This window comes from Bacillus rossius, chromosome 2 (assembly GCF_032445375.1).
Source record: "Bacillus rossius redtenbacheri isolate Brsri chromosome 2, Brsri_v3, whole genome shotgun sequence".
NCBI lineage: Eukaryota > Metazoa > Arthropoda > Insecta > Phasmatodea > Bacillidae > Bacillus > Bacillus rossius.
This window is the reverse complement of record NC_086331.1, coordinates 90,930,053-91,063,064: the sequence shown is the minus strand read 5'-3', so window position 1 is coordinate 91,063,064 and position 133,012 is coordinate 90,930,053. Positions and strand designations below refer to the sequence as shown.

At 34.8% G+C, this 133,012-nt stretch overlaps 1 protein-coding gene across 1 annotated transcript; it reads right to left on the bottom strand.

Annotated features, from left to right (window-relative positions):
* Nucleotides 1-24,318: 24,318 nt before the first annotated feature.
* LOC134529453 (coronin-1B) lies at nt 24,319-126,031 on the bottom strand. The gene is made up of 9 exons (XM_063363568.1): nt 125,641-126,031; nt 115,372-115,569; nt 100,476-100,630; nt 95,501-95,598; nt 89,985-90,163; nt 87,131-87,352; nt 69,100-69,306; nt 61,131-61,421; nt 24,319-54,251 (listed from the first exon to the last, which is right to left on the bottom strand). The coding sequence occupies exons 2-9, from the start codon at nt 115,567-115,569 to the stop codon at nt 54,003-54,005; spliced, it is 1,599 nt and encodes a 532-aa protein (XP_063219638.1). The 5' UTR covers nt 125,641-126,031; the 3' UTR covers nt 24,319-54,002.
* Between the last annotated feature and the right edge of the window lie 6,981 nt (nt 126,032-133,012).

Genomic DNA, 133,012 nt, shown 5'->3' with positions numbered 1-133,012 from the left:
GAAAATATTTTAGCTTTTGTTTTTAAAAAGATAAAGATCCTGTAGAGTGTAGAAAATTTTTTATTGCATTTCTCATTTTTAATTTTTGTAGTGTGTGTAGATAGGTATATAATAATCACCCTTTGATAAAAACACATGTAAAAAAGATTTAGCTAAAAGTTCTGAAAAAGTCTTTAATTGTTTTACTAGATATTTATCGACATCCTTTAAATACAACCCATATTGCTATCACGCATTAAAGTGTACTGGGCCAAAGTCGCTCCCTGCAATCTCGCTGACGAGTAAGGTGCTGTTGTCCCCCCCCCCCCCCCTCCCGATAGGAGAAACAAGAGGAAGGGCTGATTAGAGTGAACACTAAAACAGTGTTGTGAGAAACGCACAAAATTGTTATTGAAATTATTACAAAGTTCATAAAACGAACACTAATACATGCTTGAAGACATTTACAGCAGCGCCTCGTTACTGGGAGTACTCCATTAAGCGTAACTAAAAACAAAGAAATGTCCAAATTAGCAAAAGGCAACTTTATCATTAACATGAACCAAATACCAAAGCTATTGTCATTGTAAATGTGAAACAATTATTATGCAACAGTAAAGAGAAAATATTAAATTACAAAACTGTTCACCAAAATACAATGACTGCAAATGGTCTTAGTTGAGCCTAACAACAACTTATTAAATGTGGCTCTGCAAGAACAACAAATTTTTATTATAAGAATATTTACAAGACGATTACCATTAATTGAACTCTAAAATAATAGACTTTGGAAAACATTAAAATACTGTAACTCGTTGCAGCTCATACATAGCCTTTATCAAACTATTTAAAAAACTGTTTGTCAAACAGTTGGATTAGGTGTTTTCAGTGCTAAACGAAAGTGACATTGAAGTTAAGCCCTCTCGGTTATTCGGATGATGACTCATACGACACTCACCTTAAAGTTAGTTGAAAGTGAGTGTCCACTCCAGGGCCTCACTGCAACGAGTCATCTTGTAGTCGTGGTGCCTGCCGTGTAGCGCACTACTCCCCTACAATGCTCAACACGGACTTTGTTGGCATGAACCGGGTGTAGAACACTGACCTCCGAAGATGACTTCAACAGCTGGGCGAAAGAGCAGCCACACTCGCTCTTCCAACTCGTCAGCTCGTAAAGGAGAATTACTATCAAACCAACTTCTCCATGTTGTTCATGTTGAGATATTATGTCAGTGACGTAGACTTGTCATGCTTCGGTACTTCTCACTTCGTCGAAGACCAAAGTCCAATGTTTGCAAGTCAGTCGGGTGATTATTGCTCTGCCTTAATATGTCAGCCACTACCCCTGTCACATACACTTGGTCCTCTTTATATCCTCTAATGACGTGCCCTTCTAGCAGTATTACTCTCTACCACTTGCCCATTAGCATTCGCTCAACGAGTAAACAAAACAGTCGTCGGCAAGTATTTTGATACCTTGGTGGCTACTTTCCTTTACCCAAAGGTCATAATTCAGCTGAGGGGTTTTTCAGAATTTACTCAATCAGTGAGTAGCCACTTGCTCTGTAAGTGATGTTGACGAGTAACTGAAGGAGTTACCTCTACTGCGGCTCGCTCCTGCTGGCACCACTGCGCTGAGCAGGCAAAGTCCGAACTCACTTGAAAAATTTGAAGTCCAACTTATTGCGTCTGAGGCTAAGTCCAATATGCAAGTTGTTGTGATGTCGAGCAGAGTGACATTTTTTAATGACATGGTGACGGGCAGCGTGATGGCAAAATGACATAGTCAGTGGTGAGAGCTTTCTCCTCAGCTCTCCGAAGACTAGGCCAAACCTGGCCCTTATAATACTCCCTTGGCAGGTATTGACTTCGTGGGAGAACCCGCCAGAAACATGGAGTTACTTCCCCGCCTCCAGGGGAGGGTGGAGGGGTGGTGAGTTCAGGTGACTAGTCACGTGGTTTCCCCTCCACGTCTACGCCTCGAGTGTGCCTTGGAGTTGCTGTGTATGAAGCATGCTTGAGGGGTAGGCAACCAGAAGTGCGTCGCTGTTCTGTCGATGTTGTCACATCCAGGGGTCTACTCGCAAAACATTGTTACAATCGTATTATGTAGCAGGCAGAAAACCAACCGCAACAGCGCAATACCAGAGAACCTAGTTATGGTACTAGGAGGTGGACGAGGGATAAATTGGTGAAGCCATGTTAAATCTCATGCACAAAAGACAAAGGAATTAAAGCAAATGACTGGAATTTTATTGGCATCACTAAACACAAGAGCTCCTGATTATACATGGCCACAAAGGCGAGAGACGGACATAGTAGAGCGCAAACAAGTCAGTATATTTCAAATATTTTCTATAAAGGATTAAAGAAAGATTACTTCAATGAAAAAAAACACTAAGAGTAATATAATGTTATATAACACCAAGGATAAATGTTACAAGACAAAATGGTGCAGATGTGTGGCGATTAAATGATTAGATTAAATACAATATTTGAATTCAATATAGCGATTCAAAAAAAGTTACACCTCAAACTGGGATTAACAGTAGTCGTTAGTATTATACTTTAGAAGTGTAAACATACTATGGGCAGAGACTACAAGGGATTATAAAATACAGCGATGCCTGGCACTCAAGAGTAAGGATTTGAATGGGGCAAGAACTTCTATGCCTAGGCAAGTGTTTAATGTCACCCACTTCATTAAAAAGAACCTGATTCTAACAGCATTAATCATAGAAGATAATGAACAAAGGAAAAAGATTTCCTGGCAATATTAGCATACAGATGACTCTAGGAATAACTCAAGAGTAGAATCATGGCAACCATAACAACTAGGGTCTCGCAGCCCAGATGACCATTTATTCAAACAATAATTTTATAGTGGCAGCTAAAACTAATAGTTAAGAAAACACAGCGAAGTCAGAATTTACATCTTAGAGGTATGGCCACTACACACCGACTGAATGATGCTTGCTGGGACACATGTAAGGCTCACAAGACGATCACCATATGAAGGCAATAAATGAAAGTATTTAAAGAATCAAAATGAAAATGCTGAAGCCAAAATATAGGTTAAATTTTAGAATTTATTTCCTCTTATATTTACACTAATGTTGATATTATAGCAGTATGGTAACTAAAATATAAAACATACATAAGCAACTGTTCATACATTGTTTACAACTATTTTTAATGTAGCTAACCTAACCGAGTGTTTACACAAATCTATAGCATTTTAAATGTCACCTAACCTAACCAAATCATTAAACTGTTCCTTATTGGTAAACTACTTAAAATATTGAAATGCCATTTTACACAATGATTAGAAGCAAGTACCTATTCTGTACTTTTTGCATCAGAAACGTTTTACAACAAAATGTTGCACTAAATTCAGCCTTGAAATTTTACTCAAATCGTGCCCAAAGAAGTTTCACATCAATAATAATTTGTGACAAATAATTACCCTGTCAAACTAAAGAGTGAAAAGCATTATACCAGCAAAAAATGTCTAGTTACACAATTAAAACAATACTCGTATAACTGTTGAACAATACTGATTTACACAAGTAATTAAAATAATACGTACTTGAAAGAACACCATTTTCTTGCGAATGTGGCCCATGGTACGGTGCAGAACAATAAGCTCAAACCCTATTGTGTTGCCCTCTGCTCAAATATTCCCTTGCTTGATGCCAGCAAGTCAGGGCACGTCAGGCACAGGCGGGACCCTACCTCCCTGACCTGCCTATCCCTGCAGCATGGCAGGGTTCAACCTGAGCCGCACTGGGGCCTGAAAAGTTCTCTGCACCGTCCGCAACCTGTTCTCCGCCCTTTTATCGCTTTAGAAATGTTCCACAACAATGTTTCACGAACACGATGCATTAAAATTCAGCCTTGAAATTTTACTCTCGTCGCGCACAAAGCACCATTTAACATGTGCCAGAACCCAATGGCAGGGTGGTAGGGAACAGACTTAGAGGAAAATAAGGTAAGGTGGAGTGGGGAAGGAGGGGGAAGGGGCAAAGGAGAGGCGAAGACTGAAACACTGTGACGTCTTCCTGATGTTGCATAGCTCAACATGGTTCACTAAGACTTAAAAACTTAAAAAAACATTTGACCACGTAACATTCCCACTCACCCAGGGTGAATATTAACCACATACACTCGCAGCTGTGTGAAAACTGCTTGCCATTAACTGCAGAATGCTCACTTTAACAGCTAGCATTAACACCCTGTGAAAAATTTGTGTAACTGATGTTATGTATTTTGTGTCTTGCATAGCTCTGTGGTCAACTTTATAAATATTAATTTTGCATTTATTTTTAAAAATACCTTCGTATTACAGGGTTTGTCTGTAAAGTTATGAGACTGGCTGCTCCACGGAGCTCCAGTCACCTGGAGGGTGGTCCCCGGCAGGAGGATTTGTGGTGGGGGGTCTAAACTAAGCAACAGATCTGGTGGCAATCGCGTTCGAGCTCTGACGCAGTGAGGATCGCGCGTGGCGCACAAGCTGTATTTTGAGGTTTTTTTTTTTCCACGACAGAAAACAACTCAAATTGAGCGTTCGTTGGAACAGCGTTACGCGATTAAATTTTGCTTTTGCCTGGTACAAAACCACTTCTGAGACGATTGCCCTGGTTAAGGAGGCTTACAAAGACGACGCCCTGTCAAGGGCTTAGGTTTTCTGATGGTTTAGTGAGTTCAAGAATAGACGGGAGATAGTTGAAGACATGGAGCGATCTAGACTCCGTACAACTAGTTGTTTGGACGAAATGTGGCCAAGGTAAAAAAATCTCCTGGACTCCAATCGTCGTTTGAGTGTAAGATTAATCGCCGAAGACCTAAACATGTGCAAAACAACAGTTCACAAAATTATTTCTGAAAATTTGAACATGCGGAATGTTTGTGCGAAATTGGTGCCCAAAGCGTTGAGTCATGAACAAAAACGAGTTGACATTTCCTGTGAGATGTTGGAGCCGTTAGAAAGTGAACCAGACTTTCTAGACAATGTAATAACAGGCAATGAACCATGGGTGTTCCAGTAAGACCCCGAAACCAAGTGCTAAAGTTTGGGGTGGCACGCCTCAAACTCCCAGCGGTCCAAGAAAGCAAGAATGTCAAAGTCCAAGGTAAAGACAATGTTCATTGTCTTTTTTGACAAGCATGAGATGGTCCACAAAGAATTTATACCTCCGGGACAAACCATCAATGCCGTTTTCTACAAAGCAATCCTTGCACGCCTGCACAGAGCCGACAAACGGAAACGACCGGAGATTGCAAATTGCTGGAAGCTCCACCACGACAACGCTCCAGCCCACACCGCCTTAGTTGTGAGTGCCTACCTGGCCCGGATAGGGGTTGCAACCTTGCTGCAGGTACCGTACAGCCCGAATGTGTGCCCGCCAGACTTGTCACCATTTCGAAGATGTTTCCACCATCCAACGGGCTGTCACAGAGTATCTGAAAGAGGTTACAGCGGCCGACTTCCAGGGAGCCTTTGCAGAGTGGGAATCACGTTGACAACGGTGTATCGATGCCCAAGGAGACTATTTTAAAGAATTTTAACAGTATGTACTGAGAGGATCAGTAAATTCTTTTTACCATACCTAGTCTCATTACTTTACGGACAAACTCTGTATTAGGCTACTAGCTGCAGTATCTGTCGTTCGCAGGTTAGATTTTTGTTTTTTCGCAATGAGGACGGATGCACCTAGCTCCTTATGTATTTGTATTGCTGTGAAAATAACTGATACTTGCAGTATAATCATTATATAGTGTTAAGAATAAATTATTACTGCTGATGGTTTTTTGAAGTGAAACTTCTTTTGGTTGTGATGGGAGTAAAATTTTAAGTCTGAATTTTAATGCAAAGTTTTCGTGAAACATTGTGAACCATTTCTGACTCGAAAAGGACAGAGAAATTGTTGCGGGCGGTGCAGAGAACTTGTCGGGCCTCGATGCGGCTCCACGTGGTGGCCTGCAGCTCAGATTAAACCCTGCCATGCTGCAGGGATAGGCGGGTCATGGCGGTAGGGACCCGCCTGCACCTGACGTCCCCCGACTTGCTGGCATCTAGTAAGGGAGTATTTGGGCAGAGGGCAACACAATGGGGATTGAGCTCATTATGGTGTTCTTTCAAGTACATATTAATAATATTTTAATTACTTGTGTAAATCAGTATTGTTAAACTGTATTATATGTGTATTGTTTTAGCTGTGTAACTAAATAATTTTTTTTTTTTGCTGGTATAATGCTTTTGATGCTGTAGTTTGACAAGGTAATTATTTGTCACAAATTATTGAATTGTCTTTGGGTGTGATGAGAGAGAAATTTAAATTACCTATTCAAGGTCAAATTTTAATGCAATGTTTTCTGATGCCAAAGAGAATGAGAGCACGTAACTAGTTGAGGTTTGAATTGCCAAAGCACTTCTGTCACCTGTACTGAGTTACACACGAACTTTTTTTTACTTTAAAAATTCAACAAAATTAAATTGCAAACAAATATTTAGTGACTTTTTCACAAAGGCAATAGGCTACATTATATAAACGCTCACTCACACAGTTGCTATTGCGACCCGTATCACCCTAAGATATCTTTGTAAAAGGATTTTAACAACTTTTCTCGAAAGAACTGTGGTTTATTTATGAAATGGAAAGTGTGCTATGTAATCTAATAAAAATCAAAAATATCGTATTATAGTATGATAGCTGAAGTACCCGGTGTTACGTTAGCTTTACGCACTGTGAAAAGACATAATTTATGGGAATGGGGATACTTTTTTTGAAATTAGATTTAGACAGTAATTTTCATCTTATGTTAAGTATGCAAAATTTCATCAAACAGTACCAAAATTATGCTTTAAGGGGGTGAGAAATTTTTTTGTTTAGAAATCAGATATGGACAATAATATTCCTCTCTCAACATCAAGTGTGCAAAATTTTGTCAAGTTCTACCAAAAATCTGTTTCGAGGGAGATGGAGGTGGTTTATCAAAATCTCATGTAGACAGCTGTTTTCCTATTTTATAGAAGTCAGATGTAGACAATAATTTTCCTCTTATTTTGAATATCAAATGTGCAAAACTTTATCAAGAAGTACTAAAATTCTGCTGAAGGGGTGGGATAGAAGGATGAGGGTGGATTTCCTAAATCTCATGTAGACATGACCTTCCTCTGAATCAGATGTATACTATAATAATAAATCAAATTTTTTGACAAAGTGTAAAAAAATTTATCAAGTAGTAAAAAATTTTGTTTAAGGGGTGGGATGAAAGTGGTTTTTGAAATCATATTAAACAGGGGGATGGAAATTTTTTTCTCAATCATATATAAAGAAAAAAATTCTCTTTTTTTTTAATGTCAAACGTGCAAAATTTTGTCAAAAAGTACCAAAATTCTGCTTAAGAACTGGTAAAGAAGTAGGTTTGGTTTTTTTGAATTCTTATGTAGACAGTAGGGGATAGGGAGAATTTTTTTTTTAATTAGATGTAGACTAATTTTCCTCCTATTTTGAACATCAAGCAATACCTCTTCCGGTGTGAAATAGGTGATGGGAGTGGTGTTTTGAAATCCAATATGGACGGGGATGGAGTTCGCTTTTTCAGTCCAGTATGTACATATTTCCCTCTTATTTTGAACATTAAGTGTACAAAATTTCATGGAGAAGTACATACTAACTAAAATTCTGTTTAAAGGTTTGGGAAAAGGGGATGCACTGGTTTTTGTAAATCTCGTGTGAACAGTGACACTGTAAATTTCTATGACAAAACAAAGAAAAACGTTTATACATAATTTAACACAACACACAGTTAGTCATGTCTTCAAATATTCGTTTTGAACATAGTTAGCCCTGAGTTTTCAGAAAATAGTCTGGGAGGATTAAACCTAGGCTGTAGCTCTTGACAAAGCGACACAATGGCTCCACATGTGGTTTGAGTCGGGATGTTATTTATGCATTTATTTGTTTGTTCTTATATACTTACACCTTGCATACATACATAATAATGCATACATAAAAAATGCATTACATATTATGTTCATACACACTGAAAGCGATGACCAATTCTTTCATTAATTTTCTTGGTTAGTGTTGTTCTGTTTTTAGGTCTCTGGCTACGCCATTGATGAGACCTAAAATGAAATACAATTAAGAACAATTGATATGTGATTTTAAAGCTGCATCTCTTGGGCTTTTTTTTTATATCATGCACATTGGAGCCTTTGAAATACAGTCTATCTAAAATAGCTGCTGTGCAAAGAAAACCACATAAAATTATTAGCTATTTTGCTGGAAGTTGATTATTCTGTCACTTGACAATATGGAAATCATGCTATCATGAAGATTGTGTTTGTAGTCGTACAGAAAAGTGTGTGTTGAACTTTGTCCTAAGTGTAGCATAAATGATAAATAAAATGGCCAGCTGGTACCAGTAAGTTTCGTGGTCCTGGACAGGCCAACTAATTGAACACTTAAAAATAATTCATTTTTCAAGCTCCTCATTTGGGCCCTTGAATTGGTTAATACATTGCAACTCTATTTAGTTAATACATTTTTATTTGACCAATGCATATTTTTTGCCATATAAAAACATGTTAGAAATTCATATGGTAGTGTTAAAAAAATAATAATAATTTAAGTTCCAAATAAGTTTCAACACAACCAAAATACCTGGTTAGGCGGATAGTTTAATAAGGTTACTATAAAAAAAATAATTTTTACTAGTCTTTATGTTACATTAAATTAATGATGAGAAGGAAACACCATTTGCACAGGAGGAACTATTCTAGGGTTCAAAAGTAATTTTGGCAAAGTAGTGGGATTTACTGACAGATGATTAAATGATTGTAATGAACATAATAATTTAGTTGTTTTAAGAATTTACAAATTATTGTTTTTTCATAGTAAATTAAATGTTTTTGTTAGTTGGCCAAAGAATTATTGTGCAATTTTGTACTGAAATAATAAAAGTCTTAAATTCTTGTGATGTTAAATTATGAGATAGAGTATAAACATCACACAATATTAGATTACCATAGGTTATTGTAGTAGCATTGAATAAGATGAAACTGAGGGATTTTTTTCCTCATGCAAGTTACATCCATGCTATCTATATCCATTATCCATGTTTTTTGTAATGAATTATGTAATTTTTAGAAACAATCCTTGGTATTCTTTAGAAACAATCCTTTGGCTACATAATTTATGTAACTGGTTATCAATTAATGTTAAATATCTATGGGTATTTCAGGTAACAATATTAATAGTTTTGTACGGCCCTATGATGGAATAATGTAAGGTTGCTCTTTACAACTTTTTTAAATTTCTGTTATGTATTTTGTTGTAAGAGTTTTAACTCAGTTGCTCCTTTTCAAAGTTTTCTTGATGCCAAGTGTTGGGTTTAAAAGCATTTAATTTAATGTATGATATAATCTCGTTCTTATTGCAAATGCAAATGTTATTCCTGCTTGTAGGAAAAGTCACTTGATAAAAAGAAATCTCTATGTACATGATGTTCAGAATCTTTTTTTTTTTATTCTCATTAGAATGTTAAAATTGTAATTATTTATAGTATTGTAAAGTGGATATTGAGTATTATAATATAGCGCCTATTCATATGTGATCATTATCAACTAATAGTTGTCATAACATGGGAATATGTATTACTTAGTGTTTAATATTGATATTTTGCCAACTATCTTTTTCATTAACGTTTTAAAAGCCATGGTGCCATGTCAAATAAAATAGTGTGATAGTATGTTGGTATATTTGCAGAACTTAATGCAGTTAATACTCATATGATGTAATAAACATAATCCATTATGAAATATTTTTATATTTTAAATTGTTGCTGTGCTGTAATGTGTACTTAAATATATTTTCATTTTGTGAAAAAAGAGCTATAACTTAATTTGAAATAAAATTTTGGCCACTGAAATTATTAAGTTCATTTTGGTGTTTGAATTTCTTCAAAGAATTGCTGTCCTAAAGAGTAAACTTAGATTTGGTTACTTAGCATGTTCAGGTTTGTACTTGAGCATAGTTTTTTATTTAATGAACTATGGTAAAGCATAATTTTACATTGTCAGTATCGTGTTTGCTCTAGCAACTGAGAGTTGTTCATTCTCTTGCTCTATGTAGTAGCAGACCATCGTGCGACACAGGCACAACCTAGCAAGCTCCTTGGAACTGATTGCAGGCAGGTGTGCTCAAACTCTTTGCGCACTCATTCTTGGAAGCTCAGCACTTGAAACTGTAAGATAGAAGTTCATGGTGGAACAGAGAATTTTACCTTTGTATGAATCCAGATCTGAAAATTCAGATACAGCAGGTACAATGTTTTTCCCATTTCTTACAAATTTACTTGTACCATTCTTTTAAACTTTTTTTTTGTAAATTGTTCATAACATATCTTGTAAATCAGAACATTATCTCAGATAAAGATAATTTCAAGGAGATAAAAATATAATAATAACATGTAAACTAGTCCTTCAAAAGTAAGCCCAGATGCAAACATTTTGAACTTTGTCACTCATTAGGCCAGCAGCTCTGGTAGGATTTTCATTTGTTGCAGTTATGAAGAGAAATTTGCAGTAATTGATCACTTTGTGCACATTAATGTACATAATACTATTTTTATTTCCATTATGTTGCAGTTTCTAAAGATATTGATAGGCTTCTTAAGCTAAGGCACCACAGAGAGAGGACTGGAGTTGACTTGACCCTAATTGACTGGACATGACTTGACCGCACCGTGGATATGCGCCACAGCAACCAGACCTGAATGAACTGGAGACAGGAGTTCACACTTCATTCTGAGGTAGGGTGCGAACTGTGACGATATGTGACAGACGTGTGCTTCTGGATCTGAGTTCAGAATCCTAATCAGAAATGAAGAATTTGCAGCTAATGTGTTACTATTGAATAATATAAGGATTTGGTTAAGAAAGTACGAAAACTATCAAGAATAAAAACTGTTATTCTAAAATAAGAGGATAAAATAAAATAAAATAATAAAAAATAAAATGTTAGTATACACTGTTTAAATAGTTATCTACTGAAATGAAACATCAATGAAAACCTTAGTAATTAATTATAAGTAATCATAATATATATATTTGAGGTAGGGAAGGAATACAAACTAAACATTACTATGTACAGTTTCCGTGCAACTTAAAAAAATTTCACTTATTGGTAGTCCACTCATACTTTCACTAATAGGAGTTATGTTTACAAATTCTGTACAGCTGCATGTACAAGAGGATGCTACATCTTGTGGAGCTGTCGACGAAGACAGACTCTCCATCTGGTCTTCAGCTTTGGAGACAGCAGCAAACAACCCTCGGAAGATTTGGTGTAAGCATTTTTGTTGCCACCTACATAGAGTCGAAAATCAGTTCCAGACCATCAGGAGGTTGCATTAATTCACATTGCCATGTGTGTCTTTCTTGAGCCCTTGCCTCTAATTCTCACTTGTTCTCGAAGAAAATCAAGGGCTGATTCAGAAACCTAAGCTTTTTTTTTTATTTTTATTTTTTATTTATTACTCATTCTGTAAAGCTTTGGGAGGCTAATTTATAGCATTAGATCATGACACCATTCAGTTTTTAACTTCATTTGATATGTATTCTGTGTTATCTCCATCAGAGTGGCGGCATGTATCCTAGTTTGTGCGTGTTTGGCCCTATCTTTCATGTATGTCTGTAGAGATGCTTTTGTTGTGAATATTTCCACCGCTTAAAAGGAGCAGCTTTGTTGCCACTTTTAAAATTAGCTTTCAAACCCTCTACACTACTACTACCCGCCTATCCCTGCAGTATGGCAGGGTTCAATCTGAGCCGCAAGCCACCATGTGGAGCCTGCTCAAGGCTGCTCTAGCAATCACCGACTGTGCCAACGGCCCTGTAATGGGGATAGTACAATATCTACCCCCAAGAAACAACTGTGCACATGAAAGTGCCGAGCGGGTGTGAGAAAGTCCAAGTATGCTGCTCATTTCTACTATTCTCTGCTCTCCTTTATCGTTCCCCCTCCCCTCCCCCGCACTTACTTTTCGCCTCCTCACCCGGTTTCTCCACCACATACCTAGCTGTTTCCTCTCATGCGATCGGAATTTTTGTAACGCTCGAAAATTGTTACCCCATCAGCAAAACAGTTTCTTTTTAAAAATTAGTCACCTTAGTGTGCATGCACAGATGGATCGTTAAGCCTATACAGATGGCGCAGCAAATGAGTCCCATGCTCAACCACACGTGCACTGGCTTTACCTGAGCATAAGGCAGTAGCAATCAGCGAGACAATGATGTTTCAAGCGGACAGTGTACGTTAACATAGGTAGATGTAAGGATGTGACAGAGTGGCAACAAGGGGCAATCATGTTTGGCCATGCCCACGGTCATATGGTGCGTGAAGTTTCTGGATTTGTTGGGTGTTTCACAGTGGACTGTTCAAACGTGTCTACAAGCAGTGATGCACTACATGTGGCCATGAAACACGTCAGAATTGTGGTCGGAAAAAGATCATGACTGAGAAGGACCGGATACGCGTTGCATGGCTTGTGATACAAAATCGCTTCCATACCCGACAGAATTGCTGCAGTCCGTGATGAAGATCTGTCCCAACCTGTTAGCGAGAGAACATTATGATGGAAACTGCATGTAATGAACATTTGGAGTCTGTCACCTCGCACACAGCTGTGTGTCTTCAAAGGGCTAGAAATCATTAAACGTGTACAGTAGCTGACTTGCAGAACGTAATCAACGAATCACGTTTTTTTCCATATTCAATTACACAAGTCGTTGAGTGCACTGAAGACCAAAGGAAACATTTCATCCTGAATATGTGCAAGGTAGTTCAAGCCAGAGGTGGGTCTGTGATGTTTGGTGGTGTTTTTCGTATCATGGATTGGACCTGCACACTGTGGTGATTACTAACATGAACCAGCATGTTTATTTAAACATTCTGGATGATCAGGTGTTGCCTTTCAGTCAACATCTGCATAATGAGTATACCCCAATTTTTCAGGATTGTAACAGCAAAGTTCATTGGGCTGGACACATATGTGACTGATTTTATGAATACTCCTTTACCCTATTACCTCTCAATTGGCCTGCAAAATTACCTGTCTTGAACCCCATTGAAAATCTGAGGCCATGTTGGAACAGCTGGTAAAATGCCGACATCAGCATCTCTGCAATTTGGTGTTATTACTGATCAAATCCTCAGCAAGTGGCTTAACCTGGATGCGACATACCTGCACAAACTTATGGACTCACTTCCTAACCGAATCCAGGCGGTTATCAAGTTCAGAGGCGGAGTTACAGGGTATTAAATGATGCTTGTAATGATTTCTCAGAGGTGACCAAATTTTTTGTCTAGTGTGTGTGTGTATAGATATAATTTCAGCTTGCATCTCTTGTCAATAAGTCATTTTTACATTACTTTTCCAATCACACATACACTTGGTGATTTATTTTTATTCAGGAATGTTCTGTCCTAAACATGCTTATTACAAATTATATTATTTTAAAATTGCATCACATATTAATCAAAATGGCACTATTTTGGTAGATTAAGTATCATTTATAGTTTTATTAGTTGCCAAGCTAAATACTAATACACTATCTTTATGGGTAAAAAATATATAAAAATAAAAACAATAACACCTAAATCTCCTGTTTTAAAAACAAAATAAGACCATTAAATCTTGTCTCTACTTAAAAAAAATTAAAATTTTCTGGGGTAACCAAATGTGGTATATCTGAAATTACTTCCATATATTTGATGTTTAAACTGTATATATACAGTTATTACTTTTAATATGTTTTAATTACTTGTCTTGTTTTTCAAAAAAATAACTACTAGTGATGACATTTATTTTTAGAAGCAATTGCAGATGATGGTTCAGAATTTTTTTACTTAATTTATCAATATATATATAACTTAATTTTCTATGCAATGTAATGGTATTATCAATGTAATAGTGCACTGAGTACACAAAACAAGCTTTTTTTTATCAGTAGGAAAAGTTTTAGTTATGTTCAAATGAATGATGCAATTTTGCAACACTTTTCATGTGGATATTTTTGTTACGAGTGTTGGTGTTAAAAGAAAAGGTGGAAGGGGGCTAGTACCCAAACTGTCCAGGGACCCATAAATTTTCCCAGCGGCCCTTTCTTAATGCTTTCTGCCCATTATAAAGCCACTGCAATAAACAAGGAAACAGCAGAGTCCATCTAGGCCCTAAATTACTTTTATGTATCACATGGGTGAGTTGCAAGTGAGGCACCAAAAATTGAAAAGTCTGCTGCACCATTTCGCACTGGTGACTGTGGGTTGGTGAAGCAGAAAAAAATGTTTCTGGACAATGATGGCTTGGGTGGAGCCTGGGTTATGACCATTGTGTTATGTAGCAATGACTAAGCTTGAGGAGATGCCAATGTGAAATGGGCCATGTGGGACTGGATATAAAATAGTTAAGGCACTTACACCATTGTTTTGTTAAATCATTGGAAGCTGGTGTATGCGTACAGCCCCATCACAAGTCAAGTTGATACTGCTTGCCATCTGGTGGGAGAGACCTCCGCCAGGGGACTGACTTGGCAAGAGACATGCATCAAACTTTGAGTAGGTCGAGGCTATGTTTGTGAATTATGTATTGATATTGTACAACATTAACTCAATCATGGCATAACTAACAGATTGTTTCTTATATTAAATACATAGATTCTTTATAAAGAACAAATAACCCTTCGGTTGATAATCACACGGATGACATTCAACCTGCAAGCAGCCGTATCTCTAGCTGTGCCTGGTATGTGTTCCCTAAAGCCTGTATGCCACAAAAGAATGTTTCGTACAAGCTCCGCTTAAGCTTCCATCAAATCTCCTGCCCAAGCCTCACGGCATTAGGTATGGATGTTTCTGTGGAATAACCTATTCCACGGTACTTAATGAACATCCTTAGTACCAATAACAAAATAATTTATTGTATAAATAAGTACTAAATAATTATATTTTTTATACAGTCAGTGTTAGTTTTTTAATTTTTTTTTACATTCATTGCATCTGCACAAAGTCATGAAACATTGAAAAGGATACTTTTTAGTTCTTATTCTTTATGATTCTGTAAAACTGCACTGCAATAGTACAAGAAGTTTTATTATCTCTAAAAACATATTTTTGAGTAGAGTGTATTTGTGTGTGTTTGTGTATGAGTGTGTTTGAGGAGGAGGGATGCACTAGAAGCATAAGATAGGTTTGCCAGAAAAATCAGGATGGATTAACTTTATTTTCACATTCTACTGTAAGTGGGCTAAGTTCATTTTAATCCTGGAACAGGCCTACTTTATTTTGAAAAACTGTGTATATATAAGCCTACTGCTAGTTAAATTATCAAATTAATCCATAAACGTTTTGCAATATTGTGTGAATATCACATTGAATCATTCAAAAATGACATAATAGTACTTAAAACTATCATTAATAAAATTGAATAACACACAAAAATATTTCACATTTTGATGTACAATGTACAGTTATGACCCAGTTACAAAACCATACCAATATTTACTTCTAACTTTTTCTTTTTAATGTAAGAAAATTAATGACTGTTTGCCAGACACAGGAACATATGTAATATCCTACTTTATTTTGGAAGTGTATGTTCATTTACAAGTATCCTATTTTCCAGAACTATCACACAAATTTTATAGTTGTTGCAATTTTATTTAAATGCAGTAAACCACCTTGTTCTTAGTCGTCACATATAAAACTGCTAGGTATTATCACTGGCATATTTTAAATTATGTCTTTTCAGGAAATATTAAATTTAAAATAAAAGATATTTAATGAGTCTGTGGTAGAATAACTCACTCAACACATTGTACTTATTGTCTTTATTCACTATATCTTATTACATACTATTTGATCCTCACTCCATTTCCACTGTCTCCTCTGCCCATTACTGACAATCTTCCCTTCATCATTTCCAACCTTCATACCAACCTCACTCAACCTCTGAACACCACAATTCCCTCAATCACATACTTATCATACACAAATCCAAAAAACGATCAAAACTGGATGAGCATTTACAAGTTTTCAACACAATTTTTAACTCATGACAACAGTGGTCATTTGAATGGCTAAAATTTCTCTCTTGTAGGAAACCTTCCACAGAAAATTTATCAAGACCAATTATTAAACAACCAACGCTCTGCTAATTGTTCCATAGAACCATCCAGACGTGTGGCTATGGAAGCTTCCAAGGAAAATTCCATTGTGGCTTACCCCCTAAAGCCCCTGTACCATGATGGCATGTTTCGTACAGAATTTGCTTAAATCTTCCACCAGAACTACTACCCGCCTCTCCATGACAGTAGGTAAGGACGTTTCTACAGAATAAGCTCTGTCATGAAACTTCATTCAACAGCATCTTTATGTATGAATCTCAAATTCATTTATTGTGGAAATAAGTACCTTTTTATATGAAGACTTTAAGTATTTACAATTATTTTTACAGATTCACATATAATTTGGTATTAAAGAACACTTGGATCACTTAAAAGACACCTTTTGTACCAACAGTTTCTGCTTAGTTAGCTTACACTCCAGGCACTGATCCTTGCCATTTTTCTGCAAGGGCAAGTGGCAAAAGAATATTTTGCCCTCTCCATCCATTATGACGGTCAAAGACTAGACTATCATCAGAGAGTGAACAAAACAAAAGCAGTTTTTCTTTTATAGCTTCTCTACACTAGCGTGGCTTTTTTTATGAACTGCCAGGAAAAAAACTGTAGTCTGCACTTAGATAAGCAAGATTGTACGAATCCAACGCCCAAGATCAAGTGGCCTCACGTCTTGTATGAAGGTGCGAATTTGCTATCTAATTTTCATCACTGAAAAGTTGATGTCTCTTATGATGTCATATTATATGCCAGAAACTATGGTACCTATGTATCTTCTCATATCTTGATTAGAAACCTTGTATGGTTATCACTTATTAGCTCATTATTACTAATAACTTAAAAGCACTTTCTTTGGTTAATGTGACAAGAAAGAGAGAGAATTTTTCTATTGACAAATATATAGCTAACAAATTTGAAGCAAACTCTCTGAATTTATATTTAGTAATGAAAAGAAGATTGTCAATGCAGTAATAACACAATTTCAGCATGTAACTTTCTTTAATATATATTACTTTAAAATGATGATTAAAATATTGTGATTAATAAAACACACTCTGTATATGTAAATAAAGGTCTTACATTACTGTGTACCTACATAGATGCTAATGCAAGTTTGGGCACCTGACCTGTCAGCAAGTATGTTTATGCTTGCAGCTGCATACAGTTGTATAGGTACTTGTGCAAATGCTATTACAACTGGTGCAGTAGAAGCTTAATATTTTGTGATTAGGTTCCAAGTATGTATGTGTGCTGGTGTAAAGGGGTTGTTTGTTAAACTCTATTCCTACTCCTGCGACATGATACAGTTTTTTATCAGCCACGTTGAAGGCGATAAGTGTAACAACCTCTAATTTTCTTACGAACTTTTAAACACAGGCAAAATCACAATGTTTTTCTCATGTTTTTATTTATCAATGTTGGATATTGTTTGAACTCTTTCAATCTTAGCTTTAAAATATTACTTTTAAATGAGAAGTAATATCTAATTTTCCAGTAAATAGTAAAAATGTTGCCTTGTCAGATGATATTTTAGGCAAAGTTATTGCCTGAATGTCAACCTATTAAACAAAATACTATTCTATTACTAAAAATTGTAATTTTATGAGAATGAAATTTACAAAATTTTAACACAATTCAGTATATAAATAGCCATTCCATGGCCTGCAGGCCATTTTCAGCCCACCGATGTTTGACCAGTGGCAGCACCAACGTAAAATCTCAACTCGACTTATATAAATATAGTTTAATCTAAGAAAATTATATATTCTCGCAAAATTTTAATTTTAAAATTAAATATTTTTAATGCTGTACAATAGAGCATAGATTATCGAAAACAATTTAGGACTGGCTGTGTTTGGATAATTAATTTTTCTGATAACCTATCATTTACAAAAAAATTTGTACCAGTGTTGTAGGAGCAACATGAAATTCTCACATGCCACTGATGAATTTAGGTTGCTCATATAGGATGGCAGGGCTGTGCTGTAGCACATGGCACACAAATTTGAATGTGTTGACAAGAAAATTTCCTGTATTGATTCTTCAGTTGATCAGTATTCGGATAGTCAATGCTCTACTGTATTTATGTTCTAGCACAAATCCAAAATAAGGGAGAAAAAAAGGGGGTTTGTTGTTGATACAAGAAAAACCATATATGATAGAACTGGCCTGCTAGGTTTTGAAATTATTTTAAATGGCCCTCGCTGTTTATAAGTTTGCCAATCTTGACCTAGTAGGTAAACTGAGTAATTTTAATGCTGTTTTCATTAATACGGGTCCAAATGAAACACAATGGTAAACATTATTTTGTGATTATAAACACTGATTATCTCAAACTAAATTACAGTAATGTATAACAGCAACTTTAAATGTTAGTAAAAACACATTAACAAACATTTAATGTATTGGATAGATATGTCAAGAACTCTCTCATACTTACAAGCTAAGAAAATACAGCTGCTTTTGAAAAGCGTATATTCTATTCAATTTACTATAATTTCTAATAATGGTAGTACCTATGTATTATATGAAACTTAAGGGTAGTCCGAGTGATAATTATTCTACCCAGGCTCTACAATGGAATGCTACTATGAAGCTATATAGAGAATGAGTTAGAGTAAACAGACTGAAATACAGTGACAGTTAAAATCACATAAAAGCTCAGTCGTAGAAATTAAACAACAGACTATTATAGGTTCCAGTGAACATTTACAGCTCATCGTGCATAAACTACATTTGCATGTGCAAAAAGAAAATTAATCATTGTACTATAAAATGTGGTAAACATTTTGGTTGGATATCTTCGGTTAGTTAACAAATCTGTGTATTTTAAGGCAACACAAGGATTGTGTATGTGTAATTTTTTTGGCATATAACTTCGTATGGGCACATGAAGATGTTTGCAGACATTCAGAGATGGAGGAAGACCATCACCACCTCAACAATGAAATGACACCAACGTCAGCTTTAGACATGCCTTAGCAAGAATCTTGTGCTTAAATGACTCGCAGGTTTTCACGATCATGTATCTGTTTCCCAGCTCATGCGTAGACAAATGGAGTCAAGTAAAAATCTGGATGAACATTAGTGGAAGGTAAAATTTTAATATTAACAGACATTGTACATATAAATTTAAGAGAAATTATATACACTATATCATACAACTGAATTTTATTCTAATGTCCATATGTTTATGTAGATGTTCTCTTTTGTTATTGTTTTACTACTTATCTTAATTGACTTTTAAAACTATTAAACATAATAACCATCAAATGTGCATAGGTGTGAATCCGTTAAATAAAAAAAATTGTTTAATTTTTTCAGGATGAAGTTTCTAGTTATATGCTAACAATTATTGCAACAAGTACTAATGTTATTTTGTCACTTATTGCAAGAATAGCTACCTGTAAATGCAAATAATTTTTTTAATTTTTATTATTTGTAAATTGTTTAAAATATTTTTTTTTCAATCCTAATTAAGTCTTTTTGGACAGTTTACACAGGATTAGTTTAGCTTTAAATTTTTTTGTGATAAGTTGATTTAATTTGCTTTTGTTTATGTGTTTGGTAAGTGTTTCATCAGGTGTCCACAGGTCACGAAAGTCACAAAATGTAAGGAAACTGGCGGAATGATCACAAAAGTCATGAAAAAGTCTCGAAATAAACAGTATTGTTGAAAGTCATTATAATTTTAATTTCCAGCAGAATTTTGCTAACTTGCATTTTGTTTTTGATGCCTAATTCAGTTGGAAGTTGCACACAATACAACTAGTTGGAGAATGACCACTTAAATCATGTGGTTATTATCTCTGAAAGGGTTTTCAGCGTGTCTACTGGTCACGGAAGTCACGATAAAGTCCCAATTAAACTCATGGTCACAGATGTCACATATGTCATGAAAGTGCCCATATTGGTCCTTTTTTTTTTTGTTATAATGTGAGAAATAATTTTCAACCTACAGTTGTGAGTGCTTGTCAGTAGCACATAGCATTTTTTATCATACATTACAGTTTCATTTTATATTAAAATTTTCATTCTTTTTTTTTTTTTTCAACTTCTCAGCAAAAACTAACTACTTAAATGTAAACAAATGCTGTAATCAAAGAATGTAAATATCAAATGTGTTTTATCATGCACGTGTCTTGTTAAGAGTGGCATGATGGGTAGTGAAGCATTATGTTGACAACATAGCGGTGGGAGCCTGTGTGACATGTGACAACGGTTGTGCTGTTAACAGTATATTTTTGTATGCACTAACAGCAAAAAATAAGTAAATTATTACGAAATTGACGTTTTCTGCGTAACAAGTTACCAATAAAAAGTTACAAGTGACTGGTAAGATGTAGCAGTGTTTTAAGGATGTGTGTTTGCATGTAATAATTCAATTGTTCAAAAACTTGTGGGAGACATCTTCAGCACACCTACAGCTGGCATTTTGCAGTATTTTATCAGCGATAAAAATGCCAAAGAAGTGTAATTTTGAAGACATTTGGTTGGAAAATGAGGAATGGAAATTGTGGCTAAGAGCTGGTAAGGATACATTTTCGGCTTTTTGTACGCTATGTAAAAAATATGTGTATGTTTCTCACTCTGGAATTAATGCAATTAAATGCCATTAAAAAGGGGAAAAAAACATGGCGAGTTTCTTAATGTTCACAAGTCAGGCAGGCAGCAAAAGCTCTTTATGTACAAGGGTACCTGCGACCCTTGTTAGTCTCACCACTAGTTCATCAGACCCTGGGCCCAGCAATCAAAGTTATGTATCTCAGCCTGCACCTAGCCCCACTTCACAGCATACATTTTATAGTAATATCCCAGGAGAGACACCTCAAGAACAAAAGTTCTCCACTTTCCTTGTTAGTGATGGTGCAACCAAAGCAGAGGTAGTGTGGGCTGGCTGCTCATTGCGTTTGTATGCATGCTTCAACCCGCACTGGAGCAGCTGCATTGAAACTTTTTCCACTTATGCTTCCAGATAGTACTATAGCTTCAAAAATAAAATTACAAAAAGACAGTAGCATATATTGTCACATATGGCCTCGGGCCTCATTTTGCATCGACTGATAGTGTACGGAAAAGCCCTTTTTTTTGCACTATCTGTTGAAGTTCTGAATGATATTTGCCAAAAACAGCAAATTGATATTTTTGTTAAATATTGGGATTCAGAAAACAGTATATCATGTACTCATTACTTAAAATCTGCTTTTCTTGAGCGTTGTACGGCTATAGATTTTCTTGAAAAAGTGTGTGTGTTAGTGAAGCCAAACTTTCTCTAGAATATTTCATTCAACTATCTACTGATGGACCAAATGTAAATCTGAAGTTGATTTCTGATCTCAAAAGTTACATGAAGAGTATGCTTGATACTGAAAAGGAACCTTTGGATATTGGTACGTGTTCATTGCACATAATAGTGCCTACAAAACTGCACACACAAAGGTTGGTTGGCAACTTAATCAGTAACTTGAAGCATTGTATCAACTGTTTGGAAATTATCCATCTCAGCAAACTGTTCATTCTCAGATTACTGGTTCCAGTTTTTCAAAATTTACATACATATAAAATAAAAATCATCCTGTGATATAATAAAAGTTGTAATAAAATTTAAATAAAAGGTCCTGAAATTGGTTCACCAGTTATTTTTAGACAACATATTAATGCTAGCTAGTTTGGTCCATTTAATTCAATACGGGTAGTTTTTGTTGTGTTTGCTTAGGCCTTTTAATGTTTTCAAAATACTTTTTTGGTTGCCCACATTTAACTCTCTGGAGTTGGCCAACGGCTTGTCCCTTAAAATGCACCTGCCAAAAATCCAGGGTCTGATCCTGGACATTGCCCCTTAGAGTTTGTTTTGGAATTATTCTAAGGACATGTTTTAAGCACCACTGTGCAGCATTATATTCCTACATTAGTGAAAATTTTTGTTTCACTGTAATTTGTTAAGATCTTGTTTTGTCTTGCCATTGATTTCCTTGCAACTAATGTGACGTGCTAAAAAAATCTCAAAGCTTTGAGAGGACCAATTGTTAATCTACACACTTCAACGTATCACGTATCATCTCCATGCAAGAGGAGTATCTTATATTGTCGAGTTGTTGCAGGAAACTACGCTTTCATGGCTTTAAGGTAATGTGGCTTCAGGACTAAAACCCAGCAAGGTATCACGAGGTACATCATGACGACTCCACTTGCTTCTTAGCTCGTCATAACACCGGCTGATCTCCGTGAAACCAGGCTGGGGAAACCCACAAGTACCAATGACTTTTTGGAGTTCTATGGGCTGAAGGCTTACGATCACACAGGAGCAGGATTTATTGAAGTGTTTTATTTTACATGCTGAAGTAGGTTTATTTTTAAAAAAATTATGATTTATTGTAACTGTTGGCCAAGCAAGGAAGAAGTCATAACATTTACAGAAAAATCAAAAACTGTACTGGCAAAGCAAGAGCAACAATTTTCAAAAAGCAGTACCACCAAACTGTGTGTGTGTATTATGTATGTATGTATGTATGTATGTATGTATGTATGTATGTATGTATGTATGTATGTATGTATGTATGTATGTATGTATGTATCTATAAGTATGTATATATGTATATATATAATTTTTTCCCCCTCTTCGTTAGATGTGTGGTGTTAACTGAGAACTCCCCACTTCTGCACCCTGCAGTCACCCACCCTTAAGTACCTTTCCAGGAAAGCCTTACCTTTTATTCTGTGAATCACAGCTGCCTGGCAACTATTTGAGTGGAATAAATTAAGCTGTGGTGATTGCTAGATGACACCTGTCCCCCATGCAACCAAGCAGTAACTGCAGTGTATAGAGTTTTAAAATATTTTTCACATTTTGTATTAAATCTATAGATTTTTTTTTCTCAAATTACAAAACCAAAGAAAAGAAAGCTGGACTCTTCAACAAATCTAAAAGTTTGGCTACTGAGGCTCAACGAAGTTGAGGAAAATTCTGAAGCATCTGATCTAGACGAATCGGATACTGAGGAAGCAGATAAAGATACTACAAGTGACCACAATACATAGTCTGAACAGTCTGCAAATGAAGACTCTCTAAGTGAGTTGCATCCAACTGTACTCGTAGGAAAAATGGCTTCCCCGGGGGTTTAGCATAGGAACTTATAAACCCTCAGATACAGTATAGGTCTTTACTGCCTCAATTATCTATTTAAATGAGAGACTGTGTTCTTGGTATCCAGCAGAGTGCTCCAGATGGTAGAACATTCAAAGAAGGTTCCAAAGTTTGTTGCAATGAATGTGGAAGACAAAGAGTCAAAACGACTTAAAACTGGTGTAAATGGTTGTGTACTGATCATGTGTGAAAATATTTTAGTAAAATAATAAGTTTTTTTTATGTTTTGGAGGTGTATTGCATTATCAGTATTCAGCAGTTATGCATAAAGGAGGCAGAGGCAGAGACAGAATTACACTAATGTGATGTAATGTGGGAAATGGCTATGCACAAATCTTTTGAAACATGCTTGTACAATATTTTATTCTTCACTTTTGTTCAAATATCTTGCATTCCTGAGGTTATCCCACAGAGTGATCTAGATGCTAAAACATCAAAAGGATGTTTAAGAGGTCACTGCTACTCTTTTGGAAGGCAAGAGACAGAATTACAATAAGGTAATGAATATGATAAATGGCAGTGCACTGATCTTTCTAAACATACCTATAGAGATTTATTTGTCAATTTTTTGTTTAATATGTGTCATTGACATCCTCTTTTTGATGTCCTAACTTGTAAAATAAAAATGTTTTGTTATAACAAACATATTTTATAGACTAAAAGTAAAATAAAAAAGGAGTTGCCCAACACGCCTAACTGGGCAACAAATGGAAGTGCTCCAAGCCAAGGGTTAGCAATCTGAACATGATTCTATACTTACTACTGACCATATTCAAAATAAATCAATATTTCTTAGCAACACTTACACACCCCACTATGTACAACTAAACCTATGGTATGTTAAACCAAATCAAATTTCACATATTTTAATAACATTTCAACAATTTTTAGTTCTTTTACATACACAAAAATATATATAAAATAGATAACCCAAAATATTAAGTACCAACACAACAAATTACAAAGCAAAATTATTACTTAAAGTACAAAAGAAAATAATTGAAAAGACATTTTGAAGATGTATTTATTTTCATGATAAATAAAACATATCATTGCAAGCACACTCATGTTATGATAAAAGACTAGATGCAGCATCATCAAATAAGCATTACAATTTCAAATACTCTTTTGTCTGCACAAAGCAAAACCATTTTGTAGCACCATTTACACACAAAGACTTTGTTATGTTAAAAAACAATTAATCTTGATAAATTAGTATTACAGTGGCTTTAATAAAAAAAATTATGACAGTGGAACTAAAAATGTGAAATTGTCGAAGCTTTCTTTAAAAAAAAAAAATATTTCTAGAGCATCACAGACTCTTTGAAGAAATCACCAATACAGTGATTGTAAGTTTTGAGAAAAATACACACTGTTTTTTCTGTGATTTCAAAGACTATTATAATGATCTGTGCTACATCAAATACAAAAATATTGCAACAATGCCAACTTAATTGTAAATTCAACAAGCTAAAATTTTGGAAGTTTTGCAACTGTATACATATTTATCCATATGTCAACATGATAAAATCTTCAAACACACATCTTGAAGTAACATGATCTTCCCAATTCATTATCTAACAAACATTATAATTAACTCTCCATAAAATATATAGTAGCTCAAAATTTATTACTAAAACCAGAATCATTGTATATACAGTCCTTCAACGTACGGGTGCTTTCCGCATCCTTCCGTATAAAAGGCAACATTACACGTACACTGTCAGTACATAATATTGAAGGCATTTTATACAAAAATATTGTACTTCTATAAACAGTAGCATCAAAAGTTATGCCTGCTGGCGAACAATGTAGCTATAATGACTACATTACATACATATTTATCAAAAGTAATAGCAGGCACATAATTTACACAAAGAAACTTTATACAAATAATTTAAATATAACGAGAGAGTAACAAAGTATTTTACATTAAGTCACCACTATGAGTAACATAATATAGGCAAAAGTAGCACCAGAGCAAAACACTGCATTTGAGAAAGCAGAAGTACTGTACAGTCTTCCCATTTTTTGAAAGAAAATACCAAAACAAGCAGATGATACAGAAAATTAATACATCTGTTCCCACAACCAGAACTAGCCAAGCTTAATGCAAAATGCACTGCAAGTTAACAGAAAAATAAATAAAACTGTGATATGTCTAGTTAGATGTTGGCAAGTATTAACTTGGTATTAAAGTTATTGCTTCATTGTTATGGTAAGTCTAATATCAAAAAAAAACTTCTACACAACAAAATAAATGTGTGGTTCAGTAACCTTTTTCAGTAATTTGCGTGTATTAAATTGTTAAATTTGTATCACTTATTGTTCCAATCAATGAAGTTTCTATGTTAAGATTTTTGACTACACACATTAAAATTTTATGTTCAATTAAGTAATAAGCCCCCATTCGGAAAAAAAAGGAGTAAATCGTAAGTTTTCCAAGATGTTTTAATGCAGTTAGTGGAAAATACATACTTAGATCAACATGATAAATATCAGATTAAGGAAAAACAACTTCATAATTGCATACTATTGTATAAATTATTTAACAGCAAACACAAGCAAATCAATCCCTTATATTTTGATGTACATTTTTCTGATAATTTTTTTTTAAATTCAGTGCCTAATTAACAGCAACTTATGAAAATTAAATTAAATTTTATTCTTATGAACTGTAAGAATCTGACTCGAACAAAACACAAATAATGCTCATGTCTTTTTGCAAGAGTTACGTGATCCATATGTACAATAACAATCTGTCTAGGAACTTGTAATGTGGCAGTTTGCCATATATAGTATTCTATTTAACTTATTTTGTAGAATATTTACGCCCCTGTCTTATGCATGCTTACTGGGGGATGGCTTATGAATTAATTAATTCTAAAAACATTTATGCCGAAGGTGGACATGTGAACATACAGTAATATCCTTTCATTTTTTAGGAATTACATTATATATAAGCATTTTAAATAGTGTTTATTAGTTTGAATCTTATTTTTTTTGGTAAACCTGTGTAACTTTATTTTATTCTGCCCTCCCCTATTTTTATCACTTTTTCTTCTGTAACACATCATCTCTTGCCTTTGAACAGACAGCAAGTAGAAAGAATGAAATATGTATTTGTAGTTATTCCAATATTACCTGAATTTATAACTGAATGAAATTACACATTTTCTGAATAAAATACCATTAGATCTGTTAATTTTTACATTTCATTTTTTTCTCAGTTTTTCCAATAATTTAAACTTATTAGTTGGCCTGATTTTGCTTTCTTATCCTCTCAAACTATCTCCAGAGAATTACTGTGTTGTTTCTGGCATTCTTCTGATAATTTTTTACCAGTTCTCTTTTCAGCTTCCTCTTAACATTTTGTTTTATTACTTAATTATTTTATAACAGTATCTTCTGTGATGATGATTTCTTGTAATTCCTTCTTAATTCATTTTTACCATCATTGAAACTGTTACCTTAAACAGTTTCTTCATGACTTTTGTTTTTTGCCATTCTGTAAATTTGGGGACAGAATTTTAAGCATCTCTCGTTTTTTGTGCATGAACCTGTCAATAAAGTGTAAGAGATCTTCTGTATTCCTCTTCTTGATCCAAATTTAATTTTATTGTGTGGGGTAGAATATCCCTTAGACATTTCCTTTAATATCAATTTCTACAATTTTAGTGTGACAGCATACGGATATGGTTTCTGATACATGTAATGCTTATGGCAAAACAGCTATCTTGTTATTTCACAACTATACGTTATATATATATATATATATATATATATATATATATATATATATATATATATATATATATATATATATTTTTTTTTTTTTTGTAATTTACTATAGACTACACATCTGAAGTTTAAATATTTAGTAATAATTAATTAATCCTTTGAAGTTGTTCTTAAATTAATGAGTTTTCAAGTTTTTCCCTTTTTTATCATGCACCTTTCTTATTATTTACCATCACTCCTCTCACCAACCTCTCATGTAATTTCAGTGGCTTAGCTTTTATCAACAGATTTCGCTCAAAATAATTAATTACAATTTAGATTTTTATTTCAATCAAAGAGATTCAGCTTGAGAGTATGAGCAGCTTTGCCGTACACATGCAACCATGAAGAAGACAATAAAAATAGTAGCACTATTGATCACTTGCATTCTAGCCCAATATTTGCAGCAATATTCAGGGTGAAGCATTATGTGGTTACCATTTGTTAGTAACAATGCACAAAATACTCTGCAAGAACACCAACGGAACATAAGATCCAAAACTCTGTTGAAAGATTTTAAAAGTTTAAAACTAAATTAGGACTTTGTAAGAACAAAATAAAATATTTTTGTAAAATCTGCTACTGTTTATTTTTTCCCACATTGCTGTCTTCAACTTTGTGAAACATGGGAAATAATGTGCGAGAAGAATTTTGAATACATTAAATATTTTACACTATTTAATGGTACTTTTTTTTTAATATTTGTGATGCCATAAAATAAATGTTTAGAGATCATAAGCTCATGTAATAGATACATATTGAACATTATACTATTATAAACCTAAATAGAAGTGTGTTTGTTTGTTTGAGGTTGACGCAACAACTACTGGACCGATTTTGATAAAAGTTTGTGTGTTTAAAAGACTATGATTAAATTCAAAAAACTGGTATGCATTTTATCTCACCATGATGATGGAAGCCAGAGATATAACAATAAAACCACATTTGCTCACAACCAAGTGCAACAAATATAAGGTGAGCTCCCATTTTAAGTTCATTCATATTAAAGGGAGGTGGGTCATTTTTGAGTGGCTCTTGCACTAGATATCACGCGGGCGGAGCTGTAATATTATAAGATTTAAAAAAAAAGAATTTGAAAGAATTCCTAATAAATTCCTTGAGTTTCCATTTGTTTGTTTCTTATACAAATCTACAGTTTTGCTCCGATCTCTTGAAATTTGTACCACTTGACCTTCAAAACAGGTGAATGGTCATTGTCTCTGTGAGATTTCAAGAAAACCACCCCTTAAGCAGAATTAAAAATTCTTGATGAAATTTCGTTATTTCATTGATGCTGCTTTCTTTGTTTCCATGGCTACAGGCTTTTTCATCGTTGGTGCCTTCTGCGTACCCATGGCAACGGCTTTTGCAACGACAGTGGCGCACCCTCGAGGAGGGGCATGCATAATGAGCACTTGAGCAGTGCGAGTTTGTTCTGCCTGTTGACTTCCGTAGCAAAGCACTGGTACTCCGGCTAGTAAGTATTAAACAAAACTTTTAAAAATTCTGTCATTTTCCAGTCCATACTGACAAAGCCTACTTTACATGTGCAGTGCATAATGCACAGGAAATAACTTTTCACAAATAAAATTTCTGGCTATTAAAAAAAACTTAATTTTGTAAAATTTTTGAATGTACACAATAATTTAAATTAGCTGTTTGCAAATAAAACAATAGTATAGAGTCAATTTTTTTAAATATACAGATTTCAGTTTCAATAAACATATTTGGGATTTCATTCTTTGATTTTGATTCTATCAAATTCCGTACTCTTGGAGATAATGCTTATCAAATGATTGAGTTATATACTTGGATATAATAACCTGTTTATTGTTCTACAAATGTAATTAAAATTGATGTTTATTCAATTGCAATTACAAATTATCAGGCTATCTAACAAGTTTAAACATGCTCATTAAATAGTCAAAATGAAGAAAAAGAATACACTGCTAATAGTGATAGCTTATACAATCATAATTTCAAATACCACAGTGCCCCAAGATAAATTAACTTGTGTGTTCTACCATAATGTATGTTAGAGATTAAAATTAGAATTATTGTAGGCTATGTTATTTTTAAATATTGTTACGAACGTGAGCAAGGCCGCGTCACGCGCAGGTGCAGACATCTGACATCACATGCCGTCGCAACATGAGATGTGCCGTGCGCACCTGGGTCGCCGCTTCCCCTCCCTCCAGCCCTCAGCTCCCCGCGCGGCGCTGTTAGTTTGACATCCGAAACCTAACAGCTGCGGAGTTACGCGAGCCGCCGACACGTGTTTCGAGAGATTTTTGCCGTCGGGTCGGCGCGGAATGACGTGACTGGCCCCAGCCCCGCTCGTGATTTCTGGAAAGCGCCTGGGCTGATATGAAAGCCTGGGGACGCCGGCCTCAGGGAGGGAGTTCAGTGGGAGTTCAGTCGGGAGTTCTCCCGCGGCGGAGTTTCCGGGGCGATAGTGCCGCGGGTGCGGCAAAGTGGCGAAGTCCTTGGACAAAGGTTCCAAGGCAGGGAGTGAGTGAGTGGAGTCGGGAGTTTTCCCGCGGCGGATTTTCCGGGCGATAGAGCGGCGAAGTCCCTGGATGAAGGTTCCAGGGCAGAGAGTTCAGTTCCGGGCGATATTGTCGTGGGCGCGGCGGAGTCCCGAGCTAAGTTCCGAGCAAAGCGTCGAGCGGATCCTCGGCGAAGGCAAGTGCGTCGTCGGCGGGGGAGTGCGGCAACGGAGTCCCGCGGCGGAGATCCACGAGGGGTGCTGCGGCGAGAGTTGCGCCAGAGGTGCCGTCCAGCGAGGTGTGTGGATTGTAAGAAACTGAGTGACTGGAGAAGCAACATTTTAAAGTGCAATTGATTATTTGCCATTTTAGAAGATTATTTGTAAGTGAAATAAGTAGTGGCCATCAATAAAACTGTTTAGTGATAAAATCTTTAATTGGACTATCCTTTATGAACCCCGCGGTAAATTGTAACAATATATTTAACCAAATTTATTGTAGTGTATACTATGACAAAAAAGTATTTGTGTTGCTTAATTTTGCTAGATGACACTCAGAATAATGTAATTCAATTGAAATAGCACTTGTAACTACAAAATTTTTCCGTGAAGTATAAACTGCAGTGTTCAATAATTTGGGAATTAAAGCTTCCACTTAACTTTATGAACTGTTTTCATCTAGAAAAAGTCAGTCCTAATGTTTCAAATGACAAACCACAATTAATTGAATAAAACCCTTATTACTCAAAAGAAACTCCTGATAGATTGGCTAAATGCCTGGATCCATAGTCAATAACTCACATTAAAAGAAAAAATATCTAATATTAAAAAAAATCATGATTTCCCTAAAAACTTTTGATTATTCACATGAAATCAAAATCCTTTCAAAGACATTGATGCATTGATTGATAGGCCCTATTAAAATTATACAATACTTGCAATTTTTAATTTCTTCTATAGTGAAAGAATCGATCAGCTTGGATTCCAAAACCTCCTGAATCCTTAGATACAACCCTTAAAAAATTGGCATTATTTTATGGAGAGAGATAAATAAAAAAACAGTTGGCATAAGATACATAGCTCTACGTAGTTTTTTGCTTAAGGGGTAACTCCGTTTCAGTGTCTGGATAGCTTTTTATTATTTGTATATATTACAACAGTTAACCCTGTTTCAGCATCTTTTTCATGTGCACGGAGGGTGTAATTTTAGTATGCAACATAAATGCAATGAAGTGTACATGCACCATGAGCGGAAGTTTAATTATATGAAGTCTAATGTGCATGTGCATTTCTGCTACACCCACGAGCGGACATCGTCCAGGCGTGTGGAAACATTAAACTGTATATATTCTCTTTTGTTAACATCAGGCAATGCACAGAGTGTGTAAGTGAACCAAATAAATCTTTGTGGTAGCAAAACTATCCTGGAATATCTATTTTTATGAACTTAAATAGTCATAAGAAGATATACAAATTTAAAAATATGTTGTAATTCTGGGATCACAACATGACAACCCAGTATCTCTGCAATTTTTAGTGCCTCTCAGTAGTTAAATATATGGTGTCAAATTACAAGATTCTGGATTCAAATCCCACCACTGAACAATACATTTAAGTTTTTAAAAAACTAATTTTTGCATTTTAAAGACTATAATTTGAAAAAAATTATATTTATACTAGTTATTTGTTATAATAAATTTTAAAACATAGCTCAGTCCATTGGTTTGTTTATTTTACAATAGGTAGGTAACAAATGTTATTTTTGACCTCCATCACTCTTTCCCACCTTTTAAAGTGGAATTTTGGTACTTCTTGATCAAATTTTGCAAACTTGACATTCAAAATAAGACAAAAATTACTGCCTACATCTGATTTTAAAAAAAAAGTACCAGCTCCCATTCAGTTTTCATGTACAGTAGACTTCCGACGGTCCGGAATCCAACGGTCCGGAAAATCCGATGGTCCGGCACCAACTAGGAATGTACGGGCTTAAACCAACTAAGTGAACTTAAAATAAGAACCTAATTTTTTTAGCTAAGGTTGAAAAACTCTTTTACAGTAAGCACTTAAGTGGCAGTCGAAAGTGCCTGGAAATAGGTTGAAAGAAAAATTTAGTTTTGACCTGTGTTTATGTTGAAATGATCATCCTCATGTTCCTGCTGAAGAATTTTTGCAGCCAAACACCAAATGGCAGACTTATTTTCTCTACAACTTAGCATTTATTGATGAAGGGATATACCATCCGTTGATCTGGCATTTTTTGTAATCCGTAAACAGCAAAGTCCCGAACTTGCTGGATTATCAAAATTTTACTGTACTAGTTCTTTAAATTTCTGAAATAAAACATTATTTTTTTGTATTTGAGTTACCCTAAAAAAAATTCTTCTTTACACTGAGTATGATATACACACACATCTGTATACATTGTGCTGCAAAATATATTTCTGTGACAAAAGTTATGTAACCAAATTTTGATCATTTTTTAAATTTCAAAATAGTTAAGTGTATTAAATATATAATTTCTAATGCTCATACTATAGTTACCTCAGTACGAGTGGGATTGGGTGCAAGCCTACACTTTGTGATTACGTCAATGCCCTTTATTTCACAACTTCCAGATTGCTGTGACTGTTAGTTAGACAGGCGGGAAAGATGTTACAGTAAGTCCTCTATTTACATCGCACCGATTTACGTCGTTTCGGATTAACGTCGCTAGTGTTTGAGTACTCATGTTTCAATTTAAGTTGTCGCCGATTCACAATAACGTCGTTTACAATGACCGTAAATCTTTATTTTAACCCAAACACTGTATATAATTTGTTTATAATTCTTTGTTTCTTCGGTAGTTAATTTATGCTATGTAGCGTAAGCTACACGTTCACCGCCTTATCTTATCATACATCATGAGGGACGATTCCTGCTCTCCGCTGCTCTCAGCGCGGTGATGCAATACTACCATCAAAGGCGGCGACAGCTTCCATGTGTGTAGGAAAGGAATCGGAAAATGTTCAAAGTGACTCGGAATAAATTGACAAACTTGTCACGTCATCCTTTTTGGAATTCTATTCACAATGTGTAGTGTATTCAGAGCTTTTTCATTTAAAATGTTACGTAAAATGATATAATTTATATTGTTTGCGACGTAAATTTAAAGTAGTGTTTCTCATGAAAAATATTTTACATTGATTTTTATTAGAATTATTCCCGTACGTAAATTGTAAGAATTGCGCCGCGCTATTGTATAACCTCTTTTAGGTGTTTATTACTTCATGTGATTATTTTAAATCAAGGGCTCTCAATGTTTGTCATACTTATAGTACTTTTATTGTATGTATGCATTTCTTTTGACTTTGTTCTTACCAGCCTCCAAAAGAAAAGTTGTTTTCTCCCACGAATGACTCAAAGTAAAATCTGTGTAGCGCTAAACCACTTTGTATCCTTACACTTTGAATGCATTATGCGTTTATATTACGTACAGTATGTACTATATATCTGTTTTTATATTTCAATCAATAAAGGTAATAAAGCAGCTGGTTAAATAACCATTCTATAAAGCTGAGAAGTACTAGTTGGACTTGTTTCCCACGCTGTCGGTTGTCATTTGCTGATAAAATTGCCCATTGTCACATCTGTATGCCAGCGCTTCCAGCCGACCTTGGGCCGTGGCCGGCCGGTGGCATGAAACATGGCTCATTTTGCGTCGTTTCTATTTACGTCGTGGTTTTCAGGAACGTAACCCCGACGTAAACCGAGGACTTACTGTATCTTCTTAGCTTCTTAGCTGAGTGGCCAGTGCATCTGACTACTTACTCAGTTTGTATGGTTCTCAGATTATTAATTTAGTTTATTTTCCTCTATTTCTCACGATGGTATCAAACACATTAAAATATCAGTTAAAGACATATAGCTAAAACAGTAATACAGATACGATAGAGATTGTAGAATAATATGGTAATTACTAAGTGTACTATAAACATTACATTAATTTTTGGGAAAATAGAGAAATTTCAAGAACTTTAACAAACAAGGTTTTATGGAAAGACATTTAATTTGTATTCAGATACTCAGCTGTAGAGTAGTAAAATTTTCAAGTGGAAAGTACAAACACCCAATTTAAATGGTTGAAGATGGTTTATTTGTTCAAGATTCGCAGGCTCTAACATGTACTGCATTAGAAGTAGTGGTATAGTTAACTGCTGCTATCGTGTGGGTTTGGACCATCGCACAGCAAAACAGAGGTTTTTTTATCGAAGCTCAGTAGGCTTGTGATCGTGCAGCTAGCTGCAGGCTAGGCCAGCATGCGGCTGCTGACATGCTTGTAGATCACTGGGTGACGTAAGTAAAAATGAAAAAAAAAAAGTATTGTTTCGAATTAAGTTTGGTCATGTCACCTATAATCACGTTACTTATATCATATTCTAACTAATCTGAACACTTTCAAATTCCTTTTAGTGTCTTGTTTCAGTACATAGATGTTCAAATATGAAAAAGTCCTCATATTTTATCTATAAAATGATGAATCCCAGGCGAAGTCAGAGTAAAATTTTGTGTGGTTGTGAACACACATGATTCCCACATGTTGGGAGTAATTTTATAGCAAGCTATAGCTAAAAACACATTTGTAAAGTTTGTTTAAAAATACTTAGCCTTCAATAGGATACTCTGTTTAAACTCACTATATAATAGCCTCGCCAAGAGAACAGACTTGTGTAGCAATCTAGGAAGGGCCGAGTTAACTAGAGGGGCTGCTGCAGTAGACCCAATGTCATTTGACCGACAGAAGTACACTGACAGTTGTTTCACCGAAAGTAATTTAATTGACAAGCAGTAGACTGAAAGTTATTATACAGACAGTCATTTTGCGAAAAGACGTTTAGCTGAAAAGTCATTTGACCGACAGTTGTTTTACAGTCATTTGACCAATAGTTGATTTTACCGACAGTCATTTGACTAACAGTTGTTTTACAGACAGGCATTTGACAGACAGTTGTTTTATCGACTGTTATTTTACCAAAAATTATTTCACTGACAACCCAAATACCTCGCTGGAAAATGTCCTAACTCTGGCAACAGGCAGTTTAATGACAGGCACTAGACCAACAGTCATTTAACCAAAAAGTAATTTGACAGACAGTCATTTGACCCACAGTCTTTCCTCCCACATTTCAGTTGAATAACTTTCGCTCTACTGACTGCTTCCCATCTCAGACAGTGGCTATCCTAAGCCAAGTGATTGTAAATGGTTTGGCTCGCTGCACCCTGTAGTGTAAGAATACGTATACTCTGTCTTCACTTATACTGCATTTCCATATTAGGAAACAGCTTCAACGCAATAGCATGGATAATAGAAGAAATCACTTCCTGCACTGTTTGTTCTAGTAAAAATGTATAATCAGTTTCAATAGTGTCACTCTGAGTGTATAAACGAAAACTAAAATCATTCCTATGATTGGATCTTTTATGGAAAAAAATTTGCAGGGCTATAGGGTCTAACCTTTAGGTGATCTTATTTAGATGTGCACAGAAACAAGAAGGGCAACACCAGCAGAAGTATTAAGTGCACTCGCTGTGACTTCTAAATGCATGGACGTAAGCTGGAGGCCATTTGTTGATCATGATGTATGCAACCACAGGACTTTGCAGTGGCTCTATAATTCTACTGTTGGAAAGTGTATAACAAGATTCAATTCCATTCTTTTAGTAATTTTGTTCATATTCAAACATATAACTATCAAACTTTGCAGACTACCATCACAAACAGAAGTACCACATTGCAGTTTAAAATACAGACTAAGTGAAAACATTACCAATGTTGCTAACCTATCAGGCACTCATAAAATTGCAGCTTTCAGTAAAAATATTAATTTATTTGACAATAATTCTTGCACGACAACAATCCTACGTAGTAGTGGACCCCTGATAGCAACTTAAAGTGACACGGTAAAGGTAAATATAATCCAATATTAGAATAGTGCTCACAATTTTGAGTCTTAACGGGGCTTGGGATCAAACTCACCCTCATTACATGAGTAACATTATCTGTCCTGTGAATCACAGTGTTGTTTTTATGTCTAGTATTACAAGGATGCATTTTGTTATGTATGGTATCAAACTTTAAAGGACTCTTGATCTGTTTGGCTGGTAACTAAACATATGTAATATAATTTAAAAATTAAATGTTATCAAGTTGCAAATACTGGTATAGGATACTGCAGTAAAATAATAAGGAACAATAAGTGATATTAGTAACAGTTGATAATTTGGTTATTAACATTTGCTAACCAAAACCTATTACACTGTTGTAAATTCATTACCGTATGCAAATAATTATTAGTTATAATGGTTAATGTTCGGCATTCAGATGACAACAAAAAGATTTAAATATTGATATCTGAAGTGTTAAGGAACTAAATATCAAATTCCTTCAATAACTTTAATGTGAAATATTTATAGTTATTTGTAAGCTAAAACAATTAACCAACAAAAGTGTTATAACAGTAAAATGTTTATGACTAAACTTCCAAATATGGCCACAAAAATATAAATGCATTATTATTCCTAAGTAGGTATTTATAATTTCCTACAGATTTCCACCAAATGAGCCCTTGCATTACTGCATTGTTAAATTACATTAATTTTTTTTTATCACAGACCTATTGAATCAGTTCTGCATTACCGTACTTACACTTATTTTTTAATAGAGGAAACTTTCCTTGAAATAACTAATAGTATATGTAATACTTTCATAAATTCAATATAAAGCAGTGATGATCCATTAAACAGAATATAAAAAACAATTCCAACTTTTACACAGTCCAATAAAAATGAAATTCTGGTACGCAGTCTAATGGAGCATGTTATTCACAGTCCACATACCAGTTAGTAGTGACAAGCTTTTGCAGAAGTATATTATTTTACTAGAAATACAACTTTCATAATCAGAAAGACAGCTATTTAAAATTAAAATAACAGAATATTCACTTAATGAAACAGTTAATTTCAGCCAAAAAAATGAGATGTTGATGAGTCTCTATCCATAAGTAAAAAACAAGAAAAAAAGTTTTAATAATAACATCTATTAACCATAATTAAAGAATATTTCCAGGACAATTTCCCGTTTGCTTGATGTGTGATGGTCACGGGAAAACGTTTGCATGTTAATACTGGAAAAACATAAACATGATTATTGATTATGATCAGCTTATAATTTAATATTTAAAGTCACTATTTAACTATTTGAAGGAAAATGATCACACATCCTTGCTGCTTGCAAATACCTAGCCAACTAATAACTACATTCTATAATTTCAATATTTTAAAAACCTTAATTGATTTTTGTAGACTACAGGGACAAATATTCTTAATATTATATAAAATATCACAACCAACAGCAACACTGGATTTCAATGTTAAATTATAGGAATTTTAACTTCTGATCACAAGTTTCCACAGTTCTGTTCTATAATTTTTCATAATTTCTTTATGTATTTTTTAGACTACTAAAATGCAAACATTTTCAGTAAAAACATATCTGGTTGTAGCAACAAATTGTATAAATATCTTACATTACACTCAACCAAGAAATGAGAGACTGCAGTGTAGAGTAAAATTTGAGAAACATCATAATTGGCTTAATGTTTCAGTCAGCTGATATCAAAATCATTTTGTGCAGAAAATTGTACTGTTGTGTTTAATTATGTATAATGTTTAACATTTACCTAAAAGGTAACAGCATAGAAACATGCATGCTGTTGGATTAAGCTTAGCCAGAAAATGTTTTATTGACTTCATGTTAAATAACACACACGTGTACTATAAAACTGATTACACTCCTGCACTAGTCACATGTATGTATGTAACATTTATGTATGGGGCATTTCAAATGTGTCAACAACACAATGGTTAAAACTTTTTTGTTTTAGTTCACATGCACACACACAAATCCATTTTTAGTTTTGAATTATACAAAAAGTTTTGAAGTGATTTGCAAATCAAAGTTGTTAGCAAGCTTTATGCCTACATAAGGTTTCCCCACTTTTCACTAAACACATTAACCACACAAACTATACATATTACTACTATCTTGCAAAAGGTCCTTGCAAATTTTTTTTTGGTTTGGTTACCACTGAAGCAATTATCTTTGGTTCTAAGTGTCACAAATGATACACAGTAAAAAGTTATTAATTTAATAGTTATTTTTGAAAGTAAACAGGATATTTAGAGAATACTTAAGTAGTGCTGATCACACATTCTATCATTACTACACACACCTAAATTGTCAACAATAAAGTTAAAAACTAGGCACTGAAAATAGGTATTACTATAGTCTAGTCCTTAAGCACCTAATTACAATCTTAACAATCAACAGAAAACTTAAACAGCAAGCACCCTATAAAATAGATGGTTGCAAAGATTTTATCAAAAAAGAAAAAAAAATTACAAGTAAAATTAATGTAATAAGTAGCATATACAGAATTATTGCTATTGTTAAGATTTTCATATTTTGTTTCTATCAATACAAAGGTGGATTACTTTATATTACATTAAGTATACTTAATACATACTGCCTACCTGTTTATCATGGCATTATCACAATGTGGTTGATTTTACCAAAGCCCTGTATTAACAAGACATACATATTCAGTAAAAAATAAAAATATGCAGTTTCTATTCCCAACAGTTACAAGGCAATGGGGAACATGCACAACTCTTTTTTCTTCATCTCATGAAATACATTTTGCATTTTGCATTTCCTAGTTTTTACAGTTACAAATTAGCATTCAGCTTCAAATTCCGGCAGAAACTCAACATGGCAGCATTGTGATATTGTGTGGCACAGCAGAGCTCTACGCTCAACTAGTCTATCATGTAGTCACGGCAAGAACGGTACAAAACACTAATATTGCCGACCCTGTAACGCAGTTGGTTTAAGCACCAACTTCGGCGCAAAGAGTTCTGGGTTTGAATCCTGGGTGAGGAATGAGTGTGTTGTTTTTTAACTGCAGAATAGTTAAAATGTAGTTTGTTTACTGTCACCAATTAGCAGAATGGCATAAAATCGGGGATGTTAATATGCCCGATAACATATAAACACACTAATTGTATCAGCACATCATCAAAACCAAATCTTCAATATAATGTTTAAAGCCCATGTGTAGAAAAATTCATGCTTAGCCATTTTAAGTTATTTGTTTCTGAAAGGAACTAAAAAAAATTACAAATCAGTGGGTACACAGTCACGCAGTGACTTTTAACCATTATCATAACATTACTATCATAAATTATTTTAATATAAGCATTTTTATGCAGTTGGTTTTCATTTACAAACTGCTACAATGCAGCTAGCGAAAGTCAGCCCGGCACGCTGGCTCAGGGTGGCCCCATCTCCCGGACACAAGTAATGCTCGTCACTCTGCTATATGGTAATCTGATTAGGCACGGCTTACTACCTCTCAAGAGTTCGGCACTTTCCCAGAGCTCCGTCTGCGTGAAGTGGCATAACTAGGATGGCATTGTTCTCACAGATTCAAGTGTTTCAGGGATTCTGACAATGCGACACTTTGGAGGGCTACGAATCTTTTCCAGGGTGGAACTTCTCAGGTATTTAAGAAAATGCTGATCACCTGCAGGAGAGAGTGAAAGAGGCTGGTGGCGACACTGAGTGAGTACGAGACTGGTGAGAGTGAGTGAAGTGCAGAGGGAACATGACCCCTTGGAGAGCGATGAACGGACGACAAGCGACGGGCTTCTTGCGCGAAGATCGGATTATCGGCAACCGAAGCACCCGGGACGGAATTGAGTGTGCAGCAAACATGCGAGTAATGCAAATTAGTGTGTTGGGTCCGAGATGCGCGGTAAGAGATGAGCAGTAGAGAGAGCCACTGTCGAGACGAGTAAATAGTGGGGAGAGTATATAGTGAATTTACGGAAGGGTGATTAATTTGTAGACAGACACTTAAATCATTGTAATTTAATTAATAGTGTAAATATTAGCTTATAAATAAAACTTTATTTAATTAAATGGGCATTCCTTCCATACCTGTTTTTCCCATATGTAACAATACAAAAAGGCTTACACTATGAAAATAAGTGCAGTCACTAAAAGTAGTAGGGTGGTTCGAGATACTTTTTTCTAGTTGAAAAGTTAACATTTTATGCAGAACATGTAGGCCTGATTGCAATAAATAAAAAACTACCTATATTTTTGAATACTTGTGTCCAGTTAATCTGTCCTTATGGACTTGATCTGGCAACTTAGGCCTACTTCAAATGTGTCCAGCTTGACCTCTAAAGTTAGGTAGTAAAGTCAGATCAACAAACTGACAAAACATTGACTTTTTTTTCGTAAACTATAACACAACCATACAAAAAAATATTTTTATAATACATGCATGAATCGAAACAAATAATATATTTACGGTAAATTATGTACAGCCACACAGCCATTATTGAATCATGCTGATATTTAAAACCTCTTGTTGAAAATTCTACATCATGCGAGACATTTAATAATAACTTCTGTTAAAACATAATTTAACTAATGAAAATGCAATATTAAAGAAGTCTTAATAAAAAAAAATTAAATTAAATTCTTTAAGTTAAAAGGTTATAACACACACAAAAGTATCTAGCTCAAATTCACCACAACTGCAATCATTTCACATAATAGACTCTTAAATCGTTGAAACAATCTATTTCTGCAAGTTGACTCATGCCTGTAATACCTGTTACACAAAATAAAATTTGGGCAAACAATGTACAGAATATGGTCTTGATATTGTCCAGACACATTAAGCCTTTCACATAGCTTTTACGGTATAGTCAAATACCCTGATATTTATAAATTTTTTAACATATTTTTCTGTTCATATGCCATGTTTTAGGTCTCTTAAGCACGAACTTGTTTGTAATTGTAAACACTGATTGTGTTTCAATGGAATACCCAATATGCATGTTCCCCATTAAAAGAACAATATCCAACAATTTTTGGCACAGTTGAACTAATTTCTTGATTTTTTTTAATCTCATTAACATGCTGCATATTTATTTTAATTTACACTTAGGGTTCATTTTTAATAATGTTATTTATTAGTTTGTGATCTTTGGATAGTTACGTCAAAGCATTTAACACTTACAAGACTTGAACATATAATGCACCATGACAAGCACAGCAGGGACATTATAACAACCCCCTACTTTTTAGCTCACTTTCTTGTGAACAGAAATGTTAATGCAATCAGTATTTTGTTATAAATAAAAAAATGTTCAATCAAAGATACATATTATACGAGTTTAACAAATTCTAGTAAAAATATTTTCATTATGGTCAAACCTGATTAGTATATGGTGGCAATTTATTAAGACCCTAAATTACATAGCCTACATTACAAAATATATATATTATTTATTGCACAATAAGTACACAGTGAAAAAATTCCTTTAGTTCTCTATAAGAATAATTTAAAAAGTCAACACAAAATAAATTAAAAATTTTATTAATCTATACTCAAGTGGTTTCTATTATACTTGGTAGTCTTAGAACTTTACATTAACAGATTATTTTGGGTAACATTAATTGACAAACTCTAGCATTTCTGTAAAGGGATCGTCCATTAATCACATGAGGTTCGTAAGGGGGGGGGGGGGGGGGGGGGGGTTTGTCGGGAAAAATCACAAAATATCACAAGGGGGGAGGGGGGGTGTAGAGAGATATCACGTGTATTTATTTTTTCGCGCAATTTCTACCAAACCGAAAAGGGACGCGTGACCTTGACTCGCCGTAGCCAGGCAACAATATCCCCGCCCGCCGCAACATGAACCACCCGGCTCGGCTTGCCAGTCTCCAGTAATACTGTGATTTTGGCGCCGAATACATGCGTAAATCACATATAAGCTTTTCCTTTATTATTTTTATGCCAGTGAGAATAAACCTGCAACCTTAATGTGTGTCTGGACATTTTTATCACTGTGCTTAATTTTCCAGAATTAAATTAGATTATACCTATATTTAAAGATAACATTCTGAAATTTTTAAAAATATTTTGTACCAAAAAAATACACGTGATTTATTGGAGGGGGGGGGGGGGGTAGTCTGAAACCTCACCACAAATCACTAGGGGGGAGGGGGGGTTAAAAATTTGCTAAAAAAACATCACGTGATTAATGGACGACCCCAAAGCCTAAACCACGGTATCTGGAAAAAACTGAAAAAGTATGCTATATAAAAAAATTATTATGCATTTTAATGAATATTTTATAAAGCTGCAATACTTGCTGAAAATATGTTTTTCTCGTTAGATCTTAAAATTAAATTTTGATTAAATTTCTTCGTGCTTGCCAGTAGTCCATTTGTATATAAAGTATTTAAGAGTTATGTGATTTTTTTGATGAATTTATTGAATTTTAGGAAAACTCTTTGACACATAGTAACTGTCTTAAGCTCTGAATTATTTTCTTCAAATAATTTGCATAACACTAATTACATAAAAAGTTGTTTACTGCCTTACTGTATAGCATTGAATTTTTACAATAACTGGTGAATTCAATTTCCAAAAAAATTTATCTAGCTATATAATTATGACATAGGAAATTTTAGAGTTTTTTGAAAAAGTGAATTTTGGTTAAAAGTAGCACCTATGAAATAATAACTTTGCCAATCCCCAACAAGTTTAAGTAATAATAGAATGCAGGCTGGATAGCTCTTGAACCTGCATTCAATTAGTTTGAAGTTAACCACTTAACCCTGTGCAGATAAAAAAGTTAATTTGCATAAATAATTTATTGAGTGTTCAGGAAAATAAGTAAAATACAGGAAATTATTACATGACAGGATGCACATTTACTCAATAGAAAGAAAATATGATCAGATGAAACTGGAATGAGACGTACACATGAAAAAAGACCTTCTATCACACTAATACCTACCAAAATGATTTTACAGTTGTGTTAATGTGATACAATGCTCAAAAATATATTATTTTGAATGTTAAATATTAATAATTAAATGTTCATGGTGTGTATTGCTTGATGACTTAGGATGTCCAAATGTGGAATTGCACTAGAATGGCCCATTAAAAAAAAGCCTGTCTAATAAGATGGTTTCACATTAGTACAAAACATTAAATAAGCTTTGATGTAATCACTGTATAAAGCCCACAGACTTTAAACACAAGACTAAAAATGATAAGTAAATTATTTTCATTGTTTGAGTTTTATTTTAAATAATATTTAAGGCCATAAAACTTCAAATACTGCATAAAAATTTTAATGTTAGGATATAAATCCACCAGTCCACACAATTGCACAGTAAAATAAAACTATTTCTCTGAAACACACACTTCATGAAAGTTGTACTGATAAATAAAATTTTTATGTATGTGAAGATCTAAAGAACAGTGAATTTATTAAAGCTACACATAGTTTCATTATGAAAAAAAAATTGAAAAGCAAGCATCCTCTCATGACTTTTCTTGAAATATTTTTAAGTGGTTGTCAAAATAGTCATATTTATATGAAAGTAAAACAATATTGACATTTCATTAAAAGAGCCTACAGCAATATTGAGAAATTTCTCATAAATACTTTTCTGTAGCTTAACTCTGCCATTACTATGTGACAGAGCTCATTAAGAAGAGGTAGACACTGAACTTGCTTGCTTCAAAATTATTTATAAAACAAATTAGACATTTCCAACTTCTCTCGAACAGTATATTTCTGGTTCCTCACTCCACTAGCCATATCAAAACAGTAGGTATAGTGAAAAATTACAGGCCATCAGAAAACATTTCTATTTTTAAACAGAAATTCATAGATAATCAATCACACAGACAAAAATGTGAAACCAAAATATAAATAATTCAAAATACTTAAGAGATGTCCCGTATATTATTTATACTTTTATCAATATCTTACAACTACCTGGTCACACTTAGCAGACAGACTGCACCATTGATCAACATTTTAACAATCACATTAACTAAATGTTAGTTAATGTTACACAGTCAAGATAAGTCCTACATAACTCAACACAAACTCAAGTAGAATTTTAATAAAATACCAATTAACATATTTAACTAAACTATTATCATCGGCTACCTTGGCTTTCAGGATGACGTAGCATCATTGTGTTGAAGTTAACTTCAACACCATTGTGCAGCTTCAACACAATAAGAGAAGAAAGCCCTTAAAAAAAAGGCTTCAAAAGCTTGCAATCATCTTTACTTGTAATCTGATTTGTTACTTTCATAACATGGTTACATATAAATAAAAATGTGCTTGATGTACTTTCTGGCATAACAATTTCAAAATAAAGTTGAACACTTTGATCCAATATGCTTTCCAATAATCTTAAACCACCATTGTGGAAAATGTTACACGGATTAGTGTAATTACGCTGTCTATAAGATACAAATACCTGGTGAACCAATCTCAGGGCTTTTTCAGGACTTTTAAATAAAAATTCTTGACAACATTTTTGTATAACAGGGTCATTTTTATACATAATAAGCCAAACTAAACAAAAAAAAACAGATGTATTATTCACAGAAACATGATAATTTTAATGCTAGAAAGTTAAAACCTTTTCAGAGTGATTTCCATTTGATTTAATTGGAAAGTCTCCAACTATTTACATTTTATGTGCAACTATAAACTGAAGTGAGGTGTCAGAAAACCAAATTCAGGCTATCGAAAGGCTACTGTAAATAGAGTTAAAAGACTTCCAGTGCTGTTACTGTTAATTAAAAGACTTCCCTGACCAGTCCTCCAGTTTCCTTACTTTTCGTGACTTTCGTTGCCTGTAGACATCGTAGTAACCTGTTTACCACAATGTTAGCAAAAAAATACAGTCTTTTATGATTTTGAAGATGCTTTCACGATGAGTGCATTACAAGTGAGATTTGCCAGTTTCCATTTCTTATGAATGTAGGGAAACTTTGGTGTTGTCAGATGATCATTCATTGTTTATTTGAGAAGTAAACTAATAGAGGATCTTATTTAAAGATTTGATTTTAAAAATTCCATTGCTACAACTGGTTAAAATTGTATTTTACTATAGCAAAATAAAAGAAAACAGACTTCTAGTATGAATCTGTTATGTGACTGCTAGCAGTTGTTTCACTAAACTAGTAAAGTAACTGCTTGTTTCCAATAGAAAGAAATATGCCACAGCCCAATAAATATTAAATATATTGTAAATATATTATTACATATATGTATAACAAAAAGAACCCCGAGAAAAAGCATAGCTAATTTTACTACTAATGGCCTAAAACAACAGCTAGAACACAAGGTCATAAAATAAAGGGGCAAAAGGAATATAACTGAAAAACATTCTCCAGTGTTCACTGATTTATAAATTATGAAATTAGAATGGCTCTACCAACATAAACATTTTGGTAATTTGAATAATATTACCTACCTGCAATTAAAATATTGTGTATACTGGTTTTTATCTTTATCAAAAATAAATAATTTAAATAAACTACCATCATTTTTCACTCCTAATTAAAACTGATTCATTAACAAAAAACATACTATATGTAAAACTTTTGGCATCTAATACAACTTTCCTGATCACTTACTTGAAAGTTTATTATGAAGCATTTTGATTTCATTCTTACTCATCGCTCTATTGCATTGAATATATTCCAAATAAAACATCTGAATATAGAAACACAGTTTCAAGTGATTAAGAGAACAAGCTTTTTCCAATGGGCAAGTCAAACTATCAACAAACATCAAGACCATAATAATTTTCAATATTTTACATAATTAAATAATGAAGTGGTCGATAAAAATTATTTCAACCTATTACTGAGGAAAAAAGATAAAAATACACACATGTGTGTGTGTGTGTGTGTGTGTGTGTGTGTGTATATATACACACGTGTGTGTATGTATATATACACACATACATACACATATACACATACAAATAACACTACAAAAATTTTGTAACCACTGCTTTACCAGTTATATAGAAAAAACCAATGTATGCTAGGGCATTCCATTCACTTGCTGAATGGACACATTTTAATGTGTTACAATAAAGTTTTATGAACCCATGTTTTTCCTCCTACATACATAGTTAAAAATCAACAAGTGGATAAAGTATTACAAGCTGAGAGAAGGTGAGTTATGTGCTAACACTGGGATTTACTTGTCTTACTTCTTGAACACCTGCATTCTACATGTTAATTATTACCGGACTTCAAATTTAGTACACAAACCACATGTTTAAACAACAGTTTATATTCAACATTAAAAGCAAGGAAGAGTTTCAAATATTTTCCACAAAGTAAATTGTTCCATGCTAAATGTAGCAAACAATAAATAATGCTAAATGCCAAAGCACAGAGTGCCTCATTTTTTGCATGATGTTACGCTCGTATACCAAATGTTCCATACCGCACGTTAAATTTTGCTCTTGATTAAATATAGAATATGTTCTATATTTTAATATTATATTCACAACAGAATACATGTTTGGTAGGTAAACCACTATGAAAAATTCATAAGCTCTAAATATTCACATTCTTTAAAAATATAACTGTACAGCCTGTGCATGTCCACGGAATGTATCAGTTATATTATACATATTTCTGTAGTACATTGGAAAGTTAAATTAATTTTAGTTTTTAGTAATGATAAAAAAAATATATTTGAAGTAGTAACACAACCGCAAATCAGCCAAGAACCTGCAAATTTATTTTCAGGAATATTGTAATAAAACATTTGCCTTCCATAACATAACCTCAAATCTGTCTAGAATGATTACCATATTTGTTTTTAACATGTTTTTATTAGCCCAGTAATTTGAATTATTCTTGTGCTTAAGATAATTTTTGGTAAAAAAAAAATTTTACATACGGAAAAATGTTACGAACCATGACGTTATTTAATCAGAACTTGATCCGAACAAATTAAAACATAGTCCTAAGGTGTAAACAGAAAAAATTTATGCCATGAGTGACATGGCAAAAAAAAAAGATTGACTAATTCTATTTGATACAATACTTTACAATACAAAAAAAAATCTGGAAAGGTACAAATGGGCATTAAAAATGAACATTTTTCTAAATTAACGTGAAACTACCTTATTCTAAATAGTTGAGGCATCATAAAAAAATTATATATGATATACGTGGAATATATTTGGAGTTTGATAGCAAGGAAAAGCATTTTTAAACATTTCACAGCTAAAACATTTAAAGGAAATAATGGAGCAGCATAGAAACATTTAGTAAATTTTTGAAAGTAGTTTTGAACAGTATAAATATTATATTTTAAGATTCTTAATAGATTGATAAAAGTAGAATACATTAAGCTGGCTTTAAACAAGATCTACTTAAAGCATATACATAATGCAAGCTTATCCTGTAGCCATTCTTGTGCTGCAAATGGAAACTTGTGGGAATACTTGTGCAAAGCATTATTACTAGTGATACAAGGTTTTGCACAGATACCATTAAGAAATGAATACGTTGTATGTGAGGTTACCAACGTTTAATATTGTGATCAAAATAATATTATAACAAAGAGAACAATTAGGGTGTGACTGACACAGCAGATATCATTAAAATATGTTTTATAGAATTTAATTAAAATCATTGAAATTATTACAACTTCAATAGTTTGAATTTGTGGGTACAGGAACCTTTCCCTCCTCTATCCCTTCTCCACAGTTGCTTTTTGGCATAACCTCCCCTCTTGCGCAGTCACACCTGCGCAAGAAGGCAGGCCGATAGTATATACAGGCTTGACCCCATGACATTTGTGCTACCCCGACGTTAATTCTCCCGCTGAATTTTAGCTATTGCATATGATAATTTTTTGTTAGATAAAGACTGGGTCTTTAGGGCAGGTGACATGAACGGGCGTGCAAACATGGTTGTGTCATTAGTTGTGTCACTTTGGATAACTTGTTTAAAGAAAGCTTCAATATAATTATTGCTTTTCTTGTTTGTAACATTGCCATGAATTTTTCAATTGCTGATACATTTTTCTAATTGCCACCATTTAGTGCTTGATGTGGCTTCAATTCTGTGTCAACAGTAGATTGACGATGAGTAAGTTATTGCATTTGATTTAGAACCATGTTTGGCGTTAGTATCTCAGGTGAGTTTTGCATTTGGTATGTCATTGTTATTTGTTTGAAATATCTTTGATATCTAGTTTAGTTTGACTGATGAAAGAATTAGTTTGGCATTTAGTGTGGTGTCCCCTTAATTTGCTTGTGGCTGTGTACTCCGTTCCGTTAATGTTGAGGCATTTTCACTCGTTCACACGAGCCGCGTCAGCCAATAGGAGTGCTTATGCTTGGTAATGCACGGAGAGTTTGCCGGAGTTTAATGCTTAATATTTTACGCTCCGTGATTTCCTGTGATTAAGGAAAGTGAGCATTTATTGTACTTTTGAAAACATTAATGCTTGTTCTCTTACATGCTTGCATCAACCTTGACGAATCAATTACCGTGGGGCATATAAGCAATATTTATGTACTTAAATGTCTGTGATCAGCAAATTCAATTTGCACTTAATTACTCGTGTAATTAGGCTGTCAGTTTTCAAATTGTTAACAGTTTGATTATGGTAAATTTTGTTGAATTATGTTTGTTATAATCTACATCTATTTGATATATTAGATATACTTGGTTCTTATATTGATTATTGACTAACTTAATGTAGGGTTATGTTTTCAGAATACACACACCCACATTTACTTGCTCTCTCAGTAATAGAACTGAGCCTGTTAGTTTGATGTGTGTTTCGCCCTACACTTTCTTGCGGGATTCTGGAGGCTGCCTGGATATTTGATCCAAGGAGGCTTTATCATATTGAGAGCAGCTAGAATAACAAATTTTGAACTATCATAAAAATGGAGTGGAAAAAATAAATACAACATAACATACATGAACATACTTGAACACGTGTGTGTTATGTATTTAAATGAGAAAATTGATAATAATATTGGGTTAAATAACCAAGGGGCCACGAATGTGTACTGCTCAAGTCACTCACTTCATCACCTCCCATCAAAGCCAAACAACGTACACTATGTTTGAAACGTGGAGAGTATAGTAGGTGTAGCAGTTATCACTAAATGTTGAGTTGAGGTTCATAGCAATATAAAAATTGTAACATTAAAAAATGTGGCTAAGTCAAGTCTTTTGCTGGTTTGGTTTACGTTATAAATAATAAAAACAAAGTGAGCGAGTACATTAACAAAAAACATTTTTTAGCCCTACTCCTCCAGTTTGAAATTTTTCCTCATGCTTACGCTGCCTGTATTCTTGCAAGTACTTTGCTCTTGGTTTACCCATCCCTGTAAATTAAAAAATTTTAAAAATCTTATCAATTCAGGAATATATTATTAAGGCAATTATTTGTAATATAATTAATTTGTTAATTTCTTATATACCAATTTAAAAAGGATTAACTGATACAGCATTAAAAAGAATGAAACTAAAATTTTAAAATGACATATCATTTATAGATCTTATTGATACTCACTTATAAATAACTTCCAGGAATGAATTCGTATCACAAACTATGTATTACCATAAACATGCATTTTAAAACCACACTTATAAAATTATTGAATTTATATTATATATTATACATTTTTATTTCACAACATATTGTATCAGAAAATTCACATTGCATTTTGTCACGCTGTTCAAAACTACTGTTAGCGGAACGAATGGTAAACAGCTATGTCTTCTCTGTTCAAGCGCCACAGAAGTGTTTGCACTCGCTGACATGCTGCAGCACAGGCACCAACTGTAGGCCGCACCGAACAATTTAATGGCGCGTGCTTCTCCCTTCTTCCTGTTTCATATTTCCGTTGCACTAAAGAAATTACTCCCACCAAAACGCTATATACAGAGAGCTAAGATGTTACACATCAATAATACACAGTTTCATTTCGACTGCTGAATTTTTACTTTGAAAATTATAGACAAGGTATTATAAATATAGTAAAGGAAACACCTTTACAAGCCTAACACTATTTATTTCCACCTGCCCCGGTGATATAATATTGGAGTTCCAAAGATTTGCTGCCAAGTTGTATTAGACATACCACATATATAATTACAGAATTTTGTGTTTAACTATGTTCTCCACAACTATCAGAGAGATCTTGAGTCTGATGTACACTACAATGATATTCATATCCACGGAAAACTTTTGTTAATTAATAATGATTTAGAAACATTTTGCATTAGAAGAAATACTCGGAATAACTCTAAATTGTTGTGCAACTGCTTGTAAATTTAACGTAATAAGTCTTAACATTTATCTTAACACTTAAATTTATTCGTCACATTAATTCATATATTCATATACATAATTTTGCTGGGTAATAAACCCAGTTTAAGTGCGCAGAGTTTGCTCTGCACTGTTGTTAAAGAATGAATTAATAATTTTACCTAAACCAAAATGTGTATTTAGTGGCAGTTTAGTGTTTGCACTCAAATCAAAATAAATTGGAGAAAGGAATGGCCACAACTCATTTCGCTATGCAAGTTTTTTGGCACATTTTGGGTAAATGTTTACAATATTAATATACACAACCATAAGTTTAAAGTTTGATTAGGGATGTCTCCCACAGTTTAGAAGTACAGAATGTTGATTTCAATACTTTTGGTTTTATGATATTCAATAAATATGCTGCTGTTTTTAACATATGGATTACTTATGGGTTTTAAAATATAAATACTGAATAATCTAATCTTTCAATTAAAATCATTTAAGTTGTTTTCAGCTTTTTGAAACTTAGAATTTTGGCTAACAGGTTGTGCTACTGTATTATGAGTTATATTTAATGTTTTAGGTCTATGTAACAGCAGTAAATTATTTTCATTGAAGATTTGTTGATGCCAGCTGTTCACAGATACCGCATTGGCATGTAACAAAATCCAGAGTGTTGGTGGTCCCCTGGTCTAGTTGGAGGTAAGGTTTCCAAATGGAATTTTAAAGAAAGGACTGGAGAGGCAAACAAATAATAGAATATGTGACACTGTGTAGCATAGCTGATGTAAGATATATGTCTAGTTATGAATAAATAGATTGGCACATGAAGTTTGCTATGTGTGTGTTTTGTTGAATGTAGCCTTACTACATTCACCTGTGCTGTCTTCATTGTCCTGATTTGTCATAGTAAATTTTTAACTACTGTATTCATCTGTGCTGTCATTGTTGAGTCATACTGCTGTCAGAAATTTTGTTGTTGTTGGTTTGCCAATTTCATCATAGGTTCAGATCTTTTCGTATTATTTTAGGTTTTACTGACTCAATTCCATTTTCAGAATTCTACATACGTTTACTAATTTCATTCTGATAAAAGTTAACCTTGGCTAGTTTTCTGTTTTTTGTAAATATTTACAATTTTTATAGATCAGTCTTGGTTTTCTACAATGGTCAACTGCTCTGCAATGACATGTCCAAAAGTTTTCACCTAATCTCTCATCCCTATAGCAACAAAATTTCAAAGAACAAACTGGTCCAGGGGAAAAAAACTTAAATATAACTGCTCCAGCAGGTTTCTAAAATGGATATGAAAACCACCTGACTATAATATTACACCCTAATGCAACTGGCAAAGGTTGAAACCTTGAAACTCTGAATGTGTGTTGCCACACAAGCAAAGAAAACATACCGAGAATTTTAAAACCGCGTTACCCACCACTCACATCTATGGATTAAAATATAACTTCCCTCCCACATTAAGCTTTATCAGTGCAATTAATGCATATGTAAAGACAAATCACCAGTTCCTACAACATTATATATTAACATTAAAAGACTTTTTATCCAATTTTAGGTCCTGTTTATACATTAGAAACTGATGTTTTTAAATTTATTGACTAATATTTTCCTTGTTTCTTGGTTCCTGTATAATAGAGTAAATGATTTAATTTCACTTAGTGTCAAGGAAAGTTTCGGATGATAAAATTTTAACCAACAGAAAAAGAAGTAGAGTAACTGTTGTTATATGTATTGCATAATGTTGGTTAAATGTTTTATCGTTTAGATTTTTGAGACTCTGTAATGCATATAGTAGGGATGAACCTGCTAATATGTTGTGGTTATGGTTTTCTTCTAATCATTTTGACAGTTAAAACTTTGAAAAGTAACCAGAACAATGTTAAACTAAAAAAAAATTTAATTAATAAAGTACTGAAATAATGATTAACTTATTACATAACTGTGTACATCACATTACCATATTTGAGAAGAGCAATATTGTTAAATTAATGCCCCTTATGGCAACAAATGTTAAAATTTAATTTATGAACTGTGAGTGAAATTGGACAATCAGCACATTAGTGAATAAATTACATTTAATTTAAACTCTATAGAATAAGACAGCAGTATGAATTTTTCTTTGGTCTAGTACTCATATAATCTGTGTCTTTTTCAAGTTATATCAATTAATTTGTTTGAGCTTTGTAGCTTGTGAAATATAAAATTATTTTGACATTAAAATTAAATAATTATTACAAATGTAACAGACTAGAAAAAATTACAGAATCTTCAACATTTAAAAGAATGATTCAAACAACTTACGCACTTGTACACAGCTAAAATTAAAAATTAAAACTATAGGTTTATATAAGAATTATATATTATATAAATTATTAAAACTAGTATGAATACATTTTATTGCAATTAACAGTATTTTATGATTGCTTGGTTAATTAACAATTTTATACAACTTATAACCCCTAAGTTTGTCCTATAGTGATTATTTTGCAAAATATTATGTAAACTGCTGGTATTTTCAGACAGCCAAGACCTAACCTCTGGATTAAAATTGTTTTAATGTTAAAAACATAACTTTCACAAAATTGTTTTCTATAAATTTGTGTGTTCATGGAATTCTGATATTGCAGAATAACCTAGTGTAGTCTAAACTTTCTATTTTTGATTTCAAGCAACATAAAAACCCAAATTGAAATATTTTTTCCCTTTGAAAAATAGGTACATTAAAAAACTAGAGTGAACAGCCAAAATAAAGATAACCATTTATTGTCTCTAATTAAATAATAAAATCACTGTAAAAATAATTAAGAACCCAACCAATACTATTTAATAGCACTTTAATAGCACTTTTTGACCTAAATTTTTTGTGACAGATAATGAAACATCTGCAAAAATAGTCCATGAAAAACCATTTTGCAGAATTTTTTTATAGTTTTACAAAGAAAGAGCAGTTTGTACTCTTATATAACCAAGAATAAATTAACTGCCTTACCTATACTAAGCCCATTCATATTCTCTTAACTTTCTTAATTACTTATACATGTTTAAAATTTGTAACTTTTTAAGCTGTGGGATACAGACTTTATCTGTATGTTTAGAGTAACACATAAACAATAAGTAAATTTGAACCAAAAATGTAATTATAATTATTGTCCCCCCTCAAGTTAATTTCTTTTATTTATTGGAATCCAAATGTTTTGACAAGTTGCTCATGCAACTTCATAACAGACATATTTTGTCCTCTAATCACTAATAACAGGCACTTAACTGGCTTTTACATAGGTTGAATAATTAACATTAACAGCTTTGGGGTTATAACTTATGAGTGCAATAAGTCACAGCCAAGAATGAGGACATATTAGCATTAAAGTAGTTTGAACTTCTTACGTATCAAGATAACCGACAATCACCAAGTGGGTTATGGAGACATCCATTCATAATGTACATAAAACATTTTTAGAATGATGTAAATATTTACAATTTACAATTCACCAAGTACCTTTAAACAATCCCAGAAACATATTTGGTTACTGTTATCACATACCAGAGATCTTGATTGATGTTTGTTGTGTTCAACTTAGTTATATATATAAATAAAAACCTACAATGATGCACAATGTAGCTCAAATACAAAAATATATGCCAGAAAACACACAGATGCACATTCAAATACTCTTGTACTGTTATCAACAAAACATTTTAAATATAAACAATGCAACATATAAATTTAAATTATTGAAGGTACATAAAACAAACTTCAATAAAAATCATAAAAAATCATTACACTAAAGTTACTTTTCGCCTGCATGCAAAGCAGCACTAGATAAATAAATACTAACTTTTAACAACATAAAACACGAAGCAATTTGGTAATTCATGTACTTGCTTCATAACATTAATATACACACAAACTGGGAGCATAAAAATTAGAACACTTTTGTAAGTTTGTAACAAAACAAGGTAATTAAAATTATCCTTAGTAAATTTCATAAAATGTTATCTAAATATTTAAAAAAAAAATTATTAAATCAAAGACAACAATAAATTCAGTAAAATACCTAAGATAAAAAATTTATCCTACAATATAAAATATATTTAAGCTCTCGAATAGCAAAATATACAACAGAATTTCCAGAATAGTGAGGTGGATTTCGTTACACTTCATCTGGAGCTAGTTCTTGGGAAGATGCTGACACATTTGACAAATGAGGGGTGTTATTGACGTGTTCAGACTCTTGCCACTGAGGGGAGGGGGCAGATTCTGAATGCCTTTCTCCTACCTTTCGATCATCTTCATTGGTTGAAGTGACTCGAGCTTCCAAGGCACGGATGCGTGTCTCATGTTTTACAATTACAGCTTTCAATTTCCTTATCTCCTCGTAAAATTCTTCAATTACTTTATTCTGAAATTTTAACAAAAACAAAATTAGCTCTACTCCATGCAATAAATGCTTCTAAAAACCTAGCAGCATGGTTCTCAGTCAAGACTAACATGTAAATGTTGTTAGTAAAGCCTGCTTCATGAGAGGCTGTTGTCACAGATGCAATTTGTTCATCAAACTTGGAGGAAAATGGCTAAGTAAATCAAATGATTATACACTGTATTTACCCGAATAAACCGTGCACAAATGATGATATTACAAAGATTTACACACATTTTTACACCCATGATATTACACTGAATGAATATCTGTTGAAATATTTGTAACAGAACCACAAATGCAATGGAGGTAACAAGTTCAAATTTTAGAAATGGTCAAAATAAAAGTAATGACAAAAACACAAAATTAGCATGGTGTGTGAGACCTAGCCTTAAGATATAAAATGCACTGTCTAATGTACAACAACCATAAAAAACTTTATTGCACTATGAAAAAAATTATTACATTAAAAACATCAGAGATGATTGCATACAGTGTAGTATCTACTCACCTCATCAATATAAGTCTTTCAACTGTTGCAGCCTGATGCATGTAGGAAGACTCAAGTACGAAATCAGTGTGGTGGCAATACAATAAATGTGTACTATATGAACTGATATAGTTAACATATTTGAAAGAATCAACATTACAACATAAATTAAAACTATATCTAATATAAAAGTGATGGTGAAAACACAAAAATGAAATATGAAAAAGATAATTAACAATTAAAAAGCATGCAAACTTAATTTTTTGTAAGAACCTGAATAATAAACACTGATACTCCCTTGAATAAACTAGAGTGACATTTTAACGTGGCAACGCGCAGTGACAAGAGATTTTGAGGACAGACTTGCTTACTACAAAAAATGATAATATTCTGTTGTATGGTTTTTTAAGTCAACCTAACATTGTGTTCATTCTTCGATAATCACTGGCTTGCAGTTAAATCAGTGATGCAAGCACATAAACTTTCATTCATGATTCATGAATCACCTGTTTGGATCAGCAGAGCCAGTTTACTTACTGCTTGTAAATTTTTCTTAAAAATAATTAGCCTCAACCTCTTTGAAACTGTGGAATACAAAACTCGGTAAAAAATAAATGGAAGAGTTGATGATTTTCTATCCCTCTCAAAGCAAATGATCATAGCAAAAAAAAGGCTTCAACCACACTAGCTCTCATGGCCATCTTTATGTTATTAGGAGGTTGAGGCATAAATACATGTTGCATATACTAAGAAGGCTGCTAGAATTGTTAGCCTATTTTTCAAAATGTGTCATTGTCCCCAATAAACCAATTTGATTTAGATTTTAAAATAACAAGTTTTCAGCTTTAAAAACTTAAATAACTTTGTATATTGGGTAAAAACTGTTTTGGGAAACACTGGAAATTTACTTAAGCCCTAAATTTTAAAAAAAATCTGCAATACCTCCAAAATAAAAATTGCATCAAAACATTCAAAAAGGTTTATATTTTCAGATTCATGGATTATCATATTTTGTAAATGTGTGATATTTAACCATTCGGTATTTAGTCAATTTAAATATAAAAATTGAAAACTAAATTGGATGAAAGTATGTTTACATCCACCAACAATTTACATTAGATGTAAATAACAAAATCAGATATATCTTGAAAAAAAAATTCCGCAAAGAAGTGTTTGTAATGTTGCAGGACCCTGCCCTTACCAGCTTTTAATAGAATTTTTGAGAAATAAAAATTAAACTTTGACATTCAGAGGAATCAGCTGATTGTATGGTTTCAAGGTTATAGTAAACTAGTTTTTATACTTGTATTTTATTGTTATTAATATTCTTGTAAATAATTTTTATGCCAAGATGTATATTTAGCAAAGTATAATTTTACTGGTTTTCATGATATATGGGTAAATGTATTTTTCATTATGTTATTTACTTTAAATTTCGTTTAAATGCCTATATTTTACATTTGGAGTTAATCAGAAGCTTTCATAATAATTCGAAAACAATTGTTATTGTTTGAGTGAAAGAAAAGACACGAGACAGATGCACGACTCAGTGGCGCCATGGTTTTTTCAAATGTTTGTTCAGTGCAGAGGCTTTCTGGCAATTTCTGTATGTATTCTTACGATGGGAAAGTTGAATTCCTGTAGTTCCCACAGTATTCATTATTGGACCAGAGAAAGAGACAGTAAAACATGTACTGGCTTTTTTGTCAGTTTTTCTGTAGTGAAATATGTTGTGATTGGTGTGGCTGGAGGCAGTGGCGTCATCCCGCCAGTTCTCTGCTCGATGTCGTCAAAATACATCGCGTTTGGCAGGGGTTCAAGCCATTAATTAAAATGTATAAAGGGACAAATTTACGACTGTGGTCCAGGCAGCGCTGGTAATTAACCTTGTTTTGGATATTTATTTTGAATTTCAGCAAGCACAGTCATCGGCAATCAGCCCACGATGGGGGTTTAGTGATTTTGGCCGCCATCCCAAGGACACCTTTGTCCTTGGCCTGTACCATCGACGCAAAGTAACTTCGGGACTTTTTTAGGCACTGTGAGATGTGGAAGTGAGTATTAAAAATGTTTGGAAAACATAAAAATTAATAAACATTCACGTTTTCGAACACGGAAATGTTTGTATGGAAATGAAAACTGTGAGAACCTGTTGTAAACATCATGTAATGGCTGACTGTGTTTTGCTTTTATATATATCTAAAAAATTAATATCCGTAAAAGTTGTTCCAACTCTTTTTCTTCATTAAAACCAGCAAAACCAAATTTAGACTTAAACTCTAAATTAAAATCATCAACAAACATTTTTGGCAAACATTCTCATTATTTATTATTATTTTTGAAGTGTTTTATGAATTTTGCAAGTCAGGTCATTTTTTAGCTGGGCTGTTCCGAGTTGTAATATACAGCTACACCTCGAAAAATAAAACTTCCCGCAAAGGAGTGTTTAATGCTGATTCTTAATAATAACCTAATTAAATTTTAAAAGGAATTCAAACCATTGTAGCAAATTTGTTTAAATACCGTATGTCCATAAAAGAATGTCTCAGTTATAAATTTTAATAGTATCAACAGTAAGCATTGTAAAGTTTTAGTTCAAGGTCACAATTAAAAAGTAACTCAGTTTTAGATAAGCACACACACGAGTACTGCTTTGTTCTTTTCTCGCTTACAGCGCCACCTACGCAAAATGGCAACTCCTGAGCCTAAAGCATTTTGTGTTCTGCAATATGCTAAGAGTGAATCTGTAATTTTAGTTCAACGTGCATTTCATTTAAATTTTGTCAAAGTCCCTGGATTGGTCGTAATGGTCAAGACGACAGAGCTCTTTTTCGCTGGCCTCCAAGTTCACCTGACAAAACACCATGCTATTTTTTGCTTTGAGGCTTTATAAAATATTAAATCTACTTTCCGCCGCTACCTAATGATTTTCCAGAGTTGAGACACAGAATTGAAGAGGCTATTGCTTCCATTACTCCGGACATGTTAAACAAAATGTGAGAAGAATTGGACGTAAGGTTGGATGTGTGACGTATAACTAAAGATAAACTAGGTTAGTTTACCTGCAATATGATGAGTGATTTGTTGAAAATAGTCTAAATTGAATTGTTATAACATCCCCTGACCATTTTCATTTCTGTGATTTTTCCCACTTTTCAATACTTGTACCTAGCAACAGGACTGGAGATAGAGAGGGAAGTTGTATGCCTGGGGTCTGATTTCAGGGACATGGGATTACAAGACGTTATTTTGGGCTGTGTGGCCATTGCTCAAGCTCACCAATAGGACAATATCAAGATCGACAAAGTTGTATTTGGTTGAATCTCTGGTCTTCATATTTTTGTAAGAGTGTAAGACCTTGACCATTAAAACTTAAGACCAGAGACAAATTAATGCTTCAGAGATATGGTGCTGGTGAAGAATGCTGCAAATAGCATGGCTGGAGAGAAGAACAAATCTTAAGCATCTCAATGTGGCTATCTTCCAGTATGAGTAAAAACTACCGCCAGTTCCTTGGGCACATTTTGAGGAGGGAAGAACAGAGTATATAAAAGACTGTTTTGCAAGAACAGCACAAAGATGGATTAAGCAAAACAGATCACCAGTCTATCTCTCCGCCAGATACTACAAAGAGCTGAAAACAGCTCTGGATGGCACCATCTTTTCAGGGAAGCATTATTAAGAGTGTGACTAAATAAGGTTATGATGCTCAACAATATGAAAAAAAAAAAAAAACCAACTGAAGAAAGATGTTGATAAAAGGAATATTTTTATTAAAACTTTCTACTCAAAAAATTTGACTAAATTGAATATTTAGCCATTTTTCAATATTTACGAATCAAATGTTAAATGAGGAAATTTCTGCTTGAATAGCACTGGAACTTATGCATTAAATTACATCACCTACAATTATAATTTAAATTTCAGTCACTTTTTAAAAATTATTCACAAAACCATATTTACATTTTCCACAATAAGAATAACTAGTAACATTTATAGAGGATATGAATCAACAATAATATTTTTAAATATAGATTTTAGTACAATTTTTTAACAAAAAATAATTTTATTAAAAAATGTTAAGTGGAAATATGACCTGACTTAATTTTCTAATGAAAAGTACTCAATAACTTCAAAAACTAATTGCTAAGAAGAGAATTGGTTTTAAATTATTTTGGATGATTCCATGGATATTTATTAGTAATAGGAACATGGAGTCTATTTAATTTCAATATTAATTTTTTTTTATTTTTATAGTATAAAACCACTTTTATTGATTTTTGTTTATAATGTATAAACATACCAAATGGCCATATGAACATATTTTTAATACCTAGAACTTTCAGTTATATTTTTTAACGGATAGTCATGTACTAAAATACAGTATTTTATATTAAACAAAAATCCAGGCTAAAAATTTTGAAACCTGATCAAAATTCTTTTTAAACATTTAACAATTTACTTGTAGAGAATTCAGTGAACACCTAGTTTTACAAAAACAAATTAAACCACATTCAGTGAGCTCGAAATTCAAAACACTCCAGTTAGAGATAGGGCCTACTCAGAATAATAAAATTACTTAGGAAAAAATGGGTTCCATGAAAAACAAAATATCCCGGTTTTTTTCCCAAAAACCCAGAACCACAACTTTCCAGAAATGTTGGGCAGGAAATTACTTACTCCCATTTCCTGATTTTACTCTGGTAGTTAACAATATACATGTCCATGTGCCAAACTTGTTAACAAACTGTTTTCAAAGAAAGAACTGCAGGTTAACCTAATTCAATGCATTTACGCGATAGAAAATGCACCATTTTAAGCAGTTAAAACTCAACTGTGGTGTGAAATATATTTTCAGGCACGATTGTAAACAAGTATTTTATTCAAACGTAAACATAAATAAAGGTGCGAGAACGAAGTGAAAATTAACTGAAAATGTGTTTGTAATATTGCCAAATGGGTACGTGGCCATCGTAAATAACTAAAACAAGTGACTAACTTGAGTTGAAAGTGTAAATATGACCTAATTTAGTCACTATATCACAAATTAGGCTTTTTCTTTTCACTTTGCAGTCAACATAAAATTAAATAAGGTTAACCTTATTGTGTGGTATTTTGCAGTCCTTGAAAATTAATTACCTGCCTCTATCAATCAAGGATCCTACACTCCTATTTTAGTCAATTTCCCTGAGTTTTCCCTGTTTTCCCTGTCTCCCCTCACATTTTTTCCCTGTGCCATTGATCCATCTAGTAAGATATGTTTTTATTTAATTTTTGATTTTGTCAGCGAGAGGTATACTATTGATATGTAGCTGTCATAATACATATTTAATACCTTTGACACCAAAAAAAAAAATTAGTTTATATTAATATATAGATAATTATATTTATATATTTTATAGAGTAGTTGAATCTTAATTATATTAATAAAATAATATAACAATTATATAACATATTGTTACTAAAAACACATTTCAACAAATATACATAACATGTAGAATTGATCATAAAATGTTATCCTACACAATTTAAGGTTTGCACAGCTTTCTTGTCCTTCAAAATTACCTAACCAACTCTGCCCATCTTGAAAATAAATTGATGTCTGTTCGTGTTCGATCAAATATTGAAAAAATAGATATTTATTGTGATCAGGCAATATACGATAGATAACAGATTTTGCTTCAAATTATTACATAATAGTTTCTATCCTTACGTTTAATTAATGTTAGTAAAAATTAGATATGATAATTTACAACACACATTTTTTTAATAAATACATACCTGTTTTAAGTCATTACGACACTACATAGAAAAAAAATTACTGATACTGTTTTGTAACTGATTTTCACTGTCTGCGGGAACCCTGTAAATGTATGATCACCATATTTGGGACTACACAATAAAGAGAACAATGTTTTTCTTTTGTAAGTATTGGCATGGAAATTTTTGGAATTTGTAACCTTAAATAATTTCTGGTGCCGTCCCTATTCCGTGGGAAATTTTTTTTTCTCGCCTGAAATATTTTCAAATCGAAATTCCCTATCGTGCCCAGCTCCAGTTTTCAGCTATACAAATTACTTATTAATTCTTTAAAACATTCTAAACCTATAACTTCCCTTGCCCACTTAGTTTATTAACTACAATATGTACAATTTTATATATTTTGTTTCAATACCGAGATTTCAATATAAATGTAAGCTCACCAGACAAAAAATTAGTCACCCCTGGAGAAATCATTACAAGCATAATTTAATAAAGTGTGCAGGTACTTTGCATCCAAGTCAAGCCACTCGCTGAGGATTTGATCACGCAATTACACCAAATTATAAAAATTTATAAAAATTATTAAACATTGTTAACAAGTAACTTACCGAAACAGCGAAGCCACCATCGCCACCGCCCCCACCACCACCACTTTTGTCACTATCAACAGTAGAGCCAGCAGAACTTAAAGATGATCGAGAACCTCCTTTCGGTGGCATTTTGTCCAAAACATTTCGTTTGTGTACTTTCAAGTCATTTTTTTGTGTGCTTGGGACATAACCTCCCCGGAGAGATATTAGAATAGGTTCAGCATCAGTTCCCGAGAACCAATCTTCAGCAGAAAGCGCTGGCTCATCAGAAAGTGTGTCTGGATAAAGATCTTCTTGAAAAAGTTCAGACTGAAACATTTAAGTACAAGAATGTAAACACAAATCACAGACATAGAGTGTGAAAATAATAAGCATTATGACTCTTTAGTGAAAGTACAATACTACTGTTAGCTACCAGCTGACCAAATTATTTTACCAAACTGATAATAATAACATTAACATAGTAAATAAAGCCAACACAGGACTATAATTCATAAAAAAATATTTGATTTATTTATTAAAGCCATGCAGTCAATCCTATAAAATATTCTTGATTTTCATACTAAAATATACATACGTGTCTCAATAAGTATTGAAACTAGAATACTTTTAAGTAGTTTGTATAATCTATTCATCTATTTATTTATTTATTTATTTATTTATTTATTTATTTATTTATTTATTTATTTATTGCCTGTGGTTTGTACAACTATAAGTTGTGAATATGGTATGTTTTGCAAAACTTAATACTGATCAATATTGAAACATTCAAATCAGTGCATTACAAAGTTAGTTAATTTTTAATTTCAGTATGACTGAAGAGGAAATCCATGTAATAATGATCAACAAAATTTATCATCATTTAAAACTAGGTCATGATCAGATGAAAAAAATAACTAAAAGTACCTCAAAATTTTACATAAAGTTAAGTGTGCATTCTTCAAATAAAATTATACTGAGCCAAGGAAAAAATTGACAGAATTAAGTTTCAGTAAATTTTATGTATTTTATTGTAATAAACCTTTTACGCTATTCTTATGATGGTCAAAAGCAAATCCATGGGCTCTATAAAGTGGCATTCAGAAGGTAGGGAAGAAGGAATTGTGAAAATCATCTTGTGTGTGGTCAGGACTCTTTGCAATATTTTCTGAAAAAGACCACAATTGGTTGCTACATTATTGGTTACTTTACTAGTCACATCTTTCAAATATTCAGTGTTGTTAATGTTTGTGATAGGAGATAAAGCCATCAGTTTTAAATCTTCTGATACTATGTCTAGATGTTGAGAAAATCAGGCTAATGATAGCCTTAAGGAATAATAAGAGGCAAAAAATATTTTTTATGGTTTTATTTTCAGACCAGTTAAAATTTTTAGGCAGGGAATTACTATGACAATGTTTTTATTTTTATAAATAATGTTTGTTCATAAAGATTTTCAACAAATATGACACTAAAGCATTTCTCATTACTACTTATTTCACCAAAATACTATAATGTAGGCTGCAATTCATGATACATGTTTATAATAAAATAATTTATAAGAAGCATGTTAAATTAAACACAGAACTACTAGCAGTAATACAATATAATCAGCCACCATTTGTATGTTTGAAAAATGTATTAACATCTGTAATGTAAAATCGAATTTAAAAGACACATGATCATGAAATGAAGTACATTAACTGAATAAAATGTATTCAAAGAGTAAATTATTGTAATCTAAGTGTTCTTAAAATGCTGATTAATTTCATTATTTAAGTTATTTTTTTTTTGTTTCTGCGTTATTTTGTTTTCATTGCAACACACCAAAAGATCTTGTCGCTAGCAAAAAAGTACAATATATAATTTTATGATGCATTAAGCTTCACTTCACACAGCATAATTTAATTAAAAATCATTCCATCATAAACAATAATTTAAAATATTTATTTATACAGTAGACTCCCGATTATCCGGGGTAATGTCTGGCAAGGGGTCCGCGGATAACCAAAAGTTGTATTGTAATGTCAAAATAAATTACACATTAAAGTTTTTTTTATCCTGACTGTCTAGACAAAAACTGTAACAAATGCCCCACTAAGTAACGCCCTAATTCGTTCCAGTAAAACAGAGTGCTAATCAAAAGAGCACTAGTCAAATATATTATTTTTTTCATAGAGAGTATTTTTATCAAAATAATTTGTTTTCCAAACAGGTAAGTGTGCTTGCTGACTACCATTTTAATCGAGACACTTCTCCCATTAAAATTAATTTAAAGTACTAATATAAATCTAAATCATTTTAATAAATGTTGAATAACACTTTGAGATTAAAAAACCTAAATTTAAATTTAAAAATTCACGTACCACATTGTTTACATAATAGGGCTTGGCCATAACCTTTTTTTTTTCCTATGTAGATGCTACCAACATATCAGAGTTACAAAATATTAATGTTATTGATATATGAGACACCTTTCAGTTCTAATAAGAATTTAAAAAGCATAAATTAACATTTTCTAGTATCAGAAAAATTATTTAACATGTTAACATAATTCCCTACTATGTTGTTTACTAGATGTGTGTCTGCCATTATTTGCCATTAGCACATTTTCCACTAGCACATTCTAAAGGTGCAAGGTAAACTACCCTTGAAAGCTTCCAGTTTTTCTCCTGCATGCAGGATGACGGAACATAAACGTTTGTTGAGCGTCGTTGGAAATAGTTATGCAATGAAGGAAGCGAATAGCTACGGAGGAAAGAGCAAAATATTGTTTGTTGATTAATCATATTATTATTTGTTGCATTATATTTAATGCTACACAAGTGCAGTTACCATGTTGTGCGCACACGGAAATAAAAAGTCAAAAATTATTTTTGGTGTTACGATTTGTGAAAGTGAAATATGGCACAGTTAACTCGCAAACAGAATAACCCGCACCTGGATAATCGGGAGTCTACTGTATATCAGAAGCAAAATCCTTACAGGCCAATAAAGGGTTTATTAGTAGTGATGTACCGATGTAATCTTTATAGTATCAATATCAGCCAACAGTCCCAATTTCCTGGAATTTCGATTAAATAGTTACCAAACAATAATTAACAAACTGATACACATGAAAGAAGTACAAGTTCATCCCTTCAGGTTTAGCCAATACCTGTTTATAGTTCCACAGGCTCTAATACTACAATTTTTCTATGATTTCGGTCCTTTGAATTTGTAGAAACTAATTTTTTATAACTCTAAATTCACTTGAATGTCTAAGTTATATTGTGCAATCATTTATGCTATATTTATTACAAAAATTATGTTAAGGCTTATTTAGAGTGCCATAAAACTAAAATATACAAAAATGCATTTTCTTTTAAATGTGACCTGCGGCCGAACGTGACATCAACAACTAAATTGAGAGAACCAAAAACAATGCAGAAAAATGCAGTAAATGGTCACTTGTCACATTGTAAACAACTTATATGCATAGTCCAGTGTATAAAAAACATACCACTGCCACCATGTTTTCACAAGGTGTGGTGAAATGAAAGACAACATATTTGTTCCAAAAGTTTTTATGCCATAAACCTTCCCAATATTGAATCCAATACTAAATTCCAATGACTTTAAAGATTAAAAAATTGGCTGCAGCCAGTATCTATTATGATAGGCATTCCATTAAATTAAATAATATGCTTAATGATGCCATATTTTAAAAATCAAGCATTTGAAATTTGTTAAGCCTAAAAATCTGGTGAAACCAAGATAGCAATTTTCAGTATTCCTATCCCCTTTTAATTTTATTACTGTTATTGGATGCAATCAAAACTTTTCAGTTTAGAGCCCAAGATTATTTGTGGCAATGAGATTAGCTCATATTGTTTGTTCTGACGTCGACCAGGGCTACGCCCTCCCTAAGCCCGATGTGCCTCACGCCACTGCCGACTCCCTCTCCTCCCACCGACAACCTCCGTTTCAAACCTCCCGCCAACAAGTGCGTGTGTGCATGTGTCCGGTCGCATTGCGCGACCCCTTTCGGCGCCCCACCCTTACTGGAGCGGTGGAGACTATGTTTTTTAAATAATGTAATTCTTAAATATCTGTAATACGTAATCCTTAAATCTTAAATAACTTGTAATTTTTAAAAGGTTTTAATAGTTATCTTTAACCGTATTTAATATTAATGTACTAACGGTAAGTTCAGCCCTTCATGCGGCCATGACACCCAGGCCCGGGGCAGTCTCTTCCGTTCGCCGTGCGGGGTAGGACACACCTCAGCACCTCGTCGACTTCAACTTTTGCTTGTAACTGATCCGTTAACATCCGCCAACGTAAATATTTTTTAAAACTTTTTTAATCAACCTTCCAGGCCTACCCCGGCGGCAGACTGTTTAACATAATTAATTAAAGCTCCCCGGAGCATTTTCAGATAAATCGGCCGACTTATACTTTCGGAGCCAGGCCACGCGATGTCCTGGTCAGCAAGAAACCTCGACTATGTGCTGTTTTCTGTGTGCGTCTTGAGTGTACGTGTCGGCGCCAATAAAGTTCAATATTCATTAGGCTCTTTGCACTTAATTCTCGACCACGAGTTTCCCGGCACAGAGACAGATGTGTGTGGGGCGCTTCAAGACCCCACGAGCAGTAACATAGCGTGCCCGCCGCTGAGAGCGGGCCGGTGAGTGCTAGCGGGGGCGAAGTCGAACCAGGCTCCACATGGGTCACGTCACGGCCCTGGGACAGACAGAGTCGGTAGCCAGGTCCACGTGACCATCCACGTGGTGGCGCCCAAGATATAAACGTACACCGATTCGAAAACCCCCCTCACAAGTGGCGCCCAAGAGCATGGGACTAGGCAAAGCACACCCGGCCGCAAGAAACGGAACGTGCGAGTTGTACGGTTGTGCGACGGAACGAGGTGGTGAACAACAACATCCGCCATGTGGCCACGGCGCCCACGGGTTTTCCAAGAATCCGGCAGCTGGCTGCAAAAGAGGTACTGTACTGACTGCGTATGTGCGTGTGCAACCATGTCTGAGTTCAAGGGACTTACGTTTGATTCAAATGTATCTCTGTACCTGAGTGGAATGTATTGTGCAAAGTGTACACGGCCACGACACGTGTATGTGCCTTAAACCAGGCAATGTACCTTCATTCGCGGATGAATTTTTTAAATCCACAATAGCCATGGTGCACGTCAGTATGACTCCGGTAGGACACGTAGACTTGCCCGAGTTTGCCGGGAGGACCAGTGACGACCCGGGGAAGTTCCTGAAGGTCTGCCGGGAGCGACTAGGTTGCTACGGCGTAGCAGATGCAGAATGGGTGGACCGCATGGGCCAAGTACTGAGAGGTGACGCAAAGGCTTGGTGGACAGTTGTAGTAAGCGAGTATGACATGCCGTGGAACGAGTTCACCCGCCATTTCGAGGCACGTTTCGCCGACACACGGACAGAAATTAAGGTACGTTCAGAGCTGTACTGCGCGGAACAGGGACACACGGAGGCGGCGGAAGCTTTCATCCTGAAAAAGTTTCGCCTGTTCAAGCGGCTGTTCCCGGCGGGAAACCCAGATGAAGTGATTGAACTTGTGGTAGAGCTGATGCACCCTGAACTACGTGTCCACCTGTGCCACGCAACACAGAAGTCTGCAGAGGACTTTGCCCAGTGTGCACGGACCGTCGAACAGGATGTGAAGGCGGCGGAGACAAGACGGCAGGAACTAACGCAGACGCAGCGCGCGGTCATGTCAGCCGAAGCGACTGCCCACGTACCATACACATTACCACGGGACAGCAGCCGGAATGTAAACAACCGCCCCGCAATCACATGGAGGGGGCACGTCATCGGCGATAGGTCACCACCTCAGTGCCAGACCTGTCAGTTCGGCGTGCGCCGCTGGCACCAGGACTGCCCGGTCCGAAACGCGCCCCGGGCAGGGAGTAACCGACACCAACAAGCAGGACTCGGCCCGCAGGGGATCCTACCGCTGGCGCAGTATCCCGCAGTCGAGACCAGCAGCACGACCACCGACGGACCCAGCTTAGGACACGTAGGCACAGCCGAAGGCGGCCTGCTTCGCGTCCCCGTCGTGGTGAATGGCCGCGCAGTCAACGCCCTTGTTGACACCACAACAAGCCACAACTGCATCGCCACCCGCCTCGTCGAGAGCTCACAGTTTGAGCTTCGCCCCGGCCTACTCCAACTCGCCACTGTCGGCGACGCCTGCCCGACGCAGGGCGTCGTGACGCTCCACGTCAGCGTCAGAGACCAACACTCCGTAACGACCGCCTTAGTGGTCGATGGACTCCTGGACGATGTCATCGTAGGACAGCCCTGTTTGTGTGACCAGGACGCCAGCATCGAGGTGCGGTCGAGGCATCTACACGTGGGCGTCCAGGGCCGACGCACCCTCCATGGCATCGGGCACCCACTGCCACCTCCGGATCACAAGGTCAGTCTCGATGAGTTTTTACATGATGTGCCCCCCTGTCACTGAGAAATGTTGCAAAGAGTGCTCGACCACCAGAGTAACATGTTTGTCACCGCTGACCCACTTAAACGCACCACAGTGATAGAACATGCCATCCCGACCCTCCCGCACGAACAGATTTTTGTCCCTCCTGGAAGCTACGGTCACGTGGGTAAACAGACTATCCTACCCAAGTGCACGAGATGTTGCGGGACGGCATTATCGAGCCGAGTGAAAGTCCGTATAACTCGCAAATAGTCTTGGCAGAGAAAAAGGACGGCACATTGCGGTTCTGTATTAACTTTAAACCGCTGAATAAGGTCACCATTAACGCCCCGCCACCCCTGTTGAACATCGCCAACACGATAGCTGGACTGGGTGACGCTAAAATATTCTCGTCATTGGACTTAAAATCAGGCTACTGGCAAGTGCCAATCAGACCCACAGACCGACCGAAAACCGCCTTCACCATACCGGACGGGCGGCGCTTTCAATTCTGCGCTATGCCTTTTGGCTTGCAAAACGCGCCTGCCAAGTTTAAAACAATGATGACCCGTGTGCTAGATAATAATGCAAGAAAGTTTGCCGCCAAGTACATAGACAACATAATTATCTGGTCTCAGACCTGGGAAGAGAATGCCCATCACCTGGCGCTCGTATTAGAGCGACTTGCCACCCACGGACTTACGTGCAACACAGCCAAATGTCACCTAGGCACCACCGAGCTTGACTTCCTGGGGCTCGTAGTCAACGTGGAGGGGAATCGCCCAACGGAAAAACAGCTGGAAGTGATTGTAAACAAACCTCCGCCCCGCACCCGCAAACACCTGCAGCGCTTCCTGGGGCTGGCCAACTGGCTCAGGGTGTTTATACCTGGCTTCTTGCTCGTGGCCGCACCCCTCATGGGACTACTGTCACCGAAACAGCCCTTTACGTGGAGAAACGCCACGCAGCTTGCCTTTGACGAACTAAAGAACAGGTTCCGTGAATGCCATCTATTAGCCCACCTCGACCCGAACAAACAGGTCATCGTTCAAACTGACGCCAGTCAAGAGGGCATCGGCGCCATTTTGCTACAAATCGGCGACGGAGAATACGCGAGTGAGAAATTCGGGGAAGTCGAGCAACGCTATAGCGTTAACGAACGTGAATGCCTCGGGGTAGTGTGGGCACTACGACGCTATAGGCCGCACCTGGAGGGTCAACACTTACTGTTGCGTACCGATAGTCAGTGCCTTAAGTGGCTGGCGACAATGCAGGGTCGCCGCTCAAAGTTGACACGCTGGGCCAAGCTGTTTCAGTCCCTAGAGCACGTGCCCGGCAAGAGTAATTAACTCGCGGACGAGCTGTCCCGCAACCATATTAATAATATTACTGCAAGTCATTTATTATTTTATTTATAATAGTTATTTGCATGCAAAATTTAAGTTGTTTTTTATTACGCCAAGTAAGTGTAACTTCTAACACTCATACATAAAGTACAAGTACCCATTTTTATTACTTTATCTTAAGTTTTAAAACTAATAAGATATTATAAACAAATTACCTTCCTGGGGACTGTCATAGTTATGACTTGGCACAATCCTGAATTATTCAGGCGGTAAAATCTTGCAATCTCACAAGAGTTAACATCACAGCCCCGTTTTGGCATCATTCCAATGCCTCGTTGAGGATCTGGCGTTTGGAAAGTGTTAATGTAGTGGACATACGGTGCCTCTGCCGTGATCTCAAAATATCTTATCACACTGTCACCCTGAAACAAACATGACAAGTTTGACTAAATCATGCTCAAATATTGAAAACAACACTTTAAAACAGAAAATTTTTATATTACAGCCTAAAGTAGAAAATACTATAGCCCGTCCCACTCTTAGATTGTAGTACACGGCATATGGCGCGCGCTGTTGCCAAATCTCTAACACATTACGAATTTCAGGAAATGCGTGTCTATGTAATTCGGATCGAACAAGAAGCATTTTAAAAAATCATATCGTAATTTATAATATTTTATACTATTACACATATAAATTTGTAATAATGCCACTTTTATGTAAATTTCAAATAAAAACTACCTATTGTAGACGAAAATTTTATATAGTTTTCTTTTATGTTCTAAAAATCCCATATATATATATATATATATATATATATATATATATAACATTTTCATGGGCCCGATAAATGCCGTATTTTTGGACAAGTCATGTCCAAAATGATAAATAAAATACGGTAATGGAAATTCTCGGTCGAGTAAGTTATGGGAAAAATCCGAACAACTGGTTCGAAATGGGGAAGATTTTTTAAAAAACAGAAAAATCGCAACTACTCCCATAATATGAATAATATCGAATCCGTTTTAACGTAAGATAACTCGGAGTACCTAATGCCGAAAAATGTTTTCTAAATAAATTTTTGATACGACCAGCCATAACTGCATGGGTTCGAAAAAAATTTCCACCGGACAAAAAAAACGTTAACTGCCTTAGTAGACACCTTATCAAATCTGTTTAAATTGTTTGTAAATATCATAATTATTTTCCAAAACTTTGTCTAAAACAATGTTTGATAAGATGCTTGGTGTTGAGAAGGATAGAAAAATAATTCAAAATTTTGTACCATGATCGCTATTAAATTCCTTCGTATTTATTTCATACATTTTACATATTATGTTCAAGAATCGATTAAAATATTTTTGTTGACTAAGGAAGCCATGTATTTGAAATTGCTTGTAGGACAGAACCCCACTTATCTAAACACACGACCCTGTTTCCTCTTACGACGGCAGCGCGCGCTCTTGTACTGATAAGACACATATTTAACAGCTATTTCCACGGAAACTGTAGAAGCAATTGAGATGGAGCTGCTTTTAAAAACTAATTCAATTCATTGTGAACATTTTTCATGCTTTCGTCCCCCATCTATCTTTAATAGAAAAAAAAATTCCGCTGGTCAACGTTTTGATGTGTCAGTTTGTGAGAAAATGCATTTCAATATATTAAAAAAATTATTTAAGTGAAACCTGTACAGTTTTTGTCTTAACATTTGTTCGGTGGCGTCCTAAGGCATTAATTTACTAATAAAAAAATCTGAATGAAATATCCATGTAGGTTTTTTTGTTTTGATGTGAAACATATCGGAATACTTCAAAACAGTTCGCAGAGAATAAAATATGTTTTTTAATTTTATCGGACACTTAAAATATTGTTAAGTATTCAAAATAAGCATTGCCTGATGCGTATTTCGATGCTATACAATATGAAAAAAAGCTTGGTCCAAAAATTAAAATTTTAAATTTCGTTTGATATTTGGCAACAATGCACGAAGAAACAAGGACAGTGCTAACGGCAATCGGCGTGTGTTAGAGAGAGAGAGAATGCGCCCATTTACTTCCACACTGCAATCTAAGAGTGGGATGCTCTATACAATACATCAGTTCTATTGTTATTTAATGACTTTGGGATGGCTTAATATCTGCTCTATAATCTAAAATACAGTGACTTAGAATGAAATTAGGCAACACAATACAGTAAAAATAAAGATCATTTGGAGAGCTTAAAACCGACGTTAAGGTGATGAAAGTTACACAATACAGGCATCCAGTGTATCTTGTGCATAGTAACGGCTCTAGGGATAAACATAGGCATTTTAAGAACTATGTTCATTGACATTCTGCCTTCTCTTCTCTACATGTCCTACATATATAAACACATTTTTGACATTTACTTTAGAAAAATCCTGTATATCCTAATGCAACATCATAATGGACAAAAACAACTTTTACAAACAAAAAGGGTTTCTTTCATATGTATTATGAGGTGAAAATATCTGTGCTACCATATACTGTACAAACTATTTGACTCAACTGATCTTTGCTAAAATTTAAATCAGGCTTAAAAGCCATCCATCTGCGAACCGTCAGCATCTGAGTGTAATTAATCACTGCTTATTGCAATAACACTGAGAATATGTCACTACAGTTGACTAATCTTCAATTTACCTCCGCCATGACCTGACTGACTATCTTGTATTTGGATATTTTTTTAAGTTATGACATTTGACTTGTAGGCTATACACATGAAAAACAGAATAACTGAAAAGACTATAATGTTGCAACAATATTGTATAGTATATAGTATAGTTGTAAGAATATTAATTATAGCCAATAGGAAGGCAGCTTTTCCGGGGAATTCCCTAGTTTGTACTGTTTTGTGTGGTTTTTGGTACTGTGCTTTGTTTCATCAGTTGTTTGCGGGCTGGGCCGAGAGGTCGCACCATTTCGGCGGCTCAGAAATTTATTTTCGTTAAGGAAGACAATAAATGTTACACTTAAATATGACTCACCAATAACATTTTTCTAGTAATGTAATCAACATTAACAAAATTAACATCCAACTACCTACAACTTCAAATGAAATATTTTTTTAAGTGTTTATTTATGTGCAAGGGAACAGTTTTCATATTAGCCGGGCACATGTTACTTGCTACAAGATATCATAATATAAAAGAATAGTATAAAGTTGTACCAGGTAGTTCTTAATTTTTTTCTTTGTGTTTTCCTAATATCAACAGTGAGGTCATTCGAGATGATAACACACAACACAGATCAAGGCTATTGGGGAAGGATGCGGCCATGGCTACTGTAATGAACCATACCAGCATTTCCTGGAGTGATTTGGAAAACATGAACAACCAAAATCTGAATGGCCATGCCAGGATTCCAACCCGGGTCATCTAGAATGAGAGTCAGTGTCTAACCACTACGCCAACTAGCTCCATTATTTTTCAAGTATAGCAAAATAATGCAAGAACTGAAGAACTAAACGAACACTGTGCCAATTATGTTGAATCATCCTGTTATCAAACCCTGAATATTTACTTAACTAAAGCAACAGCTTGATGCATACATAAGCACTATTTTTTTTATTTGTAATCGCTGAAGGTGGTCTGTCTTCCCGTTTCTGGGAACCAAAACATGTGAACTAAAAAAAAAAAACTATTGGCTTAATTTAATATCAAACTGGAAACATTCTTGTTGAGGTACAAATGAAAAACATTGACCTCAGATGGTCCAGATTCACCAAATGTGCACAATGAGGAAAGTTGAAAGACACAGCGGGACAAACAGAACTATGTTTTAGATCTCACTGAAAATTGGGGACTGTACTCCAGCATTTTAATTATCTGGGTTCGATACCCCAGTTAAAAGATATGGGGCTTAACCCGCACTTTTTGGAGTTGGAGAAGACAAATTTAATAGACTGCTTACTTAAAAACGAGAAGCATAAACCTCAGTCCTGTAATCAATATTATTTGCTTGAAATAGAATGATCAGGTATCCTCCATGTGCTGAAGAGTGATCAGTTCTTCAGGCTGGAACAGTAGAGAAAATTCTCAAAACTGGATTGGAATAAATGCCCAAACGATCACAACCTCATAGAAATGTTGGCAAGTGAAAATTTTTTTTAATACTAAATATGACTACTCTGACTGCTACAAGAATATAAAAATTAAAACCTATTATTTAAAGGTTGGTTGAAAAAAAATAATTAAATTTTGCACTTAAAATTAAATAATAAAAAATATATAATCACAAATTTAATTATAAATATAAAGAAGCAATTACTCTTAAATAAGTAATTTTAACTTCCGTGGCATACACTAGACTTAACACTGCCTGAGAAGAGACTTGAACAGAGGCGGTGAATGGCCAGGTATGTGACCCAGTTAGCACTCGGAAGTGGTCATGGCTCATTAGATCAGATGACCGAATGCAGTTTGAAGATGCGAATTTAGTGCTTGCTCAGTGACTAAGCGTGACCTTAGAACACACAAAAGAAATAAAACCAAGTGTCATCTGGAAAAGTCACCATACTACTAACAATGCAAATTAAGATGCAAAATAAACTACAAATCTGTATGAAAGAGTGCATGAAAAAATTGTAAATTGCATAATTTCTATGTAACCTATTGTACATAATACAGAACCAAAATTTGTGTATATAGATGTACACAAGGTCATGAAAATTAAAGCTGTAAAATAAAAACTGTAAAAGAAAATCATTTCAGAATCTTGCAAAATATTAAATTAGAATCAAAATGTACATTTAATAATAAAACCGAATTTATAAAAAAGCAAATGTATAAATTATAATAAAAAATATTTCTGGACCAAAATCACTATTGAAAGTCAAACAGATACTGAAGTGTAAAATGTGTTTTAAAAAAATATATATATAGTACTTGTACAATCACAATCAGAAAAGCTTCATGAGGGAACCTAAAATCAAACACGAGAGGAAATAGAACATGGAAACTATGTCAACACTAGGACACTGACAAAGTAAGAGAAAATTTGTAAACACCTCAATGTTTGATAACTCTGTAGGAAAAAAAATGCTTGCTTCCAGCTTAGGAAATGTTGGAAAATTACATCCACATACAAAAAAATTAACTTATGAAACCTTTCAATTATTACAGCTCTTCTGGTGATCACAGAAAATATCAAAACAAGAGCTAGACTGAATGATGGGTGATTATTTTGGAAGTGTAAATAAATCACATGGGTAGTTATCATGAAAAGACTGGGATAACATTGAAAGATAATTAAAACTAAATATCCTGAATGGATGACAAAGTAACTTCTAGACCCAAGAAAAACCCAATTGAAATTAAAATGACAATTATGTCAAAACTATTCTTAAAATGAATAATACCATTTTAAATATTAATCAAAAACTCTATATCAAATAGAATAGGGACATGGTGGGTTAATAGCTTTTCCTTTTTTTAAATATTTTATATAATTTTTATGTCTCAAAAAATTAATATTCCTAAAACTTGAGAAAATTATCTGCTCCTGAAATTTAAAGCAAAACAAAAAAAATATCAACTGGATGCTATCCCAAACAAACATCTGTGTAGGGGCATGTGAACCACGTGTGTGTGTTTGTTTACTAACAATAGGGACGTTGCAAAGCAATGGAGGTGGGAGCATGGCAAGTCTTATTGGCCAGTTGGCAAACCTGTCAAGGGCACGTGATGTTACGCCACCCATTGGGGACTGCAAGTTCTAACGAGAAATGTAAATGAGACTTAAGAGACAATAAAGTGTAAACAGTTAACAAAAAATTTGTGACCACGTAAAGGTAAATAACACCTTTAAAAAGGAAATACTTTGCTGTTCTGATGGTATAAAATATGTGTTGGAAAGGACACAAGAGTCATGAACAAAAATACCATTTCCTTAGTTACTTTAGGCAATAACAGGATGAAAAATAACTTACGTTTGCAAGAATGAAGGTTGCAAATGAGTGACATGACAACCATTAAAAGGCAAAAGTGATAAGTGGATACACAAAAATTTTAAAAAATTTCAGTTTCATCGATGAGACCTTAAAAGATATTAATGGTGGGCATGCAGCTCAGAAAAAAAATATATAAACTACAGAAAATTAAAAAAAATCAATTAAATGATAGATGTTTACGCATAACACAATTAACAATGTTTTACATAAAATATATTGTTATGTTACAAAATATAGTGTTACATAAAATATTCTTTTAAAAGAAACTACAAAAGTAACAACCAAAGCTCTGTACTCATCTTTATTGTGCAGTTTTTTGAAAAGATAATAGATACCTATTTGAATATTATGTTATACCAATTATTAAAAATTCATAAATATTTTCAGTTATACATACGAGTTCTGTATAAAAAAAAATTAACATGAAAACTACTGAGGTGGAGCCAATGTAACAAATCAAATTTATGTTTATATAAAGATTCTACTTTAAAGTCTGCATATTGTTGATTGTTATTACTATTGATAAATAAACAGGTTATGAAATAAAAGTTATTATTTCTGGTTTGTCTTACTTTTAATGATAAAATGTTTGTCTTTTATTATTCTTTTCCTTTACAGGAACAGAGAAAATGCAAAGATAAATATTTGATTTGCTTAGGTTCTTAACAATTAAATTACTTTTATTATTTTTTCACTTTGTAGTCTTTTATTAAAATTATTTTATTTTTACATGGTTGACAATAATTTGGTCTAAAATTTATGATACATTAGAGATTAACTGTTGATGAAATAATAATAATATTTCACATCCCTTAAGACTTATCTGCTGTGCACCTGCCATAAAGAGGGAGTCGTTCAGCGAGGGATTCGTTCAGCGATGCCAAACTAACAGCATTACTGGAAATTATAGAAGTCTGTGGGCTTCTTAGGCAGGAGGATCTCTGGAGAACTTGGGAGACGAAAATGTAAGTGCAGCCCCGTAGGACAGAAAATATAAATCCAGACTCCAAAACTGGGACACACAGTAAGTCCTCTATTTACGTCGTACCGATTTACGTCGTTTCGGATTAACGTCGCTAATGTTTGAGTACTCATGTTTCAATTTAAGTTGTCCCCGATTCACAATAACGTCGTTTACAATGACCGTAAATCTTTATTTTAACCAAAAAACCGTATATAATTCGTTTATAATTCTTTGTTTCCTTCGGTAGTTAATTTATGCTATGTAGCGTAAGCTACACGTTCACCGCCTTATCTTATCATACATCATGAGGGACGCTTCCTGCTCTCCGCTGCTCTCCGCGCGGTGATGCAATACTACCAGCCCGCCCGCTCGGCCACCCACGTATCTCGCACGTAGAAGTGTTATCTACTTCCCGCAACGACACAGCATTTTCTCCTACTCCTTTACGTCCAACTCCTTGGCACTTCAGTAGAGGTGTAAAAGTAACTAAAAAAAAGTGTACCCGTATGTATTCGTTACTATAACAATTAGTACTCGTTACTTTCGTATCGTTACTCGTTACTTCTGATACCGCATGACATGCTATGTTATGTAACAGCAACGAATCGAGTCGTATTTCGTACGCGTACAGTATGACGTCGCGTAAATAATAATAAATCGAATATAAACAATTAAAAGTATTTGATAATTAACAGCTTTTGTTAACCAAGAAAATATAAAATCTCATTAGAGCAGCTTTATTATAATATCTCTTTTAAGATAAGAACAAAAAACGTGAAAATACGCGATAATAAAAAACAAAAACATACATATTTATAATTTGTAAAAAATACTTTCTTACGTTGTTTCTGTTCCAATCTCAAACTTTGTCTACACACACAATACCTTTAATAAACAGTAAAAAACTTGGACGACGAATTTCCAAATTATACTTTTCTTAATAAACAAACATCGTTCTTTGTAACGAATAAGCGCGCGCATGCGTAAAACATACGAAAAATGCGAGTAACGAAATGCATTCGTGTGTAACGTTTCGTTACTCGTTACTAGATGCCACACCCGTTACTCAGTAACGAATACATACGGTTTGCTACAGCTCTACGACTTCAGTCGCTATGATATCATTGCGTTGGCCGGAGTTTTAAACGTGCCGTTGTTAACTTTATCGTAATTAAATGCGTTTGTAGTAGGCCTACAGTATCAGCTCACTGCAATTTATGATTTTTTCTTCATAAGATGTCTTCCAAACGACTATATATCTGTTTTTATATTTCAATCAATAAAGGTAATAAAGCAGCTGGTTAAATAACCATTCTATAAAGCTGAGAAGTACTGGTTGGACTTGTTTCCCACGCTGTCGGTTGTCATTTGCTGATAAAATTGCCCGTTGTCACGTCTGTATGCCAGCGCTTCCGGCCGACCTTGGGCCGTGGTCGGCCGGTGGCATGAAACATGGCTCATTTTGCGTCGTTTCTATTTACGTCGCGGTTTTCAGGAACGTAACCCCGACGTAAACCGAGGACTTACTGTACTGCATAAATAGTGTAGTGACAAAAACAGAAATTAATAGAGCATGACCGTGACAAAAAGTATGTCTGAAATTTAAGGTGAAGTAAGTTTAGGCTGATGATGACAACATAGCAATAAATGGTAGGAGGATGTCCCGTAGCTACGTCATTGAAGAAATCGTGAAATAAAAATCCCAAGAAAAGGCAAAGATACAACTACCAAAAAATCACTAGTGCACTACAAGATGAACAGAAAACACAAAAATGGGAAATAAATTCCGCAGTATCAAGACTATGTCCCTTAAAATTCAGATGTTAAAATTCTCTGATAAGAAATACGAAGCGACTGGTCAAGCCGAGTCAAATGTCACACTAAAAACTACTTTAAAGTGGGCAAGTGATGAGCGTAATAAGTTGCCAGCAGAGCCGAGAGAAAAGAGGAAGGTCATGGGGAGTGAAATTCATTGGTATACAGAGTGTGAAAGAAGGCATTGGGATGAACCAAGTAGTTCAAAATTTGCACAACAGAGGAAGGCGCTCCACAATAAGGCATTTCAGAAGAGAGAGGGGTTTGAGGCACCCAAAAGATGGGTCTAGCAGTTGAGAAAGAAGAGGTATGGAAGAACAGGATGCCACTGTGGTTAGAACTCTATGGTAAAGGAGAAGGGATGGGTGTTAAAAATGCAACGTGGCATGCGAAAGAAGCTGCAGTGGCGAGTTGCACCCCATTTAGCCACGTAAATGCACAGACATGAAGAAAACTGTGCAACTCAGGCGGGAGATAGTATGCACCACCACACTGGCAGTTGATAACATGACACTGTTTACACTCACTTGAGCCTGATATGCCATCGCAGCCCTCTTTGGCCACAGCCTCCCTTACTCTAGTTATGTGTTCAAAGAGACGTATGCCACAAATGCATCTGCTTAAATTGTTGCGGGGTGTACGACCGGGAAATCCGAGCCTCGTGTGGCCTCGTCTAGTGTAAGTGGTACCGCAGTATTTCAGTCGACTGCCGTGGTTACGTAACACGTGACGTCATTCGGCTGCCAGGTATATTAGCCCGCGCACGCGCCGGCTCGCAAGCTTAAAGCCGGACTGCACACCTGAGTCTTCTACCATGTCGAGCGGCCCAGCGGTCGCTACAGGACTTCGTCACCGTTGGTGGTAGAGCCAATTTTCGGTCTCTACAGCAAGCACACGAGTGATATCCTGTTTACCACGGACTCCGACTGCTGTGATTATAAAGGCAAGTACTGGAAAGTCTGAGGGGCAGAATCAGCCCATATCCACCGTTGTGTTTTGACGTCTAAAACTATACGCGCGCTTAATGAACTGGGACGGTGTTCGCTGGTCTTCCTCCCCCCCCCCCCCCTTTGGAAACAGTGACATTAATGAATCGTATACAGAGAATGATATCTCATGAGGACAATGAACAGTGACATATTACGTTTAGTAATAGATAGTATCTTGTAGGAGTCAGTAATTAATTAATATTAAGTGTTTGTGCCTGCTCCCGTTTCCATAATAAATGTAGCATTTTGGAAAGTGACTTAGTATCACCTGCCTCTCTCTCACCTTCTTTTTCCTTAATTCAATGTTGCCGGTTAGCTCAGGCTGACCCCCCCACAACAAGTGCGCGACTCTGCTTGCAGAGATGCGTGGATGTTTGAGTAACTATTCCACTTCCTTTTCAATTTTTATCCTCCAGGTCTTAGTTTTCATTGCTTAGGCTTTGTCTTGTCAAAGGTTACTGACTCGTGGCGGTGTAAGTATTCCCGACATGTCGCTAACAGGGACAGCCTGGATCCAGGACCTCCCTAAGGCTACGTTACTGCACATATTATTTGACCTAGGCGTAGGTGAGTTTGACGCAGAGACCGTAACTATTGATCAGCTTCGACAAAATGTGTGTAAGAGTGTCAAGAAAACTGATACAGATACTGGTCATGTCAGCGAAGAAGATAACCAGACAACACAAATTAGTCCGGTAATTAATAAATATTTGTTATCACCGTTGTTTGAAAAGTTTCCCACTTTACGGGATACTCGCCCTGATAATATGATTACGTTTTTGGTAGCTGTCAATGAATTGGTTCCTCTTAATTGAGCTAACCGGCAAGATTAAATTAAGGAAAAAGAAGGTGGCAGAGAGGCAGGTGATACTAAGTTACTTTCCAAAATGCTACATTTATTATGGAAACGGGAGCAGGCACAAACACTTAACATATTAATTACTGACTCCTACAAGATACTATCTATTACTAAACGTAATACGTCACTGTTCATTGTCCTCATGAGATATCATTCTCTGTATACGATTCATTAATGTCACTGTTTACAAAGGGGGGGGGGGGGGGGGGGAAGACCAGCGAACACCGTCCCAGTTCATTAAGAGTTTTAGACGTCAAAACACAACGGTGGACATGGGCCGATTCTGCCCCTCAGACTTTCCAGTACTTGCCTTTATAATCGCAGCAGTCTGAGTTCGTGGTAAACAGGATATCACTCGTGTGCTTTCTGTAGAGACCGAAAATTGGCTCTACCACCAACGGTGACGAAGTCCTGTAGCGACCGCTGGGCCGCTCGACATAGTAGAAGACTCAGGTGTGCAGTCCGGCTATAAGCTAGCGAGCCGGCACGTGCGCGGGCTAATATACCTGGCAGCCGAATGACGTCACGTGTTATGTAACCGCGGCAGTCGACTGACGTATTGCAGTACCACTTACACTAGGCAAGGCCGCATGAGGCTCGGACGTACCAGTCGTAATCCCCGCAACAAAATAGCGCGCCACCAGCCCATAAAAAGGAGTGAGTGCTGATTTTGACTTCAGTGAAACATTCCCTTAAACAAAAAAATATTATAAAATAACTTGGTTTAATTTTTATTTTCCAACACTTTTGTTCATCCAGCCACATTATTTGACCACTTTTTAAATAACTTTGCTAATCTATTGTCTTCAGACGGACTAAAAACATTCCTGAACACACATCTGTGATGCAATACAGTTTAAAAATATATAAATTTAAATACACCAATCCCTCACTTAGCACGACTACTGTGTTCCTAAAAACGTTCGTGTTATTCAAAACTGCGTATTCTGAAGCATCAGTCTCCATAAATAGCAAGGTTAATTTACCTAATGTGTTCCAAAATGTGTAGGGAAAATTTATTTACATAATATGAATGTATAGAATTATTATTTATTTATTATTTATTAAAATTTGTGACATGCACACCAACAGCCGAAGCTTTGGAGGTGTGCACAGAACAAGTAATAAAAACACGACACATACAAACGAATAAATACAACATAAACAGGATAATAAAAGACGACACATACAAGCGAATAAATACAACATACACAGGATAATAAAAGACGACACAATAACAAACAAAACAAAACAAAACAAAACAGCAACAGAGATAATCTTAACTAAATGATCTAGAATGGGAAGAATAAACAGGATTATAAAATTACTCAAAATATTAGGGTAATCATAAAAATTAAAATTTAAAGTTTTTAATAAAATTTTCATATTTATTGAAATTTGAGATAAGTCTGTAAATTAAATCATTATTATTGTGTAAGGAACATAATAGGGATCGAAGGCGGCTTTTGAACTGCGGGACTCGAATACCAGAGTTATCAAGTAAGTATAAGCAATTAATTTTTGAACTATAGCACTTAAACACAAACAGGGCATCCAGATGGATGCGACGATTTGAAAGAGATTCTAATTTGGGTAATTGATGGTGTCTAGAACTAATTATTTTGAAAAATTTATTTTGTATGGATTCAATTTTGTCACTATCGGTGGTGTTAATACTGTTCCAGATAACTGAGCAATATTCGAGTTTACTTCTGACTAAGGACAAATAAAGAGTAAGAATGGATTCAATATTAGATGCATAGTAAGTTATATAATTTATTAAATATAAGGTTCTACGGGAAAAGGATACTAAAGAATTAACATGTTGATGAAAGAATAGTTTGGAGTCAAGAATAACACCAAGATCTTTTATACTAAGAGATTTGGAAATTTTTGAGTTGTCAAGAAAATAATCATATTTAACTGGATGAATTTTCCTTGTGAAAGAAATAATTTTTGTTTTATCTTTGTTAAGTGAAACTAAATTCATTTTACACCAATTATCAATTTCAGTAATATCAGATTGAAGAAGCAGACAGTCATTTAAGGAGGAAATTTCTCTGGATATTTTAAGATCGTCAGCAAACAGAAAACCAGTAGTATGATGAAGAACTTTAAAAATATCATTGATATAAATATTGAATAGTAAGGGAGATAAAGTACCCCCTTGAGGCACACCAGAAGTAGCATGATATAAAGTAGAAGTTTTTTTATTAAGTGAAACAAAGAAACATCTATCTTTAAGGTAACTAGTAAACCAGGTTATATAATTATTACAGAGACCGAAGTTAGAAAGCTTAGCTAGTAAAATGGAGTGATTGACAGTATCAAAGGCTTTAGCCAGATCAAAATAACATGCATCAACCTGCCCCCTTGTTGTAACTTTATTGTATATAGGATTAATAAATGAGAGAAGATTAGTAGAAGTTGTCATACTATTTCTAAAGCCATGCTGATTAGGAGCTAATCTGTTGTTTATTGGGAAGTTAATATGTTTAAATATTATTTTTTCAAAGATTTTAGTAAAGCCATTTAATAATGATATAGGCCTATAATTAAATACACTGAGTTTACTACCCTTTTTATGTATGGGAATAACCTTAGCTATTTTCCATTTAGTGGGAAATACTTGTGATTTTAGACTTGTATTAAATAGATGCAACAATAGAGGCATTAGAATAAAAGAGCAGCCTTTAATAATGAAATTTGGTATACCGTCAGGACCAGTAGACATAGTTGGTTTTAATGATTTAATTCCCCATAAGACCTGGCTTTCTGATAAGAATGATACAGGAATTGAATCGTGAATAATATCGGGATCAATGATACGAGGGTGGTTGGTGGATGGTACATATACACTAGCAAAGTACTTAGCAAAGACATTAGAAAGAATACCTGGATCATTACAGATATCACCATTGACATTAAGAGAATGAGATTCACTATAACCATTTTTCATAACATTGACATATCTCCAGAATTTTTTAGGGTTATTCTTAACCTTATTATTGATACTACGATTCCAATTAGTTTTATCACGCTTAGTAAGATTTTTAACTAGTGCTCTATATTTAGAGAAAAGAAGGTAATACTGAGTATTATTGTTTCTTTTATAGAGTTTATGAAAGTGTTTTTTAGATTTTAAGGCATGAATTAAATCACCAGAGAACCAATAAGGATGTTTAGAGGCCTTACGTGTGGATAATGGAATGTGAGTATTGATTTTATCACAGATACAAGATGTAAGTTGATCTACAAGAGCATCTACATCAGTGGTGTTATAATATTCATCCCAATTGTGGGTTTTTAGAGAGTTATATAGGCTTAAGTAATCACCAGCTTTGTAGTTTCTGAAAATAGAATCTGGAGTAAAATTGTGTGAGGTCGCCTCAATATGTAGTTTAATAAGTAGGGTAGGATGATAGATATCCTCTTTGACCAGAGATTCAACAGCTTTTTCAACCACACAATGGGATAGATTAGAAAGACAAAGAGCTAGAAGATTATTGGAAGATTGTATTAGGTTGTGCTGAATTAAATCCAAATTAGATATGAAATCAAGTAGGCACTGAGCCTTGGATCTGACGTGCACGGGCAATATTGAAATAGTGATTACCTTTCCAATCTATCCCAGGTACATTGAAGTCACCTAAGATAATCACATTATCATGAGAATTAACGAGTTTTTGTTCAAGAGCTTCAAAATACAATGTGAATAGATTAGGTGATGTAGTTGGAGGAAGATAAATATTACCCAATGTTAAGTACTTATTAAAAGCAATTTTAATATTAATCCATACGGCTTCTACTCCACGATAGTCATATAATTGAATTAGCTGAACAGAAGGGAATTTATGTTTATTCACTGCGATCAACACTCCGCCACCACGTTCCATTGATGAGAGTAGCGGATCCCTATCAGTTCTAAAAATAGAATAATTATCGGTGAAATAATGAGCATTGATACATCTTTCGTTGAACCAAGTTTCTGTTAGACAGATTATGTCATACTGAGTATTAATAAGATTATCAAAGAATTCAACTGATTTTGTTCTAAGTCCTCTAACATTCTGATATGCAATTTCCCATTCATTAAGATTGGGCATTCACTGGAAAGTGAGTAGGAAGCACTCCTCCAGGCCCTGGCATAGAAGTTGCTGGCATAAAAGGTGACGATGTACTGCAGGAACTTGGAGGTAATTGGGTAGAATTGCCGAGAGCTTCAGGAGATGAATTAGTACTAACAATTTGGTCTTGATGCAGTTTTCCAAAGAAAGGACTGATTAAACAGCCACTGGGCCAAAAAACAATATTATTAATTCTACTAAAATCTTCTTCCAGAACAGATACATGGAAGGAGGCGTAAGAATTATGCTTTGTCCGGAGCTTGGCCACTTTGACTTGCTTGAGATTTAGTTCGTTGGAAATATAATCTACGACTTCTTGTTCCGTGACAGACGGCTCAAAACGCGTGACAAAGAGAGCTTTTGTTTTTTTGTAAATAGGTTTAGCAATTGTTTTTAATGTTGAAACATTCCTGATGCCAATTTGCAAGGGATTTTTCTTACGATCCGTGTTAGATGATTTTCTATCGGAGTTTTCATTATTCGTGGACTTGCGTGAATGTTGTACTACGGTAAAGCCGTCTTCGTCGACGGGCTGTTTACCGTTTTTCCTGATGACGTCGTTGGAGACACGCTGAGTTGTAAGTGGGTCACTGGTGGGCGCGCTGTTGCCAGATACACCGGATGACTCGACACAAACAGGTTTCTTGTTTGAGGAGACTTTTTTTACTACTTGACTGTATGAATTAACAGAATCAGTCTTAGAAGATAAGATCTGTTTGATCTGTTGCAGTTCATTTTTTATCTCTGCAGTTTCACTACGAGAGTCGATAAGAAGGCTTTTTAACACCATATTCTCGCTTTTTAACTCGTCAAATTTCATACTGAGGGATTTCACGGCCGAGATTAAGTCTTCCATGGTGGGATCCAGAAGTTTTACCGTCCAAGCTTCACTAGATGATTTTTGCTTCGATGAACTTTCACTTGCTTTTTCAGATATTCCCGGCGAATTAGAAATCACTTTTTTAGTAGGCGATCTGAACATTTTAGTAACCGTGTCAGGAACTAATTCAATGATCGTATCATTATTATCGGGTAATGAAAACCCATGAAAGTCGGAAAGATTAAGCAGCGATGAATCAATTATGAGTGGAACTCGAACTTAACGATGGTGAAGAAATAATAACACATTAAAGCCGGGGAGCGCGCGCGCACGTCCGTCGGCTATGAACGCTCAGCCGTCACTGTGAATAACACTCAACGATAAATATGTCACACTATTTATGTTCATAAGCATACCATTAAATACATTGTGTGACAAATACAACACAGCAGAACAGGAGATAAGTAGTCAAGTACCTAAATATCGTCAGTCAACTGGTTGGCTTGCCCGCCCGGGCATGACCAACTCACGTCACATACCTTTCCACGGTCTTTCCAAACCATCCTTTACTGGCAGTGAAACTGATACTACTGTCCAGATATTTACATTGTAATTTTTCAGACATTTATGTGCTTATTCACGTATCACCGCTGGTTCACGCCAATCCCGTCAGACCCGTGATTTTTTTTTTCATTGCACCATTCATTCAACAACCTTTTCAGTGTGAATCATCTGTTCATTTCTGTTCTGGTACCTAAAGTCAAAATGTTCCCGCTAGTACAACCAACAGCATCAGACTTATATAAACGTTTGCTAGATAGAGTCGTTGTTTCGTACGATTGTGTGCATGTTTGACTTGCTTAAAACTAAAGTGCGACCAACATAAGTGTGGCCTTCATGACATTCTGCACGCCGTAACACTTCTAGTTTTGTCTCAAATACTTGAACACAATGCATTACAATCTCACTTGGAAGCCAAGATTCCAATTTGATTCCAAAACTACAGGAACTTGCGCACGTACAGTTACCGGCAGACAAATGAACAGACGCTTTGTGTTGTGCGAGTTCCCTGCCACTGGCTAGACTGAAGTTCATCACAGCCTGGTCTGTAGCCGGGTGACAACGGTACGGCCCGGCGGCATTCGCACGGACGTAAAAACATTTAGTCCTTTACACTCAATAGCTGCAATTGAACTTGCTATAGCTGATGTTTGTACAACAGTCGATAGCGTAGTCAGACCTGCGGGCTTTCCCCCTCGTATGGCTAACTGTATGCCACGCTAAATCATTGTTTACCGAATTGAAACAGACTCGTGGCGTCATGCCTGAGTTTTTTTTTTTGCCTGTAGCAATTTCATGCATGCTAACTGAAATTTACATACGTGCAATTCAAGACTGGGGCAGTAAAATTAACATTGCGCTAAATGAATTCGTGCAATTTGAAGACGTGCTAGGTGAGGAATTGGTGTACAGTCATTGTAAAGGGTGTGTTAATGTAACTTTAAACATTTTAATTATGAAAAGTTTTATGTCTTATATCTTAAACTTATGTGGCACGAACCCAGTATAATGGTAACGGCCATCAGCGAGGTGTGAAGCGTCCTGGTCGGTGGCCATTTAATTATATCCGGCCCGGTCTGAAGCTACCACGCCTAAGGTCACATACCAGCGCTGCGAGAATTTCATCACTCGCCATCATAGACCAGTAATTCTGTCTATGAATAGTAATCACAATAGATTTCTTTATATTCTCGGGGCTTGCCTTGGGGGGCAGACTGCTTAAATAAATATTATTTAACTCTTTTCAGAGACTTTCTACACAATGCTTGTCATCTGTTTGGCAACGAGGGTGTGCCAAACTCCTACCTGGATTTGTGCCGTAGGGCTTTTCAACAGCTATAGTTGAATGAGAACATGTAGCACGGCGTGTCAATAAATATGCTTTACTGAGATCTTGTATTAGTTCTTGGCCACATGCCAGTAACCTGCAGACGTTATAGAATGCCTTCGAACCCATAAAGTAATTGTGAAGTGAACGTGCCTGATGCTGATAGCAGGCCAGGTCTAAGTAGGGGGAAATTGTGTTAAGGAGGGTTATGAGTATTGTTCCTAACATAGCTCACATTATGCCTTGAGAGAGTCTTTTCCCGGTGGGTTAATGTGCCCTTAAAATTAAAACATACGGTGGCGCCTATCTCCAACTTACATCTTAATTGCTGAATAACAACAACCTTCCGCTTAAATCAAACATGACTTCGACAGCAAAAGCTTTTGACAGGCGAATGTTCTGGAAGGCACTGGCTAGGCTTACACCTGGAGGTGGCACAACAGCACGACATGGCCAGTTAAGCATGGGAGCGGAAGCCGACTGGAGCTCACAGAGGCTGGCCAGAGGCTAAGAGGGAACTTAAGTCAAAAGGAAAAATGAAGTGAAAAGAATGTCTTTTAAGGTTCTGAAAATAAATAAAAATCTATAATTGTAACATACCAGAAGTACATTAAAACAAAATGCAATTTAAAAATTCAACATACAATAAAATTTACTAAAAGTGACACAGATCTGATGTGATAACTATTACATTATTAAAAACTGCTAAAAAATTTGTTGTTAAATAATACGGACACTAATTACAGGGTCATATAATGTAAAGAATGTATTGTTCCTAAAATTTTCCAAGTGGTAAAAATGCATTACATACCTTTCCACACAAATATACAAGATTTGTATCTGGATCGTACAATGGGAACATTACACCATTGCTTGTATCCAGTTCTACCATTACGATTGGTTCACTCAGGTGGGCAGGTGCTCTGAGTGAGTACTGGCGTTCACTCATTTTGCTGAAACCAGTCGTAAAAATAAGCCCACTTCGTAAGAAGATGGCTCGAGTTGCTTTGCTTCCCTCATGACATATTGCTTCCTGCAATCATAAAACTAATAAAACATCTGGGAAGTTATTTATTAGTACATTGACAAATGTTATAAATTTTATTTTTATTTACAATAGAATATCGTTTATCCAACCTTCTGTTAACCGACATTCCACCGACATCCTAGGAAAGCAGAAAACAATCAAAGATTTATTTAAATCATTAGAGACTCTATTTACCTTCTGGTGACTCTATAACTGTTATTTTATTTTTTCAGTAAATTTTTTCTGTGGTTGTATTGTAAAACTATGTTATAAGGTTTGTAAGGGGTAAAATTATGACATAGTTTGAAGTTTATTAAGATTTTCCTTAACACCTCCCAATTATCAGACAAAATAGCTTATCCAATGTTCTGCTGGCCCGTTTATGTCAGATAAGCCGAACTATGCATGCAAACCTTGTAGCATTACAGACAGGAATGCCCTTCCCAACATTTATGAGTATTTTTTTAAATAAATATGGTGTTTTTCAGTATTCCAGGGGAATTAGCCGGTTATATAGCTTCAAGGTCATGGTGACCTAGATGTTCATTCTACTAAATTATCATTCGCAATATTTTTCAGTATTTTACTTACTTTAAATGTGGTTTTATGTCTATATTTTATGTTTATATCCATTCGGAAGCTTTTATTATGTTTCTAGAACATTAAAAAGATCGGGAAAAATATTTAGTAAAACAAACAAAGCTAAATAATTCTATAGAAATTTCTTATGATGGGAAAATGAAAGTTGTTAGCTCCTACGGGAAGCTGTAAATTTTTTCAGAACTCGTAACTAGAATTTCTCACAACCACAGTCGTCAGCGGTCAGCCCACGAGGGACTTTAATGATTTTAAACTGCCGTCCCAAGGACATGTTTGTCCTTGGTCGTACCGTCGACACCAAGTGACCGCAGGACTATTTTACGAGATGTGATTTAATGTGAATATTAAGAACATTTTTGGTACTATCAAAATTAAGAAACATTCAATTTTGGAGCAGGGAAAATTCATCTGTGTTGTTGCTATGGAAACCATGTGGATCTGTTGTGAACATAATATGATGGCAGTGTTATTTTTTCTGCAAGAACTAAAAATAAATAAACATAAATGTTCTACTAATCTGTTTCTTCAGTAAAGACAGTTTACCTAAATTAAAACATAACATCTACAATTTTGGCAAAAAATTTCAAACTTATTTTTTAATAGACTTTTGTGAATATTTAAGCAAGGTTATTTTTTAGCCAGGCAAACTGTCTTCCAAAGATAAAAAGATTTTATGGTGTACAAGATAAATGAACCAATCTTTTTGAATTAATGCCTATTAAGTTATTAAAACTCAAACTCTAAACAAACTTTAAACAGCTTGCATTACTGCATTTTAATATGGGACGTATGCAAAAATGTTTCATAACTAGCCTAAAATACTAGAAATAATTTCAAAATATTTATTACACCAAACTAAAAACACTGTTACTTGTGTAAAAAAAATTAGTTTTCTACAAAACACTTTCAAACATGGCATGGAAGCTCAGTTTGAATAAGCAATTTTATAGTTAAAATATTATATAATTTCATTAGTTACACATCTTCCAAACATCTTCAACATCTCATTATCTCCCTAAAAAGTATGAGTACAGGATAATGCAAAAGTTGTGCACTAAGTCCACTTTCAGTGACTTCTTACAGCAAAGTTCATAGAATTTTTTATTTTGAAATGAATTTATTGCAATGACTCCACTAGTATATATGTGATACCATTTGCAGTTTCAACTCTTAAGGAATTAAAATACCTTTAGCAGTTCCATTTTAGTAGGGACTTGAGATGCTATGACAGAGTGAGAATTATTTAAATTTTACTGCTAATGTATGCAAATTAATTTTAACCAAATAAAACAAAAGTCTAATCTAGATGGTAAAAAAACCCTCTTAAATATGAAATTTTATCAAAACTGGATAATTTCATGGGTTAAACAGTAGAAAAGTTAATATTGGGATGAGTTGGGAGTACACATACCACATAAGAAACAATTAACATAAAAAATTCAACGTTGATACAAACTGTATTTACCGGAATAAATTGAACACCAATCAATAAACACATACAAAGGAACATGAAATCACTAACTATTTCTATATCATAAAATAGATTAAAACGAAAACTTTCTTACTATATTACGTTAAATCATTAAAAGAAATATATATATTTTTATATACCTTCAAAAAGAGACCATACAGAACATTATGAAGCAGATAATTTTCCAGCGTATAAAACCTAACAATAAGAAGAAAAAAAACAGTACGTACATAGACATGCCAGCCACAATCATTTAATTTCCTGTGCTCATGCAGTTAACTGATTAAGGGTTCAAAAAATGGAGCTATCTGCATTCATTTGTGAAATGTTTCTACTTGCTGGCTGACAGATAAGTACACTCGTTGGATGGATAGGCTATCACCACATTATTTCATTGTGTTACTAAACCCCCCAAAGAAACAAAAGTGCAGCTTTAATCTTGAGTTTAAAAAATCTGGCCACTTGTGCCTGTCTATTTCTTTAGGTCAGGATTTTCCTTCACATTAAAACTAAAAACATTTGCTAAAAACAAGGAAGGGAAATAATATCTGATGGTATCATGCTTACCTCTAGTATCGCTCCTTTACGTGGATCTATTAACCTCATTTTCTTATCTTTACATGTAGTGAGAAGCTGGGAACCATCCCAATTAAAACTGGCACTGTATACAATATCTGGGTGACTGTCAATATGTACTAGTACTTCTCCAGTGCCAACATTCCATATCACAACCTGGTTGTCAGAACCTGTAAGACACAACCTGATTCATTTAACTTGAACAAGTAATTCATAAAAGTAACAAGGAAAAATATTCATGCACACAACAAAAAATTAAAAAGGTATGGCTAAGGACATGCATTTAACTCATTTGCGATCACGCAAATGTTTGTGCAAATTTCAGCATTTTTCTGTCGAAAATGGGAATTTTTAATTTTTTTAAAAATACTGAGAATCTACTTCCAAAACCTCATAATACTGCAAAACCTACGTTTAAATATTAGCTTACATTGCTTCCCATTATCACATGGGCCCAAAAACTGCAAGAAAACAATTTTAAATGTCTGAATACGTGTTTTCTTAACTATTTTTTGGGTTTATTCTGTCTATATCATGTGTTCTTGAAAAACATGGCACCGTTAGCAAAGAGTATATGCTTCCATAAGTGATTGTTAGCAGCCAGACACCAAAGATTATACAACTGATAATTTTCTGTCAATATATTGAGTTCTCTACACTGAGTTTGGCTTATAACCAGCAACAGTTTGCAAGGTGCTTCTTCAGTACCTAAGGTTCTATGGAACTTTTGTTCTTGAGTTGTGTACATGTGTTTTGTTTAATCTTTTTTTTTTTTTCAGATTTTTGTTACCTTAATAGAGAACTGTTATTAAAGTACATAAGTAATGTAACCAGCATAAATAATGAAAAGCAACCTGTGCTATTATTGTGTGTGAAGTGCTACCTGGTGGTGTTTATTAAGCTTGTAATCATGACTCCACCTTTATAAGAAGAATGAAAGGTTGACCAGCAAATACATTAAAGATTCCTTAGGAAAAAAAAGATTAATTTAGCAGTGCTTTTTTTTTAATTTAACTTTATGTTTATGATTTTGCCAGATAGAGGTTATGTCTTTTTATTTCTGAAACTTTTTGAGGTTAAGTCGACCCTAAAGCCAAACAGCCCATGTTGTTTGACTGCATTCATCTTAATTGTGTGTTCGTTCCCTGAAATCCAATGGATAATGGTTGTACTTGTACACCAAGCCTCCAGAAACAAGATAAATAAATTTTAACAGACCAAAACTTTACAAGCTTCAGTATTTTGTTACTTCTCACAGTTGTGTTTGCCTCCTGCCAAACAAAAAATACAAAATATCAACTTTGGCATTTCTGAGCATGCTGTAAAGTTGTAACATTTTTATTGAATTATAGTTTGTGTATTTTATTTTTTCTGAGTAGTGTAATACTTTGTACAGCTGGTACTAGCAATAACCAGTAGTGCTGTGAAAATAACCAGTATCTACTGGAATTTTTATAAGAAAAATATATTTTGTTGAAAATTGCCAGAAATATGCAAAATACCACCTTCAGCTAAATAATATCACTTTCAGGTAAAAAATATTACCACATTGTGGCATAAAATAAAAACAAAAAACATGTGTCTAGGTATGGCTATCACATGTCTTCATACAAACACACACACACACCTTTGCTTATACAGAGTTTATTATTTATATATTCTTACATTTACATATTCTTCTTATAAATTAGAGGAATTTATTTCATTTATAATATTGATATAAATTTTATTAGCTATAACTTCATATAAAAGAAAATTTAAAAACAAATTACTTGACTTAATAAATATTTTAAATAAAAACCAAATATAACAAAATTTACATTAATAAGTGCTAAACCTGTAAAAAAAAAGGTCCTAAATTATAAACAATTATCCATTCCTCTCATTTCCTACAAACTTATTTTATCAAATAATATGAAATGAAGTAATTCACTGACAAATATGCAGGAACTAGCAAAATTTATGGCATTAATAATAGACAGAATAGAATCTATATTATTGTATATTGAAATGACATTATTATTGGATCATAAACAATTCTAATAATTAAAAAATGCATTTGACCTAATCATGGCAAAGGTAAAACGTGACAAGACAATCAATATAATAAATCTACTTGTTCATGTTCTAGTGTGTAAAGTACAGCCTGGTACCAGAAAATAACATGAATTTTACAGGTATATTAATATGGGCTGTGGGAGAATTTTTTTCTTTTCAATTCGGGAAATTTTCAGACAGGAAAGTATTTTTCCCACGAAAATTGTGACGGATCAGGAAAGTTTTTTAGTAACATAAAGAGAGCTAACTAATTCTATAGAATAAAGGTATTTTCTGAGGTCTGTAAATTTCGTGAACATGTAGAACACCTTAACATCATATAAAAAGTCACTTGAGAAATTAACAGTATCAAATGGCAGATAGATCTTGCTGCACAATGAGAGCTAAACATTTTGTTTTTCTTTAAAATGACAAACGTTCCACTGTTTCGAAATCACAAATCATGCTCGGTGCTGCAACGCGGATATATGACTCATGACACATCAAAACAGTAACAATTAAGTAACTTCGGGAATACCCCGGATTTTTTAGTATTTCGGATTCTCGGACCACGGACTGGTGGGAGTTTAACTGTATTTTACTAACAAAAACAATAGAAGCCTAGGTCACTCAGTGTATTATTTTCCCCCTTGTTTGAAAAGGTATTATTCATTATTACTACAACTTTAAAAGTACTGTTTTCTTATTTTCAGTGAATTGTGAAAATGGGAAAAGTCATAAAAAGTAAACAATCAAACATGCAACATGCTAGGGAAAAGTTAAAGAATGACCCTGAAAAGCATTGCAAATTAAAAAAAAAAAATTCTGAAAGAAAAAGAACTACAAGAAAAAAATTATAGACATGAATGATAGAGAGAAAAGAAAGATGCGGAAGGAATGGTGTGAAAGGGCCAAAAAATGTAGAGAGAGAAAAATAATGGAACCAGAGTTGATTACAGTAAGTACACCACCTCAAATCCCACAAAAACAACATAAACCAGAGCTCTTCAAGGGTACAAGCTGGCAAAAAAAGATGAGAGAAATATGAAAATACTCAAAGAACAAATGAAAAAACTTAAAAAAGAAAATGAAGCATTGGAGAAAAAAGCAAGTAAGTATAGAAAAAAGTATTACAGACTTGCAGACACCATAAAGGAAGATACACCAAAGAAAGAAGTATGGAAGTTACTTAAAGGACATAGAGTGAGTTTGAAAGTTATAAGAACCATTGAGTTTTTCTGTGTTAAGTAAACAAGTACGAAAAAATTTTAAACAAACACACTCAGTAGCCAAGAAAAACATGTTAGTAAGAATGATTACAGGGAAAATAATCAATAAATACAGATTCCTTCACTATGTTTGTTCATTGACCTCTCAAAGGATAGTGAAAAATAATGTAGCGGTGCACGATAAGACTAAGGGAATGAAGCAAGCTGAAAATGATGTTGCCAGTTTCTTGGAAAGAGATGAAAACAGCAGTATGTGCAGTGGAAAAAAAGAGACAATTACAAGACATAAACAGAAGAAGCAAAAGTGGCTGCTATGTGATTCATTAAAAAATCTTCATAAAAAGTATAAAGCAAGCAACCCAGAACGGAAATATGTAAGTTACACTACGTTTTGTCACTCACGTCCATTCTGGATTGCAGTGCCAGATTGCACGAACAGAGACTTGCCTGTGTAAACTTCATGCAAACTTTGAACTCATGGTAACAAAGTTAAATACTCCTCGGATGATTACAGAAAAATCATCAAATGAAATTCTTGCAAAGATTACGTGTGAAGAAAAACTGGAGGAAAAATGTTTGGCGAAATCATGTTCTACCTGCGAAGACAGTAATGTACAGTGGAATGAGTTTGATGATGAAGTAACATATCAGTGGGTCACCAAAAAAGTAGAAGTTGTCATAAAAGCTAAAATGTGCCAGAATACTGTAAAAGAAGAGGTAATCAGTACTAAAAGGAAAATGGTATCAGATTTTGAGAAACTGCTTGACAAGTTTAGGCAGCATACAGCTAACATAAACCACCAACACAGAATCACAAGTGACATAAAGAATTCTCTGTCTGCTGATGAAGTCCTCTTGCATATAGACTTTTCAGAAAATAACAACTGTAAATATTCTACAGAAGTTCAGTCGGTTTACTTTGGTGGCTCTCGCAAAGCATCTTCCAAACAATGTACCTTCTTTCAAAGATATACTCAAAGTTCATGAGATAAACTGGTGTAGAGACAATAGGACAGTAGTACAAGCAAGAAGATTAAGCTGCAGAAAGTGCAAAGCTGGAGCTTCTTGCACACACTATGGAATTGGAAAAATCACTGTGGATTATCCTTCATGTATCCTTTTGCGACATACTCACAGTTGGGTGTTATATGTTACTAGCTATCTTTACAACTAAGTTATTTTAACATTAGATGAAATATGAGTTTCTTTGTGGTATACATATTTGACTGACTATAGATGCTCAATATTGCTTTACATCTGTTCACCAATGATTAACTTGGGATTTATTGTATTCTTATATTACGTGTTTTACTTAACAAAAATAAGATATTTCCTTTTCAAATATCCTGAGGTACAAACACAGATGATTCTGATGAGGCTGAAAACAAACAGCCCGTTGCATTCCACATCAAGCAAAACAGCTACATCGTTGTCAAGTATTCCTCACAAAGAAACTTTCAAACACACTATGTTGGAATAGTAGAAAAAGTTGCTGGTCAAGAGCTGCAAGTGAAATTCATGCGAAAATCCACTGGATTTGCTTTTGTGTCCAGATGAAGAAAACATAAAATTGATAGACTTGGTTGCTGTGAAAGAAGTGCTAAGACAACCTACTATGAACAAGAGAAACCAGTTCTTTTTTTCAGAAAACATGGGCAAATACATAAACTTGTGTTAAAACCTACAAATTGCCTGTGTTGTATGAATAGCTTAGTGTTCGCTTCCATGTAATTGTTAATTTTTGTCTTCTAGATGGTTGCCTAATATTGATGGTCTAATCTTTAAATTCCTTTGAAAGAGCATTTAACTAAATCAAATCCTTGTGTCATGTTATCAAGTCCATTAATAAATTATGTTGTGTTGTGTACATCACGTTGTCGTGTCTGTGCACATCATGATGTCGAGTCTGTGTATCATGTCATGTATGTGTACTGTGCTGTCATGTCTGTGTACCATGACATCCGTGGACAAGGAATTTTTTCAAATATTAAAAAAAATGGATACAGAACTATATGATCTTGACCAATATTATAAATAAATTACTAAATGTAACACCTCTTCTACAACTAATTATAAAAAGTTTTAAAAGAAATTTTTCATAAATATTTTCATGGTATGAAATTGTATATTTTTTTGATAATGACCCTAACAAACATAAAATTAATCTGCATTTAATTTTTAAGACAAAATGGTCAAAATAACTAAAGCACAAGTAAATTTATGATTATTGTTAACACTTACCAGCAGTAAGCAAAACATTCTGTGCTGTAGGATGCCACAGGACTAGGCCTACTCTACGCTGATGATACAGCAGGTCAACAACTGGCTCTGTCAATGTTCTGGAACACAAACACCAAACAACTGAAGGTTGCAGAAATGAAAGATAAAAAAAATATTAACACTCAGGCAATGACTCATGAACTAAACACTTTCTTTTAAGTGTAAATCCTGAAATAAAAAATATATTTCGCCATTCAAATACTTCAAAATACTGACTTACAATAAGTTTTTGATTAACAGATGCTTTTTTAACGGGCATTTGTTATAACAGAGACTACATTTTGTTGCTTTTAATTCAGTTATTAGAGGCCAAACTCGTTACAGTGGACATTTCCATGTCGCAAATTACGAACAGGCGGGGTTAATACTACTTGAATAGCCTGTATATGTACACTCGAATCCAAGCGCTGGACTACTTACAAAAGCAAATAATTTTTGCATGCATGCACAATGGTTATCGAAGGATGACACAACTGTTTTAAATTAGTGTCTGCGTCAATTTTCTTCCAAGCTTATATAAAAGGATGAAACACACGGTTTTAATATTTACAATGCACATGGTAAAGAAAACAACAGCGAACCCATCCTTACCACCAGCCCGTGCATCCAGTTATGACTAGATAATCTATGCATGTTGTTCACCAATTTTCCGGATGGTGAAGTACACACGACATTCTATTACAAACAGTTTTATAGCCAACCACTAATCCTTTTTTATACAAGCATTGTGCGTTTGCAGTGTGTTTCCCTAAATAATTAAAGATTAAGTTTTTATAGTTTGTTGCATTTAGTGAATTATTATGTAGGTGTTTAATTCTATATAACAGTATGGATAAAATATAGCAAAATAAACCGGCCTCTAGTTACGGGAAGAAGAAAGGTTTGCGGTAAGTTTCCCCCTCTCCATTGTCAAACCACTCCTCCATTCAAAGACATGTGAGGGGAAACAGCCAATTGTCACGCGCTCTCTCACTTCAGGCAGATTTACACGCACCAGTGTCGTAACAATGTCGTGGCCAGCTCGTGACTCCACCGACAAGGTTGAAAATATTCTTCTAGGGATTAGAAGGGTTTTGTTTACACTCGCCTGGCATGTGTCTGTGCTGTGCGAACAGTGGTGTCGCCATCACCGTATCATGACCTCTGGATAATTGCAGATGATATTTTCTCAATTCACAACAGTGCAAATGGTGGATATTTATGAGTGTACTTGCCAGACAATGGATGAAACAATGTCCAGTGTGAATATAAATCAACATGAGATCATGGTCTGAAAAGTTACGGGCCGGCCACGAGACTGTCGCATCCCTGGTGTGTGTAAATCGGCCTTTCCTCACATTCCTTCTCTCACCCTCGCTCTTGATAAGGTCACCGGACTAATCTGTTAACGAACTTCATGCTTGCTTTATTCAACCTCTTAAAATTGTGATTTTTTGACTGTGCTGCGACACATCATCCCACTATGCCGCCCGGCATGCCACGAGCCAGCCTTTAAGTTTTTACATCACATGTTAGGCATTTTCGTAAAGTCTAGGAATGTAAACCGGGATATTATCATTGTTCCTTGTGAGGAAATGTAATTTTAATTAACGTACAATTTCCAGGGATGTAACCTATCCATTAATCGAGGACTTGCTATACTAGTGCACGAGATCAAGTACAACACAATGGACATATCACTAGAAAATATATGGTTAACATTATAAACTTGAAACTCTGGAATTACAGTAGTAGAGTAATTTTGGGCTCTGTATAAGAAATTTGGTCTCCAAAAAAAATTTTCAGATACAGGGTTCTTCAAAGTAGTCAAGTGACACAGTGGGAACACACAAAACTCATATTCCAAAGTAAGTTTATCAAGCAAAAAACTTTTAAAATATAATTTCCTTTAAGATTTTTTATATTTACTGTTAAAATGACAAGAGGCTAATTTGTAGCAAATAAAGTTAGTCAAAGTTTAAACAATAATGGAATAGGAAATATAGAGAAAAGTGTGTTTCTAGGTGGTGTAATAGTAACAGGTACCAAACTTGACATTTTACCCTCCTCAAGACACTAAAAAACATGAACTAACTATAAAACAATCATACTTTTTCTTCCCTTCAAACAGTCACTTATAAGCTATTCTAAAGATGAATGCAAAAACTATCTATCAGACAAAGCTCTCACATAAAGTTAGAAGCATGACTGAATGTTAGTGAAACCATATCACCCAATTGGCAACCAGTACAGAAAAAATAAGTATGTACTTTACTCAAATAATTTTTCTCATAACAGGATTTTACGGAATTATTACATCCACTCAAAATTCCCATACATATTAAATATTAAAAGTTAAACATAGCTGAAAAATGAGCACTGTCCCACTTTTTGATCTAGTCAATTCAAACGTATCAAAATCTTTACAATCCTCAAAATTTTAGGAAACAACTTCATCTTTCTTTAAACTTTCCTTGTATATTAAGTAATGTATAATTAAGGTTGTACAGTTATTAGTTCAACACATAACTAAATTTGTTTTTCTATTATGTTCCAAAAACCCCAAAGTAAAATAATGATGAACAAATTATTTTCTGTTTTAGTAAGAAAGTGGCAACATTTAAAACTTGATAAAAACTACACTAAAAGGTTTCACTTAAAATTTTCCGTCTCCAAGCCCTCGAAAATATGTGCCATCTGCAGTGTTGGCAGGAGAAATGATTTGAACTCCCCACCTCTTTTCGCCTCGGCCGTCCAGCCACTTCCCCCATCGACTGTACGCTTACCTTACCTACCCCTACAATTCTTGGTCCGCGCCGGCGCATTGATATTTTAGTGAATTGTATTTTTGTAATAACGATAAGGAATCTTTCTTCGTCACTGCGAGTTCGGAGAGGCTACATGTCTTAGGGATAGCTGATCAGTTAAGCCAGAGGGCAGCTGTGATGCAAGTAGTTGGGCATGAATTTAAACTCATGTTTATTCAAATTGGTTTCAGCTCCATTCTTGGAAATTCTGTTTGTTAATTACTGCGCACTGGTATTTCCTTCATCCCTGGTTTTGATGGGGTTTGTTCGGCTTTTCGTTTTTTTTCCCCTGCCGAGCATTTCCTTATTTATCTTGTATATTTGATGTAAGCTTTTGGACATACGCCATTGCTAAACACATGTATGTCTGTAGAAGAAAACTACAAAAAACCAAAAGACAAAAAACACAAATTAAGCAAAACATTGCTGTTGTCAACAGGATATATACACCACATAATATTCCATAACAGGAATATGGTCAACAAACAAAGAAAAACAAAGAAAATTGGACTAAGAGAACGAAAAAATGAAAAAAAACAAAAACACAAATGATGAATTGAACCCCAAAAAAATTCAGCACAACAGTTGAAACAAGACAAAAACGCAACAAAAAAACGAAAAGACGAAACAAACACAATAGTTTTAAAACAGAAACAAGCCAACACAACAGTTGAAACAGGACAAAAACACAACAAAACGAAAAGACGGAACAATAGTTTTCCAAAACAGAAACAAGCGACGTTTCAGGAACTGCTATCTGTTCCCGTCCTCAGGCAGAGGTGCACATGGTACGAAAACACAGGTGCGACTAGTCTAGTATAGACTTTCCACCTGTTAGGAAGGACTTTTCAATATTATTTACACATAATGATAGGGCACACAGGTTGGGTATACTAAAAGGGCTTAATTTGCTCTTGTACGCAACTGGCGGAGCAGGTTGGTTTCAAGTATTATATGATCATATGAACACTCATCAACAAAATTTCTATAATTGTATATACTACTAGCTGAGAACACCCTGTTTCGCTGGTTTCTTATTTGGTACATCTGTGCAGTTCATTCCAGTACATTTGAAAACCTTCTATTACATTCTCACTCATTGTAGTGCATTCAATGACTAGTGTTTATTGGTTGGTGGTCAATAGTGGATGTTCGGTGGCTGGTTTATTCTAGTACAGTCGAGAACATTCTAATACAGTCAATGACGGGTGGTCAATGGTAGCTGTTAGTGCCCAGTGGTCAACTCATAGGCCCATACACACACACGCACACCAAACTGGAAAAATCCCGAACATTATACGAGATTCGGAACATTTTGAAGAACACTTTATTCTAAATGTATGAAAACACCAGAGATCAACCATTTTCAACCACCATATCACAGCTACTGACACACGACCACCATAGTGCAAGATGGGAGACACGAGGGTACTGCCATACACAAACACCAGTGCTCTCTGGTGGGTAGTTATGGCTGCAAAGTAAAATATAAGGACACACAAATCTATTTCTTTATATATATTGATGATTAAACTATAATGTTTCTTTTCAAAAGTAGAACTACTCAAATATAAAAAAAAACAGGATTTTCTGAAATAAAACAATTTTTTCACATTGTTTTTTCAGTAGGAGAGTATTTATTCAGGATTCAAATAAAATGCCTCTCACAAAAATATTGGCATTCTAAGATGAACACTGTAATATGCCATGAATGAAAAGTTTTATAAAAAGTTTGTAAAAAAATATTATTCAAAATTATTCCTATTAACTATAATTTTTTTAACTAGCATACTGTATGCATCGTACATAGTGTTTTGCAATATACCTTGGAAAAATGGTAATTTGTTTTATGACAACTATTTGCAAGAAATTTAAACAGAGATTAAAAAATTTAGTTTAGTTCACACCTTGTTTCAAAAGTTAATTTCATTATTTATTATTATTAAAAATACACACACATAAAAAACATTCAAATTAACTAATTAGATTATATCATTATAAAATAATTTTTTATAAAAAAATTTAAGTTTAAAAAATAAGTGTAATTAATTATTTTTCCTTTAAAGTACAGTACTAAAAATCAATGTTTCCAAAATATCTTCCCCAAATTATGTATAAAAAAAACACTTTCACTATGAAAAATAATTTACCTGCTAATCCCACTGTCTGGAATCTGCCATACTTTCACCACGCAGTCTTCAGAGCCACTAGCAATGACATTGTCATTGTGTGGACACCATGCTATGTCCAGCACAGGACCTTTGTGGCCTCCTACGAGGGGGTGATCAGCCGCTATTCGACCAACCTGCCAGGCAAAAAGTGATTTTATGTGCACACTTATTCTGCATACTTTTCTTAAATTTATTATTTACAATCTAAAATACAAATTTATGACTATAACCACAATAAACAAACCCAAAATGTAATTATGTTATTCATACAAATTTCCCTCTAATACATTCTAAACTAAGCTTTCTCCTGGACTTGTATACAGGCAGGCAGGAACATTACATACCAAGAGGTTAAGCTCCCACTTGAAGTGGGCTTCAACACTAACAGCAGACATATTGTGATTTACTGGCACTTACTAATCTTCAGTAATAACTCAGAAATAGCATCAACATAATTATAACCCTCAACATCCATCAGTATGGCAGTTGTTGATTTTGCCATCAATGCTACAGGTTAGGCATCTGCAAAGCTTCGCAAATAATGAACACGAATCTGATTTTTTTAAATTTGATTCCAAAAACCCAATCAAGCTCCACAGAAAAAAATTAAACTAGTACGTTTACATTCTGAGGTTAGGATAACAGTAGATAGGGAGCCCAAAAAATAGTGAAGAGCAAAATTCAGGGGAAAAAATGAAATTCTGTGGTTTGTTCAAGTTTTTCAAAAAATTTAAAGATATAAAGTTTGGCCGAAAATACAGCTGTTTCCATGAGTTGATCCAACGCCATTTCTGAAAACACTGCATCATAGATTTGAGATGCAAGAAACAAATTTCAATACCAAAATATTTCAATATCTCGATATTAGTATTTGTTCCTATTACAGCGCAAATCAATATGATTTATAAATGCCTTAAGTGCAATACTTTTCTCTTTGTGCTGTGTGTTCAATACAAATTTATACATCCTGTATCTTCATATATTTGGTTATTTAGTGTAAAAACAGGATAGGTTTGTTTACAAGAGAAGTTACTACACAGTTGATATTTATATCTGGTTTTACATAACTTTACTTTTATTACTTGACTATACAAAAAATCATGGTATTTTTCAAATGGAGAAAAACTTGACAGAGTCCCTGTAAACTTTTGATACTATTTTAAAAATAAGATGGAAATCAACTGTCTTCTTGTTTGTTTAAGGGCGCCGTCTGGCTAGAGAGTAAACGCGTGACCGCGTACATAGAATGTCGTTCTTGCTCGGAGCTGAGTAGCAACATTCGAAACTACTCTTATCTCCTTCTCACTGCCCCACCCCCCTATACTCACCCTCCTCCCCACGCCGACACTGCTGGCCAGATAAGAGCCGCCCTGCCGCCTCGCCATGTTAGTCCAGGAAATATGTATATGAAAAAAACATGGACAAATTGCAAGAAAAGGTTTTTTTACATCAAAATTCGCAGAAAAATTCGTAGAATAACATATCCAAAATCCACCGAAATCCACTTTCTTTTGGTAACTTTTTTTCCTGGGTTTGTCCCGGAAAAACACGAAAAAAATAATAATAATAACTCAAAACCGGTGCATCTGACGACAAAATCTGTAGAGACAAAAATTAAAGAAAATTAACTTTTCCATAACATATCCAAAGTTCAAGAAAATCCGCTTATAATTTCTGCTTCGTTTCCGGGATTAGCCCCGGAAAAAATATTAAAAATGAAATAAATCGAAAATTGTGCACTTTACAGCATAATGGTTTAGGAAAAAGATAAAGTAAACAATGTTTTTCATAATATATTATAATTTCAAACAGATCAACATTTAATTTTTTTTTTGTTTTCCAGGAAATGTCCCGGAAAAAAGTTATAAAAAGAAAAAAAAAACGGAAACCGTGCACCGTACTTCAAAATAAATCGTGAATTAAATTAAGGGCAAAAAAGTTGCATTATATAATTGAACTTTATCAAAATTTGCTTAAAATTTATGTACTATTGTCCTGGTATAGTTACTATTTATACGTTTGAATTCCCATTCCCTTGTACTGAGTGAATGAAAACACAACTGCGATTAAATATGTCATTGACGGAGGATATTTACTTCATCAGTAACCTTGGCCCCATACTGCAATTTACAACGAGATCGCTCAGCTGTACGTTTCATCTTGAAAAATTATGGATTAGCAAATACTGTATTTGATGGATATGGGAAAACTCACAGTACTAAAGACACAGCACATATGAGAAGAACAAGAGGTAATGCATCACCTGTAGTTGAATTCACAGGAGAAATGCAACTATCACTCCGTAAAGATATGTTTCTTTTGAACGAGCGAAATAAAGGACAATTTTTAAGGTTATTAGCAATACATTTACGCGAAGCAGAATGTCCTGTTGTCGAAGCACCAGGTGATGCAGATATTTACATTGTCCAAGAAGCTCTAAAATGTGCAAAACAACAGTTGACAACAGTTATAGGAACAGACACAGATGTACTTGTCCCTTTACTCTATTACTTTGATCCACAATCACATAACTTTTTGTGTTTAAAAAGTGAACAAAGGCAGAAGAAAACATGTCACATTAAGGAGCTAAAGATGAAGCTCGGTGATGAAAATTCTTTTCTGCCATGCATTCATGGGATGTGACACAACATCACACATCTATGGTATAGGAAAGGGGAAAATATTGGTTCTGATCCAGAATGACAGTGCCTTCAGGCAACTTGCGAAAGTATTTTCAGATAGTATTCCCAGTGTATCAAAGAAGACATTGTAAAATCGTGAGAACAGCTGCTAGTACGCCTGTACAATGGGTCGAGAAGTGACACACTCGACACTTTGCGTTTTAAAGTGTTTAGTGAGAAAGCAGCTACTAGTTCCAAATGTGTACAACCAGAACAGTTACCTCCAACTAGTGCTTCAGCTCGTTTCCATTTCTTAAGGGTTTTCTATCAGATACAAGAATGGAAGGGAATTAAGATGAATCCAGAAGAATGGGGATGAAGAAAATATGGCCACCTTCTCTTGCCAATTTCGACAGACAAGTCAACAGTTCCGGAATGCCTTTTGAAGGTAATCAGGTACACTTGCAAGGAAGATGGTTGCGGTGCATCCAACTGCAGTTGTAGGAAACACGGCATCTCATGTTCTTCTGCTTGTGTTAACTGTCATGGATCAACCTGTAAAAACCGGCGTGAATTATCTCCCGAGGACTGCAGTTACTGTGACGGTTTTTAAGGTAGGGTGTTCCTACATATCCATGCATGTTTATTCAGTATTGTGTGTTGCAGAGTACATCCCAATGTGTGTAAATTTTTCTATTTCTTCTCGAAACAGGTCACTGGAAATCTTGTGTAAATTTAATTGTATGGTATGTTTTGTGAGAATGGACGTGTCGAATTTATCTTTCAAACGATAAACAGTTGAAATGAGTCTGATTTTTTTTCTGGAAAATAATTAAGGTAGATTTCAAAAACGTTTTAACACATCACTAACTGAAAAAGGAATATAATTTAAGTGACTTTAAAATATATTATTGAGAATGAATATAGTTCGGATCTGACATAATTTGACATGGGATAATATTCTTTCTGTTATTTAGCCTACATATTCAATACTTTTTCCGTGGCCAATCACAAAAAAATCTATTTACCAGATTTCAGTGAATTTAGGATTTAGTATAGGAAATCTTGTGTGCTTCTGTTTGTCCCACTGAAACTTTTTCAGTACGATGTTCCGTTTTCGTTTTATTGAATTTTTAAAGATTTTCCAGGACGAGTCACAAAAAAATCTATATACATATGTATATATATATATGAGCAGATTTTGGTGAATTGAAATTATATTTAATACAAAAAAAGTCTTTAATTTTAGTCACGACTTTCTTTGACGTACGATACAACGTTTTCGTTTTGTCTTTTTTTTTTTCAGGAAATTTTCTGGAAAATCAAAAACCTATTTTGTGTTGATTTTTGTGTATTTGTAATATATTATGAAAATCGTTGTGTACTTTAACTTCGTCATGAAACATTTTGCTATAAAATGTGCCATGTTCAATTTATTTCAATATTTTAGGTTTTTCCGGGACGAATTCCAAAAAACAAAATAGTATTTATTAGTGGATTTTTGTACATTATTGATATGTTATGGTAAATTTGGCTCTCTTTAATTTTAGTGTCTATACCTTTCTTCGTGGAACGCACCGTTTTCCAGTTATTATTTTATTCCGGGACAAATCCCGGAAAAAACGTTACCAAAATAAAGTGGATTTCGGTGGATTTTGGACATGATATTCTACGAATTTTTCCTGCAAATTTTGATAAAATAAAACCTTTTCTTACAATTTGTCCATAAATCGACCCCTTTTTCTCATAAAATGCCTGGACTATGTGTCTGAATCTTTCTGCGTCCTTTAGTTTACCGTAGCCGGCGTGCCAATTGCATATATGTTTAGAGTGTAGCGATATAGCAAAATACTATTTTAGTGGTTGATATTAACGTGTTAACAATAAGTTATTGTGTATATGTCACACAGACAAATGTGACTGCATACGTAAAAAATAATTCTGTCTGAATTACTGACTTAGAAATACATGTCTGGACACTACTTTACATTGATGGTTGATTACAATGTGATGTTTTCCCGGTTATTCGCAAAACTACTTGAAAACCTCTATGGTGCCAGCAGTACAGTCACGCTCTGAATGACCATTTTAATTTACAGATATTTAATACCAAAAATGTTTAACTTTTGAACTTTTTTCTTGATTTTTATCTATATATTTTTTTTAAATTTTGATCGGTTACTAAATTAACAGCATTTATGCACCAAGGGCGCGGGCAGTTTTATTCAGTCTCAAGGGTGTCATAAATACGTAGGCAAACAGGCAAATTTCCAGACTAAAATCAGTAGTAGCTATATTTTAAATACAAATAATTTAAAAGGCACACATTTTTACTAACGGCTGTTACATTTTGAGTTTTGATAATGGAATTTTTTTTTTTTTAAAGTTTAAGAATGTATGGTATGAAATAAAAAGTAGATAAGTTTTAAAAAAGTTTGATAACAAATGAAACGAATCTAAATCATCAAAGAAAAATATTTATTCAATAATATTAAATCTTCAAGTAACAAAATAAAAATATACCTTACAGCAAAAAAACATTTTCTTCAAGGCAGCTGCAAAATAAATTTTTGTCATTCAATTTTCTTCATAAGCACTGCACTACACTGTTTTTCCAGTATGACAAATTGAGTAAACGAAATAAATCCCTCTCGGCACAGACTACAGGTTTAGGTAGATTTCGAAGTACCTATCACTTCATGAAATGTTCAAAAAACTTATATAAACTTCTGAAACTTTTTAAGTATACTGTACGTTCCACAATATTCAAAATTGATCGAATGAACACTGTCTTATTCCATGGCCCAAAACTATTTTAAAAGATTTAGTTCAATTAATCCAGGACTGAATAACATAGAACGTATTTCATATTACGCCTATGCATGTATTACCTTCTAACACTACTTTTCATACCTTGCACTAATAAGTGGTCATAAAAAAAATTGCTCTGGATCATTGTTTATGATAATATGAAGATAGTAAAAAAAAAAAAATTTCAACATATTTGATAGGAACTATAAAACTTCTTTCAACCTCTATTATAACTGTAAATAGTTCGTCGTAGCAACAATTGTTTCAGCCAAAGGTTTTGGATAATGTTTAGGAGTTTTGCATAAATTATTTCATTTTTTATAGTATATCAACTAAAAAGTTAATGATTTTTTTTTGTCTTTTAACCGTTCCCACGGCTTGGAGTAATGGCTGGTTACATAATATTTTACTTCATATAAACGTTCTTGGCAATATATAGAAAGTAAAATAAAAATATGAATGACTTTGATAGTGTAGGTACATGGTACGGAAGTTTTGTTTAGTTCTTTTTATCTCCACATGAGATTTTTTTCAACTTCTTGCGGTCTAATCAATAATTGTTTTGGACCAAAGTTTTAGATAAAAAATAAAAATATACATTTAACATTAATTGTTATATAATTAATTTTTTAAGGGTTTTACCATAAATAATAACGTATTTAATATTGTAAATGGTATGGAAATTTAGTTTTTTTTATATTTCTACCCTTGCTATTTACAACCCCTTGAGCAATCGTTTGGCTTATCAAAAATTGTTTCAGACAAAAAATTGTGTTAAAAATTATAACATTTACAAACAATACTAACAGATTTGATGATGTGTCTACTAAGGAAGTTACGAACTTTTCTGTCCTCAAACTCATGTTTTTTCCGACCCTTGCATTTATGGTTGGTCGTATCAAAAAAATGTATTCAAAGGTTTTTGGTATTACTCCTACGAGTTATAATACGTTCAAACGATGCAGTATTTGTCATACTATGGGATTTAAAGCGATTGTTAAGTTAATCAAAACTTTCCCCATTTTACCACTTTGGTCTGGATTATTCCCATTAAAGAATTCGACCAAAATTTTATTACTATATTTGATTTACCAGTTTGGAAATGATTTGTGCACAATTATGGCAGTATCGTGTCCATAAATTGTATATGTATATATACACAAACGTTTGATTTCACGGTGGCTTCGGTATGTATATAACATTAAACGAAAAATTATCTTAAAATTTTCCTGCAGTCGCACTTTGGAAACGGCTTCAATAACAGGTAGTCTTTCTTCGAAATATACCTAAGAATCGACAAACCAAACAAAATAGAAGAAGAAAATAATGCTAGAGATAACCCACAATATAAAATTGTTTTTAAATATAGAACTGTGTTAAAGATTAATTAAATTTTTGAATGTATTTACATACAATCCCAAAATAAACATTTTTTCCAACAATGTTCACACCTTTAAGTACTTTCTTATTTATGCAGATACCAATTTTACATGTTCGGTTTGAAATCACCTTCTGCATTCAGTTTTCTCAAACTCACCACACACATATGCACGAGCACATTTAAACTGGTTTTCTTGTTAAACATAATTTTCCAATCAGAATGACACTTGGCATATTACCTGTATAAATACTATTCCTATAAAAAGTACATTGTAAAACCCAATATTTAAGTTGAAATAAAACCACCGTGTTTTCTAAATATCTTCATTGAAGGACTACATCATGACACGTTAGTGTTACTGGCAGTAATGAATTCATGTAGAACTGTATAAGTTTTTCTTCCATTAAACTTTTACAGAAATGGTCATCTTTTGTGATTTTCTGAAAAAGCATTCCTTTTGGAGTCCAAACGACAAAAAGGCATAATTAGCGACCTGTAACATGGAGTTGTCCCTGAATTTGGTACATGTACATATGACCGATCTTGAGATGCATTTTTCCATCCTTCAATTCACAAAAATTAATATTTTTTTCTCCAGAATTACCGTTTCAGGAAGCATAGTCTTGGCAGTTGCAGGGCATTTGATTTCAATGATGCCATCACTACCAATGAGCCCATCAGGCGATGCTGCTAGAAATTGTATATTTTCATCAATGAAAAGTCCTGAAGGAATTATGACTAAGCCCACCTCCTGTTCCAGCTGAGTGACTGCATGAGGTTCGTTCTCAATTCCATATTTAGTTGCTTTGTTTCCAGAGAAGGTTGAATATAAAATAGATTGAACTGTTTTAGAGCGCGGTGTTGTTTCTCTCATTTGACAAATTTTTCCGAAATTTGAAGCCATCAGACGCTTTGCTCTTTCAAATTTCCACAAGATACAGTGCCTTTGTCCAGTGGTTGATGACTGGATATCCTGAATTTTTTTGCTGTCACACTGCAGTCCTCTCAAAAATTCTTCTTTTTTCTTTTCGTATTCTTCAGGATTCATGTCTGGTATCTGAGAAACATTGCCATAATGTGAGTCTTCTGAAAAGTTAATTTCTTGTTAGTATTCTTTGTGGGGTTTTCCAAGCGCCTCTTTTCTTCTTTTTTCAGTAGAATTTTTTTTTTGCTTTAAAATATTTTTTTTTGAATATTCACCAGGACTGTGATTTGTGAATTTTTTGTGAATTTCGGCTTGTTCGTTACCATCTGCATTGCACGAAATAACGGAAAGTTCACTTCTGGTAAGGTATCCACCACGGAGAGAAAAGTTGACTCTTTTACCACTAACAAACTTTACAACTGTATTATTAAAACACTTAGCTCTATTTGTTGTCATGTTTTTCAAGAAACTTTCTGCATGATGAACTACCACATTATTTTCTGACATTATTTCATCCCACATGCCCATACCTTTCATACTTGGAACTATATTCTCTTCTGTGCTTCTAGAACCATCACAATAGTATTCTCGTTCACTGCACTTTGAATGGTCCCCGAATACATGAAATGGTCCATTGTGAATATCACTCAGTAATTCCTTTACACGTTCTTGTTCAGTTATTCCTCCGACAGGGGAAAGAGGAGGAGAAGGGCCACTATCGCCCTGAGCAGTCAAGGCCTCCCCCCCCCCTCACCGTCTACGCGCCGCGCCACCGCGGCGGGAGAGATAGCAGCCGGCTGCCGGTACAGCTACAGAGGGCGCCACGAGGTGGCTAGCAGTTTCGCCCGTGCATACGTTTACCTTTATTAGTGCCTCAGAAGATTTTCCGCGGTGACATGCCTGTTTAAATGCAGGAATCAATGCAAGAAGGTACAGGGCGCGTCCGACTGGTGAGTTCCTTAAATTCTGACGGTTTTTACTGCACAAAAAAATAGGTTGAAAAGAGCCATTTTCGTGATATTGGCGGGGTCGCAAAAGTGTTAAGGTGGGTATGTGACAACTTAAATCCACCAGACCGACGTCGAGTGTTCTTTTTACTCCTTTCCTGCCCAAACAAAAATTGAAAATCTCAAGTACTTTCTAAAGGAGAGATATAGAGGTAAATGTCTACAGTGGCTTCCTTCCATCGTCCAGACGGCGCCCTTAAACTTTACATTTTCATAATTGTAGAGTTTAGGCCAAGAAATTATTATTAATAATATGAAAAAAAAATGTTACAATGTTTTAGGTACATTTAGCACCATCTCTTTGTTTACATTTACTTTATTTGTTATTAAAACATCTACAAATGTACACATTGTGTTGGTTATACCCTGTTTACACCAAATGTTAAGTAGTTGGCATACTGTTCTATTTAGTACCTACCATGTGTCTTGATGATATAACAGAAAAGTATTTTAGTGTTTTGGTTGAATTTTATGAAAGTTATAGAAATGGTTCGTTAAGATAAGTAGCTACAGTGTAGACATGTGGTTAAGTTAGTTTGATTAGCTTTGTAATATAATTACATCGAGAAACTTTACACGGCGCGGGCATTGATTCCTCCCCCTCTCCACTTCACCCCCTCCTTTCCTATCCATTTAGTTTGCCTCATCCCTTCTCCTCTTAATAGGTGGACCCCCAATCCTTGTTAGCACGCATGCACACTTGGCTTTGGTGTTTGCTATATAAGCACTTGGGACCTGTTGCTCTGTTTTGTTATAATTTTTCCATTTTCAATATCACTTGGTATAACGAATGTAGCAGGTCATATAGTTCCTCTGGATTATGGTAACATAATTGTAAATGTGCAATGTGAGCTTACGAGAGGACATGGTACCTGTTTTGTTATTTATTCGAAATTGCTGTTTTTAGCCAGTCGTTATTTAGCTTCTTTTGGCTTTAATGTTAAATGGTTTCAGTTTGGTCCTTTGAACCATTTTGCATCATGATGCATCACGGTCGCTAGTGTCTGCAGAGATCCGTTGTTATTTAAACATTTTCTCAATGAATTTAAATATGAATGAGTCATTTTGAATGTTCTTTTTTTTATATATTTAAATTTCTTGGTAAAGCCTTGAGATCTACCGTTTGCGTACCTGAGAATTATCGCATTCAGATTAGTTTCTGCTGCGTACATTTACACGTTGCCATTTTACTATGAACTCGCAGTTGACCTGTATTTGTATTTACCTTGCTTTGCTTTGAAATGGGATTCTGATGTGCTTATATTGTAGTTAATTGCATTGTTTGTTAGAGGCTTCCCTTTATGATTCTATATGTAATTAAAATTTATTATTATTAAACATGAATAATGTATAAAATGAGTATACAGCATGCTTTCACTGATAGAAACGTTAATAAGACTTGCTGATCATATCATTTTATTGCATTATATTTATTGTGTCGTTAATTTGCTCGTTTCCTGTCACATAGATACTTTATGAGTATTTAAGGCCATCCGCAATTGAGTGTTTTATTTATTCATATTTATGTATGAAATTGATGTTAAAACTTCTAAGTAGGAGATATAATGTACCTAATCAATGAAGAGAATTTGAATGAGTATTATGTTTGATACATAGGTATTATATCTGAAGGTTCTATAGATATTATCTTTAGTATTCTTTTTATAATGCTCAGTACATGTTATCCTTGAAAATTATAGTATGAGTAAAATTCTAAAGATTGATAATAGTGGATCTGAAAAAATGTTGCTAATTATTTTTATGTAGCGTGGTTACGTGTAAGTCTTAGGGAAGGTATTACATATCTATACACACTTCCTGTTGTAGCACAAGACCTTGTTTATAATTCAATCATTGGTAATATTGTTGGACGCACCTTGGAGGTAGTTGGGTTATATTCCTACCATGAATTTGAACCCAGCACCCTTCAGCTTCATTAAAAATACTGTAAAATCATTATGAATTACCAAAATAAAATTAACAGAGGTAATTTAACCTAACCAACTGTTCACACCATTTCACAGTATTTTTTTATGTAGCAAACTAACCAACCATTCACACTATTTCACAGTAATTTTTAATCAGCAAATATAAACCATTAAAGCCTCTTTTATTGATGAATGCTAAAGTTTGCTGAAGAACTTTTATAGAGCCAAAAAGTCTCATTTTCTTTGTGTAATTTAATGGTCACAAACTTTAATTTGTGAAAAAAATGTCTGTTTCATTTCCTTTGTTAACATAATACATCACAATTTTACAATTGTGAAATGTTTTCATGCATTTGTGATTTAAAAACCACAAAATATTCCTGGAAAAGTAATGTCTTATTTGTTTTGTTTGTTTAATGTACTAATTTTCATTTCTGAATAAAGAGTAGTACTATTTAAATGTACAACTAATACTCCTAAATAAACATTGAAATCAACATTTTGGACACCCAATTGTTCTATGCAACACTAGTTTCATTGTAATTAATTTAAAAAGAATTTTTAAGTAATGCTATAACAGTGTTATTTAACTAGTATCCAATATTACAAAATTAAAGTCAATCAATTTATAGCAGGATGTGGGTAAATTACTGATAGGACCCTCATGTTAATATAGTTATTTAATTTCATTATATTTTTCAGATTAAATCCTTGCTTTCCTGTACAAATTTAATTTGTATTCTTTATTGTATTACAAATTATTTATACCCAAGCATAAAATATATTCGAAATTACAATATTATTTTTAAGTGGTTCGTGTTAGAATAACCACAAATAATTTTGCAAGTTTTGTGTACAATTGTAAGCAGTATAAGTTTTTCCTATGCATCACAACACTCTCTGATAAGTAGTTGAACAAATAGTATCTTTAGTTTCAATAGTTTATGCTATTAAATACAAATGCATTATTAGTTTCTCCACGATAGGTATAATTTGTGTGCCAAGAGTGGTTCTTATGCCAAAATAAGTGATTCATAGACAATCATCACACAATAAATGTTGTGTTTAATTTAAAACATTTGCTACACAATAATTATTTATAAAAATATTTGCAAGAAAGATAATAAAGGTAAAAAAAATTTTTTTTCAGAAAAATTTTAATGCAAAAGTGAAAATTATTTTTCAAGAAAGGAGTCTTATTGGGGAACTCCTTTTTTTACAACACGGCGGCATGTAGAATAATTCTTGTTTGTGTTTTATGTCCTACTTCTTTTCATAATAAAAACTAACATTAAAAAGAATTTCTAAGATCGAGTTTGACTCCAAACTAATGGCGAACAGATCTCATAGCACACACAAATAAGATGTAATAATTTGAATAAACTAAACTTAAAAAAGGTACTCAAAAATAAAAATTAAGTTAAATATTTAAAAATCAAAACTCACAAAATATGTTCTTTTATTTTAGATCTCTACCACCAACTATTTGAATGTTGTATGTAAAAGCATTTGCTTCACTTGTCAGTTCTTTTTGCTTGAATATGTTTGTCCAGCACGTAGCGCCTCTGCACGTACTGATCAATGTTAAAACAATTGTAATTCCATCAGAATTCCAAAGATTTTTAAAATTGATCTGTATGTAGCTTATACGTGAAGAAGCTATGTGGGTTAAAAATTTTTTAAAATGTAATGCCACCAATTCTATGCCATATGTTAATCTGGAGGCACTGTGTGAACTTAAGTAAAACAGTTCAAAACGCCTCACACAACCATGCTTATTCAGTAGTAGAACCCAGAACCTCTCGACAGAAGTTGACTAGTGGTTCAGCTGTAAATGAACGACTGTGCCACAAGCGGAAAGAGTGAGAGGTTGACACAAGCCGTGTTAGTCTTCCTCGCCCACAGCTTTGAAGGGGTTGATAACCTTCCAGGAAGGAGCTGGCAACATGGCCACCTGCCTTCAATACCCCACTCCTCATCCTCCCCCCCGCCCAACATCATGCCGTGATGTGCAGAGCCTCAAGCCCTCATATTTCATTCCAAATGTGCTTGTTTTTTAAGTAGTATCAGTCTTGCTAACTTTTTCCCATTTCTACCATCAAGGATACTGCACATGATTATTATATTAAATGCCAAATTACTCTCAGTTTTTCACAATGTCAGTTATTTCAGTTCGTCACCAACAAAGTAGGTTTTTGGAAGCTTTAGTTTGATTCTGCACATCACATAACATAAAGCAAAAGCAGAACAAAAGAGATTAATCATGATCACCAACTGCTTATCTTCAAGCCACTAAAAAAACACCACAACTCCTCCCTCTCATAACTAGAGCACACTAAGCATCCCTCTGATAACCAGAACCCACTACTGCTCCCATTCATAATCAAAGCCCACTACTCATTCCTCTCATAGCCAGGGCCCACTACTCCACCCACTCATAACCAGGGCCCACTACTCATTCCTCTCATAGCCAGGGCCCACTACTCCACCCACTCATAACCAGGGCCCACTACTCATCCCTCCCATAACCAGTGCCCACTACTCCACCCTCTCAAAACCAGGGCCCACTACTCCACCCACTCATAATCAAGGCCCACTACTCCACCCACTCATAATCAAGTCCCACTACTCATCCTCCCATAACCAGGGCCCACTACTCCTCCCTCTTATAATCAGGAACCATTATTCTTCCTTCTCATAACCAGGGCTCACTACTCCTCCTTCTCATAATCAGGGCCTCATTATTCCTCCCTCTCATAATCAGAGCCCACTATTTATAGTTGACATTGGTTGTTTGTTAACAAATAGCTAATGTAAGCCACATAATAATTATATAGTATGTATGAATGACTTAGAATGTAACACCTGTTGAAATTGGGATTATTAGTTGGTGACTTTGGTGAAAGAGCTGGAGAAGGTGCAGTCTAGGGCAGAGAGATATGTCATGGGTATGCAGAGGAGAAGGAAAGTTCAAGAGAAGAGATGCATAGGCTTTCGAAGATGATAATGGAGCTGGGTTGCGAAACATTTCAGGAGGAGGAGGGTGTAAAACTGGTAAAGTTTTCTGAAGATGGTATAAAGGTTGTGTAGAGGAGGGTAGAGAGGAAGGAGAGACCTGAGTGGAAGATACAGAGGGAGTGGAGACAAACAGAAAGAGGACAGGGTGGGCATGAAATGGGCTGGAGGAAAAGGTGTTGAAGGTGAGAGGTGTAAAGGGCCTATGGAGAAACCTTGATAAACCTTAGTGGAGGGAAAGTGAAGTGGAGAGAGGACTTTTGCCACAGGGTGGTAGCCCAATAGCAAATGGATGTAATATCAAAAAAAAATAAGGAAAATGAGATGGAAATGAAGCATAGATTGACTGCATAGATGGGGGGGGGGGGGGGGGGAGAGTGTGTGCTTTGAGAAAACCCACAGTCTCATTGCAATGTCTGTCACATTTCCCATCTGCGAAAAACCCAGGTTTGACCCTGCTGGAAAATGAACATAATTACTTTGGTGAGAGGTTAAAGAACCCACTACTCAAACCACTGTGGAGATTAAGTTTAAAAAAAACAGCATTACTTTTAATTTTACAACTGATCTTTAACAATAAATTATTAAAATTAAATAAATGTGTATATCATATAATATATATTTTTAATAATTCAAAAAATGTTATACACCTTAACCTAATGGATACATAGTTGGTAACCTCAACTTTTTTTAAGCCATTGCCCATGCATGAAAAGCTGAAATATTTTGTTAAAATTGGATTAGAAGATGAATTAATATTTTTGTTTTAATAAGAGAGTGAATATCTTAACAAAAATTACTATATTATGTTTCATCTCTATAATATAGAAAATAAAATGTTCAATTGTGTGACTGCTCATTCATATAACTTCTACTATTTTATTTACTGTTAATAAATACAAACAAAATGTTTCTTTTAAAAGGAAACAGTGCTCAAATATCAATCATGCAAGATTTTCTGAGAGAACACAATTTTTTTCAAATATTTATTCAATGAAAGTAGAATATTTAGCGTTCAATTCAAACGTCTACCACAAAAATATTGACCGGTTGTTGAAGATGAACACTTTAAAACCACCAAGAAATACCAGTGTTTACAATTTTTTATATACATTTGTACAAAATATCACACAAAATCATTCTTATCAATAATAATCATGCATTAATAATCAGCAATAATAACTTACCTTACTAAGCGGTAAAACCACGAATGCACCTCCACCAGCTGATTCAACAATAATGGCAAGAAATTTTGGATTGACTGCACAAAATGTAGAATCCCATGATGATTTTGAGACTCTTATGTTATCATAACACTGTTCTCGCTTAAATGGAGTCCCATACACATGACGGAACTTACTACTCCTCACCACTCTGAAAGACATCTGAAACCACATCAAAAAAGATCAACATGTGTGCCTAATAAAATTTGAAAAGCAGTATTTTCATTAATAGCTGAAAGAAAGATGTTAACTTTTAAATTAATATTCATTATTATTTATTAAATTTATCAATGATATAAGAAATACTTCCTAGGAATACATACAAGATAGGTATCTATATGACCTGTTCTAACTTTATTAGCTACCCCAGTGAATAAGAAAAAATTATTTTAGGAATAACTATATTAAAATGGTGAATCTATTGGTCAATTTTAGTTTGGAATTTATTGTAATACATATGTACACTATGGTTAAATAGATTCAGTGAGGGTCACAATGAAACATATGTTTCATCAAAGAATTACATATTTGCACATAACTGAATTCAAGTAAACCATGCATTTCTTGTATCACAGCTTCATACAGTAGGCTTATTTAGTAGAATCCATGACAAGCAATGACTAATTTACATGCAACCAATTTCTAACACTTAGGAGAATAAAATTTGGGTATTTTCTAGATGGCAATACCAGGAAACACAAAAGCTGTTTACATGTCAAAAAGAAGTAGGGGAAATAATGACATATGATTAGGTGATGAGGTTGGGATCAAGTATGATTTCATGATTTGGTAGCAATGAAGTTGACAGTGTTGATTAGTAGATGTTTCATTGTCTGGGAAGTAGTTATATTTGTATTAAAAGAGTACTTCGAACATGAGAACATTAATTTGCTTGTTACAGAGGTTAGATGTTAAACATCACATGTGAGTAGGTACTAAAAGTATTGCTAAAAATTTTTTTTTGCATATTTGCCATCATAGGTGAAAATTGCATCTCTTCTTTGCTTTGTGAGTTAGTGGCCATAATTGAAGTTATAGTCTGGGTGTGATGTATAATGTTTATTGTTTTAATAAGGATAGATTATGGAAAAATTAAAAAATGTTGGCAAGGAATACGTGTAAAATGTTAATAAACTATGTCGGGATTGGTTAACTAGAAAAAAGTAGAGGCAAAATTATGTATTTCCAAAAAGAGGTTAAGTCAGATATGTACAATAGTGTGGATGGAAGAATTAAGCGTGTATGTTGAATGAAGGTGTTGATGTAAGGGTTAAGTAAGATGTGAAATTTAATATATCAGGTTAGCATTTGTTCAAGTAATGATAACGAAGTGAATAGTAGGTTAGGTTAGGTCAGCTACATTATAAATACTTTAATATAGTCTGGACAGAACAGTGTATCCTGAGATAGAGGTTGGTTACGATATTACTATAGCTACAGTCTTACGGGATAAGCAAGGAAAAACGATACCAGTGTTTAATTTTTGAAAGCAATACTTTTCTCTATGTTTTAAAGATATTGTGAACTAGAATACAGTTCCACCCGGACAACTCTATTTTGAGATACCGGTATTTAATTTATTGAAAGTAAGAATTTTCTAGCTATTTTCTCAGTATCGTGAATAAGAATACAGTCCCACACGGTCAACTCTATTTTGCGATACCTGTATTTTATTCCCCATAATTTACCACTTATCATGTAACTGTTATTTCCCAGAAAAATTATTTTTAATAAAAAATAGGGTACGCCGTTAGTTTTCCTGATACCACCATAAGTTGTACATCTACAGACATAATTTCATAGATAATGAAAAATCAGTATCGGGGTCATTCCAGATCAAATCAACCAATGGGCAAAACATGATGTCTTCAGATCTTTATGATTTTTTTTATGAGATAGTATTAGCTTAGCAGACAATTTCCTATCTCCTTTGGTTTGTGAATTATAAATTTTTGAAAATTAATAAAACTCCTGTTTGTAGGAACATTTTGATGTTTTTAAAAGCATGTAACTCTAAAACTGTCTCTCCTAGAAAGCTCAAATTTGTATCATTCTCTTTAGTTAACAATGGCCTCAAATTTTATATAATTTGAGTGTACCACATCTTTTTTTTTCTTAAAAACTTAAAACAAAATTTTTTTATAAAAAAAAATTTAATTTTGATGAAAATATGTATATTTTATGCCAAACCAATTTAGTAAGTTACGTACAAAGTTTAAGATGGTATTCCAATGGTATCATATTGAAATGACTTTTTGTGTAAATTAATGCACATAGAAATTATGTTAAGGCGTTACTTTTTAGCCTAAAAAAATTAATCTTTTAAACAACACTTAATTTTATTTTAACTGAAATTTAATTTTACCCATTTTATCCAAACAAAAAATTCAACTTACTTTACACTCAAGGAAAAGTTTATTTTTCTTCTTTTAACACTTCAAATTAGTAAAGATGAGTTCTCTTTGCCAAAACTTGTGCTGCTTCGGCCTTCTCATATGCTGGAACTTGATAGGTTCTACCTGTTGCTGTGGTTGTATTTAATTTGCACAAAATATAGTTTATTAGCAGTGCTAATAGTGCTCTCCTAGGATATGTGCATGATGGCGATGGAGCATTTGGGAGAAGAAAGGAAACACGAACTTCTTTTTCAACATCATCTTTTGAGTCAACATGCGCCAACCACCACTCCTATCATAAGCACAAGCGACAAAACCCACAATTTCTTCAAATGGAATGTCTATCACCAGAGCTGTTCTGTACCCTATGTGTTTCGGAATTATTAGAAAATGAGTAAATTTTGGTTTTGACCTTATTTAGATCTAGGGGATGGAATTTCTGGGTCCTAGAGACTGCCACAGCTTTTTTTAACCTTGTTGTTAGAATCTTTTCTACATTTATAAACTCTTCATAGGTTACACAAGAAAATGTGATGGATGGAAAATTTTCCACACCCCACTGAAAAAGCTAAAAAAGTGTTAGAATTTGGTTTTCTAGTGGATTTCGGAGAATAGCTTTGGCAGCAAGCCTTTTTACCATACCCCCAACTCCCATCATAAACTCCCTTTGTGATATAGCATAAAAGTGCCAGTCGGCATCAAGTCCATCAAAGTACTCTTTGTGATAGATAAGAGTCAGAAAATTCTTACAATTTTTGTACTGTGCAGCTGAATCATCTAAAAAATAGTACAGCTTTTTCAAATTTGGAAAATAATTTCTCAGAAATAAAATTAACTTTTTTCTGGAAAGCATGAAAAATGACAGTTTGTGTGTTAGGCAGTCTGATTTAAATATAAAACTGGTGAACTAGCTCTTGTTTTCCTGTTTCTTGATTGCTTTCCTTGAAATATACGAGTCATTCCATATCAAATCAACCAAAGAAAAATTAATTTAGAAAATTCATGTTTCAGATTTATATGATTTTTTGTATTTTGATAATAAGAACTTAATACATTATAAATCCATTTTTTTTTAATTTATATCTTGAGTAGTTTTTTTGTATTAAATTTTTGAAAAATGCCAAACTAGCCAATTTTAGCAATGTTTTGGATCACTCAAATACTTGTAGGTTTCCAACTAATGGTGCTAGAAGCCTGTTTGACAGCTCATTTTAAAGGTCATTGAATGGGCTTCAATTTGATATGTAACATGACCAACTTCAGAAAAAGAAATAATTTTTATTTGTTTTCAAAATTTTTAATATTGAATTTCTAAAAAACACCATTTTAGATTTTTTTTTTTAAAAAAAGTATGTTATTCCTACATATATTGGTTGGATTTGTGCCAAATTTCAAGGTGGAGAATCAATGGGATCATGAGTAAATAAAACTGAGAAGTTTAGTAGATGCTTAAGGGGGCATGGTAGATAAATAAATGCTTTAAGCGTCAGTTGGACGTTAGAGTTTTTTGGAAGACAACATTGAAAAACTGCAAAACAACAATCCTACATAATGTTATTTGCCAACTTTATTAGCAGACGTCCCAAAAAGACAATTCTCGAGCGTTGTTTCTTCCGCAGCAATTAAATGTTCGAAATTACCAAGGCAGAAGTTTTGTCTTCAAGTAACCTTCAGTTTTTAATTAATTCATTTAGCTCAGGTTTAGATACCATGCTGCCTTAAGAAATAGTTGCAGCAAGGAAGAGTAGCATAATTTTACATCAAATTTTGACTTAGTAAAGTATTCAAATTTTATTGTTATAGACTAAAAATTTTTTACAAATTATAAAACATGGATAACAAATCTTACCTTACATTCATCCAATGTTCTTTGATTAAACATTTGATCAATATGATAATACAAAGCACGTGATCTTGCTGAACAGATGTAGCCTAAGTTCAAAGCACATGATCTTGCTAAAAGGATGTAGCTTAAGTTATAACTGACAAAACATATAATTGCTCATGAAAAAAATCTGTTTAGTATATATTTAATTATTTACAGTTTTCACTTAGGTTGTGGCATACTTCGTTCAAGCAGGTGTGATGTCTACAATCTCTTCTTTAGTGAGTGTAAAAGTTCTCCCAGTTGCTGTACAAGGTTCAGCCTTTTTAAGATCTTCATTTCTAATGTCTAGTATATCGGCTCTTGGTGTTGGATAAAAAAAAGGAAGCAGCAGGTTCTTTGGGATGTAAAAAACTGACTTTAACTTCATTATTCTCATTATTTTTTGCCAATATACATGCAAGCCACCAAAAGTTATCGTATTTCACAGTAACATGTTTTGTCAGTTATAACTTAGGCTACATCCTTTCAGCAAGATCATGTGCTTTGAACTTAGGCTACATCTGTTCAGCAAGATCACGTGCTTTGTATTATCATATTGATCAAATGTTTAATCAAAGAACACTGGATGAATGTAAGGTAAGATTTGTTATCCGGGTTTTATAATTTGTAAAAAAATTTAGTCTATAACAATAAAATTTGAATACTTTACTAAGTCAAAATTTGATGTAAAATTATGCTACTCTTCCTTGCTGCAACTATTTCTTAAGGCAGCATGGTATCTAAACCTGAGCTAAATGAATTAATTAAAAACTGAAGGTTACTTGAAGACAAAACTTCTGCCTTGGTAATTTCGAACATTTAATTGCTGCGGAAGAAACAACGCTCGAGAATTGTCTTTTTGGGACGTCTGCTAATAAAGTTGGCAAATAACATTATGTAGGATTGTTGTTTTGCAGTTTTTCAATGTTGTCTTCCAAAAAACTCTAACGTCAAACTGACGCTTAAAGCATTTATTTATCTACCATGCCCCCTTAAGCATCTACTAAACTTCTCATTTTTATTTACTCATGATCCCATTGATTCTCCACCTTGAAATTTGGCACAAATCTAACCAATATATGTAGGAATAACATACTTTTTTTAAAAAAAAATCTAAAATGGTGTTTTTTAGAAATTCAATATTAAAAATTTTGAAAACAAATTAAAATTATTTCTTTTTCTGAAGTTGGTCATGTTACATATCAAATTAAAGCCCATTCAATGATCTTTAAAATGAGCTGTCAAACAGCCTTCTAGCACCATTAGTTGGAAACCTACAAGTATTTCAGTGATCCAAAACATTGCTAAAATTGGCTATTTTTGCAATTTTCAAAAATTTATACAAAAAAAACTAAAATTTTTTTATTAGAAAAAATAGTTTTATAATGTATTTAGTTGATATTACCAATATACAAAAAAACGTGAAAATCGAAGGTGTAGAGGTTAAAGCCTCTGGTTGATTTGATATGGAATGACCCATACGAAGAAAAAAAAAAAGGGTGAACAGTAGCCATAGAATTGTTCCAATGAAACCCTTGAGCCTAATCTTGTAGAACAAACAAATAATTTCCGGCAAAATCTAATTTTACTACAGCTTCACTTTCTTCCAACAAAGATTTTTTTTTCAGAGAAAAATATTGATTGTTGTTTAGCAACAAAGTAATATTTTTTTAAGGTTAATCAATTGATTGCCAAATTCTTGAACAAACTCATCAAATGGTTTGGTAAATGTTTCAAAATTGCATCTGTCAACAATAATCAACTGTTTGTAAGTGATGTCCATTTACTCCTCGAAAAAAACAGTTCAAGCTTCTTTAAATTCCTCAATATCAGGACAGTAGCCACATTCATTTTGGAAGCATGCCTGTATGGTGGATTGCACATAACTTTAACCATACAATCATTGTAACTCAATAGAGAACTTTCAGAGGCAGGAAGTGTCAATTTATTTAACCTACCTCCTGAAAACATGAGTTTTATATTCTGGTGTGCAGTGCAAACACACACAGAATGAGCACCACTGGCACCAGCAATAATGCAGTTCTTCAGCCTCAGTTCTTAAAACTATGAAAAGCCAATTTTTAAATAAAGGAATTTCGATTTTAAAATATTGTAATTTTCACGCATATTTCCCAAAATCACCCTTTTTTGAACATGGATTGGCTTATTTTCAGTGTCCTTACCCATGGAGGTATGGAGACAATCATTTTTTCTAGTCACTTGCCTACTCACTTTGTCGTGATTATTAAATTCTGTTACCAACAAACCTGTTTCACAAGGTAGAGTTTTCCCAGGTTTAGGATCCAGTGTTCATAGCACTCCCTTTTCTTCAACGAGTTTTTTTTTGCTTTCCTCACCATATAATTACTAATACCTAATTCACGTTCCATTCTTACACAAGACCAACTGGTTGGTAAGATTGTTAAAATGTTAAGTTTTTCACTCTTGCTTGCTGTTTCAAATTTTTCTTTCAGCTGCTTAAGAATTTCTGTCTACAAGTTTTCTGGTGGATTCTTGTTATCCTCGTCTATGTTGCCAGCTTGGGAAAAAGATTCATTAATCTTAATTTAATTTTGTCAAGTTTTTCTTTGCAGTATTTCTTATTTGATTTACATTTTATTTTAACAACAGGTGATTCTCATATTGATGTCAATGAGGTATTTAAAAAATATATGCCTGATTCTATATCCATATATTCAGGATCATCTTTGCTGCAGCCTGTTTTTTTTTTGTATTTACATTTTCAGCCAATTGTTCATCATGAATATTTCTATAACTTTCTTACTTAACTCTAAGCTGTAAGAAGTGCAAATTTTCATTCCATCTTCAATAATATAATTTAGCTATGTCATCCATGGTGTGACATTCCTTAGGTTTTTTGTTACCCAATGCCTGTCTTTATTAAAAGGATTGCAACAATATTTACCCCACTGTTTATCCATTTGTATATTATGAACTTGCACAGAGCACTTGTTCACTCAAGAGACAACTCACAACACAATAACTGAAGTCAAGAGCCCTAGTAGGAGGAAGCTAAGGGTTGCAAGTTAAGACAGGAAAGACACATGTCACAGCTTAAGTAACTACTGTTAGGTACAGTTGTTATATTTACCAAAGAAACTATTATCACCCTATTTTTAGACTTAACTTTTCTTAAGTAAATTTTTATGGCATAATGGGGAATCAATTATTAAGACAAGTTTAAATTTAAGAAAAGTTAGATAAGATTTTTTTATAATGTATCAAATCATGAATTAGCAGAATTTTCACACACAAAAATTTTCATAAAAAATAATTTCAATATGATACCATTGGAATACCATCATGAAACTTTGTACACAACTTACTTAAGAGGTTTGGATAAAATTTATATTTTTTTATCAAAATTAAAAATTCTGATTTTTGTTTTTTATAAAAAATGTTTTAGAGTTATTATCTGGAAAAAACATAAAGTGATGTGATATACTCAAGTTAATGTCCAATTAAAGCCCTCATCATTCTAAAGAGAATGATAAAAATTTCAGCCTTCTAGGACAAATGGTTTTAGAGTTATGTGCAAGCATCATGTACCACAGGATCAAGCCAACAGAATCATGCCATCAGGATCAATCCTTCAGGATCAAGGGATAACCTTCAATACATGAAGTGGAAGTTGGTAACAGTTGTGCTAAACAAAGAGATACAGGATTGCGGGTAAACAATGAATGGCAGCGGCAGTGTGAAAACGTAGGTATTGTAATGTAAGCTTAAAAGTTTTATTTTTAACGAACCAGTAGGAATTCAGAAACCATGTTTACAGGGTATATTTAGAGACGTCTCTAGTACTTTAAGAACATATTTTCCATTTTTATTTACTTTTCGTTCCCCAAAGCTACGACGCCCAAAACTGGTATAGTAATGTAAGACATAAACTATTATTTTTCACAAACTAGTAGGAATTAAGAAACGATAACTTCAGGGTAAATTTAGGTACAAGTGCAGTGTGTGAAAACCATGTTTTCTATCCAATCTAAAACGCTGCGACAACCGATAATTGCCAATTTAAGAAGTCACTTACAGAAGTAGATAGTAGGTATTTATATGCTACTTCGGTAAATATTTACAATCGCGGTAGATGCCAAAAAAAATGCTAAAAATCTGAAAATACTTTTATTCTGTGCCCTTTCACTTCCTCTTTTGAAAACAACCGGCGGAGGTAAGAAATTCCAAATACTTTAGGAGATATCGAATTTTTTAATTTCATCATATGTAGAGTCGCGGTATATGCCAAAAAAAATGCTAAACATCTGAAATACCTTTATCATATGCTCTTCAACTTCCTCTTTTCATTAAAAGCGGCGGAGATAAGAAATTCCAAATACTTTAGGAGATATCGAATTTTTAAATTTCAGCACAAAACCAGCGCATTCCTGTGGCGTGCGTGTACCATTGTTTCTTGTTTACGTACGAGAACGAGTATCTATTTTTTTATTGGATAATGATGTCACGTGATTGTTCGTGATAGGCCAGAATTCAAATGAACTAATACGTGATTATTTAGTTCAATTATTGTTTAAAACGGTGTTTAATTACCGCCTCCAACTTACGTGAGTTTTTAACGTTTCTAATTTTAAAGTCTTATTTGTTATTTTGATATTGTTGCGCAAGTAATAAGTAACAAAAAAAATTACGTGAGTTGTTACTGTACATCCTTTGTTACGGGTTTGTTAGGTAAGGTCAGTTACATTATAAATAATTTAAAACTAAAGAATAATTAAAATTAATTCACATTATTTTTAATATCACCTTAGTTTTAAAGTATTAATAATGTAACTGACCTGACCTAATCGACCATTTTAGTTTACTGTTCACCCTCTGTCCGGGTTTGTTTGGTCAGGTCAGTTACATTATAAATATTTTAAAACTAAACAGCCATTAAAATTAATTCACAAAATAATTTTTAATGTCGGCTTAGTTTGAAAGTATTAATAATGTAACTGACCTGACCTAATCAACCATTTTATTAATTACGCATTCACGATTCACGTATTCACGAACACGGCAAAATAACAAAAATGGCGCCGCTCGAATGGTTCCACAGGTCTTGTATTGCAAAATTAAAAAATTCGATATCTCCTAAAGTATTTGGAATTTCTTATCTCCGCCGCTTTTAATGAAAAGAGGAAGTTGAAGAGCATATGATAAAGGTATTTTAGGATTTTTTACATTTTTTTTTTGGCATCTACCGCGACTCTACATATAATGAAATTAAAAAATTCGATATCTCCTAAAGTATTTGGAATTTCTTATCTCCGCCGGTTGATTTTAAAAGAGGAAGTGAAAGTGCCTAGAATAAAAGTATTTTCGGATTTTTAGCATTATTTTTGGCATCTACCGCGATTGTAAATATTTACCGCTACTTCAATTCTGTAAACTTTATAATGAACCACAAAATGTTTTTGATTCAAACTTGGTCACATTTTATAATTAAGTTATCGAATGGTATAGTAATGAACTAGAGGGACTCTTCCATAAAAGCTTTAAAAAAACAGTGAACATTCGTAATTTTTGGTAATGACACTATAAAAGGGTAATATTTCAAGTATGTTAAACAAAAATTACTCAATTAACTATTGGTTAGGTTAGGTACATTTAAAATACTGTAAAAATGTATTGTTGGTAAGAAAACCTATCTTTAATGCATATAACCTAATCATCGGTTCACATTAATTCACAGTATTTTAAATATACTAAACTGATCTAAGAAGCTTAAAAACGATTTTCAAATCCAATACTAGGTTTGAGTTTCTGTTAGGACTCCCTAATAATGTCTTGATTATTTAATATTTCTACATATTATAAAACAAAAATATGACGTATCCTCAATAACAACCATAATAACAAGACTAACCTAAAAAATAATATTTAATTTTTAAATGGCAAACACCCTTATGTCGATTTAAAATTACCGCTTCCAATCGTATTGCTTACCTTTAACAACTGTGTACTTTAAACGATGGCTGTACAAAATCACATGTAAGTTATATTTACAAAAAACAGCAACAATAACAACTCGGCATAACCTGACAAAACACCGTGCTACTTAATTCCTGGAAACATCCCATGCCTACGAACGATTAGTCTCCCAATGCCATATTTGGTCATGCACCTTGAGTCATTTTTGAGCATCATTTGAAAAACTGCTAGCTATAAAAATTGATTTGCAATTTACTGTAATGGCTGCAAAGAGCCAGGTGAAAAATAAATGCTATAATTCAATTCCAAATCGGTATAATATCTCTTTCATTTTCAAGACATAATACCTTTTCTGTCCCTGTCACTCTCAACAATCAAACTATTTACTCTCTCTTTCTAGTACTACACTTTTAAACATATTCACCGCCATCGGTAACAAGCAAAACACGAAGTTACTATAAAATGTCGAAGGAATTATAAAACTATAATTTTTTCCATAGGAAAGTTTTTCATCTAATATCGTTTGACATTTTCACTATAACAGCATAATCATGCCTGACATTAAAAATCGCATGCATATGTGAGTATCGCGATACATTGTCGAGGTCTGGTCGACTAGTCCCTGACAATGCTGCTGTTCTGCCGGCTACTCAGGATTCAGTAGAGGGGGGTTCGGGCCGCGTGGCCGAGGGACTTAGTGTCCAGAAATGAAATGAGAACAACTCGAATAAAGTTTGATGGTCCTTTATACTTAAGACGCTGAACACTTTACATGGGGCTGCCGCGTTTCCGCCTGTGACTATTTCTATGTGGGTCGAAACCCAGTTCCGCGCACTATTCTGGTTAAGAAAATTACGGGACGTACCGCCCGTGACGACTATTACTTCCACAGTAAGAAATATAATTCTTATGACCCGCGTGCGAAAGGATGTCTGTCTGACGGTACAGCTCACTGGCCTGTAAGAAATGAGCAGCACAGAACCTATGACAGCGAATGATTAGTTTGAAAAATGAACCGCGACTCGCCAAAATTGAGAGCAGGACACACGTGCGTGCTAATAACAAGTTGGGAGCTCACGACTGAATAGCAAATTAACAAGCTCGACTGCAAAGTTGAGAAAACGTCTCCGCGCGTCAAACTCTAGAACCACTGCTAATCCCGCGCCCGCTTTTCTCACCGTCCCGGAGCGGTGTCACCAACATGTCCGTCGCCTCTCGTGCCGGGTCCACGACTGCCTCCCACTCCCCTATCGCGCCTGACCGCCCGCGTCTCCCCCTCCTCGGCGAGCCCGCGGAACACGCTGATTGGTCACAGGCGGAAGCCACGGCCTTGGCGCCCAGTGAACAATTAAAACTTATAAAATACAAAACCTTTCAATAAAAAATTAATTAAAATAAAATATAAGCAAAAATATGTACAAAAACTTAAAACAAAAATATATTTACAATAAATAATATGTCAAATCCTGTAAAGAAAACAAACGTCGCATGTCACCATCACTTGCGTCGCACAACACGCTCAAGAGATGGCGCTGGCGAGGCATAACGGCCTGAAGGAGCTGGGGAGACACTTGGGTCGATGTCAACATATTGCACTACTTTCTTGTCTCAAGTGTAAGGATCGGTTATACAATCTCCCATTAACCCTCTGCACGGAACACCGGCCTGTGGGGACAGTATAGTTTCGAATTTGAGCTGTAGAGCGTGCAGGGTGTGACCCTCCTCGCCCTTTTTCTAAGAGAGTCTCAAAGCATCCTCGGACAGCAGGTAGTCGTTATCAGTGTCCGGATCTTTCAACCTCGTGGTCGCCCATTAACGCTTTTCTGAAACCTACAGGATCTCCTGGATCGGTGGTCCCTATAAGGTAAGTTTCTTCCCGGTCTGACAGACTGTTATTCCTCTTTATGTGTATTATTCACCCGGTTTCAGAGACCCGTGTTCCCTTTATCATATAGCTGATCTATGAGACCGGTATACCTCTTTACAACTTTTTAGATTTTGTTTTGTTCATACTCAGTTTTTCTATCATATTCATAGAATCTGTATCATTTGTTTAGATTGGCTGACACCAGCAGAGCACAGACATGAGTAGATCACAGAGCAACATTTCTGCGCGGACCAGAAAAATTTTAGAACTTGCTTCTGCAACACATTCGGATGAGGAGTCAGAAGACTCTTATGTTCCTTCGGAAGATGATGAGGAAGTGTCACAGCACAGCTCTGACCGTGAGCTCTCGTGTGATGAAGACGAACCTGCCAAAACAGTGAGAGCAGAAGAGGCGAGGTCTCCTGCCAACCAAGACAGTGGCATTCCTTCAGGGGGTTTTACGGGAAGGAACAATTTTATTTGGAATAAAGATCCAGCCCAAACCATAAACAGCCGTTCCAGCCAAAATATTATAAAAATTAAAACATCCACACTCAAAGGCCCCGCGAAAAATGTACTTCATCCCAGCTCTGAAGATGTTTGGGGACATCTTTTTAGTCCTGATATTCTCGAGGACATTGTTACATGGACTAATATGAAATTGAATTCAATGCGAGAGAATACCAAACTCAATGATAACTCATATCGCCCGACAGACATAGATAAAATAAAAGCATTATTAGGATTGTTTTTTTTTTTGAGCTGCATTTACAAATCGCCTGGAGAGTCACTTTCATCACTTTTTTCCACAGGGCCTACAGGCAGGCTAATATATCGCGCTGTGATGTCCGAAAAACGGTGCAGTATCCTAATCAGATCATTACGATTTGATGACTCTAGTACCCGACATACCAGGTAAGAAAAGGATCTGGCCGCTGCGATTTCTGGAATATTCAACAGGTTCATAAACAACTGGCAGGAGATTTACGAAACTATAGCCTTTGCCTGTGTCGAAGAGACTCTAGTCACATTCCGGGTAAGATGCAAATTTAGGATGTACATGCCTAACAAACCTGTCAAATATGGCATAAAATTAGTTTGCCTGGCTGACACTCGAAATTTTTACCTTTCAAATGCCTACATTTATGTTGGGAAAGGTAGTGACGGGATGACTCTCAGTGCTGAAGAAAGAAAGCTTAAGAAGCCGACGCAAGCATTAGTACGATTAGCCAAGCCTTTGTACGGTTCCAATAGGAACATAACTGTAGATAATTGGTTTTTGTGTCATCATTATATGGATTTACCAAAGAATTTACACTTTTATTGTATGTGTCAAAAAAACACAAGACTGTCATTCTTCTGTCATCAATGCATCACGGCAATTATGTCGACAGTAAGAGTAACAAGCCGGAGATAATTTCATTTTATAATTGCACCAATCTGGAGTTGACAGGTTGGATATGAAGTGCACCGTGTATTCGGCCAACCGAAAAACCAGGAGATGGCCTCTGGCAATTTTTTATCATCTTAATCCATTAGCTGCAGCAACAACTACGTCATCTACAAAAAATATTACGAAACCACAAAACTACGTCGATTTGACTTTATATCCAAATTAGGGCTGTCACTGACAACAAACCATCTTCATCGACGGCTTACCATTCAGAACTTGCCATCTGGTCTAATAACACTAATAAAAAAAATTCCCTGACAACCATCCATCCTGAAGATGCCGATGCTTATGCATCGAATCAATGAAGGACGGATCGCTTTGAAAAAAGAAAAACGTGCCGTTATTGCCCATACCAGAGGGAGAGCAAGACTATGACATCCCCCAGCCTATGGTCCCTAATTTCCTGTCTGCGAAATGTCCTGATTTGCCCATGTAGCTCTCGTCGGTGATAAAGTGAGTTCAGGCCAAAGTGGCCGGGACCGGAAAAATACGGGACCTGGAGGGAACGTAACGTAGGCAGGAGGAATGGTAGGTAATACCAAGGATAAGGCGATGATGTCCATTTTCACGAACCCCTTTTTATTCCATAAAGAAATCCTGCCGCAGCCTGGCCGGAACGTCGCGGAACGAGCGTCCTCCCCGCCGCGACCCGGACTCCCGGAAATAAGTCTCGTCCTCAAGATGTGACTAAATATTGTACAAATACTTCGCTTGTCATTTATTCGTAACTAATTAATTCATGTATTTTCGTTTTATTAATTAATTACTTGTCATGTCGTTTTAATAATTCTGTGATTCTTTCAAGTGCTTATGTTATGTTAGTAATGTAATCGCAGCCTGGCGCACCGCGAGGCGGGCCTCTCACACGCTGGCCGATTTCCCCTCCCCTCCTACGCGGCCCGCGGGCCTCGGCTTACTAGCGGGCGGAGGACGGCAGTGGTGAACCAGAAGCGAGAGCGAGTAGACGTGCGCTCCGCTCCGCGCTGCTCGGGAGACGCGTTTTCTTAGCTCTAAGTTCGCCGTCAGTGAAACGTCACGGGTTGTCTCTGCAGCTGAGCTGCATTCGTTATACCGCTGGACGTTCTCAGTTTTACGAGTCTTTTCGGGACTTCGCCTGCCTACGTTATAGGCCGTGTAAGTGCCTCTTCGGACCGCCGAACCTCTCAGTCAGTACGAACACTCATAGGACCTTTTTCCGCTTACGTGACGGGCCGCATACGCGCTGTGCATCTATACAGAACAATCGTAACCGGTACAATTAGCTACGGGGTTACCTCCTCTGTTCGTTTCGGGTCGCATCCTAAGGACGAGGCTTATTTCCGGGAGTCCGGGTCGCGGCGGGGAGCGCGCTCGTTCCGCGACGTGCCGGCCAGGCTGCGGCAGGTTCTCTATACGAAAATAAAAGGGGCTCGTGGAAACGGACATCACCGAGTTATACTTGGAACTACCTACCGTTCCTCCTACCCACGTAACGTTCCTTCCAGGTCCCGTATTCCGGTCCCGGCCACGTTGGCCTGAACCCACTTCCTCACCTGCAAGAGCTACATGGGCAAAACAGAACATTTTCGCAAACAGGAAATTAAGGACCATAGGCCGGGGGACGTCAATATAGTCTCGCACAAGTCCTCGTTTATTAAAACGACTGCCGAACTAATACCTTACAGGGGTTCATTTAGGACACGTTTTGGAATATGACCTGAGAGTTAGGGTATGGCAGCTGCCCAACAAGGCAGTGCATATTCGCTACCTTACTCAAACATCTTGGAATACCGCCCTTAATGTTAAGAGTCACACCATTGACTTCGTCGCTTGCTGACTGTTCCAGTGGCTAGTTATACATAACAAACGGGGAGGTAATACTTACGTTAACACAACACTATAATTAATTAAGGCTGAAGGCCGCAAAGGAGGCACTCACAAAGTTATTATGGTAAGATTGACGTCGTCCGACCGAAGGCCACCCTAAAGCCCGACCTGCAACCGCCAGTATTCACCCCGCTAACGGAACGCGCCCCTAGCCATGGCCCACCCGAGTCAGGCGAGCCACCAACAACTAAGGTAGAACCCGGCCTCCCCCAAATAAACAGACCGTCACTTCAATCAACCACGTATAAAAACAAACACTAATTATTAATTTATATTACGTAGTAATTTAAAGTCGATTGACAGAAGTGCGACGTAGGAGTGCCCGGGCACTCACGTGTGCAACTACATAAATACGCGTGTGAGTGTTCCCCTGGCGGCCTTCTGCCTGAATCAATCAATCAGACCTTATGACATAATTATTCAAACCTTGTGTTGCGTCATTAACCACACCAGAACAATCTGACAAGAAACGAACAGTCGCTGGTGTGACGTAAAAAATTCAAACACAATAATTCTTAAATATAATAACTTTCAATTCATTGAAGGGACAAATGACCTTAATTCAGCCTTTATAATTTATATAAGAATTTAACATCATTAAATTCTCTTATTAACTTATCAGATCAGAAATTAACGTAATGAGGTCAACCCTGGCGCGAGGGCCACCGAGCCTCGGCCGGACGCCATGACATGACGCCAGTACAGCGCGACTCGTGGACCGGGGCGGACGCACGTCCCACGGAGAGACATCATCCTTTGTCCACACCGAGTTCACTTCTGGTAACTATAGTCATTCTTCAAAACCTTTTTAATAATCTCTCCGTGTGTACCCGGTCCAGCTTTTTCGGTCCAGGACCTAATCCGGCCGCATAAATATCACACCCCCCCCTGCACCCCACTTGGTCCGCGGGGTAGGTGCACTATCCGGTACGGGCCGACTCCCGAGGACAGAACTTTTGTTAATCTCAGTCGCTCCGGCGCTGACACTCCCCGTAAGGGAACTCTTGAGCGAATTTAGCTGCGGTCCGCGCTCCACTGCCGTGGACGCGAGCACCGCCTCAATACGCAGATTTACGGGATTGGCCGCCTCCAATCACCCTCACCCCTCGTTGAGCAGTCAGGCTCAGAAACGCCTAGGGACACGATAATACGGAACAACTACTGACGTTGTAACATTCTTTTATAAACTTGTGCAACGCAACCTCGTGCAACATTTCTTTTGTAAACTTGTGCAACGCACCCTCGTGTAACATTCTTTTGTAAACTTGTGCGACGCACCTCTCCACGTAACATTCGTGAACTTATATAACGCAACCTCGTGTAACATTCCTTTTGTAAACTTGTGCTACGGTAATTCAGTAACTCTCAGACTCAGTTGAGTGTAATTGTGTAATTTGTATCTTGTAACGTCACCTATTGTACGACGTGGCGTGTAACCGACAACGTTACACCAGAGCCACTGTCGACTGAATAAATGACACACGTCATTTATTAACTCACTCCAGCGTACGCTTCTTTAAACCTGCTATCCCCAACCACCGCCGAGTAGGGAATCTCTCAGACCCACGTAACACCGCCGACGGTCCTAGTGGGCCACGCAGGGCAATCGACCCCACGACCCAACTACCGACTAGCACCAGAACTAGTCTGGCGCCCACCCGGACTCATTACATTCGCAACAGCCACTCCCGCTAGGAACCGCACCGGGACTCGAGCCCGAGACCCCGGACGACGGCAAGATCACTTGTGAGTGACTCGGGCACTCCTGTGTCGCACTTTCCTTGGGCGGGGTTTTTAATTAATAATGGAGTTACTATTAAATTTTGTTTGATTGTTAATGAACTGGGGTCCAGGTGTTTAATTAATTAGACACGGCCCTTGGTTCTACCTTAGCATCGGAGGCTCGCCTGACTTGGGTGGGCCATGGCTAGGGGTGCGTTCCATTAGCAGGGTCGGATACTGGCGAGTACAGGTCAGGCTTTGGGTGGCCTTCGGCTGGACGACGTCAATCTTATCTGACTACCTGGTGCAGCGATCATAGCTACCATCGCGAATATAGTGTAACTTTTTGTGTAGCCTTGGCTTAACTGGTCAATATGAATAGACACTTATTCACCATTTTTGAAAACATTAATATAACCATCTCAATCCCTTTAAAATAAATGATCATTTTTACACAAGGGACACATAACACTTTATTC

Bases quoted from the DNA above. Each gene is read 5' to 3' on its own strand.
- LOC134529453 (XM_063363568.1), bottom strand. From the start codon at position 115,569: ATGTCTTTCAGAGTGGTGAGGAGTAGTAAGTTCCGTCATGTGTATGGG. The intron at 87,353-89,984 runs GTAAGCATGATA...TTATGATTGCAG, and splicing joins GTAAAGGAGCGATACTAGAG to GAAGCAATATGTCATGAGGG. The intron at 61,422-69,099 runs GTAATTTGTTTA...TAAATGTTTCAG, and splicing joins CTATGACAGTCCCCAGGAAG to TCTGAACTTTTTCAAGAAGA.